Source organism: Suncus etruscus, chromosome 4 (genome assembly GCF_024139225.1).
Source record: "Suncus etruscus isolate mSunEtr1 chromosome 4, mSunEtr1.pri.cur, whole genome shotgun sequence".
NCBI lineage: Eukaryota > Metazoa > Chordata > Mammalia > Eulipotyphla > Soricidae > Suncus > Suncus etruscus.
This window is the reverse complement of record NC_064851.1, coordinates 111,390,870-111,535,048: the sequence shown is the minus strand read 5'-3', so window position 1 is coordinate 111,535,048 and position 144,179 is coordinate 111,390,870. Positions and strand designations below refer to the sequence as shown.

The 144,179-nt window shown below is 36.2% G+C and overlaps 1 protein-coding gene across 1 annotated transcript; it reads left to right on the top strand.

The window, feature by feature from the left end:
- The first annotated feature begins 25,319 nt into the window (after positions 1-25,319).
- On the top strand, positions 25,320-141,573 carry WDR17 (WD repeat domain 17). Its single transcript, XM_049771315.1, is given in 30 exon segments — positions 25,320-25,402; positions 41,816-41,939; positions 51,419-51,547; positions 54,086-54,269; positions 59,203-59,433; positions 66,998-67,249; positions 68,732-68,854; positions 71,765-71,949; positions 73,255-73,423; positions 74,196-74,287; positions 77,618-77,700; positions 83,561-83,647; positions 84,571-84,735; positions 88,217-88,419; positions 90,972-91,121; positions 91,206-91,336; positions 91,633-91,758; positions 101,356-101,511; positions 107,493-107,557; positions 110,431-110,563; positions 111,399-111,505; positions 112,937-113,036; positions 113,983-114,122; positions 124,668-124,779; positions 130,281-130,422; positions 131,068-131,170; positions 132,179-132,280; positions 138,367-138,465; positions 138,691-138,874; positions 141,429-141,573. Coding segments are annotated over 29 exon segments (3,939 nt in total). The 5' UTR covers positions 25,320-25,402; positions 41,816-41,873; the 3' UTR covers positions 141,549-141,573.
- Positions 141,574-144,179: the final 2,606 nt, after the last annotated feature.

Sequence of the window (144,179 nt, the reverse complement as noted above, 5' to 3'; positions counted from 1 at the left end):
AAATAATTGAGTTATAAAAAGATTAATAAAAGGGACTGGCACAGTGGCGCAAGGGGTAAGGCATCTGCCTTGCCCATGCTAGCCTAGGATGGATCAGCTTCCATATGGTCCCCCAAGCTAGGAGCAATTTCTGAGCACATAGCCAGGAGTAACTCCTGAGCATCATCGGGTGTGGACCAAAAAAAAAAAAAGATAAAAAAAGCAATGGCATAAAATATCTAATATCTGATTAAAGCAGCCCTATTATGAAATTAGATAATCACCACTTGGCAGTCATTGTAGGAATCATTGATTTCAAAAGATTAAGCTCCAGATGCTAAAACTAGTTGATGAAAGTTGGATGAGTAACAAGAAATTTATGTACTTTAATTATCTCCCACAACATGCGTGTTAATTACCAAAAAATGTATACAGTAGTACATGGACAAAATGGGCACACTGAAGCATAACAAAGGGATGAAAGTTTCTATCTATCACTAAAAATCATGTGTCTCATGTACAAGTATATCTTGTACCAAATTACATACAAAAACTTCTTAGGATTCCTACCCAAAACACAAAAGCTAAATATGATCATGAAAATAGAAAAGTTTGAGGCCATTCTACAAAATAACTGGCCTATTTTCTTCAAAATTTGCAAGGTTATGACAGCATAGTAAATCTATTCGAGACTAAAACCAACCAGAAGAAAGACACAACAAGACAGAAAAATATGACTCAGTATTTTGATTTTTTCTAAAACATGTTATGGGGATAATTGGCAAAATCAAAATAACAAATACGTGTTAGATAAAGACTTTAATGTTCATCTTTGTTTCGATGAAATAAAATTTAATGTGGGTAATGTCGTCTTTTCTAGACACTAAACTATTTTTTGAAAAACAAAATATATAAGATTAGAAATATTTAATCTAACAAAAAGGCTTAAAACTATTTCATGCTGGTGGGTAACTGAAAGAAGAATCTCTAACTGTCCTGAAATTATGGTGCAATATGACTTATAGCTACACTGAGAACTGATAAAGAACAACAAAAAAGGAAGAGTCTATCATTGAATTTTCCAGTTGATTGAGACAAATACACTTCTCAAATATGTATATGAGCAATTAAAAACTAGTATGAAATAATTATTCCTTCACTTATACTTTCTGACAAATGCTATTTTTTATAAACTAAATGACACTTTATCTATCAAAATAGTTTTTAACAATTGTTGTTAAATCATCTTCAAAATATAATGTTTGGTTTAATTAGAAATATAGGGCCAACCAAGACTGTGATTCATATATTATCTGAAAAAATATAAAACTTCTGTTTTGAGATTTTCATACATTTTGACATTCAATTCTCAGACTCTTTCACCCTTCTTCATTTGTAGTACTTCTTATTAACTAGAGTTTGGTCATTCAAATGATGGTTAGAATTGCTGATTATAGAGCTAACACATTTTAATTATTTATTTATTTAATTATTAAACTTTTGACACAAAATAAATCTTTTGATTCAAAATAAAAATGCACTAGCTCTTGTGCTGCTAACTTTAGATGACATGGAAACATTATATTTTATTTTGATTCTTGAACCAAGTCATAACTTTTAAGCTACTGAGATTAGCACTATAGCCCTATAGCATAATGGTAGGCTGAAAAATAATTTTCTTTGTTGGTGTGTTGCTGAGAAATTTCAGAGTTAGTGATGAGGAACATACTGGAAGTAGGTGACAGAGTAAAAAATTGACAGTAAATGGCAAATATTTACTTTGAATTCTGACATAGGAAAATATCTAGTTGATTTTATTCTTATGTATTGATTTTTTAAAAGGATAATAAGAATAGTGAGACTACACATGTATAAGATCACTACATCTCAAGGTATTTTGCTACAATGTTCAGCTAAGTACAAGAATTCTAAAAGTCTTTAATGACCCTGATATGATGGGGTGACTGTTCTTTGTCACATTAGACTTTAACTAATTGAAAGATATTGAATAGATGTTCATGGCATAGACTAATATTAGAGAATAGGGATGGTCAAGTTAATATTTGTAATGTATCATATGGAGACTTTATAATATGAAATGAGAAACACATAGGATGAATTAGTATTTAAATTTTGAACATCATCCCTTACTCCTTTCATCTTTAATCTAGTCACGTATCTGCTATATTTTTGGGCAAATCCACAAACAGTGTGGCAAATACTCATCAGAATCACGTAGCATGTGTGAATTCATATGATTCAAGAGGAGAAATTAAAACAAGAATGATCTTGCCCATACTGACATAACTAAAACATCCCTAAGCAACTTCAATACTTTGGAAATGTTTCCCTAATTTAGCTAACCTAACACACAGGACATTTCTTACTCTTCCTACCATTCACCCTCCTTCCTTTTGATTCTACAGAAACCCTAAAGATTAATGTACCTTACTAGCTCTAATTCCCTGGTTCTTTGCCCATTCTAATTTATAGGTGACATGAGAATACACTGGAGAATGACTTTCACCCAGCCTGGCACCTGGGGCCAGAGACCATCTTCACAGCCAACTTGTGCCAGCCTGCCAAGGCCTGTGAGTGACACATACTGTTATTATCACTCTATTTCCACTTCCAAAAATTAGGTAACTGGGTCATTTACTTGTGAAATGACAAAATGCAGTGCCTTTTGTTTTTTAACAGAAACTTTTCAACAACCCATGCATTATTTTTGGCAGCTGGGTGTCTTGCAGAGATTTGGTATTGCACTATTAAAATCAACTAATAAAAACAAATAAATATTAATAAATATGTATTATAAAATAAAAAATCATTCATTTATCCATTCACTGAATTAATATATTTTGGGCATTGATGAATTTCTCCTGTTCCCCTGTCCTAGATATTATGTGTATAGACTAAAAAAATATAGACCAAGTTTATGATATTTCTAAGGGAATGTTAAGCATAGATGATTGATAGATAGATATACCATATTTTCCAGCATATATGATGACATTTTTTGGGGGGCACACCCGGCGGTGCTCAGGGGTTACTCCTGGATGTCAGATCAGAAATAGCTCCTGGCAGGCATGGGGGACCATATGGGACACCAGGATTCGAACCAACCACCTTTGGTCCTATATTGGCTGCTTGCAAGGCAAACGCCATTGTGCTATCTCTCTGGGCCCATAAGACGACTTTTTAACCCATGAAAAACTTTTTAAAAGTCAGAGGTTAAGCTCCCATATGACCCAGCTATACCAGTCCTAGGAATATACCCTAGGAACACAAAAATACAATACAAAAATCCCTTCCTTACACCTATATTCAATGCTGCACTATTTATCATAGCAAGACTCTGGAAACAGTCAAGATACCCTTCAACAGATGAATTGCTAAAGAAACTGTGGTACATATACACAATGGAATATATGCAGCTGTCAGGAGAGATGAAGTCATGAATTTTTCCTATACATGGATGTACATGGAATCTATTATGCTGAGTGAAATAAGTCAGAGAGAGAGAGAGAGAAAGACACAGAATGGTCTTACTCATCTATGGGTTTTAAGAAAAATGAAAGACATTCTTGCAATAATAACTTTCAGACACAAAAGAGAAAAGAGCTGGAAGTTCCAGCTCACCACAGGATAGGTAGAATTAACATAATCAAAATGACTATCCTACCCAAACTCCTATATAGATTTAATGCAATCCCTATCCAAATCCAGACACAATTCTTTAAAGAATTAGAACAATCATTCACAAAATTCATCTGGAACCACAAAAGACCCTGGATAGCCAAACAAATACTGAAAAACAAGAAGCTGGGAGGCATCTCCTTACCTAACTTGAAACTATACTATAAAGCCAAAGTAATCAAAACAACATGGTACTGGAACAGAGACAGGACCTCAGACCAGTGGGTCAGAACAGAATTCCCAGACATAAACCCCCAGGTATATAGCCAACTAATATTTGATAAAAGAGGCAAGAATCTGAAATGGAACAAAGAAAGCCTATTCAACAAATGGTGTTGGTACAACTGGAAAACCACATGTACGAAAGTGAAAATCAACCCATACCTTACTCCTTATACAAAAATCAACTCAAAATGGATCAAAGACCTTGAAATCAGACCCGAATCCATAAAGTTTATCGAGAATAAAATAGGCAGAACACTCGAAGACCTATATATCAGAAAGGTCTTTGAGAATGGAGCACCAATGGCAAGAACATTAGCATCAAATATAAACAAATGGGACTACATCAAACTAAAAAGCTTCTGCATGGCAAAAGAAACCCTACTTAACGCAAGAAGACAGCTAACAGAATGGGAAAAAATCTTTTCACTCGACATATCAGATAAAGGGCTGATATCTAGAACATACAAAGCACTCAGAAAGCTGAGCCCCCCAAATCCAAACAAAGCTATAAAAAAATGGGGAGATGAAATGAATAGACACTTCTCTGAGGAAGACAGAAGGATGGCCAACAAACACATGAAAACATGCTCACCTTCACTCATCATCAGGGAGATCCAAATCAAGACAACAATGAGATACCACCTTACACCAGTGAGGATGGCCCACATCAAAAATAATGGAAACAACCTTTGTTGGCGGGGATGTGGTATGAAAGGAACTCTCATCCGCTGCTGGTGGGAATGCCCCCTAGTCCAACACCTATGGAGGAAAGTCTGGAGAGTGCTCAAAGAACTCAGAATTGAGCTGCCATTTGACCCAGCAATTGCTCTCCTAGGCATATACCCACAAGATGGAAAGACATTCATTCCAAAATACGTATGCACCCCACTATTTATCGCAGCACTCAGTATAATAGCCAAATCTTGGAACCAACCTAGATGTCCAACAACAGATGAATGGATCATTAAGATGTGGTACATATACACAATGGAATATTACATGGCAGTTAGAAATGATACAATCACAGACTTTGCAGCAACGTGGATGGACCTAGATCATGTTATGTTAAACGAAGTAAGCCAGAAGACAAAAGATAAACACAGAATGGTAGCACTATTCTGAAACACCTAGAACATATATTTTATACACAACTAATACCTAACAATCATATAACAGGATTGAACAGGGTAGAAACTCCGAACACTGTAATAGTCAACATATACGTGGGAGCAGTGTCCAAAATACATGAAAAAGGAACAATGCAAACTCTTGACTGCACATTATACCACAAAGAAAACAGCAACAACAGAAACAGCAACATAGAGAGAACAGGTATGTAATCAGACTCCTACAACAAAGGCCCACAATAATCCCTTAGAGATCGTAAACAGGAACACAAGTATAGAACACCACGGGAAATCACGGAATGCAATGGCAACATACCATAACACTACGTTTTAATCCCTTTACCTTACTATATTTTAAATAACCTCTCAGCTTCTCTGTCCACAGGCGCCCTTAGATACAAAGGGCGGACAAACTAAGATGGCAACTCGGGATACCACACGAGATACCATAACTTGCTTGCACTACGAGATGGTCACAAGAAAACTCTTTAACATACACTTTATCTCTAGGTTAAACCTTCTTTTAGGAATTGAAGCACGTGAACAATCAGACCACCAAAGCAGTACCTGCGACGTACAGACCTAAACTACAGGCTCTAGTCATCGAACACATTCAACCAAACCAGCATTCCCTTGCTATTCTCTCCTTTCTTCTCACTACTTTTTTTTCTCTTTTCTTTTTCTCTTCTATTCTTCTCTTTACTTTTTTCCCTTTCTCTTCTCCCTTTCTTTCTACGGTACTTTCTCTTTTCTCTTCCTTCATACCCCTCCCATATATCTTCCCCTTTCTCCCCCCCAGAAATCCAACTATCCCTTCACCCCTCAATCCCATCCAGATCTCCCACCATATTAAAACTCTCCACCCTCAGTCCTTAATCTTTTAGGCATCAAGATCGACCTCCTACCCAACGAACCAGTACCCAGCACCCAGGCGAGGGGACACCCAGCCGAACCCACATCTCGTCTCCTGCAAGAAAAGACAGCCAACTCCCCTGTGGACTCATGCTGCGAGACCCTCCCTACCAACTCCCCCTAACGTGGACTGTTTCTTGAAACCGGACTTAGGTCCAATAGTATCCCCAACGCAAGAACTCTTTCAAGACCTCCCTGCTGCAAATTTTTACCAATCTGAAGAGGGTTAGGGGGTGTGATTGGAAGATGCCTGGGAACCCACACACCACAAGAAAAATCCAAAAGACAATGGGAAAACTGTACTTCCAACATAGGCATAAGACCTGTAATACACCACCACTTTACCTGTTCTCCCCCAAATGCAAAGTAGTCTTTTGCACCACTTTGGTCCTTTAAAAACTTCGCTAACTCATTTTATTTCTTTTCTTTTTTTTAATTAATTTATTTTTGTAAATGTTTGCCCTACATATACATTTGTGGGCACATACACTTTTATTTCCTTTTTTTTTTTTAATCGTTTTTGGGTATGTGACCTATTTCTGTTATCCACTCTGTCCACCCCAAATACTCCGACATATAATGGAGCACCACTTCCCCCTGCAAAGGCACACTAAATAAAGGGGAAATCTTACATATTAAAAAAAAGAGCTCTTATCTACTAGATATAGGAACTCATAGTTGTTTATAATACAGGGATATCTCCTACCTTGAAAATATGTCATGTGGAATCAACTTAGACCTCAGGTGATTAGATATCATCCATCCAGCCTTGAACCCTGGATCCCAGACATAGAAATGGCACAGCTCTTCACAACAGCTGCAAGAAACAAACTCCATCTGGGACAGCCTTAATACTGCAGGGTCAACAACAAGGGCCAGCTCTAACATGATATCCCGACAATGAGGAAAATGTGAACAACTTGACCTTAGAGCAGTTGAGCCTACCTTTCCAGCTAACGACAAGACAAAACCAGAAGACGTGGCACCCTTTGGTAGGTCCAAAAGCCAAGATCGTGATTTACAGATGACTGGCTGCTAGAACCACGACCAGACTGTGTACGTCTTGGGACCAACATAAAAGCCCTAGTCTAGGGTTTGAACGAAGACCTGCACAATAAGCATGATCCCCAGTTCCAAAGGTCCGGCAGAGACAATTGTAACGGAAAGGGGCTTCTGGAAGAACAAAGAAAGACGCTATCCTAGATGCCTTCCTAGGTTCAGTGCAAAGACCAAGATCACCAACCTCAGAAGATGGATTAAAATGGCACTGAGGTAACAGAACCTCTAGATTCACAAAGACTGACTTCACCATAAGTCCCACCTCAGGATATGTACAGATACTGAGACCTCTAAACACAGAGCTCTGATTGTACCACCCTGGACAGAGCAGAAGTCTTCCACACACCAAAAAAAAAAAAAAAAAACAAAAAAAACAAAAAAAAACACCACCGGGAGAGTAATGATCCTGAGCAAAGACTAGAGCTGATCCCATGACAGTATACTCCAAGGACGGAGAAACCCCATATCTCATAGGGCAAGTGAATTCCTTTTCGAATGACCCCAATATTTACTGTGCCAGGGCAGGAGGGAAAAAAACAAAAATACAAAAACACAAAACCTTGGTTATTTTTATATATATATATATATATATATATATATATATATATATATATATATATATATCTTACCTTCATGTATTATTGTTATTATTATTTTTATTTACCTAGCTATTTTGGTCGATTTCTCAGTTTGGATGTGATTATTGAAATTGTTGCCCCCAATTATTCTTATTTTTTTCTCTTCCTTTCTTTTCTTTCGTTATGTGCTACGCCATGTTTCTTATTTCAAGACCACGGCGTGTTTTTTGTTTGTTTGTTTGTTTTTTGTTTGTTTTGTTTTGTTTTTTATCTGTTTTTTTTTTGTGGTGCTTATCGTAATAGCTGGAGTCCTCACTAGATAATTGACACTTCTTTTGGTACTGGTGGAGTGTTTCATCTTCTTTTTCTCCTTTATTTCCCAAATCGATGATGAGAACCTCTAGAAGGACTCTGCCCATTTTCGGGGTATTAAACTCTTACCCCAGTTTATTTATTTTCTCTTTTTCAGGCAAAACCAAGCAACTTGAACTAGCTACCCCTGCCCCTACTTAGAGGGGGAAATAAGGGAGGCATTAAGACCAAACTGATGCAAGACTACCAAGTAGTTGGTTAGAGACAGAGGGGACCACATATTCTAGCTGCCCTGGGGGTGAGGGAAGAGGAAATGGGAGGTAGGACAAAAACGGAGGTGTAGGGAGGACAATTTGGGGATGGGAATCCCCCCTGATTTTATGTAAATATGTACCTAAAATATTATTGTCAACAATATGTAAGCCACTATGATCAAAATAAAAATTATATTAAAAAAAACTTCATATCTGAATAAAACTTAACTACTGTAAAAAAAAAAAAGTCAGGGGTTGTCTTATATGCCGGTATACAGCATGCTGAAACTTACTCCAGCTTCAGGGACAAGTGATCTGCCCCCCCCCCTTCAGCATCCCACCTAGTTTTCAGGCATCATCACTCAGTCCTCTGATTGTCCCGATTCATCTTTCAGGGCACACAAAGGAGCTGAGTTACCGAGCTCTGCATCCCATCCAGCCACCAGGTGTCATCGCTGATATGGTGCTTTCTGGTACTCAGTCTTCTGTTCAGCTTTTATGGGACACAGAGGAGGAACTCTGTCTCCCTCTAGCTGTCCTATTAATCACTGCATTCCAGCCAGATGTTCTTCGAGAAGCCCCATCTCCCTGCTCTCTATGTAGATCACAATTAAAAAATATCACAGTCACTCACTACACATGTAAAATGATTGTTGGCACTCCAAAGTCTAGCTTTCTTAAACATATACTATTAACCTTTGAGGGTTCTAGTCACATTTTTTAATTTTTTCTTACATTTTTTGATTTCCATTTTTTGTGGGTTAAAACAGAGGTAGTCTTAAACAGCGAATATAGCCCAAACCCTATATTTTAACAGGAAAAGTAGGGGGTCCTCTTATATGCCCAGTCATCTTATATGCCAGAAAATATGGTTAAATAAATAGATAGATAAATAGATAACAAAGGAGATAAAATAATGTATATAATGGGGACACTAGAAAGAAGTAAAGAGATAAATAGACATCTGGTTGTTTTGACTCATCTGAAAAGAACTAAAATGGAATAAAAATAGGAAAGGACCAAAATGATGGTTCACTAGATTGAGAACATGCTTCATATGCAAAGAGCCTGGACTTAGTCTCCAGTATTACATGATCCCCTGAACTCTATAGCTGGGAGTAGTTTCTGACAACCACATAGCATGGCCCAAATTTAAAATGAAATAGATCAATAATCCTAAAATGTTTTTTTACTATTGGGAAGCCTAGAAGATGGCTCAACTGCTAGAGCATCTATCTAGGCTAAAGGACACCCTGAGGCCCTGACTGGAGTTTGTGCACCATATGATCTCCACTAGCACTTTTTATTATGACTCTGGTGCCTCTTTTCCCTGAACAGTTCTAAATTTCCTGAGGAAATACAGCAAGGCAAACCCCAGGAACCTTCCAACATAGCTGTCAATGGCCTTAGAAGACATTAAATGAATTAGATGGCATATATTATCAGGCTAATATTGAATTGTACCATGAAGTCAGGAGGAGCTCTTTGATATGAAAAATACACCTGGAAATCTCAAAGAAAGGCATAGTAAAGGTGAGGACATGCTAAATGCAAAGATGATGAAGATTCAAGTTTTATCTATTGGCCTTATTACAGACTTTACAGTACAGCAGATTCTACTACCCCTGCGGTGCTCAGGGGATACTCCTGGCTGTCTGCTCAGAAATAGCTCCTGGCAGGCACGGGGGACCATATGGGACACCGGGATTTGAACCAACCACCTTTGGTCCTGGATCGGCTGCTTGCAAGGCAAACACCACTGTGCTATCTCTCCGGGCCCAGATTCTACTTTCTAATAACTAAGAAAACATGGGTAGCTAAACTAGTGATGATATATTTCTCACTATTGGTATATCTGACTATTGGTATATATGTGATTGATATAACACATGTGACAAAGAACAATAAAAATAAATTGACAGTGTATTGACATAGAACTTCCTTCAACAGTTTAACATTGTGGAAGACACTTCATATGAAGTATATCTATTCCCAACAGAAAAGGAACTCAAAGGCCTTAAAAGAAAACACAATGCTCAGAATTATCAGCTCTCAGAGAGCTGCAGTTGAAGTCTTCTTTCCACCAGAGGTCCCCATAACCTCATGAACAGATTGTTGATTTTCAACATGCATGAGTTTTGGTTCTTTTTTTTACAAAATTGGGTGTAAATGAACTGGTAACTTATAGCTCTCATATTTCACAAGCTTAATTAAAATGTTAATGCTTTGTTAGAGTACTTAGAACTCAGTAATAAATTCTGCATGTAGAGTTACTAAGCATCTTGATTTTCTGGCACAAGGGGATTACTCAGAACATAGGATATGTTTTCAATGCTAAAACCAGGAAAATTAAAACCAAATAAGAGTTGGTCATTTTTCAATTCTAGCTAGGAATGTGTTTTAGATGTATGAGTCACAAAGTTCTCATTCAGAGAAGATTTAAGAATCTGTGTACAATTTTAAAAAGCTAATTCAAAAAATAGGTTTTTTGTGATTTCCCTCTTAGTAGATTTTAGTTTCACTAAGAGTGGCTTTAAAATGCATACGTTCACAAGTGTGTGTGTCTGTGAAGCAAGGTAGAGTTTATTGAATGGAACATGCTTAAAAGGATGTAAGGGACTAGGCATTTGTCTTGTATGTGGCTGACCCAGATTTGATCTCTGGGGTCCACATGGTTTTCAAAGACTACAAAGAGTAAGGCCAGAGCACAAACAGGTATGGTTCCCAAACAAAATAAAGCAACAAAATGATGTGAGCAGAGAGAAAGAGGAGAATTATTTGTGCTCAGGAGAGAACATGAGTTTCTCTAAAGGAAGAGGCATAGAGATAAGAGAGACACATGATCAAGGGATAACACGGGCTTGAAGAGTAAGCCTGGTTTCTAGATCTTTAAAGATAATTTTAGATCCTATCCAAGGGTCTGTGTGTGAGAGAGGAAAATAGAGACATACAGAAAGTGACAGAGACAGAAGAAGCACCTTATCTGTGGTACTATCTCTCTTCCAACCAACCACTTCCTTTATAGCATTGTTCAGTAGATCTTCCTTTAGTCATTGGTAGATGGATCAAAGAGGACATTTTTCTTATTCCAGAGACAAATCTTTGAACTAATTGGCTTTGAGAAAAGGCTCAAAACCTGCTTATTTATTCCCATTAATTTACACCCATGTGCAGCTAACAGTGAAATATCAGCCTTTAAATACCAATGATCTCATTGGGTTTGAGAAGAAATGATTGGCTCAAAGATGGAGCTGAGTTGGAACTAAGTCTCTTAGGAGATCTTATTGATTCATAACCTAGTCAAGATGAACAAATGATGACTCCCCTAGGTATCACAAAGTAGTATTATATCTATGCATAGCTGCAATATCTGTCAATAGATCTCTGAATTTCACACACACATATAAATACACAAACACACATAGAGTCACTCCCACAAGCATGCCTTCATTTATTCTCTTTGGGTTTATTACCTCCCTCCTGACCAAGTTCTATTTTAATACTTTGTCTCTGAGCTGTCTTAATCTAAAGACTGTCCACTAACTTGGTCTCTATCCTGCTGCCTTAATAATTGGCCTTAGTCTTGATAAGTTATGATATGACTTGAAGAGGCAGCATAAACTAAAGATTAGACAGAAATCCAGAAATGTGGTGTTTTGTCTATTCTAGCCATATAACACTGGGCAAATTTCTGTAATTCATAAGTCATTAGAATTAAATGACAGAAATTTATTTCCCACTGTTCTTAGATGCTAGAAATTCCAAAAGTAAGGTGCGAATCCACTGTATGGACAGAGATATATTCCTGGGTGCTATTATCTATTTCCAACTGTATCTCCAACTGGTGGAAGGAGGTTCAATGTGGAAAATTATCTCTCCTAACCAAAACTCCAAAGTCTAGAAAGTACCCCAGGTAAAATAGTTTAAGTATTTTGTTTAGCACCAAACAGAATTATTTGTTCCCAGGCAAGTATTGAATACTTTGTGGTCAGCAAAAGTGTTCTTAGGAAGGACTAGAATAAGATAGTTTAGGGTCTCTTTAGATAGAGAAGACAGCAAAAGCAAGCGTAGATAGGAAATGGTCAGAACTTTATGTTATACTTTAAGGAAGCCTGCTGATTAGCTTTGTGAAATATACAACCTCTGCTCTTAAGGGCCCCATTGAGTGATGATGTGCATATAAGTTTCCTTGATGTCTCTGTCAACTTAAACACATAGCTCACCTGTTGGAGAGTAATTTATTGTAATGAATGAATGACCAGCCTCTAAACTCACTGCTGGCTGCTCAGAGGACCCTAAAGTTTGGGCAGTTTTTGTTTGTTTGTGTCATTCTTTTCTCCTGATCTCTATTGACAGGTCTCATTGTCATTGGTGGTTAATTATAACATCAGAGAACTCTAGGAATAAATTCTGCTTGTGTGAGTAAATTCAACTCTCAGAATTTAAGCCCTAACTCTAAATGCCTTCACACTGAGGACTGTGTTTCAACAAGTAAGGATGGATCCACAAAAGCAATAGAGTAAAATAAGAGAGCAGCTCTAATGAAATTAAACATAGACCATTTTAGAGAAAAGTGGTAATAGATGGTGGGTTGGAGTTTAAATAAAATTTACAAATTTAAACCTAGATGATTTAGGCATTTTGAAGAATGCAAGTACTATTAAAGTTCACAAACCAGAATAAGTAAGGTAGAAAAACAGTAGCAAGCAGACTAAGTGAAACGTTTGAGATGATTTTTAGACAGATTTTTAGAGGTTATGCAGTGTTGATGGTAAAGAAGTTGGTCTACCCTGATTTTAGCCATATTTCTAGAGATCAGCATTATTGAGCAATGGACTTAATATATTATAAATATAAAAATGGTCTCTCTCCCAGAGAAACTGTTTACATTCCAGAGTCAAATGCTTGATTACATTATAAAAATTACATCAGTTTTCCACTCATTCTCCCTCTCTCCCCTCCCCTTCCCTGCCTTTACCTCCAGTTCTTTAGAGGATACAGGAAAAAATACCTGCAGTTCCAATATAATATCTCTGCATCACCATTTCAATATCTTGTAATACAAACCCCTTCAGTCATAGATACATCTAATCCTCCCTATATATTTTCCCAGGGAAAATCGGAGCATGGATAACAGTTGCTCTGTGAGTTTACAAGAAACATCAGTTTCCTTATCCAGAAATGGCATGTTCTATGTTCTTGTTCACACACACACATGCACGCGCGCGCACACACACACACACACACACACCACTCAACTGTGTCAGAGAGTTCTTCAGAGGAAAACCAATTAATTAAAAGAGAGATTGGCTCACTGGATTATCCAGGCCAAACAACCCATAATCTCAAAATTAAAGTTCCAGGAGATTTACTGTTGTCATTCAAATGTAACCCTAAATTCCTAACAACTAGGAAGACAGTGCTGTAAGTGCCCCTCCAAAAAGTCAAAGACCAAACAATGCCAATATCTGCATTTCAGTTTCGAGAGTGACTTCATCTTTTCTCTGCCAAAAAAAGCAAAGTATCCCTTTGCCCAAACAAATTGACTCATAAAACTAACCGTCATCAGTGTCCAAAAAGTGGCATCAGGCTAGTTTGGTAAGCTTGTAGACTGGGGAGATAAAGTAGAGTGTTTATAGATTCCATCTTTATGGGATGCAGAGGAATCTGCTAAGGCAAAAGGCAAGAGAGCTGGTGTGTGGGTGTGTGTGTGTGTGTGTGTGTGTGTGTGTGTGTGTGTGTGTGTGTGTGTGTGTATCAGGTTAGAAAGGAAGATTTGTTGAAGCTCATCGTCCCTAACAAGATAGGAAATTTAGGAGTGACTTGACCTATCAAAGCTAGACTATCTGTAAACAGAGGACAAAAGCTTCCCCCACTGTTAATAACACTTTCTCCTCTAAGAGCATGACTCCAGGAGTTCAGGTATTTGAATATAAGCTATTATAGTTTAAATTTTAGGGGTTTGGAGAAAGGAGAAATAAAAGTCTATGGACATTTTTTACTACTTTATGGCGCCCAGAAGCCATATAAAATGGGCCCCAGGTGGCGCTAGAGCAAGCACAAAGAGGCGCCGCTCCCACCGCGCAGAGACACGTCATCTTTTTCCTTTTCGCTTTCATGAATTTTTCTCTTCACTTTTCATGGCTTAGATGTCTTCTCCGTGGTCACATAGAGGTCTGTGTAGTATTCGTGCGGCATGAACTTTCAAAGGATGGCATCAGAGAAGTATTTGTGAAAGCACATCACATATGAACATGAGAGATGGTACAGTAGGAAAGGATCTTGTAAGAGGGGGACCCGGGTTCCATCACAGACATCCAATTAGGTCCCTCCAAGCCCCGCTAGGAGAGATCCCTGAGCTCAAGCCTGAAGAAATCCCTGGTCATCACCAGGTGTGCCCCCCCCCAAAACAAAACAAAACAAAACAAAACAAAACAAAACAAAAAATAACCAAAATCTTCTGCTTTAAGCTTTAATTTGCTTTTTGCTTGCTTTTCAATTATTCCTGCTGGTGCCCAGGGTGTACTGTCTGGCTCTGTGCTCTGGTATCACTCTTGGCTCTGCTTGTGGACCCTAAATGGTGATTGGATAAAACCAGGGTGAGTCATGCATATAAGGCATGACTCTTTCCTGGAGTAATATCTCTCCAGATCTCCTCCAGTTTTATAACAAATTTCCCCCCTAGAATTAACTTTATTCTACTTTCAAAATCCTTTGATTTCTGGTGGTTAAATTGTAGATACTGCAAATTTCTTGAGGTTAAAATAATATTCTAAGTTTGTATATTTTTCCATTCGTTTTGGAGGTAAAATAAGCTTATTTTTGAGGTAAAAATAAAATTATCAGTCTGTGTGTGTGTGTTTGTGTGTGTGTGTGTGAGAGAGAGAGAGAGATTGAGAGAGAGAATGAGAGAGAGAGAGTGCTCTTCCTTGAATTAGCAAGACACATACTCCTGTTATTTAAGTTAGCATGATACCTGTTGTTCCTTCTCATTGACCTAGGGGTAATAATATTTGACCAAGGCTGTGGACTCAAACCTTCAAGAGGCCCTTTAAGCAGTATGACTGTTTCTTTGAAGGTTTCATGTCTGAATTCAAAGGTAAAGATAACTCTATGACAGAACTCTTTATATATGAGAAGATTGATCATAAATCAACTGTTTTGTTTATACAGATGACACAAGCCGCTGCTGTCTAACCTAAAGATGGTACTTCCTATTTTCACTTCTACCCCAATATGAATAACCTTTCTGGAGCTAAGAAGAGGTTTCAGTAAAGCTTTGCCACCAGACATTTGTAAGTCATCTAGCCAATGGACAGAAAAAAAGGTTCCAAAACCAGTTACTGATGGGACAGTCTTCACATTATTTGCATGCAACAGTACTAGTAGAACAACAAAAATAGGTGAAATCATTCAATTCAAACAGGAATTCAACTCAAGGTCTAGGAAAAGAGAGAAAAAACAAAGAGTTTAGAGTCTGGACTCTATTTTGGTTTTGAGAGAAACTGCTAACTTAAGGGACAGCTGGAAAAAGAATTGTTTTTCCTTATAAGTTTAGATCAAGTGGTCGAAAACTTATATAGCATTGTGCAGGGCTCTGAACTGAATCACTGGCATGTGTGGTCCCTCACTGCTCACCTACACCATGAGGCATAACCCTGATTACTTCTAATATTTCCAGATCCACCATGCACCCTTTAGACTCATGCTTCATTGCAACTAAGATCTGCTGGACTAGTCTCAGTCTCCTCAACTTCCCATTTCTTCCAGTCCCTGCCTCTCTATATAATTTTTTAAAGTTTAGACTAGGTTTTTGCAAACCTACTGCCTACAAGAGCCAGGCAAACCTGATCAGCCAGTTAAGTCACAAAGTGTAAGCAGGACTGGAGATTGGCCAAAAGGAAAGCTGTTTGCTAGCCATCATCTGGAATTTGAGGCTAGGTTTGCAGAAGAAACAGCCATAGTGAAATTTCCAGGGATTTCTTGGCTTCTTAAATCTGAGATCATTTTAGACACATAGTAAAGCCTTTGAGCCTTGATTCCATTTAGTACCTCTCTGTACCTTTACTATCTCTAAAAATGCCACATCATGTGTACTCAGTAGACATGTGACTTCCCAAACATGCATGTCACACTCCCAGTGATCTTTTGACAAGCACAGACCTTACAACCATATAGAGTTCTGGAAGACACGCCCTAGAGGAAATCTCTCTCTTCCCTTCTGCCCTTACATTGCTAAAAGATGCTCTCCTAAAGTAGTTATTTCTAATTCAGGAAAGGGATAAGAAATTCAAGTCAGGATAAGGACAATGTCTGAGATAAAGAGATGCTGTGAGGGAAAGACTGGAAACCTTGATGAGTTATGTGAAAGCCACTGGAAGAATTAGGAGAAGTAGGTCATGTCTAAAGAGCTACTAGCAACTTCAGGATACACAGCCAACAAAATCTTCATGCCTCCAAGTATTACCATAAGTTTAGGGATGGTTTTGCTGTAGATGATGGAGAAGATGCTATTTGCTTTGCATCTTTAGGGTGCTTTCCTCAACATGGCAGCTCTTTGCTATTCAGATGTGCAGAAGGTGTGATGTGTCTTGGGTCTGATGCAATAATAGAACTTGAAGGTGCTTATCTAGCAGACAGCTGACTTGAGTTCAATCCTCAGTAGGCCATATGTTTCCCCCGAACCCCACAAATAGTGATCCCTTAGCACAGAGCCAGGAGTAAGCCCTGAGTACAGGTAGATAAGTCCCCCAAATCCCTAAAAGAGGTGTGATATATCATACTGAATATTTCTTCTGTGGGATCTGGAGTTCAAAGAAGCTGTGCAAAGCAATAAAGTGTGTTTACCAATATAGTCTCCAGGGAATCACAGCCCCCATGTCAGGCACTGAGCATGAAGAGAAACAGAAATGCTACCTGGTAGTTATCTTAGCCAGGGCATTGGAAAGCATGTTGACGCATAGAAAAACAGCTGCTGGGGTCCTGAGAGATAGCATGGAGGTAAGGTGTTTGCCTTCCATGCAGGACGACGGTGGTTTGAATCCTGGCATCCCAAATGGTCCCCCATGCCTGCCAGGGGCGATTTCTGAACATAGAGCCAGGAGTAACCCCTGAGCACTGCTGGGTATGACCCAAAAACAAAAACAAAAAATAAAAGAAATAAAAATTTGGGGGCCGGAGAGATAGCATGGAGGTAAGGATTTGCCTTTCATGCAGAAGGTCATTGGTTCGAATCCTGCCATTCCATATGGTCTCCTGAGCCTGCCAGGAGCGATTTCTGAGTGTGGAGCCAGGAGTAACACCTGAGCACTGCCAGGTGTGGACCCCTTCCCCCCCCCCAAAAAAAAAAAGAACAGCTGCTGAAGGCTTGGGTAAGATGCTCTGATCTACATGGCTAGATAGGACCACAGCACTCAGAAGAATTACTAGATCATTATAGGGTTGGTCTAGGTCCAAAGCAATAGGTCATGACTGTTGTCGGTCTAAAAGATCTTAGTTGCTTCACTAAACAAAGTCTAAGGCTACCTGGTAGATTTGCAATTGCCTTTAGTCCTACCAAAATCAAGTGTGACTAAGGGCGCAAGAGTATCATCTAGTGTCAATTCAAAATTGACCTTTAAACATAATTAGGAAAAGTAGGATTGTCCTATTCAGACGAGTTGTACAATCGTTCAGACATCACCAACTTTATTTTTTGACTCTTTTCTCGAATTAAAAAATCACTGGAAATTACTTTTTAAATGCTAAGATAATACTTGGCTCAGAGGTATGACTTAATAGGCCTTGAATGTCTGTAGTGATTTTGAACCCAGTACCAATGTTGTTCTAGTTCCAGAACCACCAGGAATAGTCTTGGTGGCTCCTGAGCTCTGCAGGAAGTAGACCCTCTACAGACATAAGAAACTGAGCACATTTCTCATGATATATAATTATCATAGAATCATGATATATACCACCTGTTCCAATATCAAAAAAATCTCAGATAGGAACATTTGACAAAAAAATTTTGGATTAAGGGTGGTGAATAATGGCTCATTCATTTTTTAATTCTTCTTTTAATGCTTTAATAGTGATTAAGTTATTAAGTTTACAACCATGCCATATGTGTTTTACATCTAATCCTCAAATGCTATTTCAGTTTCCAAATATTCTGGGATTTTTTTTTTTATGTTTCCAGTGAATCTACATGGGATGGTCAATAGAAAGCAATCAACTCATTTAAATTTAAAGTGTCTAGATATATGCCAGCTCTATGACTATCCAAAACTAGTTTTCCAAAAACGATCAGTGTGATTGGCTAACAAAAAAAATCAAATTATAGCTTATGCTACTGGTTATCCTAGTCTAGGACTGTTCATTTTCTTTTTTCTTTTTTTTTTTTTCTGGCCACACCCATTTGATATTCAGGAGTCACTCCTGGCTAAGCACTCAGAAATTGCCCCTCGGTTGGGGGACCATATGGGACGCTGGGGGATCGAATCGTGGTCCTGATCCTTGGCTAGCGCTTGCAAGGCAGACACACTTTACCTCTAGCGCCACCTTGCCTGCCCCTAGGACTGTTCATTTTCTTTGAGCTATCTTGACTTCAGTTTAAATCTTTGCAATTCTAGATCATTGATTTGTCCTGTAAATACTTCCTCAGGTCTATCAGAAATAAAGTGTTGACCTCCATTTGAAATTTTTCTCCATATTTCTTTATATGCTTAATAAATTTGTGAGATTTGGTATTTTTCTTTTCTTTTTTGGGGGTGGCTCTACACCCGTTTGATGCTCAGGGGTTACTCCTGAATAAGTGCTCAGAAATTGCTCCTGGCTTGGAGGGACCATATGGGACGCCAGGGGATCGAACTGTGGTCCTTCCTTGGCTAGCACTTGCAAGGCAGACACCTTACCTCTAGCGCCACCTCTCCGGCCCCTGGTATTTTTCTTTGACCTGATTATGCTATAATATATTTTTATATGATTCCTTAATAGATGAGTATAATGCTCTGACTGGTGGAAAAAGCACATTTTTACAATTGTAGCCATATTTTCATGATCTAGAGAGGAAAGTCTCTTTTCTATCTAAACCAGACAGTGCTCTGATTATTGAAGAACATATAAATTAATCTCTGAGAATCTTCCCTCAGAACCAGTCTATTCTGAGTTAAAAATAAGACATATAGGGCCCGGAGAGGGCTTGCCTTGCAAGCAGCCGATCCAGAAACTAAGGTGGTTGGTTTGAATCCCGGTGTCCCATATGGTCCCCGTGCCTGCCAGGAGCTATTTCTGAGCAGAGAGCCAGGAGTAACCCCTGAGCACTGCCGGGTGTGACCCAAAAACAAAAAACAAACAAAAAAAAATAAGGCATATAAACTGAAAAGGATTGAAAGTCAATCATATTTAAGTACTCATTTACTAAATATATATAAAGACAAGAAAAAAATTATTACAGCCACACCCAGGAGTTCTCTGGGGCTTCTCAGCTTTGTTTTCAGGATTATTTCTGGTGGCACTCCAGAAATCACGGGATTCAGGAATCCCAACTAGGGTTGATTGCAATTTAGGTAAAAACCTTAACCCCAAATATTGTCTCTCTGATGCCAAAGTAAAATATTTTATCATTTGAAACAATTTTAAGTGATAAATAATTAACACTTAATGATTGACTTGCTTATTTATTAATTGCATTGTTTATAATTTCCTCTTTAAAAAGATTTCTCTTAGTTATGAGGGCCCATAGGGCCAAGGGTATTTGGAAAATCAATATTTTTAAAGTAACATTTTAAATTAATTCAACATTTTTGTCCTTAAAAAATTGGACTACAAGTTCCTTTAGACAACCAATTTATTAGTTTTCTTTTCTTTTTTTGGTGGGGGGGAGAGGCCTTATCTTTTCTCTTTTTTTTTTTGATTTTTTAATATATATATATATATATATATATATATATATATATATATATATATATATATATATATAAAATCCTTCACCAGTGCAACTTTCCCATGACCAATATCCCAAGTGTCCTTCCTCCCCACCCCACACTGGCCTGTACTCTAGACAGGCTTTCTACTTCCCTCATTTAGTCACATTTTGTTATGATAGTTCTTAGTGTCTGCACTAAATGATCCCTGTGGTGAGCTTCATGTCAGGAGCTGGACCCTCCAGGCCTCCTCTATTTTGTCTCTGAGAATCATTACACAAATGTTTTACACAGGAGGAGAATCCCCAGGAAGAATCCAACAATCAAGGACATCATTACAAAGAATCTCCCAGAGATAATGACTGTATGCAAACAAATCCTGCATGCCCGAAGAGTACCAGGCTAAAAGAGATCCAAAGAAAAGCACCCCAAGACACATCCTAGTCATAATGACAAATCCCACAGATAGGGATAGTATACTGAAAGCAGCAATATCCAAAAGGGAAATTACATTGAAATATCCTTAAGATTTACAACAGACATGTCACAAGAATCTGTCAAGGACAGAAGATATTAGTTTTCTTAATGCAGAAAAAGTTGTATAATTTATAATAAGCTACTTATTATATATTGTTTATATAATATATATTGTTTTCTATAACATATATTGTTTTCTTTCTAAATAAAATATATATTTAGATCTTTCTCTTTTTCTATCTTTCTCTCATGGCAATGAATTGGGAATACAATTATACAGAAGAAATCCTCTGGGTCTAATTTTACAACTACTTTCCAAAGGCATAGCCCCAGGAAATTTGGTGAAGCCCTGAGCAAGATTTTATGAATCTAGGTTTTTACTTACTGCTTCTGAGCATATGCATTCTTAAAATCAATGAAAAATTTCCAGTGACCTTCAACTCGATATTGCAAGAAGTTTATAAAGTAGATTTTAAATAAATGCTACCTATTTATCTATGAAACTCAAAATTCTTATCTTCGAGCCTAAAGTCTTCTGAGATCTTTTTAGTAAATCACTTCTTGTGAGACTCCCAACCCTAGCAGCGTCTTGTCTTGTTTCCATAGCAAAATTATCTAAGACATATTTTCTAGAACCTGAAATCTGAACCTGTATTTTATTTTAGCTAGAATTAATAAGTCATAGTTTGTTAGTTTCTAATATGTAACCTTTTCATAATGTTTTAAAATAATTGATAAATTTTATTGAAGAACAGAGGAAGTCATTTATATCACACACACACACACACACACACACACACACACACACACAATGACCACTGTGAGGAATTTTGGATTTATATCTAATCCCAGACAAAATTAGAGATTAGATTAGGGTTTGTGCTTTGCATTTTCCAAACCTGGGTGCAATCCCTGGAACTACATGGGTCCCTGAGCACCACTGCTATAGCCTCAGTGATTCCTGAACATCTTCAAAGAGATCCTAATGGTTCCAGGTACTGTGGATCCAGAGTTGTATCATGTTTTCCTCCCTGTATTAGCATCAATTAAATGACTCAGTTGGCCAAGAATTACCAGGAGTAACCCACATAACACAGGAGCACCACCAAAGAGGCCCAAGTAAGTAAAGAAATTAATACAACTTGCCCATGTTATAACCCTCAGCCTTGGATTATTGAAATGAGATTGCCAAGGCAGGAATAGAGGGAAGAGAAAGAGCAATCGGATTGGAGATCATGAGGGCACTGGTCATGGGTCAGAGACATTTCCTTGATTGAGAGGTGAGGTAGCTAAGTACAACTAGGAGTCAACACTTATGTAAGTACATATGTCAAAATCTAGTAAGTAGTTTTTAAGACGAGTTTGCTAAAGGGAAGGGGCCATGACACAATGCTTTGAGTCAATGTTGAGAGGTGACATGGGTAGTAGATTTTGGGCTGGAATAATTGAATTCCCGAAACTTTGATATTGATAATTTTATGGACCATGATGCCTGAATAAATAGATAAATTGAAAAAAGAAATCTTCCTCTTTTATAACAAAACTATCTCTATTTGACATATAATTTTTGAAAAGAGTATTTAAAAGGACATTGTCCAATGAATGGAATATGCCTACATAGGTGCCCATGTCAAGTAAAATACTAAACTGTGTTTCTGTCAACTCTCAATAGTTACTGAACATATATGCTCAAATATAATCTATGATATTCTTTTATCCTTAAAACTATTTTGGGGCTACTCCCAATAGTGTTTAAGGGTCCCCAGGCTCCCTCTGACAGTTCTGGTCTGGCCACGTGTTCTTATCTAATAGAGATAGGAAAACAAATTTTGTAATGCAGTGGGGGCCTTACACCCTGAACATGGTCATAATGACTTGGCTCAGGCCTCATAAGAACAGGCATTGCCCCTACACCCCTAGACCATGGATACCATCTACAGAACATCCACAATTGTCTATAACATAACCAGGAAGCAAACCTCTACCACAGAAGACCCTACCACTGCCCTGGCATGACTTACTCCAAAGAGGGTTCTCTTAACAACCAGAAGACCTACCAGTTTTACAATAAAAGGTTTGTCATCTATGTGAATCTCAATTCCTTGTGGGTAATTTTACTTATGAGGTCTTTACTGGCTTATTACATTTATCGTTTGCACTAAAAGAGTACTTGCCACATGAAATGGTACAGAACAACTATTCAAAGCCATGGCAGGCATGATTAGTTTTGAAGATAAATTGAAATCAGTTGGTTCTCTAATCATTCTGCTTTCAGATATAATAATGATGAACTCAATGTACCTAAAGTCTTAAGAACAAATGATTATCCTGAAAGCTTCAATCAGCCTGGATAAGTGACATTTTTTTTATTCTTCATGAGAGGAGAACAACACTTAGCAAAATCAGTATAAAAAGATAATTTTTTCTCTGGGCTCTAGATCTAAATACAGCTGTGATCAGCAAGTTCCCTTTCAAAGATTCTGAGCCAAATTAGGCTAAAGGGAAAAAAGAATAGTAAATATGAACCTTGAATCATATCAATTTTCAACTAATATGCATCCTTGATACGTTTTTTTTGGGGGGGGAGAGGACACACCCAGTAGCGCTTAGAGCTTAACTCCTGGCTCTGTGCTCAGAACTTACCCCTAGCAGTCTAGGGGTTTGAGATACCAGGGATCAAACTTGGGTTGATTTTGTGCAAGACAAGGCCCTACCCACTGTGTTATCACTTCACAGACCCCCGACAAGTTTTATGATTTCCCAGGCCTCAATATTTTTTCTTCTAAATACTGAAAGCATAGCTATGTACTATTTCATTGGATTTTGTGTTTATTAATTGGACTATTGAAGCAAGTATGATGAATACAGTGATAAAAGACCATTCAAATGAGCCAGACTCTATGACTCTTCGATATGTCTTACTCTTCTGATATCATTCTTAACATTTCATACTGTATTTGGCATGTATCAATCATAAATGAATATCCATCATGTCTTTACAGAGAAAAATCTTCCTATCTTCCTCATCATGTCTATTTTGATTGTGTTAATCTAAGGCCTCACTATTTTCTCCATGAACTTTATTTTATTTTATTTTTGTGGTTTTTGGGTCACACCCAGCAGTGCTCAGGGGTTACTCCTGGCTCCATGCTCAGAAATTGCTCCTGGCAGGCACCGGGGACCATATGGGACGCTGGGATTCGAACCGATGACCTCTTGCATGAAAGGCAAACGCCTTACCTCCATGCTGTCTCTCCAGCCCCATGAACTTTATTTTATAAATCAAAGTTATTTCATGTCCATGACTTCCAAGGCATCTTTCCTTAAGAAAACACCCTTTGAGCCCCGGAGGAAATTTAAAGGGCTGTAACTCCTTCTCTGGATTCAGACTTTGATTCATAGAATCTGATGATATTCTTATGAACACCACCAAGTATAACCCTTTATCCATGAGTCGGAGGTACCCCTTGAACACTGCCTGGTATGGCTTAAAGGTCAAACGAACAACAAAAAAGTAAAACATTCTGATTTGAAAACAGCAGTTTCCTTGAACTTAGAAGTTAAAGTTCAAATATGGAATCTAAGATTCACTTTGATCTGTTTTTCAAATTTTTCCAGTTTAGTTTTGTACCAAATTACTTCTCTCATAAACTTACTGCTGCCTCCTCTATAGAAGCAAAAATAAAATCCATCTCAATCCCCCCACCCCATTTTTTGCCTTGAGAGCTGTTATTCAGGTGGCATCAACTATTCTTTCCCATTTTTTTCAGGTTAAGTTCCATTGATTTGTTTCACTACTTTTTCTTTTTTATCAAATATCAATTTTGCTGCAAACGTTCTTGAATGCCCTGAAGAAATATTTTCCCTTCATCATGTGAAATCATTTCACAGAAATTTTCTATAAGCCTATTTTAGAACTTAATATTTTGTTGGAATTTTGTTTGGTTGTGGCCGTCTATCTTTTTCTCTGGAACATGCTGTGCTCATTTATGTGTCCATCAGACTTGCCTGGACAGTGTGTTTATTCCCTGGGCCTTTTATTAGAATGCCGGCAACAACAGCCTTATAAAAATACTGATTCTAGCTTTTAACAAACTTTTTTTTTTTTGCTTTTTTTATCAGAGGGAAGAAATTTCACTTTGCAATGTATTTTTTTTAATTTACATGGTCAAAATATATTGTTCAGTGGATCATAAGGAGTCAAATGCAGAGAATACTTAGGAAGAGAAAAGCAAGAAAAGTCCTCTATGGCATAAAAGATAGGGATGACGTCTAGGGAATTTCCCTGACTGATTTAAGCCATTAATTCTATAACTATTCTGCCAACCACATAATTAAAATGGAATAAACTAAGAAATTCCATTTATTTATTTATTGAAGTTATTTCCTTCACTGTTTGACAAGGGCCACATAGGTGAAGATATTTCAGATCTGCGAGAATCATGAATAAACAGACAAAACAGCAGAGCTCTAAACCTTTCCAGCCACTCCACCACCCTCTGCTGGAGGAAGCCTCGCGCTAGGGCCAGGCATCCTTGTTCTCCCCGCTGATTCCCGTTGCCAGGTAACCAGCACTCCGGCTCCCGGTCTCCTGGGGTCAAGAGCCTGCTTCCGCCTTTTCCCGGACTTGTCCAATCAGAGACCGGTATTGCTGTCACGGGGTTCTTGGAGGGCGGTGCCAGGATTATAAAACGCTCAGCGGTTGGTGGATGGAGCCCTAGGTCCCGCCTCCTAAGGACGGCGGGCGCGGCTGCTCCACCTCCGGGAGTGGCCCGGGCCAAGGGGCGGGGCGGGGCGGGCCGTGCTGGAGCTTTAGCCGCGCTCGCTTCAGCACCTCCCGCTGTCCGCGGCTGCTGGCGCGCCTTCTCCTACTACAGGTAAGAAAGATCTGGGCTGTCCACCGGTGGGAATCCAATTGCTTTGGGCATCGTGTTCATGGGCCTTCGCGGCGCGCGGCCCCGCGAGCATCACGACCCGTGGCTTTTGTGTATCCTCAACGCTGCTCACGACGACGCCTCATTGGCTACTGGCCCCGGAGTTCTAAAGTCACAGTCGCCGCCAGCAACTACTACTACTGCCCGTGCGGTGATCAGCGGTGCTCCTAAGGAGTTTTGAATTGGGGTTTTGAATTTGGAAGTGCTGCGTGGCTAGGGAGCGCCCAGTGTTCTTGCAGGCGACCCCCCCCCCCCCCCGCCATCTGTCAATGGACCTGCACTATGGAAAGTGGTCTTTACTTAACTCAGGAGGTACCTAGGATACTTGGAGCAAAAACAAAGGAGGAGTGCCATCGAATAAAAAGGCCTGTCTCCTAGGACAGAATCCATAAAAGTGCAGCCTTTTCTGTGTTTGCATACAAAGTCCAGCAGCTTTTTTTTTGTCATGCAGATATTAAATAAAAATAACAAATATTTTACTAGGCAGCTGCAATGAGGTTTTGTGGTTTTGAACTACATCCAGCAGAGCTCAGGGTTTACTACTGTTCTACACTCAGGGAATAACTGATGAGCTCCCGGGACCACATACCTCTGGGGTACAGGGTTTCAAATCCTGGTCTATCGGTCGCGTGCAAGGCAAGAGATCTACCTGCTGTACTATGGAGCCGGTCCCTGGCCTTACTCTGTGATGCATTTTCTTTATCCTATTTGTGTTAATAATAAAAATGTTTGTCTTTTTTTTACATATTGATTCAAAGTACTAACACTATGAAATATTTTTTTTAACAAAGGGAGTTGAAAACTACGTGTAACCAAATATTTGGATTTTTGGATTTTTTTTATTTGGGGGTCACACTCAACTCTGTTGATGTGTTGATGTTTTACTTCTGGCTCTCTTCAGGGCTTACTCCTGGCAGTGCTCAGGGAAATCCTCATGGAGCATAGAATAGAATCTGGATGGAATCTGGATTGTCTGTGGGCAAGACAAGTACTTTAGCCATAGAAGCTCTCTAGCCCTTAAAGCAATTAAGTTGGAATGCAATTTAGTGATAGCTTGGATTACTTATCAAAAGTTAGTCTCAATGCTTTGATACTTGACTATGTGCTTAAGTGGCTGTCTTTAAGAAGGGTTCGAAGATAGATATTCTAATTATGAGTCTTCAGTCGTCTCAGTATTTCAACAGTACCCTTCGGAAAAAATGAAATCCTGGGGCTGGGAGCGATATAGCATAGCGATAGGGCGCCTTGCATGTGACCTAGAATGGACCTAGGTTTGATCCCCTGGCACCATATAGGAGCGCATAGTCAGGAAGAACTCCTGAGCATCACAGGGTGTGCCCCAAAAACTAAAAAAAAAAAGAAAAAAGAAAGAAAAAGGAAATCATTTAACAGGTTTCATAAACAAAATTACAGATCTTTCTAGAACACCTGAAATAATTGCCAGTTAGTTTTCCAGTAAGTTTACCTAAAGAAAAGTTTGCCTTTAGGGACCTTCTAAAGTTTGCCTTTAGAATGCAGCTATTCTTTGGGGGGAGGTTATTTTGAAAATTCTCTTCTGGTACCCATATCTAATTTGTGGTTCACAGTTCTCCAGAGTCTCAACCAAGAGAGACTAATTCAAGGGATGAGCTGAGAACACAGGATAGTTTTAGGTATTGCCTTAGCACAACTCTGGTCTAGGGGAGCTGATTGAAGACTTAACTCTGCTGTGAGAAAAAGTGCTCTCTCAAATCCTGAAACCCTGACTCACTTTTATCCTCTTTGATTGAAGGCAGGTATCTGACACACCTGGTATTATTCTCTGTCTTTATTTATTTATTTATTTATTTATTTATTATTATTATTATTATTATTATTATTTTGGTTTTTCAGGCCACACCCGTTTGATGCTCAGGGGTTACTCCTGGCTAAGCGCTCAAAAATTGCCCCTGGCTTGGGGGGACCATATGGACGCCGGGGGTTCGAACCGCGGTCCTTCCTTGGATAGCGCTTGCAAGGCAGACACCTTAACTCTAGTGCCACCTCGCTGGCCCCTATCTCTCTCTCTTTTTTTTTTTTTTTTTTTTTTTGGTTTTTGGGTCACACCCGGCAGCGTTCAGGGATCACTCCTGGCTCGATGCTCAGAAACCGCTCCTGGCAGGCTTGGGGTACCATCTGGGGTGCCGGGATTCGAACCGCCAACCTTCTGCTTGCAAGGCAAACGCCTTACCTCCATGCTATCTCTCCGGCCCCCTCTATCTCTTTCTTGAACTAAGTTCTAAACGTGTCTGAGAATTCAACAACATTAACAGAAACATACTTCCATGATTGTTTAGAGATTCAAGTTGCAAATGTAGGCTTTAGGTCATTGCATTAAGCTCAAGGAAGTTCCTGAAATTGTAATAAGCAAGTATCAATTTTAAGCAGCATAAGCCTGAAGAAAACTAAATTTTTTTAATGTCAGAAAAGTATTGATTCAAAAGATACTTGGCATAACTTGGTATGTTTTTCCACCTGTCTCTATCAATAGACTTTCTTTTCACGTCACTTTTCAGGAAACACATTTTTTATTCTTTTTAAAAATTTTTAAATATAAATTCTTTATTAAAGCACCATGATTACAAACATGATTGTAGTTGGGTTTCAGTAATAAAAAAGAACACCTCACTTCACCAGTGCAACATTCCCACCACCAATGCTCCCCTCCCTCCTTCCCATCCCTTGCCTGTGTTTGAGACAGGCATTTTACTATAGTTATTTTTTTTTAAGAAAACTAAATTCTTTAGGGAGATCTTAAATAAACTCCATGAACTTATCATGTGTTAAAATCACTAGTTGATTTTTGTTTGTCTGATTTTATCTTGTGATATTTTGGGATAATCATATAATTCACCTAGGAAAAAACCAGCAACAACTAGGGAAATTCTTTAAGAACTCTGAAAATAACATTATGTGTATTTACTTGAATGTTAAAAAGACATCCTTATATTCTTTTTTTCTTTTTAATAATGAAAAATAGATGTGCTAAGTTGTTTTTGTTTTTGTTTTTTATTTTTTGCCTGTTAAGTCACATCATTTCTTTAAAATGCCACAAGTTGATTTAATTTACAAGAGTGTTTTCAAATTCCTCAACTCCCAGGAGAAGGACTATTTGGATCTTAGTCTTTTTGTTTTTTTTTTTTTTTTTTTTTAAGTACTCTGTATTGGGTAATTTCACTTCAGTGCAGAGAATCTGGAGGCAGTTTTTAAGCTGCTCAGAAAAGAGTATCTTTTATTTCGCATAGTTTTATTTCTGTTTATGTTATTGTTTTGTTCGTTGATAGGCAATAGAAGTCCAACAGGAATTGTTATGTCCCTGTTATGTTTCTTGATAGGTAGAAGTCCAGCAGGAATAATTAGGCTGCCACTTTCAATTACATGAGTGCAAATTCTCCAGGCCAACCAACTTTATGAGTTTACATTTTATATTAGAGACTAGTTTGACAATTTTGAAGGATTCACATTCAGCATTATTGAAAAGTTGATGTATTTGTGAAAGCTCACAGAAAAAAAATCAGTTTGTTCATGATTTTTCAAAATAAACAATACAACCATGTCCAAGCAATGCTGCTAATTTCTGTGATTGATGTACCATCATTTATTTTGAGATGAGACCATGTGGTTTCTAGTGTGTCTTCAGAAGATGTTGAGGGATCTATGAGAAGCGTCTTAATCCATGGGCATCATCTGGGGAGAACGGGAGGAATCATTCATTAAATCTGTCCCATTTGGCTCCAAAAGTAAATATTAAACTAAAAGTTGACTGGCACTTTTAGTGACAGTGACAATGCTGTGTTACCCGAAAATCACATGGCAATTGCGAGCTCTCTCCCTCTTGATGTGAATGTCCCTTGGAGATTCATGTATAACAAATTAGATAGGGATACTTGGAGAGAATTTGAGAAATTCCCCCAAGAATGTGCTCTGCAGAGAAACAAAACCCCAAGGTTGCCCTTTTTCTTGGAGTCACTTCAAATGTTTTAGAAGGATTTATAACTGGTTGCAAAAATCATATGGGTAATGTTAGACTAGAGAGATATAACACACATGGTTGGGTGTTTGCTTCCCAGGTAGGAGTATTATCTCTGACACCCAGGGTAGCTCCAGCACTGACAAGAGTGATCCTTGAGCATGCAGTCAACCTCATAGAAGGTTCCTAAATTAAAAATAAATGTTGTTAGGGAGATGCTATAAAATGAATGGTTCGACTTTGATCTTGTATACTAAAAGGAAAAACATGAGTGATGTCATGACTGTTAGAAAGATAAGGAACATCCTCTTGGGAGATGTGATTGTCATTAGGGAAAACAGAGTTTCTCTGGCTATTTTCAATGTGTACACACAAGGCAGAAGAGCAATTCAAACATTTCCAAGAGTCTTAAACTTCAAAAAAAAAAAAAAAAAAGGCAACTGAAATTGAAACTATATCTGGCACTTGACATTTTGATGTTACATAATCAGCTACTTGAGAGAAAATTTTAAAAATAATAATAGTAAATTTCTTTGAATTGTTTTGCATGTATTTACATAGTGTGATATAGTAGCTTTATTTTCTCCTAAAACTCTGGAATTTTGCTTTCCAGTGTAAGATTGAGACATAGCATAGGAAACAGCAATAATCAGTTAGATTACTTGGGGGAGGATTTCTCAATGATGTTTACTATTAGAATGATGGTTATTTGTCATATTTTGAAGTATCTTTTCTTAAACCACTATATCTGCTCACCTCCAGAACTGGTAAATTCCACATGTGATTCAGTTATTGAAACTTCATATGTAATTGCCATGTGCTATTATTAACTGAAATCTATGAAGTAATTCTTGAAAAGTCAGTACTGAAAAATGTAAAATATCAGTGTTAATAAACAGCTATATTTAACTACTAGCATTTTGTGTATAATGTTCTATCATCAGTAATTATTACTCTAGCTAATTTTTAGAAGGAATTACCTCTGAAATTCCCATTTGTCTGAGGACATAGTTTTTAGCATATGAACTCTTAAGTAAATTTGTAGCACATCCATTCTATATAATTGTCCTTTCTTAAATAATACAACCTTGTATTTATTAAACTTTTGATAATTTTTATTCTTTCTGCCCGGTATGTGAAAAATACTGCCAATGGTAACCCTGAATTTCACAGACAGTTAAGCCTGAAGTTCTTTTCCACTAAAAACAGACAAAAGTTAGTTTACCAATAAAAGATTAATTAGAAAGAATCAGGATTCTTAAGTTTACAGTATAATTTTTTTTGTTTGTTTTTGGGCCACACCCGGCAGTGCTCAGGGGTTACTCCTGGCTGTCTGCTCAGAAATAGCTCCTGGCAGGCACAGGGGACCATATGGGACACCGGGATTCGAACCAACCACCTTTGGTCCTGGATTGGCTGCTTGCAAGGCAAACGCCACTGTGCTATCTCTCCGGGCCCTACAGTATAATTTTTGACATAACTTATCAAGCCCTTTTTTAATTAAAAAGGGTCCTACTTATAGAACTACCATGTATTTGCTTATAATTAATTATATGTGTAACCTTGTATATTTTTTGTTATGACACATTTATTACTTTCATGTCCTCTCCTTCAAGGGAATGTTTACTTAATTCTTCATCTATTTATGGGTAACAAATATGTATGTCTTCCCTCTTCTTTGGGTGATTTAGAATTATGACACTGAGAGCCATTGTTTGAATGCTTAAAGAAGTGAAATGGAGTATTTCTGCTGGAGGACTGCCTCAAAAGTAAAGTACATGTTTTCAGGAAGTAAATTAGGGAGGGAGGGAGGAAAGGAGGGAAGAAAAGATGGAAGGAGGGAGTAAAGAAGGAAGAAAGGAAGGAACAAGGTTGAAAATAAGTTCCAAATTCCAGTTCAAGGGAGTATATAATCCTCTAAGTACCTAAAGAAATATAATTCCATATTACAAATTCATATTTTTTATTTTTGTGACTAAAATGCAGGGAAGAATAAAAAGCAATTTATAGATGAAATAGTAAGCATGTCAATGGATGGTGGAATAAAGGCCTTCTCTGCTTTCTCATCTCTGTATCTATCATAATCTTTAGTGCCTTGCTGTTAGGTATAACTCCTACTTTGTTCACCCAGTTAGAATTCTTGCTTGTGGTATATATGGTCATAGATAAGCCCAAACTACAATGTCAGATTTTTTTCTTGGTTTTAAAAGTGTATGGATCTGGTTGCCTAGGCCCTATTCCCTGTGGCACTGAGCCAACCAGGCCAGATGGTTCAATGCTTGGTCTGTACTTACCTCCTAGAAGGCTGAAGGGGACCAGGACAATACCCAGAAGTGCTTAATGGACATTGGTCTCTTCTCAGCAGTGCTCAGTTTTAGAAACCAAACTTGAGTCCTTTTATATTACAGGGCCTGCACCTCTGAATATTGAGCTCCTCAAACATCACTTCATTTGTCTCTATTTTCTCCCTAATCTGGACTTACAGGTTAAATCTGTCCTGCTGTGATCTGTTATATCATCTGAGTTTTTAAAAACACGATGACTTGACACGTGTTGGGATTATTTGGTAAAAATGTTCTGTTAGGCTTAGGAAATGTAAATTTAGAAATGAGAGAAATTTAAGAGGTTAATATCTTTGTGTAGGAGACACAAGAGGCAGGTTTTCTGTTAAATTATCTTTCCCATTGTTGATCTAAGTCAGAAGTTCTCCATATTTGTGGTTATATATAAATAATAGAATAATGTTAAAGAAGAACCTTGAAGAATATTCTACCCTGAGTTTTTGATTTATCAAGTTTATGGTGTGATCCAGGAATATGCATTTTTAGCAGGTTGATTGGTTAACTCTAATGTACAAGACCCAAGAATTATACTTAGAAATGTACCAATTTAGAGTCCTTAAAAACCTTTTATGCTTAATAATTTATGATGATACATATATCAGTATGCAGAGTGGTCACTTGATATATATATATATATTTGAATTACATAAACTTGGCTAAGAGTAAGTGTAATATATTTGAATTCTTCATTGAATTTAAGGTTCAAATACCTGTAATTTTCACTCAGATATTTTTCTTTTATTTTTTAATAATTTCTTTATTTAAACACCATGATTACAAACATAATTGTAGTTGGATTTTAGTCATAACAAGAGCGCCCCCTTCACTGTGCAACCTTCTCATCACCAATACACCCATCTCTTCCCACCCTACCCCCCTGTATTCAAGAGAGGCTTTCTACATCCCTCACTCACTGACATTGTTATGATAGTTCTCAGTGTAGTTATTCTCTAACTGTACTCTTGTGATGAGCTTCATATCTTGAGCTGGACCTTCCAGCCCTCATCTCTGGGAGTTATTTCAAGAGACTATTCTGTGTCTCTCTCTCCCTCTGACTAATTTTACTCAGCATAATAGATTCCATGTGCATCCATGTATAGTAAAATTTTATGGTCTCATCTCTCCTGACGGCTGCGTAATATTCTATTGTGTATATGTACCACAGTTTCTTTAGCCATTCATCTGTTGAAGGGCATCTTTGTTGTTTCCAGAGTCTGGCTGTTGTAAAAAAGTGCTGTGAGGAAGGGATTTTTGTATTGTATTTTTATGTTTCTAGAGTATATCCCTATGAGTGGTATAACTGGGTCAAATGGGAGCTGAATTTCCAGTTATTTTTTTTTTTAGGAATCTCTATATTGTTTTCCATTAGGACTGGACTAGAAGGCATTCCCACCAGCAGTTACTTTCTTCCCACACATCCCTGCCAGCACTGATTGTTCTCGTTCTTTGTGATGTGTGCCAATCTCTGTGGTGTGATATGGTACCTCATTGTTGTTTTGATTTGCATCTCCCTGATGATTAGTGATGTAGAGAATTTTTTCATGTGCCCTTTGGCCATTTGTATTTCTTCTTTGACAAAGTGTTCATTTCTTCTCTCCATTTTTTGATGGGGTTAGATTTTTTTTTCTTGTTAAGTTCTGTCAGTATTTTGTATATCTTATATATTAGCCCCTTATCTGATGGATATTGGGTGAAAAGCTTCTCCCATTCTGTGGGTATCTTTTGTATCCTAGGCATTATTTCCTTTGAGAAGAAGAAGCTTCTCAGCTTAATATAGTCCCATTTGTGTATCTTTGCTTCTACTTGTTTGGAGAGTGCCGTTTCTTCCTTGAAGATGCATTTAGTTTCAATGTCATGGAGTATTTTACCTATGTGTTGTTCTATATACCTTATGGTTTAAGGTCTTTAATCCATTTGCATTTGACCTTGGTGCATGGAGTTATCTGGAGGTCTGAGTTCGTTTTTTTTGCAAGTGGCTGACCAGATGTGGCAACACCACTTGTTGAAGAGGCTTTCCTTGCTCCATTTTGCATTTCTTGCCCCTTTATCAAAGATTAATTGGTTGTATATCTGGGGAGCATTCTCTGAATACTCTAGTCTATTCTACTGATCTGAGGGTTTATCTTTATTCCAATACCATGCTGTTTTAATGTCACTCACATATTTTTCTAAGAAAGATAAATAGAAAATTGTTTTATAAGTTTTTGCATGTATTATAATATATTTCAATTTTTTCAAATGATATTTTGACTATTTATAGAAGACAGAGAGCACATTGGTTTTGATTTTAAAACTGTAGCACAGTGATGAGGTATAATTCCAATGGATGCCTTCCCAATTATATATAATATTAAAAGAAGTCTTATGTCTAGGGAAGTCAAAGTACAAATTTATCATTTGAAAGTGGAATAGTTTTTTTTTTTGTTTTTTGGGGCACACACCAGGTGGTCTCCTAACTTTGTGCTCAGGTATCATTCCTGAAGATACTTGAAACCTGGGCCATTGCATGCAAGGCAAATGCACTACTCACTTTCTATTGCTCTGGCCTCTAAATATACAATAATTTTATTTAAAATATCAATATTTATTATTTGTTCATTTTGTTTATATTTAAGTACTTGTTATTTGTTTTTATAATTTAAAGGTAATAAAATGCATATATCAGTTCATTGTTCTATACGTGGATGGTATACAGACTGGAGGATAGTATCCCGATAAAACAATTTCGAAGAAGTTATGATTGATGTCTAGTATATACATAAGGCATAGAATTCAAGGAAATTTTGAGAAATCAAAAGGAAAATAAGGGAAGAACTGAAAAAAGCAGTTTTCCAGAAGTCAAGTAAAGAGTTTCAAGAGAATGGGTTGACTTTGAATGACAGCTTCTGCTACTCCTTTTGAATGGTTTCAAGCCAAGTGAAAGAAGAAATATTTGACCATACGAGTCAATGAATTTGCTAATAAAAATCTAGCTCTTGGAGCCAGAGTGATGGTGCAGTGGTAGGGTATTTGCCTTGCATGTGGCTGCACTCAGTGGACCTCAGTTTGATCCCCTGGCATCCCATATGGTCCCCCAAGCCAGGAGCGATTTCTGAGCACATAGCCAGGAGTAACTCTGAGTGTCACCAGATGTGATCCAAAATTAAAAAAAAAAATCTGGCTCTTAAATTCTCAACAGAGTAATTAATTATCCTCTTTTTATATGGTCTTTCTCACATACTTGACCTATTTGAAAATGTTTCTTTTAAAAGCCAATAGGAGGGGCAGGAGCAGTGACATAAGGGGTAAAGTGTCTGCCTTGCTGACGCTAGCCTAGGACGGACCACAGTTCGATCCCATGGCGTCCCATATGGGCCCCCAAGCCAGGAGCAATTTCTGAGCACATAGCCAGTAGTAACTAACCCCTGAACATCATCGAGTATGGCTGAAAACAAACAAAAAAAAAGCCAATAGGAGCCTCTTTGGGGGGCGGAGGGAGTTGGTAAAAGGAGCCTCGGGCCATTCCTTGTGACACTTGGACCCCAGTGGATCACTCTCGTTGCACCAAGGTGCAGGTTGCAGGCAGGGTGGGACAGTGGGCAGAGGCCGTGGTATATGATAATGGGAACTGGACTCAGTGCCTCTCAGGTGCTTACCCATGTGACTTCCTTTTTTCTTGATTTGTCCCTTAAGCATGTTATTGCCTCTTTAGATATATTATGTTATCTGAAATATTTATGTCTAGCTGATTTTTTATTTGGCCCCTGATGTCTATCAGTGACTGCTCTGACATGTCTATATATCTTTTTTATTTTTCATTTTTGGATTTTGGGCCATACCCGGTGAAGTACAGGGAACTCCTGGCTGTGCTCAAAAATCGCTCCTGGCTTGGGGGACCATATGAGATGCCGGGGATCAAACCGAGGTCCATTCTAAGTCAACCGTATGCAAGGCAAATGCCCTACTGCTCTGCCACAGCTTCGGCCCCAACATATTTAATATCTTATAACTTCTGTCATATTAGCATATCTTCACTCTGATCTGGCCTTCTTCTTAAACTCCCTCTTTCAATAGAGACTGCAGGTCACCTAGGAGGGCAGCTGAGGTCCTCAGATGTCTGCTTGGAGTCCTTCTCCCTTACTTCCCACTAGGTTATCATTTATCATCATTTCTTACCTACCTCTTTTATCTATCTATCTATTTATCTATCTATCTATCTATCATCTATCTATCTATCATCTATCTATCATCTATCTATCTATCTATCTATCTATCTATCTATCTATCTATCTATCTATCTATCTATCTATCTATCTATCTATCTATCTATCTATCTATCTATCTATCTATCTTACCTACCTCTTTTTGCCTTGCCTTGTCTCCCTCACAAACTTTTTATAAAAGTGCTTAGGGAATATTTTTAGACAACACAATCAGATGAAAACATTTCAAATGTTTACTTCAAAGATTCACTGGAGTAGTAGATGACCTCAGCACAACACAAGTTGGAGTGATCCAGATAGGGAGTCCTTGTCTTCTGTGTTACCTATTCAGCCAACTGGAATGTTCATTGGCTCACCATTGGGTGATTCCTCCATGCAGCCTTTATGTATCCAAAGTGGAAGATCATAAATTGTAGGAGGATTTTCACCTTTTAACTCATTATTAGATTCAGGTTTTAATGGAAATCCACAGCTCTTATTATGTACTGACATTTCCATCTTTGTTACCCCCCTCTGCTTACTTGTCCAGTCTCACTCCTGAGTATTTTCCTTGTACTTTTCCTTTCTTATTAGACTACCATACACATATATTCAGCTTTTCCGCATATAATGTCAGTTTTTGATTACTGTGAAAATTTATTTACCTTTTCATTTTTCTCTGTGCATTCATTTTGGTCCAATCCTGTTTATATTTCTCTGTACAGATACTGACTCCTGCTATATCCAGTAATAAATTAATCCACTGATATCTAAAGCTTGTATTTATTTTTTAATAATATCTTTATTTAAGCACCATGATTACAGATATGTTTGTAGTTGGATTTCTATTGTTTCATGTTTATTTTCTTTTAGATATTCCATTTCTTGCACTTAAAATACTTTCATATTTAATTGTTGCACTTATAACTTCACTCTAAACTTACCTAGCATCCTAAACTTTAAAATCTTTTAATTTTTTGTTAATTTTTATTTTTTAAGATTTTTAAAGTACTTGTATATTTTATTTTCATTATGTTGTTACAAGTCATTGAACTAAATAGTAAGTGGAGTGTTGTCAACTGTGTTGATTTATTACATAAGTAAGTTTGAGTTTTTGAATTGCTTTTTAGAGGGGGCTTTCATGCTTTTCAAGGTGTGTTGGCAGTATGAAATGCTTGAATGGGAACCCTTGGTCTAAACAGATCTCTACCATTGCTTAGGAGCATAGATGTACTCATACACAGTTCCACAAGATCATTGGGATTAAGGAATTAAAGCTTCTATTATGGGCATTGACTTAAATTCATTGTTAATCATGTTAATCATGTTGACAACAGTCATTTAATTCCTTTTGAAGCCCAGAAGACTATGTGTATCCTTAATGTAGTTCCTAATCTAGTTTCAAGCTTCCTTTAATTTGTATTCTAGCTACTAGTTTTAACTCATTTTCTGCCAGAATGTTATTTATTCTTTGGGGTTGATCTTCTTTATCTACTTGACCTGATATCACTTCTAAAAATACTTACAGATTAAAACAAGTATTACCATATGAAAAAAAGAGACGAGTGAATGTGTTCTGAAATATCCTCACTGGGAACAATAAGTGGGGCAGGAAACTCTATGGGAAAATAAAAAGATAAAAATGTCCAGGAGAAAATTCATTTAGAAAATATAATTCAATTATATTGTGTCTCTACATGTATAACTTCATCTCAGGCTATTCTCCACCCCGCTACCCTTCTAATTGTGTTTGTCTTCGAAAGCACTGCTGTGGATTCTTAGTGTATAATTTCTTTTTATTTAGATTACATACCTGACAACTGAAATGTGCAGTTTTATGGTTTTGTAGTAGCAAAATATACTTATTAGCATAATTAGCATAAAGGAAACATTGCTAATGCTTTCTAGAAAGCCCCTTATGACTCCTTTCTGCTGTTATTTTCCTTTTCTTGAAGTCTCTTTTACTATGCATCTTTTTTTTTCAGGGGGAGAAAAACAGTTCTCCTCAGCCTCATGTTCTCTCTAATCTCTGGTACAGAGAGGAACAAATATGGGAAGATACAGTGTCAAATTTATGACGAACACTTTGCTTTGGATTACCAAACAGATGATCAAGCATTGGGTTTGTTGGATAATAAATAGGATAGCTTGCAAATACCAGTATTTCAGCGGATAGAGTCTCAGTCTTGGTCTGAGATGTCAGGTAAAACAGGAAAAAATATATAGGATCAAAAAAATGTGACTGTAACCAAGTTTTGGATATGTAGTACCACAGGTCATTTTCCTGTTTATAGGATTTTAAATGGGGGTTGTCATGCATGCTAATGTCCAGGTAGAAGAGAGAAGAAATAAACATTTTAGGCTATCATACAAAGAGGTTCTCATAAAATCACAGAGAACTTTTTATATTTTAATTTCAGGGAAGGGGATGCCTGTCCTGTTTCTTACATTTCTTCAGAAATGAAGATTGTCAGGAGTGATAAATGTATTTATTTTTTCCTAAAAAGTGGATGGTAGACCAAATAAATTTGAAAATAGTGTTCTAGAAAATAGTGTTCAATAATGATCAGTAAAATGGGAAATACAGGAGTACTTTGGGGATGTGCTAAAAAGAGAAACCTCACTTGAAGAGAGAAATTAGACTTTCCACATGTTTATCTTGAGTTCCCAAGGGAAAGTAGCATGATTTCTAGGTAGTTTCCAATGGTGCAGATTCCAATGGTGCAACAAGGGCTGGCTGAATGTTTTGAAGAAAACCACTGGTTTAAAGATTGACAAGATAGATTTGTTGGATATGTGCTAGATACAGGTCAAAGTGGAGTTTATTAAATAGTTTAGGACTTGAAATAGGATAAATAATACAGGAAAACAAAACAAGGAAGTTGCAAATTCAGTGGATAGGATAATTCAAGTGATTCCGGTCAGAGAGACAGGAGTCCTGGTCTATGTGGGAAGTAAAAAGGCTGAGCATAGAACCATGATCCAGATGTGGGAGTTTATCAAAAGGTAAACAAATTAAGCAAGAAATTTCAATAGAGCTATTCTCAAGCAGCATGTTCCAGGTCTTCCAGGTAAAAATATTAAAATTATTTTTGGGAAACCAGGAAGAAGAAAAGAATTTTGTGGAAGAATGCCATGATCTATTTGCAAATATCTAGACTTCAGTTAAATCTATTTCCACCCAGCTAGAGTGAGTTATTTATATAGCACACAAATGTATCTTTGTTTTATTTTTCAATTTTTTTTGTTTGAGCAATGTGGTTTCCAATGCTGATAGTAATAGAAATTCAGGCAGATAGCATTCCAAAATGATATACCAGCAAAGTGTCAGTGTCCCTACACTAATGTCTCAGGCCACCTCCAATTTCTTCTCTGACCTCTTAGCAAAATGGGCTCAATGACTGCCTGTTACTAGTAACCATTTGTGTTTATTGCATAATTGCATGAGTGCATATTTTATATTCTCCATAGAAGCGTCAAATCACTTTAAAATTTGTCTCTCTCTGACTTCAATCAGCATGACCACCTCCAGTTCCATTCATGTTGCAGTGAATTGTAGAGTTTTGTTTTTTATTCTTCTGAGTAATATTCCACTGTGTGTGAAGTTAACTCATCTGACCTTGAGTATTAGGGTTGCTCTCAAATATTTGCTACTGGTCATTGCTGTGGATACAAGAGTGCATCTAACTTTCCTAAATAGTATTCTTGCATCTTGGGTAGAAGTTAAAAGTGTATTTGCATGGGGTTTTTTGCCCTGCATGCAGCTAACCCAGGTTTGATCCCCAGCATTTTGTATGGACCTCTGAGCACTGCCAGGAATGACTCCTGAGCACAGTCAGGAGTAGCCCCTGAGAACCACCAACTGCCCCCACCCCCACAAAAAGTGGAATGCTGGGTCATATGGAAGCCTAAGTCAACTTTTGTTTTCTAGAAATCTCCAGACTGGTTTTTTTTTTTTTGTTTGTTTGTTTTGTTTTTGGTGTGGAAACTGAACCAGTTAAATATTCTTACTAATGGTGGAAGAGAGTTTCTTTCTCCCACCCCCACCATTCGTAGTTGTTTCTGCTCTTCATGATGTGCTCCAGTCTCACTGGTGTGAGGTGATATCTCACTGTTGGTTTATTTCCCCAATGAGAGTGATGAGGAGCGTTGCCACATGTAGCGCTTACCACTCTGTATGTCTTTTTCAGCATATGTTTGTTCAGTTCCTCTCTCCATTTTTCAATGGGCTGTTTCTTTTGTTAAGTTTCATTAGTGCTTTATATATCTTGAACGTTAATTTTTTTCAAGTATATGGTGGGAATATAATTTCTTGCTGTTCATAAATGCCTTTTTATTCTAGTAATTTATTTTTAGTGTGGAAGCTTCTTAATTTTATAGGGTCCTTTTGGTTTCTTTTCACTTTTGTTTAGTCAGTGGCTTTGAATCATTGAAGGAGCTTTTGTTTCAATAGCACATAGTTTTCTTGGGGTAATTTATGGGTTTGACTTTAATTTTCAGGTCTTCACTCCATTTCTAATTAACTTTTGTTTAAGGTGTGAGATAAGAATCAGGATATTTGGGCCATGAGGTAACGCTAGAGGTAAGGTGTCTGCCTTGCAAGCGCTAGCCAAGGAAGGACCACAGCAATCCCCCGTCGTCCCATATGATCCCCCCAAGCCAGGGGCAATTTCTGAGCGCTTAGCCAGGAGTAACCTCTGAGCATCAAATGGGTGTGGCCTGAAAAACCAAAAAAAAAAAAAAAAAAGAATCAGGTTATTTATTTTGCTCTGGCTCCCAGTTTTTCCAACTCTATTCCACTTCATCTAAAATCCTTTGTTGAAGACTATTTGTCAGTATACCTGAAGGTTTATCTCTGGGCTCTTAAACTAGTATTAGCTTTCGGATAGGAAGGATGCAACAGGTAACTCAAAATCTCCCTTTTTTAACACATCTCACCTCCCTCACTCATTCTTTCTCTTTCATCCTTTCCCTACCTTGCTTCCTTTTTTCCCCAGACTAGGATTTGGTGAGTTTGATCAGGAAAAGATCACATGAACATTTCACACATTGGAAGCTCTTTAGTATTTTTTTTTTATTCACTTCTGGAAGAAAATTTTTCTTCCAGAGTTGAGTACTAATAAATAAACCAATTTTATGTGATTTTATTAGTCTCTAATGAAATGGCATGATGTCTTTAACACTCTGACTCAGCTGGGTAATATTCAGTTAACCAACAGTAAGGCTATTTACCATGCAAGTATGGGATAACCAGCACATTGTAATAGAAGTTTAATTTTGCATTGTGCATTTTTTGTTTGTTTATTTTATTGTTTGGGGGTTGCACCCAGCTGTATACAGGTTATCTACTGTCTTTGTTCTTAGGAATCACTCCTGGCAGGTTTGGGGGACCACATGGGGTGCTAGGGATTGAACCAGGGTTGGCCATGTGAAAGGGAAAAGCCCTACTTTCTCACTGCAACCATCCCTGTGGCCCCAATTGTGTGTTTTAACCCAGAAGCTTTCTTCCAAACTGATTGTTTTCTTGTGAATTTCCCGATTATTTTTAATGGGGCACTTTATAAATCATTTATTTAAAAAAAAGTTAAATATAAAATTTTTAACAATAAAAACTGCTTCATTAGCTTTTTTAGTGCATTGTTATACTATACAACAACATATACTTTTTCTTTTCTTACTTGAAGGTTTATCTTTCCTATTGGACAGTACTGCGATTATATTATTTGTAAATTATTAAAACTATTTCCACTGATATGTTTACACACTTGTAGTTGCTTGTACTAAATTATTTCATAAGGCAGTTTTGGTAAAGCTGTTTGGTTGAAACACATTGTTGTCACTTTAGGTGCTGCCTAATCTGATGTCAAGTTTCCAATTGCCTTGACTAAAGTAGAAGCAATTTTATGGCTTGGATGACTTACATTTCAAATTGGTTTGAGCAAGATGATTGGTATGAAGGACTACAAAGAGTAAGATTTATTTCTGTTGTAATTATAATTTTTCTTTGATTTTTTTCTTTTCATGCATCTGTATCTCTGTCATTTATATTGTAAACTTTTTTCGTTCTAACTTGTAAGAGTAAATAAGGTATCTAAAATTAGATTTTAAAACAGGTGATAAGACACTAGATAAGGGTAGCTACAGTTAAATTGTATAAAAATCATATTTTCATGTTCTATTTTTAGTTTATAGCTTGTCTTTATGTTTTTTGTTGAAATGGATATTTTTGACATAGTATGTTCTTAGTTTTTTTTCTAATAGAAATGGTGATTTCTTAGTAATGGGTGTGATTGCAGTAGAATTGACCATGCTAATGGCTTCTGTTTTTAGTTGGGTTTTAGAAATTTAGTCACAGGCTGCAATTTCAAGGTAAGAAAGATTAGGCCCAAAGAGACAGCTGATTCCTAGGAACAGGCTGAAAATCACAAGGACATTCCAATGTACACATATCTTGCTTTCCATCCTAGAGATACCTTGAAGGGAGGGGAAGGAGGTGGAACCAAATGATCATCTTACAATCAAACATCACATTCCAACGGGGACTCCTTGATTACCGAAGTGGGGAGATGGCCCTTGAAGATTAAGGAAGAATAATTGCACACAGTCAAAAAAGGATTAACACATAGATGAGAATAGGGTAAAATCTAGTTTAATGCTATTCTCACTTCTGTCACTGGTTTGCCTGAAGTAGAAACCTGGGACCTCAGACTCCCTCCTCCCAACAGCCCAGTACCTCCACTTTGGTCACATAGGGCACCTCCCCCCTGTTAGCATGGCACCCTCCCAGACCAAATCAGTACACGCCTAAAGACCACCTGGAGGTCCTACCCATATCACAAAAAATATCATAAGGATGAGGTCCTGTCCATATCACAAAATGCCATCAGGATGAGGGCTGGAATTAATGTCATAAAGGGGCTAGAATCGCCTTTTCCTGAGATTTTTATTGGTGATTTCAAACTGTAACACTTACATGTAACCTATGATATGTTTTGATTAGTGTACTCATTACCCTATGGTTTCCTTTAAATACTTGTATGTTTGAATGCTCCGGGTTTCATCATAGACCGAAAATCCTGCTGCGTCTGGCATCTATGGTGGACCCAGAGCACTCTGTGATTCGATAAACTTACATTTCCATTTGCATCCCTGAAGGTTTGTGGTCTCTGATTCAGATATTGGGCTTCCCGGACCCCAGGCATCCCCAGACCTCGGTCCCTTGGGGACCCCTCTGCCCCTTCCCCCGGAGTCTGGGCATCCCTGAACCTTGAACCTTCCTCGGTGCAAGGCTTTCTTTCACTTTTAACACTTTAAAATTCTTTTTAGTCAGAAATTCATGGAGATAGCAATTGTTCAAGAAAATAATTTATATTAAAGAAAATATTTAATAAAAATGTGTATGTGATAGTTATATGTAAAGCAATTATGTTCTTTAATTTCTGTGTGAATTTAAAAGAAATATGTAAAAAAATTCTAAAAAGATTGCTATGTTTCATTTGATAAATATTCAGGAAGTTAATTATGTTTCAAATAATTTGCATTGTTACTATGGTAACTTTTGCATAGTATTTTGAAAACAGATTCGTCAATCTATTGCAACAGTTGAAAACTGCTGTTTAAAATAGCTTCTTATCAAATTGGTTTGTCCTAGTAGTAATAAAACTTTCATTATATTCACCCTCTTAAAGGAAAATGTAGTTATTTAAATGAGAGCACTATTATCAGATTTTTCTGTTCACAAATGGGTAGAACAAAAGATCTGGAATATCTTCATGCTGTTTTACTGAATTTTATTCATTATTGATTGACAGTATATGCTACTTAAGATGTTCAGTCCTATACTAAATTTTCTTCCCATTCCTTTCTAGATTTCCATATTAATCATCTCACTGACACATTTTTCAGTATTATACTTACTTTTAATTACTGATTTCATTGCAATTTTTAACTGATTCAAATCTTGAACTTCATTCAGATTTTTTTTGTCGATATATTAAACAAAATGCTAAATATTTCTGTAACCAGCAAAAAATAGAATCTGTAGAATTATCATACAGTGACCATTAAAGCATACTGAAGAAAAACTGACTTAATGTTTGTGAATAATTTTCCATTTTAAATTCCAGTGTCATTCATAATTGATGGAAAAAATCTCAGCTTGTGGTTTAATAGTAGCAATCTGAGCTCATCAAGGACAGACAGACACACAAGCATGCTCAAGTGCTCATAATTTTAGCATTTTGTTTGTATTGTGTGTACACTTTAAACACAATAATAGGTGCTTCTTTTGTTTTTGTTATTGGGTCATACCCTGTGGTGCTCATGCTCCTGGCTCTAGGGATCACTGCAGTGAGGATCAGGGGACCACATGTAGTGCTAAGGATCAAATCTAGGTCAGCCACATTTAAGACAAGTGCCCTACCAGCTGTACTATACCCAAGAGGTACATTTTTAATGTTCAAACTGAAATCTTATTTTTCAAGTATAATTTATGCATTTCTTTATGGAAATGGGTAAGATTGATGGCATTATTTGCATAATTCTAATTTACATAAAAGAATGAACCTCCAATAAAATATTCTTATTCAAACTTTGTTTTCTGGGCCAACAGTTTGGCTCATGGTAAAGCTAATTGTTTTTATTAATATCTTTATTTAAACACCTTGATTACAACTATGATTATAGTTGGATTTCAGTCATGTAAAGAATACCCCTTCCTTACATCTATATTCATTGCAGTGCTGTTTACAATAGCCAGACTCTGGAAACAACCAAGATGCCCTTCAACAGATGAATAGCTAAAGAAACTGTAGTACATATACACAATGGAATATTACGCAGCTGTCAGAAGAGATGTAGTCATGAAATTTTCCTATACATGGATGTACATTGAATCTATTATGCTGAGTGAAATAAGTCAGAGGGAGAGAGATAGATGCAGAATAGTCTAACTCATCTATGGGTTTTAAGAAAAATAAAAGACATTTTTGCACTAAGTCTCAGAGACAAAAAGAGGAGGGTTGGAAGGTCCAGCTCACAACAAGAAGCTCACCAAAAAGAGTGATGAGTGCATTTAGAGAAATAACTACATTGAGAACTATCACAACAATGTGAATAACAAAGCTAATTTTTGATGTGTTAATCTTAAATTTTATTTTTTATTGTTGTACCAGAAAACAAAACAACTAAAAACAAATGTTTCTTGAGAATTAATGCGGAGTAACTCCTGTAAATTATAAATATTCTAAACTATTTTCCTTGAGTCAGAGAGATAGATAGCGCACAGGCTAAGTGTACTTGCGTAGCAAAATATTTTCTTCTACCATAACTTCAGTTTGCCATATAATGCTGTTATCAGAAGGAATTAACTTAAGAGCCGTTATAAATGGATTCTTTGTTCTGAGACAAGAGTATCTGTTGTTTTATAAACAGTTCGAATCAAAATAACTAAAGCCACATATGACAAAATCTCAACCAACATCAAACTCAATGGAAAAAACACATGAATTCTTTTCTTAAATTAGGAATATGATTAGGATAGTTAAAAATCCTTGCTAGACTATTCAGTATAGAGTTGAAAGTTCAAATAAAAGTAATTAAATAAAAATAAAATAGAGACTCTATAAAGTAAAACTACCTCTATTTGTAGACAATATTTCAATATACATATAAGGTCATAAGAAGATGATTTAAAATAATGGTTATAACTAATAAATGTGTAAAATTGTAGTATATAAGTTTAGCATGTGTATTTGTTGTGTAAATAGTAAAATTATTTGAGCAGGAAACAATTCTATTCAAAATTATACCAAAAGGTGTATACCTTAAAATACCTTAAAATAAATTCATACAAGAGTATGAAGAATTTGAGGAGTCAGAGCAATAATACAATAGGATAAGGCACTTGCCATGCACTAACTGACCTAGATTGGTCCCTGGCACATATAGTCCCTGAGTACTGTACATATGTCCCTGAGTGAGAATTAGACATTGTCAGGTGTGGCTTCCAAAAACTGGAAATAAAAAAAGACTGAAATGTTTACACACAGCAAATGATAAGATGTTGTTTAAAATATTAAAGAGATGGAAATATATTCCATGCACATAGAATGAAAGAATTAGCATAATTTTAAGACACATTCTCACTATCTTGATTATTGTAGCACTGTATTTAATAGTGATGATTCTGGAACAATATATAAAAGTTAATTAAGAGAAAATTGATGAAAATGATGAAGAAATATAACAATATAATAGGTTCAGACAATTATAGAGTGCTGCCATTGACATTCAATGACTCTTAAAGATATGCTAAGTGAAATAAGACAACCACTCTGATTTTACTCATATGATACATAAAGTTTTAGGGCAGTGAATCTGCTCTGCGAAATATGTCTTGGAAGATACATATTCATTTTCATGTGTCATAGCCTATAGAATGTATAACACTAATCACAAACCTTAATAAAATATCTCTAATTATGGGAAATAATGTGATATTGTAGTTTCATTATTGTGATAGAGATTGTCACTTTCTGAGACGGACTGTTAACAAGAGATTTTGTAGACATTAACCAGGTTCTATTTGGAAACTGATTTTCAGTCAGGTTTTTTTTTTTTTTTTGTAAACTTAAACTTCTCTGAAGGCATGGGATTCTTCTCTGGCCCAGTAGAATGAGGATTTCCAGGTCAAAACTGATAATGCTTAGGGTCCAAGAGCTGCTAAGATCCAACTAAGTGCCTAAGATATAGTATGCAGTTTTTAAGCCTTTAGAGCTGTTTTATTTGTTGAAGAAATAATACTTTTGGGCTACAATCAGCAATGGTCATAGATTATTCCTGGCCTACATTTAGGAATTATTCCTGGTGAGTGTCAGAGGGTCAGAGGGTACCAGGGATGGAACCCAGGTTTTTTTACATGGAAGGCAATCATCCTACCAGCTCTACTATAATGCTGGCCCTAAGTGTCATGGCTTGTTTTTTTTCCAGACACTAAGAGAATTCTCCTGGTGCTTGCTCAAGAAAGTGGGTGCGTGATTTCAGAGAATTGAGGAAACAGAGGTTCAGACACTCAGAAGTGATGTTGCATCTTGTCTCTTTATTCTTGTTACTCTCTATCTCAAAATTTCACTCCTTAACTTCTTTTCTGAAGGATTATAACTACCTCAAGTCTGAGTTTCTAAAGTTTCTCAATACCTGATGTTTTAATGATTCCTTTTTACCACCCAAAGCATCTCTTTGCTAGTTTCATCAGCAAAATTGGTCTCATCTAACCCACAGTAAGAAGGCTGGTACCTGCCTTTGCCTTTGTTTGCTGCTTCTCCCATCCATCCTGCTGGTTCCACACAGATACTCTCTCGCTGCCCACTTTCCCAAGTTCACAGACTTGCAGTGTGTGTAAGAAGAGGAGAAGGGGTGTGGTAGACTTATGCTTTTCCCTTGGGGCTTGTGGTGGTGAAGGGGCTCAAAGGTAGGATCTGCACCCAGAGGTCTACTGCCAGCACTCAGTGGCTCTTCTGCCCACACTCTGGGCTCACTCGGCACTTACATCCCTTCTTCTGCTTGCTACGCACATGCAATGCAGATAAATACATTTGATCTTCCTTTGTTCTCCCACTCCAAGACTGACAGAAAAGTAGCTTAGATTGATTGGAAAGTCCAGACTTTCTCCAGGACAAATTTAAGTCCTGAAGGCCATTTGGGAAGTGTCCAGAATTTATAACCCATCTCTGCTCTTTCCTGGACTGTTTTATTTTCTTTTTTTATTTTCTGATTTTTTTTTTTTTTTTGGTTTTTCGGGCCACATCCGTTTGATGCTCAGGGGTTACTCCTGGCTAAGCGCTCAGAAATTGCCCCTGGCTTAGGGGGACCATATGGGACACCAGGGGATCAAACCGCGGTCCTTCCTTGGCTAGCGCTTGCAAGGCAGACACCTTACCTCTAGCGCCACCTCGCCGGCCCCTCCTGGACTGTTTTCTGACTAAACTGTATACACAAAACTCAACCACATGCATAACAAAAAAAGCACAACGCACAATTTTTATTGAACTCAAACCAAATCCCAGATTAACACAGAACACAGACTGACAAGCAGGAAAAATAATGAAACTTTACAAACACATAGTAGGACAGACAGGGATAGGCTGAGCAAAACTAACCCCGGGATACTCATTGGGGATTTATAGGAAATTGGAACAACTTCCAAACTCCCAGCCAGTAAACTTCCAGTGTGTTTGGGGATATTTGCTGGGTTTATATCAGAAAAAATGGCCTTTTAACAGAATTATAGCCAGCTCTACTTAATATTACCTAATTTATTTATTTTAATTTCTATTTGTTGTGTCCCTATATATTTTATTGCACCAATTATTTTACTGCCTTTAATTTTTTCATAGATAAGGGCCATGGTTCTATCCAAGCAGACTTATTAGTTTCTGCTTAATATTGAGCAGTGCCCCTAGAATAAATTTTGCTCACTTTTCAAATGTTTAGTTTTTATAACAGCCAGAACCATTTATTTCTGTGTATTATTTACCCACATTTTTTTACATTTTGCCATACTACTAGCCATTATAGGCCCATCAAGGATGAAGATATAGAGCTAGCAGGCCAGGAAGAGAGCCAGTCTTTTCCTGCAAAAAACATCTGCTCCTGAATCTATAAGCCCCAATATATCCTTTCTCTGAACTCTTATTGGTTCTTATTGGTTACTAAGAAATAATATATATATATTATATATGTCACCGGGTATATAGTATATATATATAATGTATATATAGTACATATACATATATATAAATGTTTTTGGGCCTTACTCAGTGACACTAGGGGTTACTTGTGGCTATGCACTCAGAAATTGCTCCTGGCTTGGGAGACCATATGGGATACCGGGGGATTGAATCACGGTCCATCCTAGGCTAGCACATGCAAGGCAGATGCCTTACCGCTTGTGCCATTGCTCCAGCCCCACTAAGAAATCTTTTTTAATTTATTGCAACTATTGTAATTTACAAAGTCATTTATAATTGGATTTCAGATATACAGTGAATCTAGGTCATTCCCACATCTAATGTTGACCTCCCTCCACCAATGGTTCCAGAGTACATCCTATAACACCACTTTTTGCCCCCTGTCCTGCCAGTATAACATGCCCATTTTAAGTTTAGATTGTTAAAGTTTAGGTCTCTTGATTCTATTGTTATTGACCTTGGCTTGTATATTTAGTTCTGCCTTTTTTTCTCTCTACAATTCACTTGAGACCACTTGGCCCTAGTCTCCATCCTTTCCTTTTAGTTTTTTTTTTAATAGAAAAATGCAGAACTATTAGGTAAAACAAAGTAATATGTGCCCCAAGGGTCTATGAAAAAAGTGGTAGACCCTATATAACAGATAAAAAACACTGGAGTGACAGTGTTTTTACATAGACTCAGCAAAAATTGAGGAAAATAAAAAGGCAAAATCTTTGGCCTGAAAAAACGGTGTCTCTACACATGAAGTATCCTGCCAATACTGGGCTCTAGGTATACTAAGATGCTTAACCCTAAAGTCTTTATGATCCCAGGTAAAGTTCTCATCAATCATGGTGGTCACAGTCAGGCTTTTGTAATTAAAGAACTTGGTTTTTGCACAGATCCTATGTCGCAGTCATGGTGTCAAGAGCATCTTCTGGTTTCATCTCACCATTAGGTGTTATGCAAGGAAACATACACTGAAAGCTATCTGCTGCTGTTTCCAAGTCATCAGGATGTCATATGAACTGACTCAGGAGGAAGTCAGTGTCAGGGCAGGATTAGGGCCTTCCCTGCTAGAGTTTTATTCCTAGTGTTGGTGCAGAAAGCCATGCCAGTTCCAAAGATGGCAGGGATAATGGCTATTGTCCAATCAAATGGAGCCTAAGTCAGCCACTATTACAAATACTCACCATGAAAGTCCCCCCTGCAATATAAAATTTAGGAGTTCCTATCCCTATTAGATAAGAACTTCTTTCTATTCATAAGATTTCACCCATTTTAATGTGCCTATGCAAAAAGGAACAATGCCAGATGATACTTCTGGTGCCTATGGGGGTAAAAATAACAAGTTGAACAATCTCTATAACCTGGTTCTAACATGAACTCAGAACACAAGAGAAGATCATCTACTATAATTTCCTACTAAACAAATCCAAAATGGATGGGAAAAATACATCTGCATAATGAAATACACAATAAGACTTATACCCATTAAGAATATATATCTAGGGGCCAGAGTTTTGGCACAAGTGGTAAGGCATCTGCCTTGCATGCACTAACCTAAGATAGACCATGGTTTGATCCTCCAGCATTCCATATGGTTCCCCAAGCCAAGATCAATTTCTGAGTACATAGCCAGGAGTAACCCCTGAGCCTTACCAGGTGTGGCCTCAAAACCAATATATATAAGAATATATATTTATATAGGTATATATTATATTATACTATATTATATATGCTATATAATATAAATAAGAATATATATAAGAATATACATCTAAAGAAATATTTTTGATGGGAGAAATAATCACCTTAGTCAGTGCCTGACTCTTACTAGTTCAGAGCTGGCTCTCAAGCCTTACTAACTTAGTCTTAGCCAGTTTGTTCCACTCATACCACCATTGATCTCACTTACTCAGCAACTGTCCTGTCAGTTAAACAGGTTCTATTCATATATACAGTAGTTTCTACTTGTTTTCAGTGAAACTGATTAACCCAATCAACCCTTCCTCTTGTACCCACATAGGGGTATGAGACAAACAGATGGGTTTTATAAAATATATAAAATTTTAGATCAATGGCCATTGTCCTCTCAGTATTGGCCCCAAGGATTTTAAGTTTGGGTTTTCTATTCTGAAGTGTTTCCAGTATTGAAAACTGTGTATATTTATCTTACCATGTAGAAATGCTTTTTTTTCTGGGAAGTTCCACCCATATAACAGTATGGGTTTTCCTTCTAGTGTAATGCTAAAGTTATTTTTTGTTGTTTGTTATTTGATTTGGGGTCACATCTGTCAGCACTCCATACTCTAATCTCAGATATTACTTCTTGCAGGCTCAGCGATTATGGGATTTCAGGGACTGAATCTGGATCAGCTGTATGCAAGGCAAATATCCCACCCACTCTATTAATGTTCTAGACCCTAAAGTCTTTTCAAGCAGCTTTATTTGACTTACCACCATGGCTTATTGCATTGCTAACCGTTGGCCAAATGGTCACTTATAAAGTATTGCCTACTTTAATGTCCCTGTCATGCTAACTAGAGTTCCAGGATTTCAACTCAAGATTTTTGGAACCATCAATTTAGATGAATAGAATTGGCAGGAAAAAATAATCTCTGAGTATAAAGGTTAGAACTGAGGAAGACAGAGGTAGATGAAGAGGAAGTTCAGTTAGCAACAAAATGACTGAAGTTTCTCTCCTTTTGTTTTCTAAGGTGAACATGTCCCAGGTAAGACAAGTGGGGCTGTTGCCTGCTGGATGCCAGCCATGGAACAAGGATGTGTGTGCTGCCAGTGGAGACAGGTTCGCCTACTGTGCTACGTTGGCCATTTATATTTACCAGGTAAATCACAATTATCATTCTGATTATCAGTATTTTATTTTTATTTGGGTTTCGGGTCACAGCCAGTGGTGTTTGTGCTCAGTGATCCCGTTTGGTGGGGTTTGGGACTATCTGGGATACTAGGGATTGAATCCAGATGGGCTTTGTAGATAGCAAGTGCCCTACTTCAGCGCTATTGCTCCAGTCCTTAATTCATACTGATTCTTTCATATATTTTATTTCATCTGGGAAAATTAGTTTTATATGCTAGTTTTCAATTTTCTGCTACCTGCCCCCAAAAAGTCCCAGTGCTAAATTTGTGTTCATAATTACTTCTGACTTGTTGCTATCTATATATACTATTTTGGTTTGACAAGAAAGTTCTTAGAAAATGCTCCGATTCTACTCACTTATTCTTACTTATTTGGGTGAGACACATCCAGCATTACTCAGGAGTTACTTCTGACTCTGCATTTCAGAAATATTCTTGGCAGTGCTTGCAGAATCATATAGGATACCAAATCAAACTCCAGGTGGGCCATGTGCATAGCAAGCACTCTACCCATTGTACTGTCACATTGGTTACCATACTAACTTAATTAAAATTTTTTACTCTATCATCAGTGTATCTTTCACCAAAAGAAGAATCTGTTCCAGATTTTATTTTATGAATGACAAGAAAGTGCCTTTTAAAATTTATTTAAACTTCATTCCCATTTAAACAAGTAGAATCTCTTTGTTTCAAACCTTGCTCAATAAAATTTTTTAGAAGAAAAGTATCTACTCCATGGAAGCATATAGGATTTTATTCGAGATAATTTAATAAAAGTCATATCAATTATGTCAGTTTACCGTATTGTCCCTCATCTAACCCACAAACATGAGAAATAACCTTTCACATAGTTGTTCATCCGAACACTTAATGTTTTCTTTGTCCATAAGTACAATCCATCCTTTCTTTATTTTAATCTAGAGAGCAAATAAAAATTTGGTTGGAGTTAAAGGGCCACTCCCCATGCTACAGGAGCTGAGATTACAGTGAGACACAGACCCAGAATGCTGAGGACTTCCCAGACCACAGCCACACCCCACAGTGCTTGAAGACCTCCCAGCTCCCCTTGTATGACACTGTGTTCTAGGTAATAGGCCATACCTAACTGCCAAACCAGACTCTTCTGCCCTAATCCTAGCCCACAAATCTTAATTTTCAATATCCAGTTGCTCCTTGTCCACTAAATGCCCACCAGACCTTCAGTTATAACTTGATGGTGATAATGATCCCACTATCTGGAACCCTGCCCCCCTGTCTTCCAAGCACCCACCCTCACTCCACCCTTTCAGCTCTCCTGTCTTGCTTTGCTTCCACTCATTTCTCAGATCACTTGCACTGAATGTCAGGAACATATTTTCTCATAATTGAACCTTAGCTCAAATCTATTGTGACTTTTCAGTCTACTTTTCTTCTTGCTTATTAGTGAAGGACCCATGGCATTAACTTCCCTGTCCCAGAATCATCCTTCTTCATCTCAGAATGCTCAGATTCATACTCACTAACACTTACTAGAAAATCATAAAACAGTTCTTAAGTGGATTTTAGTAGTCTTGAAACACCAATTCATTGGGTACAATGGATAAAGCCTTGCATGTAGCCAACCCAGGTTTGTTCTAAATTGAGGATTTTTAAACCTGAGACCTAGCAAGAAAATAATCCTGAGTGGTTAGAAAGCATTCAAGGTCAAGGGAACAGTTAGTACAAACTTTAAATCTCAATGATTTTGTTTTAAGGAAGAAAATCATCATGAACAGAAAGAAAGTAGGATGCTAGCTTAGACTGGCAAGATGATTGGAGTTCATGATACAGACCTCTGATGGTCATGTTAGGATTTTAATACTAGAGTAGTTTAAGAAAAGTCAGTATAATGAGATGCAGTGATTTGAAAAATGTTTTAATAATATATGAAAAGTTTAATATATTATAAAGGTAAAGATCGGGTAAAACAATAAAGCATTTAATCTAAAACATTTAAATGATGCTAGTAAATGACATCAATAATAGTAATATTAGCTTATTATTTACTTTTTCTTCTTAAATTTTTCTGCCATCCCAAAGCAAAGTAAGATGGGCCTAATGATAACATTAGTCTAGAAATGCTATCCTTATGGCATCCTAAGTATTCAATGAATAATCATTGAATTATTTAAACTCTTAATTAAACTTTTAATTCAAATATAAATGGAAAATTAAAAACAATAAAAACCGACCTTTAAATAAATATAGGTATAAAACATGGAGGAAACACATTATTATATATATTAAAACCTACATTTATTTTAATTTTTATATTTCATTAAATTCTTTAATATTTTGTGGAAGTGTCTTTTCTTTTAGCTAATTTGCTTATGCTGGAAAGTAAACCAGTGCTTGAAATGTATTCATGTCTTGTATTAGGTGTACTAATATCCTGGAATGTAGTTTTAAAATATTTCATGTTTCTGTTTATGGGTAGTGTTTTATCTAAGAAAGAAGCACTGATATATTTTATTTATATATTTTTTTAGTTGGACCATCGTTATAATGAATTCAAACTTCATGCAATTATGTCTGAACATAAAAAAACAATCACAGCTCTTTCTTGGTGCCCTCATAACCCTGATCTGTTTGCAAGTGGCAGTACCGATAACTTAGTGATCATTTGGAATGTTGCAGAACAAAAGGTCATTGCTAAACTGGACAACACAAAAGGTATATTTATTACTGGGATGTGCTTTTTGAAAAAAAAAGTTCTTATTTCAGTAAGTGCTGATCATATACTGAGTTCAGGATTTAAGTAGTATTTTCAAACTTCCTAGTGGTTGTCAATATAAGTACATCTCACACAATGACTGTGTGAATCTGTATATGACAGAATGAAGAAACATTTTATAAAGTAACAATACTTAATAGATTAAGAAAACACATAATCAATACAATTACTTTCATTAACAGTTAAATATAAAGGTTTTCCAAATGAATAAAAAATAATTACAATAGATTTCCTAGTGAAAGATATTGCATTATCTATTTGTTAACTATTTTAATCTGAAAGTAGAAGGATATTATTTATTGTTTGTGCACTATTAGGCTAGAATCACTCTATTCCTTTCTTATTTCTTCTTTCCGTCCTTCATCTATGTATTTCTTTCTTCCTCTCTCCAAATTTTTCTTCCCTTTCTTCCCATCCTCCCTCCCAGCCTTTCATCCTTCTACCTTCCTAACATCACTTCCTTTCTTCCTTCCCTCCTATTCTTTGTTTCTTCCTTCTTTCCTTCCTTCTTCCAACCTCTCTTCTTTTCTTCTTTCTTCCCTCCCGCCCTATTCCTATGCACTGCTCAGGGACCCAAGAGCTCCTCCATCAGTTCTGGCAACAGTTTCGTGTCATGATCACAAATATCTAGGTGCAGCTCAGGCCTGTGATGCCAAAACTACTTAGGCCTCCCAGACAGTAGTGCTCAGTGTCCATCAGGGTTACACCCACTGTTCCTTGGGCCATTCAAAGCTACCATGGCAGTGCCGGGGATCCTGACTGAACCTTTATTTTTTTACTTTATTTTTAAGATAAAAGTTAAGTAAAATAATTTTTCTGTGTTGTCATAATAATTCTCTTAAAATTTTGTTTTGTTTTTTGACCATATTCAGGGCTGGCTAGCAGCTCTGTGCTCTGTACTATCTCTGTAGATTTTCTCCATTATAAAGTGAAATAAGCTGAATATGTTACAGCATGCTGTTGTTTTCATGGAATCTATACAAGGATACAAATTGCAAGCTAACACTTTTTTCTTAATGTGAAAAAATGTAGATTAGACTATATATTATAATTGTATTAAGTTTATCTGTTAATTTGTCATCGAATACCATCAACATCATATCTTTTCCTGATAAAAATTTTATTTAATCAACTATACAATTGTAAAATAAAAAAGGATGAAATAACTGTTATACAAAATTTGACACATTTTGTATATCTTTTTTCTCTGAAAATATTTAGGGCCAGAAGGTTATTTCAGGCAGTATGGCATTTACTGTGTAGGTGGTCAATCTAGGTTTAATGTTCAATATTTCTCAAGTTGCACCATGGAGTGATCTCTGAGCACAGAATCAGAAGTAATCCCTGAGCACCATCAGATCTGCCCTTTCAAAATAAACAAACAAAAAACAACAGCAACAAAATATTTAAAGGTATCAATAATTCCCCCATATTATTTCCAAATGTCATCTTATTTTGAAAAGGATAAGTTTTGATATTTTAGTAGCAAAAAATATTATGGATGATTTTGGTTATGTTTATTTTCAATTGAGAAGGAAGACTCAGGCTTCAAAACCATGTCCTGCAAAGACATGGGTCTGGAAACAAATGATGACGCAGGAAATAATCCACACAATGAAAGAGGATAAAAATAAGTATAACAACTCCATCACACAGTGTTCTGCTGCTAAATGGCAGTAACTTGGAGGAAGACCAGAGAATGCAAGAGCTTTCCTGAGATATGGGGTTTTTTTTTATTAGCAAGAACCAGAACATACTCTAGGGTGAGAACAAATACTGAGTAAGGTGAAAGCCAGTAATCCAACACCAGATCACATCCTGGGATGAAGAACATTTACTTAGTAGGATAGGACCCATTTAATCCAGCATCAATGAGTATATTTTTTTCTCTTGACTTATTTATTTAATTTTTCAGAGAGCATGTAAATCAATATTGGAAGGAAAGTCAGGGATAAATCTCTCCTAATTGTCAATTGTCTTCATGACTCATGTCTTAGTACTAAGAGGGACTAAATCAGGTGCCCTGATCAGCTTTATGCAAGACATGAGCCTTGTTTCTGTACTTGTCTCCAGCTTCTAAAATGGGTTTTTGTTTGTTTGGTTTGGTTTTTGGTCTATATACTGCAGCACTCGAGTTACTCTTGGCATTGTGTTCAGATCAGACATCTCTTCTGGCAGGCTCAGGGAACCATATGGGATACTGGGGATCGACCTTAAGTCATTCTTGTGCAAAGCAAACACCCTACCTGTTGTGCTATCACTCCAGCCCTTAAAATAGTATTTTCAAATCAGTATTTGAACTTCCACAACCAACTGTTGAACCTGACTTATATTTTCTACTTAATAATTTTCCCAATATCAAAGTAATCTATTTAAATAAAATGGTTGTTTTTTAACATCATCAAATTTTAATATTATATTTTAATGTTATATTTACTCTCCTTTCAGAAAAACAAAAGCTATTGGCAGTAAATAAGATTACCTAGCTGTTTTTAAAAAAAGATTACCTAATGTTTTAATGAATGTGAAGGAGCTTTAAATGAGTTGGTACTTATAGAGCTCTTTCGAAGTCCTCATGTAAAATAAGCAATCAGTGTTTTATTTTTTTGTTAAAATAGCTACTTTCTGTCCCTCATACATTATCATTTTTTCTTTATCAAGCAAGAGCTGGAAAGGTGGAAATAGGCACTAGATGAAAACACCTGACTGATTAGCCAGATTGAGCCAGTTTGGAACTGGAGCTGCCTTTAGCCTGAAGAGATTTGACCATATGTCCTCTTCAGTGAACAAATCTCCCTCCATACATTCTCATTATTAGGATAGTTCAAAATGTAGTTATTTCTCTGACTAAACTCATCCCTGTTTGTGGTGAGCTTCATGAGGTGAGGTGTAACTTCCAGCCCTTCTCTCTTTTGTGTCTGAAAATTATTATTGCAAGAATGTCTTTCATTTTTTAAAACCCATAGATGAGTGAGACCATTATGCATTTTTCTCTCTCTTTGACTTATTTCACTCAGCATAATAGATTCCATGCACATCCATATATAGGAAAATTTCATGACTTCATCTCTCCTGACAGCTGCATAATATTCCATTGTGTATATGTACCCCAGTTTCTTTTTAGTAAACAATTAATTTCTATTATGGTATTTCCTGGACAATGAGTTGGATTCTAATTTCTCTTTCTAGGCACACTAGAGACTCTTGGTATAAACTGAATTTACTAAAATCTAATAGCTTTTCATTCTTTTTATTCATATAGTTTCCTCATCCCTTATGTTGTGATTATACAACTGTTCATTCCATATGATTCTTCAAGGTATAAAATAACCCAGTTCACTTCCAGAACAGTAGCCTATCTATTTCTTCCTAAATATTTTGCACATTATTTGAGGAGTTTATGAAAAATAGTTTTTTTGTTTTTTTTTTTTGTTTTTTAGTTTTTGGGATTTTTTTGGGTCACACCCGGTGGTGCTCAGGCGTTATTCCCGGCTGTCTGCTCAGAAACAGCTCCTGGCAGGCACAGGGGACTATATGGACACCAGGATTCGAACCAACCACCTTAGGTCCTGGTTCGGCTGCTTGCAAGGCAAACACCGCTGTGCTATCTCTCTGGGCCCCGAAAAATAGTTTTTGAGAGGACTGACTCCATATGATTTCAGAAGCATATTCAGTTAGATGATTCTCAAATGATCAATCAGTGGTGTTATAATTTACTATAGCTCTTTATTCTGTGTGATTTGTTTGATCATGATACTAATAGAGGCAATAAATTTGTTTGAGCATGATACTAATAAGAGGCAATAAAAATTAACTGTTACATTTCTGAGCTTACCAAAGGTGGGGAGAAGAGGTTGGAGACAATGGTGGAGGTAGGCAGACATTTTTGGTAGAGTGATTGGTATTAGGTACTATGCAGGAAACTATGCAGTATTGTAGATCACAGCATTTCATATTTTTTTAAAAAAAAATTCAATTTTGTATGAGGCATTATAGTTTAAAGGGACTTTGAAAACCTTATTCTATTTCCTATTTTCAGCATCATATGAAAGAGTTACTCAGATACTTTGAGTTACTTCCATTTCATAACAACATTAAACATGCAAAATGGGACCAGAGAGATAGCATGGAGGTAGGGCCTTGCATGCAGAAGGACAGTGGTTTGAATCCCGGCATCCCGTATGGTTCCCCAAGCCTGCCAGGAGCAATTTCTGAGTATAGAGCCAGGAGTAACCTCTGAAAGCTGCCGGGAGTGACTCAAAAGCAAAAACAACAACAAAAAAATAAGAACCATGCAAAGTGGATAGTTTATATAAGGCAAGTATAAGATTTGGATCTAAATTACTGATGGTACACAGACCATCATATTAATTTTGTGGCTGCTAAATATTTATAGCAACATTTAACTTTATATGTTTAATCCTACCTCATCATTTTATATTTGAGGGTCTTTACAGTAAGAATTGTATCCCATATAATTTTTATACCTGAAAAGTTTCAAGTAGGTTTTATGTAATAAGCATGTACTTCTGGATTTGGTAAATATATAAATATTTTTATATTGTAAATATATAAATAAATGAAAGAAAGATTCTATATCTTTCTTTTAGTCTATGAAATAATTAAGTAGTTTTAAACCTTACCTTGGAGCTTTCATTTTTATCATGGATGTTTCCAATGTAAGTTCTCCATAATCTTTGGAGTTCCTTTATGAATTCAATCCTAAATCAGAAGATAATGTGCTTTTGTAATAATCGTCGTGCCCTTGTAGCCCTTGTATTTTAATTTGATTTGGGTTTGTACACTGGAAATAATATGTAACTGATGCCATAATTCACCTCCTGTGCTGTATCTATTTTTTATTTCTTCCAGGGATGCCTGCCTTTCTTAGCTGGTGCTGGAATGCAGACGATGCTGTAGCATTTGTCTCCCACAGAGGTCCCCTGTTCATTTGGACCATCTCAGGCCCAGATAGTGGAGTGACAGTCCACAAGGATGCACATAGCTTCTTGTCTGATATTTCTACATTCAGGTGGCATCCTCAAAAGAAGGGAAAAGTTGTTTTTGGGCATATGGATGGAAGTCTATCCATTTTGCAACCAGGTAAGAATTTAAGTAGAATTTTAACTTTTGGTGAAGGGTAGTTATTTTTGGACAACACCCAGTGGCTCTCAGATGTTACTCTTAGCTCTGTGCTCAGAAATTGCTCCGGCAGACTCGAAGGACCATATGGGATGCTGAATAGAACTTTGGTCCATCCTAGGGAAAACGCCTTACCCACTGTTTCTGTTGCTCCAGCCCCTACACTTTATTTTCTTAGAATTATTTTATAAGAAAATTTTTTGTTTGTTTTTTGGGTCACACCTAGTGATGCTCAGGGGGTTACTCTGACTATGTGCTCAGAAAATAGGTCCTTGCTTGGGGGGACCATATGGGGTGCAGGGGGATCAAACCAAGGTTCATCCTAGGTCAGCCACATGCAAAGCAAACGCCCTACCACTGCTGCCACTCCTCCAGCCCCTATATGAATTATTTTAAAGAATTATTTTGTAATTCTTTACCTAGGCTATAATGTTTAAGGTGACAGTCTAAGTTTAAAATAATTGTTGGATGATAGCACAGAGGGTAGAACTTTGCCTTGCATGAAACCAACTAGGTTTGATTCCTAGCATCCGATATAGTTCTATGGAGCTTGCCAAGAGTATTTTCTGAGCAAAGAATTAGGAGTAATTCATGAGGCACTGCCAGATGTGCCCCCCAAATAAAAAATCAATAGCTAAGCAAATTGTATTGTACTGATATCAAAAAGTATTTTTAAAATAAATTTATATATAAAGCTTTATGCTACTTTGATTTTCTGTGTATGTATGTATGGTGATTCATAAATATTAGTTTCAATGTTTTCTTTTTTAAAGTCGTTTTTTCAATAAATAATATATATATGGAAAAATGATTATTTTGCGCTTTTTTTCTTTTTCCCTGCATAGGCACAGTAACTATTAGGGGATATTATAGAGGGAATTCTCCTTGCCCTAGAAGATACAGGGTTTCTCCATCCCTGAAGTATACTGTCATGGGATTAACTGTAGACTCCTTGCATGATCATTTTACTCTCCCCTCAGCACTTTTGTGGTGTATGGAAGACTTCTGCTTCGTCTTTTTTACAAAAAATTCCTGTATATTATCTAAAAAAAAAAAAGGACCTAAATTCTTTCATCCAAGATTGCATAGCTGTGGGCCCGGAGAGATAGCACACAGCTGCGTTTGCACCTTGGCAAGCAAGCCGATCCATGGACCAAAAGGTGGTTTGGTTCGAATCCCGGTGTCCCATATGGTCCCCCGTGCCTGCCCAGGAGCTATTTCTGAGCAGACAGCCAGGTAGTAACCCTGAGCAATGCTGGGTGTGGCCCCCCCAAAAAAATAAAAGATTGCATAGCTGTGACATCAGAAGAGTACTTTTTGCAAGTAGGAGGAAATGTATTTTGGAGTAGTTTCAATAAGGTCCATCATTATATTGTAGCTATATCTATTACAATATATTAATTCAACTATGACAAATCAATTAAATAAAAAATAGAAATACTGAAAAATATACAGTGGTTTTTTTATTAATATCTTAGATATTAAACATCTTGATTTACAAATATGATTGTAGTTGGGTTTCAGTCATGTAAAGGAAACCCCCCTTCACCAGTGCAACATTCCCAACACCAATGTCCGAAATCTCCCTCCACCCCACTCTACCCTTGCCATACTCTAGACAGGCTTTCCTTTCTCATTTGTTCACATTGTTATGATAGTTCTGAGTGTAGTTATTTTCCTAACTGCACTCACCACTCTTTGTGACGAGCTTCATGTTATGAGCTGAACCTTCCAGACCTGCTCTCTTTTGTCTCTGAGAATTGTTGCAAAAATATCTTTTATTTTTCTTAAAACCTGTGGATGAGAGAGACTATTCTGCATCTATCTCTCTCCCTCTGACTTATTTCACTCAGCACAATAGATTCCATGTACATCCATGTGTAGGAAAATTTTATGAATTCATCTCTCCTGAAGGCTGCATAATATTCAATTGTGTGTGTGTGTATATATATATATATATATATATATATATATATATATATATATATACATATATACCACAGTTTCTTTAACTACTCATCTGTTGAAGTGAGTGACCGGGCTCTTCTGGAGCCTCTAAGAGAGAGTTTTTGCTGGGCCTTCTCGGCCCTCTCAGGAGAATTCAGGAGACAGAAGAACACACAGGCGACAGGCTCCCTCATTCTCCTTTAGTTGGTAATCTCACAGCAGGGGCATATTCCTCCCTCCTGCCTTCACAGACAAAGGATCTGCCTTTCTGCTGGGGCATTGCTGATAGCCGGTTTTCACTCACTCAGTCTTTCTTGGCCTTTTGGCTTGGACAGCTCTAGGAGAGAGTTTTTGCTTGGACCTTCCGCCCTCTCAGGAAAGGTTCAACACAATGCATTTTTTCTAAAGTTTAGTAAAAAGGTTATATAAAAATCATCTGATTAGACTAATTTTCTTCTAAATGAGTCCCTCTATTTTGGGGGGGGGGGTTTGCACCACATCCGGCAGTGCTCAGGGGTTACTCCTGGCTGTCTGCTCAGAAATAGCTCCAGGTAGGCACGGGGGACCATATGGAACACTGGGATTCGAACCAACCACCTTAGGTCCTAGATCGGCTGCTTGCAAGGCAAACACCGCTATCTCTCCAGGCCCATCCCTCTATTTTTTTTAACTTTGAACCAGATCTAGTAGTGCACAGAGACCACCCTTGGCAGTGCTTCTGAGGCCATTTGGAGTGCTGGGTCAACTGCATACAAAGAAAGCACATTACGCACTGAAGTAATTACTCTCCAGCTCCTTCATTTTTTTTTTTTTGCAAAGACATAAAATAAATAGACATACCCCAGAGCATTGACAAGATGACCCTCATGACTAGCAGTCTATCTTAGCCTTAGTAACTAACTTATGAGCACTGTGCCCCAGTATTCCTTACCTCAGCCCATTGCCAATATCGCAAAACATGACTTCTAATCTACTCAGTATTGTTGTTGAGAATCACATAGATGATGGATAGATAGATATTTAGATAGATAGATATTTAGATAGATAGATAGATAGATAGATATGTCTTTACATTTCCCTGCCTTTTCTACATTTTTTTCTAGTTATATATATTTTTGTGGGATTTAGTTTCATATTTTTGTATAGATTTGGTTTGTTGTTCTGTTTTGTCTTAAAGTAGACCTTTTAGTTAAGCTTTCAGGCTGGTTTTGTATCTTTAAAATTTCTGATCTGTTGTTGATCTGTGAAGCTGAGTACCAGTCCTTCAAACCTGAATGTAAGTCTGTCTTGGTGAAGTACTCTGTGAAGCATTCATTTCATTGTGTTTTGTTACTATAACCTTGACTTTGGGCCTAGACATCTTCTTATGAAAAATCTGCTGTAAATCTTAAGGTTGCTCCTTTGTATATATAATTTCACTTTTTTAAAATTTTGCTGACTTAAGCATTCTGTATCTATCTTTAGCATATGTCACTGTGATTAGTTTTTGTCTTGGGTTACTTTTCTTTGGATCTCTTTTGGTTGGTACTCTTTAGGCACACAAAATTTGGTTGCACGAACTCTTTAGCTGTAGGAGTTTCTCTGCCATGATGTCTTTGACTATTGATTCTTCATGGGATTTTCTTTTGGGACTTCAGTACTCCAATAATTCTTATGTTATTTTTATTGTGTATGATTTCTTCAAAAATCTATATTTTCATCTATTTACAGTTTTGATGCTATATTCCATTGACCACTTATTTTAATATTCTTTTCCAACCTCTTATATTGTATGAAGTTGTTATGCATCTCATCTTCCAGATCACGGTTCTCCTCCTCAGCTGCTGTTACTCTGTTGGAGAGACTTATCCAGTGAGGTTTTCACCTTTACCTACCAAGTTGTTCAGTCCTGTTATTTTATTTTGAAATTTTCTCATGTCTATTTTTCATTTTCTCTTCTTTTTTTTGTGTTTTGTTCAGTTTGTGCCATACTTTCCTTTGATGTCTATGAGCATTCTCCACATTTCTTTTCTTTTTCTTTTCTTGGTATAACTTTATTTAAGCACCATTATTAAAAAAATTGTAGTTGGGTTTCAGTTATAGAAAACAACTCCCCCCTTCACCAGTGCAGCCTTTCCTCCACCAATGCTCCCTATCTCTTTCCTCCCCCACCCCCATCTAAGGCAGACATTCTATTTCTCTCACTCACTACCAATTGCTATGATAGGTTGTTGTTGTAGTTAATTTCTCTAACTGCACTCACCACCTCTTTGTGATAAGTTTCATATCATAGGCTGGTCTTTCCAGCCTTGATTTCTAATTAATATCCTTATATAAGCAGCATGGTTACAAACATGGTTTGTATTTGGGGTTTCAGTCATAAAAAGTACACCCCCTTTACCAGTGCAACTTTCCTGCCATCAATGCCCCATATCTCCATCCACACTTGGAACATAACTACTTAAACATGGAAGAGTTTCATCCACTTTTTTTGGATTTGAGTGGGTTAGATTCTGGGATTTTTTATGCTTCCTTCAGGATTTAGGTTTTTTCAAAGACATCTACCACATCTGTTTCATCTTCTGTACTAGAGCAGACTTTGCTTTTTTAGTTTGTTTTTTTTTTTTTCTACAAGCGGCATTCTCTGCTTTGTTTGTAGTGAATAGTATCTATTCTCCTACTTGTCCTTTCACTTCTGGCATTTTGTCTTTATCCCCAGGAATAATTTTAGGGGTGATAAACTAAGGCTGTGGATCTGTAATTAGCTCTTTGAGCATTCCCCCCCCCACACACACACACACACACTCCTCCACCTGCTTGCACCATGATTTCAATAGCTGGAAAGACTCTGTGCCTGGCTAATCTCTAAACAAGATAATGTGCCCTGAATTTTTTATCTGTTTTTAAAAATGTTTCATTTTTTTAATTTATCATTGTAACAACTCATGTTTTTTACTGACTAGGGTTTATTATACTTTATTTTTATTGCTAGACATTTTACATTGCATGACATTAGAACATTATCTTCCATATCTAAGGTATAAAAAGCATTGAGGTATTAAATCCTTTAGTTGGGCTTTCAATCAATATGGATGGATATAAATATTATTTGCTTTTTTTCTTCCTAGTCTATATCAGGATAGATGCTATATTCTTTCCAATGTCTAGAAGAAGACATTTAATTCAAGTAATTTGTTAATTTGTATCCAATCATGAAGTCATATTTTTCTGTATTGACTAACCTGTGTTGTTAGCTGTACCAAAAAATCACAAAACCTGTTGAGAAGCTTTTTTATTATTTATAATAAATAATTCATTCTTTAATCTGACTCATTTGTGTGGGATATAAGAATATTAAGGTAGTGTGGTAATGATATTCAGAGACAATAGAGATTGAGGATCAGGAGGACTAGTCTATGGTAGGAAGCATGGCACAAAGAATAATAAATGTAGTCAGTGGCAGTGATGATTGGAACTGATCGCTCTGAACAAGAACTATGTGCTGAAAGGGTATAAAATGAGATGCAAGATACCCCTTCATTGACATAGTGAAAACCCACAGATGTCAAAAAAGCAAAGAGAAAAAGTAAAAATGTCTTCCCAGAGGCAGGCAATGAAGGGTGGGTGGATGGGAGGGAAACTGGGGACATTGGCGTTAAGTGGTGTACATTCTATGACTGAAATGCAACCTTAAATAATTTTGTAAGCACGTTGCTTAAATACAGTTGCTTAAATGCAGTTTTTTAATGTTAAAAAAATAAAATTGGGGTGCCAAAAAATAAAATAAAATTGAATTCTTTTGCATCAAAACTAAAAATAAATCACAACCTGGATGTCTTAAAACAATAGATATGCATTATTTCATAATTCTAAAGGCCAGAGTATGTAATCAAATTGTCAGCAAGGTTCTCTGAATGAGTTAGGAAAAGTTCTTTTCCAGGTCTCCATTTTAGCATCTAGTAGGTAGTTTTTGTTGGTTTGTTTGGGGTATTTGTGTGTGTGTGTGTGTGTGTGTGTGTTGTTGTTGTTGTTTATGCAAGGCTGAGTAGTAGATCTAGAGTCTCATACTTATGAGTCAATTGCCCTACTGCTGATCTTTCATCCAGTCTCTGATAGTTATTTAGCTGGTAGTAGCAGCTTGCTAATCCTTACATAATAATCTCCTTTGTTAATTCATGTCTGTGTGTGTGAGTAGTGGCCACCCTTGTCTTCTCTGACAATTTAAACATTATCTTCTCTCTTTCTAAGGACTTCATAAAAATTAATTAGGGTCAATCCCAGTGGCCTCATATTAACTCAATTATTTTTAAATACTGTTTATAAGAAGGTCAGACTCATGAGCCAGAAGTTAGAACTTGAGTATTTTGGGGGAGTTACATTTTAATCAGCAATAATTGAACATAGGTTTCTAGATCCCATTGGTCCACTGGAGTTTTCACTGTGAGTGTGGGTGAAACATTTAAAATGGTAGATTCTGCCATGTATTTTCCTTCCTCTGTACATTCATGAACTTATCATTGACTCCATTATGCACTGCTTTTATCTTCTGACACAACATACAAAATTTGAGTAGAAACTTAGATTTTTTACTTTAAGATCAGTATTTTTACATTTCTTCCTTTCCTCAGTAATGCTACATTTATTTTTACTGAATTATTGGCATCATAAATGGTTCTTTTTCTGTCTAGCAATTTTTGTCCTAACATCTATTATTTTAAGTAAGCACTTTTCAAACAGTCCTTAGTATCTGTGTGTGTGTGTGTGTGTGTGTGCATTGAATGAAGTAGATAGATGACCTAGCTCAGTAAACTAGGAAGTAGTTATGGGATTAGGATTGGGATAAATCAGGCCAATCCATGTTTATACTTTTGAAATATATTTTATTTTAAATTTAAAGCATCATGATTAACAACAGTATTATTAATGATAGAAATTAATGCATATTAAATTCCACAGAATATCCAATTCCCTCAAAAGTCTACATTTTCCATCATAGTGTGATGAAAAAATTTTGGTAAGCCAGACTCTATCTCTGTATTGTTATAACTCTATAAAAGTGTTAGGTGACATTAACATTTATCTTACTAATATTTTTATTATAGATTTTGAGGAACAACTAGAAAAAATATTCAGGGTACAAGTGATGGATTTTCAAAGCCAAGCAATTTCATACATTTTCATGCAATTCCATACAATCAAGTAATTTCAATTAGGACAAATTTTAGCTTCTCTGTACTTACACTCAGTTATGAATTCTGCATACAAATGAGACTTATAAAGCTTTACTATTTGATAAGTAGCAGGTGAGGAGAAAATTAATATAATTTCTATTTTTCCTGGGGTATTTTTTGAGAACTTGCTTGAAGTCATTTTTGGTTATGGTTTTTGTTATGCCACATTTTTTTTTATTTTATGCTATGCTTGATGGTGCATAGGGCTTACTCCTGGCTCCATGCTTAGGGATGAATCTTGGCAAGCCCAGGGAACCACTTGTAGTACCAGAGATAGATAAAGGCCAGGAAGTCTGTATACAAGGCAAGTGTCCTACCCAGTGTATTATCTCTCCAGATCCAGAATTCATTTCTTTATATTTCACTAGGTAATAAAAGCCAGAAACACGTTCTGAGACCTGAATCCCTTGAAGGGACAGACGAAGAGGATCCAATTACAGCCTTGGAATGGGACCCATTATCCACTGACTATCTTCTTGTAGCTAATTTGCACTATGGAATTCGCCTAGTAGATTCTGAGTCACTTTACTGCATAACAACCTTTAATTTCCCCAGTGCCGCAGCTTCTGTACAATGTTTGGCCTGGGTTCATAGTGCTCCTGGGATGTTTGTAACTGGAGGTAAGTTTACCCTCTTAATTAATGTTTCCAAGTTTGTTTTCTATGGGGCTATACTCAGCTGTGCTCAGGGTTTCCTCCTGGCTCTGGGTTTAGGGAACACTTTTGAGGGATTAAATGTGGTTCCAGGCATTGGACATAGGACAGCCCTCTGTGAGGTAAGTGCCTTCCTGCTCTATTATCTTTTTTCTTTTTTCTTTTTTTTTGTAATTGGGCATGCATCATTTTATTTATATTTTTTTCTTTTAAACGTACTTTCTTAAAATAATTTTTATTGTGAACAACGTGAATTACAAGTCTTTCATAGTAATATTTAAGGTACATAGCGACATTGAATCAAGGGTATATCCACCACCGGTGTTGTCCTCCCTCCAATCCTGTTCCCAGCATTCCCCTCCTTTGCCCCCCAGACTGCTAGTATAACTGGTCCCTTTTAGTATAGCTTGTTGAAGATTGGGTATCGATTCTGTTGTTGTTAACTAAAGTTTTATATATGTGTATATCCTTTGCCTCAGAAAAAGTATCTATTTTTCATTGGATAATTGTGTAAAATGTGTAAGAATCATAAATATTGTATTTTATTATAGTAAATGCCATTCTTTTCTTTTAAGTATATCCTTAATATATTGACAGAAATGAAATAAAGGGGGGCCGGTGAAGTGGCGCTAGAGGTAAGGTGTCTGCCTTGCAAGCGCTAGCCAAGGAAGGACCGCAGTTCAATCCCCCGGCGTCCCATATGGTCCCCCAAGCCAGGGGCAATTTCTGAGCGCTTAGCGAGGCGTAACCCCTGAGCATCAAATGGGTGTGCCCCGAAAAAAAATTAAAAAGAAAAGAAATGAAATAAAGGCACATATTTTAATTTTTCTGGGAATAGCGGAATTGATCATATATGTTTACACTTAAGTTTATGTCTGTGTATTCTTTGCATATCCAATACCCATTATATAAGGGGCTAATATCTCAGATATACAAAGTACTGATAGAACTTAACAAGAACAACAAGAACAACAACAATAAATATATAACTCCATCAAAAATGGGAACAAGAAATGAACAGACACTTCCTCAAAGAGGAAATACAGATTGTCAAAGGCACATGAAAAAATACTTCACATCACTAATCACCAGGGAGATTCAAAGCAAAACAACAGTGAGTTACCATCTCATGCCACAAAAACTAGATCACATCACAAAGTACAAGAACAATCAGTTCTGGAAGACACTTGGGAAGAAAGGAATTCCCATTCACTGCTGTAGGAATGCCATCTAGTCCAGCCTTTATGGAAAACAATATGGAGATTCCTCCAAAAACTGGAAATTGAGCTCCCATATGATCCAGCTATACCACATCTAGGAATATACCCTAGGAACACAAAAAACAATACAAGAATGCCTTTTGTATTTTTATGTTCATTGCAGTGCTATTGACCGTTTTATGTTTCAGATAAACTCTTTAATATAGTGACTTTTCTCTGTCTTAACTAGATTCTCAAGTCGGTGTTTTACGCGTTTGGAATGTTTCAAGATCAACACCTATTGACAATTTTAAATTAAAGAAAACAGGATTTCACTGCTTGCATGTACTCAATTCTCCCCCAAGGAAAAAATGTAAGTAAAAAAAATTTGGTATTTCAAGGGCTGGAAATATATATGTGATGAATGCAGCCACCTGAATTCAATTTCTGTTATCCTAAATTGTTCCCCAAGCATGCCAGTAGTGATCCTTAGCAAAGAGCCAGAATTAAGTCCTGAACACTGCAAGTGATGGCCCAAAACAGAACAAATCACCCACAAAGTTTAGTATTTTTAAATAGAATCTTTTCTGCATTTAAGTAAAATCTATATGTCATATAACATATGGGTGTGGCCCCCAAACAAAACAAATACAGTTGACATCCAGAGCCACATAATATACAATATTATGTAATTGAAAATATCCAGATCTTATGTTCCTTTTACTTGATATTTAAGGACAGAATTTAGATAATTTCAAGTTATTTACATGGAAAAATAAAATAATAATATTAATGAAAATAGAAATATTAATTGATAGTTTTAAATAGGCTTGAAGTAAGACAATTTATATCTTAAACATACCTATTCTGTAGTTTACATGATATATAACAAAGACATACCCTGTTATTCAAATTTAAATTGAGTAACCTCATATTCAAAATTAAGGAGCTAAAGCATATATTCCATGTTTGAACACCAGTTGCAAATATTCTCTATTCTTTCAGATTATTCATATTTTAAAATTACTCATTATTATTATTGTAAATGAGGAAAACATTTATTTTTATTTTGGGCCCACAGCTCAGAGCCTTTTCTGTCTGCACTCAGGGATCATTCCTGTAAGAGCTCAAGGTACTAAATGGGGTGGTGAAGATTAAACCCAAGTCAACTGTATGCAGGGAACATGCCCTACCCACTATACTATCTCTCTGTCTTCAACAATAATGCTATCAAAAATGTCTGGATTTTTGTGAAAGCTTTAAAATGAGAATAGTTCTTAATCATGAGGAAAATGGAACTGAGTTTCATTAAGTCAAATTACCTTTGGTTGTTAAAGTTCCCCAATTTATGTGGATCATAAAAGAAAACAACATGCAGTAGGAAAATTAGTGATGGATAGTCTAGAGTCATTGGTTTGTCTTTCTCACTGCTACCTTTAAAATATACCTAGTAGCAAGGACTATTTAAATTGATGTTATTTTAGTTATCAAATTTAGTATCTGATGTAGTGGTAAAGACACATAGTAGAAAATATTTGTATTTAAACCTAATCAGAAATGTAAGACTTTCTGTAGAGTCTTAAGAATTACAAATCCCAGAGATTAGAGCTGTAGAAATATTCTGACTAGAGAGAGATATGATTATATTTGGATTCAGGAATTTGACCTATTTGTGAATTATATGTGTATTCTGCATCGTAGGACTTTATTAGTTCTTTTTTTTTAGTTCTTATGTGGATTCCTATCATGGTGTTACTGAAATATCACATTCTCTTCGTTCATGTTTATAAAAAAAAGCTTCCAGTGAGTATTATAGAAAATTAGAAAACTATAAAGAAATACATATCAATAGTGCAATTTTTGAGAAATTCCTTTCAGGCTTGGGGGAACCATATGGAATGCCGGGGGATCGAACCGCGGTCCTTCGAGGAGTGATTTATGAGCACATAGCCAGGAGTAACCCCTGAGTGTCAAAGGGTGTGGCCCAAAAACAAAAACAAAAAATACCAAAAAAATGAATTAAGATAGACAGAGATAGAGATAGAAGATAGAGATAAAAGTTATTGAATAACTCCCAGTATTAATGAGTTCAAATATGTTGAAAACTAGGTATAATGATAGAGCAAATACCTGGTATATCTGGCAATCTAGGGTTAACCCCCAATCCAATCCATATATACATATATACAATTAGGAAAACCAGTTCTGGGTCATGTTAATTTTAACTATTAGCAAAACTTCACCAAATCAAATATTAGTAGTTCATTCTAGTTTGAACTTCTGTTATTCTGAAATTCTAAGAAATGATTTTTTCCAAATAAACCGAATAGGTAAGTCTTTGTTATAATTGGATCGAAAAGAGAAATATGGGGATATATTGATCTGTATTCTATTATGTAACATAATGCTTAGTAATTTATGATGTTATCATTTGTAATTATATTGGGAGACGAATATTCCTTTTCTAAGAAAAGACTTTTTGACTGAGATATGGAAAAAGAAGTTTCAGAAAAGGGCCTTTATGTAATTAAAAGAAAAATAAAGGTCTTTGGATAGTTAAAATAAAACCCAAAAAATGACATATATGTCAAACAATTGTGATTTTTTTCTGGGGCACTAAATTAACCAAAAATAATTGTTTTCTTTAGGTTATAATTAATGGAAGAAAGTTTTTAGCTATAAAATATTCATATGCATGTTTCTAAAGGAAAAGGAAGGAATTTTTATCAGCATTTTGAAAGAAGATTCTAATTCACATAAAATTAAACTGTGCCCTAATTAATAGGATAAGAAGAAGCAAGTACCAGTATTTGTAACCTCTTATGATCATTTGCATGGATCTTTTTTGGGGGGGGCACATCCAGCAATGCTCAGGGGTTATTCCTGGCTCTGCACTCAGAAATCATCCTGGCAGACTCGGAGGATCATATGGGATGCTGGGGATTGAATCTTGATTTTTCCCAGGTTGGTCCCGTGCAAGGCAAATGCCCTACCACTGTGCTATCACTATGGTCCCTCATTCATGGATTGTTATCCAGTGCACTACACTTAATCTCTGTATACCTCTTTTCAAAATAATGCTAGTTTTTTTCAGACAGATAAATATTTGCAGTGCTGCAGAATTACTTCAGTCCACAGCTCTGAGATCATTGTCTTACCAGTTTACTGATAGCAGTTCTAAAGAGAAGTAAACAAGGATACATCTTCATAAATAAAAAGCCAAGGTTTCCTTTCAGCATATGGGAAACTGATGTGTTCATGGTTCCTGTTGTTTTCTTTCTAGTTTCTATCCAGTCTCCAACCAAAAATCATTATACATCTTCAACCAGTGAAGCAGTCCCTCCCCCGGCATTGACACAGAATCAGTCCTTTTCTCTTCCTCCTGGCCATGTGGTTTGCTGTTTCTTGGACGGTGGAGTTGGACTGTATGACTTAGGAGCCAAGAAGTGGGATTTTCTTAGGGACTTGGTATGTTTCTGAGAATTTTTTTCAAGAGACAGTATTACTGTGTATAATCCCAGGATCTTTTCTTCCTTAGCTTTAGTATGTTTGTGCTTCACTATGCGATATTATTTTGCATAACCCCAGAATATTTGCTTTCATATATATAGCTGAATGTTGTTTAAGTTTTGATTTTGGCAGGCAGGGGTGGAGGTGCTCCCAGCTTGTTCTCAGGAAACTTGGGGCCCTTCCTTGTGGTTTTCCAACAATCAGAGGTTAGATGTCAGGGGTCAAGAATGCAATACTGCTCAGGTATGTGCTGGAAGAGATTACTAGGGTGTCCTAATGGGTATTTGGGCACCCACAGAGGTAGCATCAACAATGTTCAGGGGACCATGTAGTACTGGAACTTAAAGTGGAATATATGTGTGTGTATTTACCATTTTGTGAAATTTTAGGGAACAAATTTATAATGTAAAATGCACAAGTATTCTAAATTCCAAGCTTAACATGCTAGAAAATTATGGGGAAAGATTAATTACAATTCAAGGTGGATTTTTTTCTTGTTTTTTTAAGCCATGCCTGGTTCTATGCTCAGGGATCACTCTTGTCTCAGGGGATTATAAGGAGTGCAGGGATTTGAACCTGTGTCAACTGTGTGTAAGGCAAGCAACCTATCTGCTATCCCAATATAGATTCTTCTTATTTATACAAAAATTGTGATATTTTTCTTTGATAACTTTTTAAAAAGAACACTTAAATGGAGATATTTTTTAATCCAGTTCCACCTTCATCTTTTATTATACTACAAGAATGACAATAATTCTTAATGGTTCAATGTTTATAAATTAATATATCATCCTGTATGTGCTAAATGATGAGAAACTATGTTTTGCATTTAATTGAAATCGAAAATAAGTCCTCAGAACATATGAATATTTAGTTGCTAATTTGGTGAACTATGGCTAATTAAAATCTTAGGTTGTATGAACTACAGAATTACAAAAGCACAGAGAATATTTATTGTATTAGTTATTCCAATTTTATTAATTTTCTTCTCCCCAAACCCCTAAAAGGAAACAAAACACTCAAGTTGCTTAAATTTTTAAAGGAAACTTTCTTTGAAGTTCAACTTCTCTCTTGAAGGACCAGCAATAAAAACTTAAGTCCAATTGTCAAAGTGAGAAGTGGTCATATCTTTTCTTGTCTATACAATTTTGCATTTATGTTTGGAAAACTAGTACATAATCATCCTGATTATATATTATAGAATTGTAATCACCGTCATGAAATTTTCCCAGCAGTTGTGACAGTCTTGTGTTACATTCCTAGGGACACGTAGAAACAATCTTTGACTGCAAATTCAAACCTGATGATCCCAATATTTTAGCAACTGCTTCATTTGATGGCACCATTAAAGTTTGGAATATAAACACATTAATGGCTGTATATACATCCCCGGGTAATGAGGGAGTTATTTATTCTATTTCATGGGCACCAGGTAAGAATTAGAATTTACTATTCTAATTAATTAGGCACATAATAATACATTATAAAAACAACTATACTTTTATGTTCAATTTTGCTTGATTAAAATTGAGTGTGTAGTTGAATATTTTCACTAAATTGTTTTTGTTTAAATAATATTTTGTCTCTCAATGTCATTTTGCTTGAAGTCATTGTGTAGGCAAATTTTTTTCAGCAGCATTTTCATATGATCTTGGGAATATACTATGCTAGGTACATGTATAGTCTAGAATAAAGATTTCTAAGCCTTTTTAGATGTATGTTATATCAATATTAAAAACTAGTATGGTAAACTTATATGATCTTGAAGTACCTCAGATTAGAGGTAATTATTGATAATACATTTTACCTGATAGAAATTTTTCTTAAATTTTCATATGAATCAAATGAAAATTTCCCAAATTTTATTAGATTTTTATCTATTATGTATCTTATGAATATGAATGATTATGTTTTTATCACAGTTTAATTGTGACCACACAATTCTATATAATTTTTCTTCATAAAAATTTAGTAGGGTTTATAAACAAAACAAGTTTGACCAAATTTTTATTATTGTCTAGCTTTGCAGTAGATGCATTTATTATAATTAGTCTTTCTGCCTTGGCATACATTTCATAATTTTAACTATAAAAAATTAAGATTTGCTTTGTGAATCTCACCTTCCTCTATCAAAACAATGTATTTTTATTAAATTACATTTATGGCTATATTTTCACATAATCTTTGACAAATTCTTTCCTAAGGTGATTTAAATTGCATTGCTGGCGCAACATCCCGAAATGGTGCTTTCATTTGGGATATTAAAAAGGGCAAAATGGTACAACGATTCAATGAGGTAAGATATATTTATTGCTAAATAACACTATTGCTTTTGCTATTTCCTTTTTTAATGCTTTTATAAACTTTTAAAAAATAGTTAATCAGTAGGCCAGAGAGACAGTATAGTGAACAGAACACTCGTTTTGCACTTGGCTGACCCAGGTTCAATCCCTGGCACCGATATGGTTCCCTGAGGTCTTAGTGGGAATGATCCATGAGCACAGTGCCAGACGTAAGCTCTGAACAGCACCGGGTGTGGCCTAAAAACAAAAGTGAATCAGGGCAAGGAAGATGATCTGAGTGGTAGTTTATATTCCTAGCATGCTTGAAGCCCTGAGTTTCATCCCCACGACCACATACCCTGCAACACAACTTATTGCTTGGCTGAGCTTGGGGGGGGGGCAAATGTATCCATTCTTTCTGCACCACCATCATCACTGGGTATAACTTTTCTTAATGAGGTTGTTAATAATTCAGCATTATTGTATTCTTCAAAAATAACTCAAAAGGCACTCTCATGACAAAATGAGTCCTTAAAAGTGTAACATAGTATAATGTATAGAAATTCAGCCAAAGGGCACAAACAGTTCAAAGAAATTCTGGATCATCTTTCACAATATTACCAAGGCAAATATTGAGTAATTAGAAGACTAAACTTAGAACAAGTCCCAAATTACTAACACTTTACTAATTATAGCTCTTTATAGAGAAAATTAATTCATTTTATTGCTGCAAATATAATATTTCAATTGTAAACTTCTCTTTTTCTGTTTGTAGTGTTACAGAATATACTTTTTGATTCTGTTTTTGAGTCACACCCAGTGATGCTCAGAGGTTACTTCTAGCAGAGTCAGGGGACCATATGGGATTCCTGGAATAGAACACAGGTCAGCTATATGCAAGGCAAGCACCCACCCTACCAATGCTATCACTCTGGATCCTTCAGAAGTACTTTTACTTCTGAACATTTAAGTTTGCATTCCATATTTTACTTAGTTGCAGTAATACTTGAAAAATAAATGACTTTATTTTAGTATAATTAGATACAAATGAATGGGAATATAATCAGGACCCAAAGATTGCCTCATTTTTTTGAAGTTTCATTAATTGAAAATTTAATTACAGTAGAAACCAATTAAATAATATGCATGAAATTTGTGTCTATGAGGTTTTGAAATAATTGATACCATTTATATCTTTGTGAGGATTGGACAGCCTTGATATTTTGAGAGGATTCTAAAGTAATACAGAAAATACAAGGGTTTAGGAGTCACTCCCAAGAGTGCTAAGGATTTTGGGGGCCAACTTGGCAATTCACTGTGGAGACCCAGAGTCACCATTGTTGGGGATATGGCTGAGGCCCTCGTTCCAGGGATACCTCAGTAGTGTTGGGGCCCTTTGGGGTCATTACAATTATGCTGGCCAGGCGTGGAAAGCAGGCATTGAGACTCAGGTGCAGAAGTAACCTCTGGAATTGCAAGTCATAACCTTAGGGTACTTTGGTGGCCAGAATCAACCCCACAGGGGCCAGAACAATAGAATCGAGGTAAGGTGCTTACCTTGTATGCGGCCAACCTGGGTTCTATCCCTGACATTCCATATGTTCCCGTGAGCTTGCCAGGAGTGATTCATCAGTACAGAACTAGGAGTAATCCCTGAGCACTGCCAGAAGTGGTAAAAACCAAAACAAATGTGATTTCTCTCTTTGGGTGTGATTATTGAAATTGTTGTCCCCAGTTATACTTATTTTTTCTCTTCCTCTCTTTTCTTTCGTTATGTGCTATGCCATGTTTCTTATTTCAAGACCATGGTGTGTTTTTTTGTTTGTGTGCTTGTTTTTGTTGTGTTTTTGTTTTGTGTTTTGTTTTGTTTTTTTTTTTTTTTGTTTGTTTGTTGTTTTGTTTTTTGTGTTTTTTTGTGGTGCTTATCGATAAAGCTGGAGTCCTCAATGGATATTTAACACTTCTTTTGGTACTGGTGGAGTGTTTCACCTTCTCTTTCTTTTCACCTCCCAAATCGATGATGAGAGCCACTAGAAGGATTCCGCCCATTTTCGGGGTATTAGACTCTTACCCCAATTTATTACTTTTTTCTTTTTCAGGCAAAACCACATAACTTGAAATAGCTGGTCTTGCCTCCAGTTAGAGGGGGAAATAAGGGAGGCCTCAAGACCAAACAGGTGCAAGACTACTAAGTAATAGGTTAGATACAGAGGGGACCACATATTCTAGCCACCCGGGGGGTGAGTGAAGAAGAAATGGGAGGGAAGACAAAAATGGACGGGTAGGGAGAACAATTTGGTGATGGATGGGAATCCCTCCTGATTTTATGTGAATATGTACCTAAAATATTATTGTCACCAATATGTAAGCCACTATGATCAAAATAAAATTATATTATAATAAAAAAAAACCAAAACAAATGATAAACAACTAGATCAAACAAAGCCCACTCTACTATCTGCAGCCCCATAAAATGCAGTTTAATTACATTATTATGAACTGCTAGAAAATAGGTTTGCTTCACAAAAAGGAAAGTTTGATGAAGGACCATATAGATAACATTCTTCTTGAAGAGGAAAGTTTTGCCCTGTTTTATAAAACCAAATTTCTCCTTAGGTGTCAGGTCGTTGATTCTTAATGTCATCTTGGCATCTTGTGACCTAAAGTATATGACCTGAGCACTAACATACTCGTAGTTAGTCCTTGGAGCCTCATGTCTTAGCATCAAGGACATGTCTTCAGTCTAATCTTACCATTCAACATTCCATGGCAAACCTGTGACCTATGTTCAATAATTTCAATCTGTGACAATTAATATGGAGAAAAATAGCTAAGCAGGACTCATTATAATACAGTAAGTCCTTCTTTGCTTAGCTAATCTACAGATTGAGAGAAATGAAGAGCCACATATTTTTCATAGGGATAAGTGAACACTGCATAAAGCCGCCACTCCATACATTCAATGAGAAAACTTTGGTTGTGTTTGTCTTACAAATCATCTTAACCTCCATAGAGGTAAAAAGAGCAAAGTTGGGACTAAAGGAAGGACACAGTATGATTTAATCTTACCAATTGTTTTAAGAAGCATATTTACCTGTGTCCACCAAAAAAATGCACCTGTGCCACCCAATTTATAATGTAAATCATGATTTTGTTGCTTAAGTGTGACAGCCTGACATTTGGTTACAGTACAGCTGCCTATGATTGATAAACAAAAATTGTATGTTAGCATTACCTAACAAGTTTAGTAATTTCAAGTAGAAAATTAATGCTTAGAAGTAAGTAAATAGGAGAAAAAAGAGGTGAATTACTTCTTATTGATAAGTATTTTGAATTTTTTGAAGCATGGCAAAAATGGAATATTTTGTATTGCCTGGAGCCATAAAGATTCCAAGAGAATAGCAACTTGCAGCAGTGATGGTTTCTGGTAAGTTTTATGAAATTACATATATAGAATATTAGATATATTTGGTAATATGAGTTGTATCATGGTAGAAATTATATTAAATAACATGAGATTCTATTTATATAGCTCTATCAACTATCATAAGGGTATTTAAAACTTATATAGGCATATGGGCATATGTTATATTGCCTATTGATGTATCAGTCATAAATTATACTGTAATAAATTTTAAAGTAAATTAAAAATATTGCTTTATGAATGAATATACTAGAGAATTTTTACTAAAAGACCAAATTTTTTAAAGAAATATTTTATAAAGAAGTTAAATAATTCCCATCATATTTTTGAGATTCAAGAACTATTAAGTGCTCTAGAAATTTATTCATAGTTTTGTACATAGTTTACTTATAAAATCATAGACAGACTTTGCAAGAAGGAATAAAGTAATGCATATGAGAAAGGACTTTTTAAGAAGCTAACTACTCTTACCCTGAGTTTCAGGTGTATGTGATTTGCTAATTCTGTTAAGACTCGGGAACATGTAAATTTGCAAGTATATGTATAATGGAAGAGATGCTTTTGTCTTGACTGAACAAACACTATGATGAAATCATATGACTTTGTCACCATGAGTGTACTCATGTGACTTGAGGTGTGAACAGGTGCTATAGTCACTCCTCTTGATTGGGGAAATAATAAAAGTTGTCCCCTGTTGGGTCATGTTATACCAGCTCAGCTTTCTCACCCTCACTATTTAATGTCTGTTGAAAAGCTAATAAGTAAAAGTAAAGATATCTTTACTAGGAAGTTAATAATTTCAGTAGTAGAATTGCCTAAATTAATGACTAATGAATAATTTGGGTGGGTGGGGTTTGGGGCCATAGCCTATGACTCTCAGGGATACTCCTGCTCTTATAAATTATACCTGGCAGGCTCAGGAGACTCTATGGGATACCAGGGATTGAACATGGGTCAGCCATGTGCAAGGCAAATGCCCCTTTTTCTGTGCTATCGCTCTAACCTCTGTGTTTTTTCTTAAAACTATTGCTCACTATAATGATAGGTAGTACAATAAATTAGATATATACCTGTGTTTTATTAAGTGATTCATAATTAATGTGTCTAGTATTTTTGATACTATTTAATAAAATCTATAATGACCACACATTTGTAGGCATAGGTTACCACTGCTCCACAATATATTCAGAAGATTTGATGATCTTAAAGCTGTCAAAGAAAGTCTTTTCCAAAGAATTTAAAACATTTATTCATCCACAACTTTTTAAAATTTTCTTCACAGTATGGTAATAGGAGATAAGGGTGCTTGGGCTTCTTTTATTTTATAGTTTAGTGTATAGGTACAGGATTACCTATACCTGTAACAGGCATAATATTACACCTATAACATATAGGTGTAATATATAATATATAGGTGAAAAATTTTTTCATTATTATGAAAAATTCCAATAAAGCATGTGGCCTGGTAACTTCCAAATTACTTGAGCGGTTGGTACTTGAGCTGTTCACAGTTGGGGACCACACTCACAGTTTTTAGGGCTTATTCCTGGCTCTGCACTCAGAAATAACTCATGGTAGTTATCAGGAACCATACTGTAACCTGGCAATGGGCTGCATGCACTCCAGGTGCAATACCCACTGAACTGTCCTTTTGGACAAAATATCTCAGAATTTTTAAAACATGAAATCACCTCAAGTTATTTCTAATTAACTGATATCCAGAAATAAATTTCCCTCAAGCCTCTAGTTGTATTACTAAAAGTAGATAATATATAAACTATACCAAAAGAATACGAAAACAAAACCACCCCAATATACCAAGAAATATACACCAAAATTAAATAATTTGGATTGAGTGCAATAAGTACATGCAATCTACATTGTAGATATATTGTTGTATTTTTTATATTTTACTTGAAGAAAATGCACAACATAATTGACATAACTGATCATAATACATTTGCTTCAAGATGAGAGAAAGCAAAGTTATTTAAAAAATAGAAAGAAAAACTAAATGATAAAATGGAATAGAAGGAAAAAGAAAGAAAAAGTTCAATAGCAAGTATATTTGTGAAAATTATTGTATCTCCAATAAAATCATTAATGCTGTAGCAGAAGGTGGACAAGCCCTTTTTTAAGATAAGAGAGAAAGGGCTGGAGAGATAGCACAGCGGTAGGGCATTTGCCTTGCATGCAACCAACCCATGACAGACCGGGGTTCGGATCCCGGAAACCTATATGGTCCCCTGAGCCTGCAGGAGCGATTTCTGAGTGCAGAGCCAGTAGTAATCCCTGAACGTTTCTGAGTTTGGATGAAACGCAAAAAAACAACAGCAACAAAAAACAAGAAACAAAAACAAAAATTAAGCAAAAAAAAGAAAAATACATTATAAAAGGTGTGTGTGTGTGAGTGTATGTGTGTGTGTAACAGTTGATGTTGTTTGCATAGGCACAGCAAAATCTGAGGGAAATAGAAAGGAAACCTTTGGCCTAAAAACAAGGAGAACTTGAAGTAACCTGGCATAAGACCAAATACAGGCTCCAGGCATACTAAGTTGTCCAGCCCCGAAGTCTTTCTCTGTGGTCCCAGTAAAAGCTCTTCACAATCACGGTTGTTGCTGTCAGTTTCTGTAGTTAGAGATCCTGGTTTCTGTACAGATCCTGTCAATGTCAGCGTCTTCTGGTTTTATCTCACAGTTAGGTGGCAATGCAGAGAAGTTTGCCCTGAATGCAGGTTGTTGCTGTTATCAAATTGTCAGGGTGGCATAAAAATTCTCTCTGGAGTAAGTCATTGCCAGGGCAGCAGTACGTCCTTCCCTGGTAGAAGTATGATTTCTGGTGTTGGTGTAGAATATCTTGATTATTTCCATAGATGGGATAGAAGATTCAGGGATGAATGATCAATGTCCAATCTTCTGAATGCTAAGCCAAATCACTATGACAAGTGTTCAGGGTGTGTAAGGCCCTACTGCAGTATAAAATTTATGTGTTCCTATCTCTATTAGATAGGAACTTGTTTGCACATGTAAGATTTTCTCATTTTAATATGCTTATGCAAAAAGGAACAATGCCACAAGGTACTATTGGTGCATATGGGGGCAAAGATAACAAGCCAAATAATCCCTATAACCTGGTTCTAACATGACCTCAAAATACTAAAGAAATTTATCTACTAGAATTCCCTCCTAAACAGATCTCCCCAAAATGGGGGAAATTGCCACTACATAAGAAGGTACACAATAAGGGTTATACCTATTAAGGAAATACATCTAAGGAAATAATTCAAAGGAGATATACATGTCCCCTTTAAGCCTTTTGAAATAATCTGGTGGGGATGTAAAATTCAGTGCACAGCTTCATCCTGTGATTTGGTCTTGTGGAGTCTAAAAAATGACTCCCAGCAGTCACATATCAGGATATGTCCTTGAGCTGGGGACTTTTCAGAAACCAAATCTGGTAGCAAGCGAAGGGAAGTGGGAGAAAAGGGACTGCCAAGAGCAAATCAGCTGCAGAGGCAGTGTCAGCTTCTTTTCAGGCTTAAAACTTGTCTTTTTACTTTGAGAGCTGGTTGGCAGCTGGCTGGCTTGTGGGGAAAGTTCTGCTTCATGAAGAGTTAAGAACTGAAGGGGAAAAAGAGTTAATGGGGGGGGGATAAACAGGTGGGGTGTTGAGAGAATGAAGAGCTAGAAAATAATTTATAAGGTGCTAAGAAATGGGGGTTGTAGGGTTTATATATAACAGGAAGGACAATATACAACATAGACAGATATGCATATTACAGACAGACATTAGACAGACATTAAGATGGTGAACACATACACTTATGTGCACACCTAGACACTGAGAATCAATCTTGTATAGAGCATTCTTAAAAACAATTATACTTTTCAAGTCTAGAAAATTAAGTGATATGGTAATGAGCACTGTAAGAGGAATCTGTGTCACAAAATATTGTCTAGCAGGTCTTGAGCATCCAGGTCCTTTCCTAAAAACAATCTAAAATCATGAGCATTCTGGCATAATGGTAAACTACCTATAACTGAAAACAGATTATAATAACATATTCAATGAATGAGTTCTGTAACCGGAGATTATGGCATACAGTTGCATATTCCATTGCTATGTGTGGATATAAACATTAGATTATATTAGCAGACATAATCAAGTAAAAAATGAATAGGTTAGAATTTTTGTCATGACATTATCATAATGAGCCCTTTATTCTGAGTCTAATATTCATTGAAATTTAAGGAAACTATTGACAGAAAGGACTATTGTGCCATTATATTGTGTAAGGTTGTTGTTACAATTTGGAATTTGGTTGTGTAATTGCTCTTTGAGTAGCTCATTTAGGGTAAGTTTGGTTAGCACAAATATGCACGTTCTTTTTTGTCTGAGAATGCTTTAAATCTTTCCCCCCATGTAAATGAGAGTTTTGCTGGGTAGTGGACTCTGATAGTGGTTGAAAGTTTCTTTCATTCAGTAGTTTGAATCTGCCATTCCACTCTTTTCTTACCTGATTGTTTCGAATGGAAGATCTGGTTTGATTCTTATGATGTTTCCTTTATACCTGAGGGTTTTTTCTCCCTTACTGCTTTAAAGATTCAATATCCTGTTTTTGTTTGTTTGTTTGTTTGTTTGTTTTTGGGCCACACCCGGTGACATTAAGGGGTGCACTCAGAAATCGTTCCTGGCTTGGGGGACTACCATGTGGGAAGCCGGGGGATCGAACCGCAGTTTGTCCTAGGTCAGCGTTTGCAAGGCAAACCCCTACAGCTTGTGTCACCGCTCTGGCCCCTCTCTCCTGTTTTTTGACATTTGGATTACTAAATATCCTGGTGGTGTTCTATTATGGTCTATTTTCTTTGGCACTCTTTTTGCCACTTGGATTTGTACAGAAAACTCTTTCCCGAGGGTAGGCAAGTTCTCTGCTATTATCTCCCTCAGTATTCTTCCCCTTTTCAGTTTTCTTCCCCTTCTAGAATTTCTATAATTTAGATATTATTTCTCCTGTCTTTGTTCATTAAGTACCTTACTTTATTTTCCAGGGTTTTGTGCATCCTTTCTTTTTTGACTTCGTAGTCCCAGCTGGCTTGTAATTTGTCTTCAAGTTCTTCTATGCGATTCTCCACCTGAGTAATTATGTATTATGGCTTGCTAACATGCTTTTCAGTTCCTTCAGTTCCATTTATATGGATTTTCTCATCTTCTGAAAAAGTTCTTCTTTGAGTTGGCTGAATTTTCATTTATTGATTTCCTAATTACGCTGGCTAGTGACTCCTTGATTTCCATTACTATATCATTCAATGTTGATTTTAGGTCCTTATCTATAAGGTTTGGGCATTTAGGTGGATTTGGAGATTTGCCAGGATCTCTTGCCATATCCCCTACATAGATGACTTCTTTAGCTTCCCTATTGATCTTTGCATTTAGTAGTTTGGAGTTCTGAATTCTCTGGATGTTGAAAAAAGTGCTACATTCAATCTTCCAGGAACTATATGATATAAATTGAAAAGAAAGTTAGGAAATTGTTTTAAAATTGATAATGAACTATATTCTCAACCAGAGTCCACAAATTAAATGTAATACATAAAATTATATTAAAATGATTTAGGTATGTTTATTATTTTATATAAACATTTTATAGCAAGTAATATTAGAGTACTTTTAATTGTTCCATTTACTTTATACATAAGTTCTGTATCCTGAAATGTTTAATTTTCTAAACCTTGAAATGTTGATCATGCTTTCAATTTTTACTCCTGTTGGATTACATTATTTTAAGCATAGTTTAAAGTCAAACCCTTGAATAATATATTTAAGGCATTATTTTTTCTATTAAAATACCACACTTTTATTTCAGTATTATTCGAACAATTGATGGTAAAGTGCTACACAAATACAAACATCCAGCAGCAGTTTTTGGCTGTGATTGGAGCCAAAACAACAAGTAAGTCATTGTCTATAGGTAATATATTGCATCAGTTGTTTGTAAATTTTCCCTACAAGAGATGTGGAGCATGATAGGATGAAAATAAATTTACCCTGTATAATGGACTTTTTTTTAGGCATTTTATATAAAACAATGTTGCATGTACATATACGTATTTCTGTTATTTAAATTATATTTTTCAAATTCATGATTTTGCCTTTTCAGCAGATATAATCTTCACATGTAAATTATAAGAGAAGGTTTGCTCATGCATAGGGGCTTAAATACACATATTTAATCCAGGTGACAGTTGTCAAAATATCTGAGTTTTCAGGAGGTTTTATTGAATCTACCTTCTGTGCACTTGCCTGTTTATATGATTGTTTGAGTATCTTGAGCTTTTTTAGTGTATTTGAGAATTTTTGAGTATACTGAACATTCTCAGAAAGAATGGTTCTGGCAAGCACTGTATTCCACAAACCTACTTAGTCCTCATAATTTTTCTGAACACCATTTCAAGCATAGCTATTAAGATAGAAATGGTTACTTACCTTACTTCATTATGCAGAGAATAATCAAAGATTATTTGTTTTTAGAGTATACTTTGTTGTGTAAGGCAGGTAAAGCATTTAAAAATTGGAGCTACCCACAAGAGAATAGGTCAGTTAATTCACTGTCATAGGAGAAACCTGGGTGCTGGGAGACTTTCCATACTCCTGGGGAGCCTTGAGTATATGTAGTTTCATCAGAGAAAAAAAAATTCCCCAAGTGGTGGTGATGTGCATTACTTAATAATTTGCCAACTGTGTGATCCAATCTCATAAGCCACTGAAGGCCCTTCTTAAACTCCAACAATCTTAAAATATAAAATTCTAAGAAATATTTTAAGTGTAGTGTCTAGTATTTTTTCTTATTTTAATATGCCATTAACGTTGTTCCAGAGACATGATAGCAACTGGCTGTGAAGACAAAAATGTTCGTGTGTATTACGCAGCAACCAGCTCCGATCAACCCCTGAAAGTGTTTAGTGGACACACAGCAAAAGTCTTCCATGTCCGCTGGTCTCCTCTGAGGGAAGGTATTCTCTGCAGTGGCTCTGATGATGGGTATGAACACTTTGGGATGTTCTAGTACTTAAAATCATGAGCATCATCTTATGAAATATATTTATGTGATCCACTTATATATGGAAATATTTGAATAACATTGTTAACAAGTGGCACATTTCATTAACCAAAATCATAGTCTCATCATACTTAACAGTAGCCTCAAAGTCATGATTTTTATCTCCTTACTTTAGATCACTATGGAGAGTTTATTCCTATCTCAGTAGCAATAAAACCAACAGAATCAAAATCCTAAAGGATGTGCTAGAAAAGAGAAGATATGAAACAAACCTTAGAAACAGCTCTACTGTTTTTTTAATTAGAATAAAAATAAATCATCCATTTTAGAATTTACAAAATTGGTTTTTGGGGGGATTTTGTGGTCACACCTGGTGGTGCTCAGGACTTACTCCTTTCTCTGTGATTAGGAGTCACTTTTACAGGGGGTTGTGGGACCATGTGATCACAAGAATTGAACTATGGTCTACCATTTGCAAGACAAGCACCTTAGCACTTAAACTATCCTTTGAATTTAGGTAGGAAAATTGTAGTTTTTGTTTGTGATGTCCAGAGTCAGGGAAAGACATTGTTCCAGGGAAATCACAGAGTGATTCTCAGCAGCTATCAATTGACTTCCTCTTTGATGTAAAGTCAGTCATCCTAAAAATGTGATGCTCCTCGGGCCGGAGAGATAGCATGGAGGTAAGGCGTTTGCCTTGTGTGCAGAAGGACGATGGTTCGAATCCCAGCATCACTATGATCCACCGAGCCTGCTCGGGGTGATTTCTGAGGGTAAAGCCAGAAGTGGCCCCTGAGCACTGCCGGGTGTGACTCAAAAAAAAAAATTGGATCGGAGAGTAGCACAGGGCGTTTGCTTGCAAGCAGCCGATCCAGGACCTAAGGTGATTGGTTCGAGCCCCGGTGTCCCATATGGTCCCACATGCCTGCCAGGAGCTATTTCAAGCAGATAGCCAGGAGTCCCTGAGCACTGCCGGGTGTGGCCCAAAACCAAAAAAAGAAATGTGGTGCTCCTCTGGCCCTGTAGGGTGCCAGGGATAACCTGGGCCATCAGGTGGAGTCTGGGGGACCCTCCAGGGATGCATTTGATGATGAGCATATATAAGGCTTGTGCCCTCACCCTTCTGTTTCCTTTCATTCTGTAAAATTATAGTTTATGCAAGTAATGTAGCTAGCATATATTTAAAGAAAATTCAACAGTGAACAAGCATTTTGATCTTGATATTTTACATAAATAGGATTTATTCAGAAGCAATTCTTTGAGAGAAAAATGCATTTTATTTTACTCCTATGTTCAATACAGTGCTATTTACAGTAGCCAGAATCTGAAAGCACCTAGTGCCCAAGAACAGCTGAATGGATAAACTGGTACATTTACACAATGAAATGCTATGCATTTATGTTATGTTAGGAAAAATAAAGTCATAAAATTTGCTTACACATGGATGGATATGGAGATTACTATACTGAGTGAAATGAGTCAGAGGGAGAGGGATAGACATAGAATGATCAGACTCATTTGTGTGATATTAAAAGAAAAGCAATCGTGAGTCTTGGGAATGTGGTTCAGTTGTAAAGTGCATACTTTGCTCATTTGTAACCCTGGTTTTAATCCCCAATATTATATAAATAGTGTTTACAATAGGTAATTGTGTTTTTATGGCTTCTCTCTTGATATACTACTTAAAAGTCTATTATCTGAAAGCAAATATATTATGTTTTTATTTCAAGTCCATATTAAAGTATTTCCATCTGTATTATACATGAAAAATGAATCTTCAATTAATGTTTAGGGAACATTTGTCAAAGTAAGAACAGTAAGTAATTTACTGACCTATATAAATACTAATGAATGCTAAAGGCTTTGCTAAATTCTAATTCTTGGTTTTGTTAATAGCCATATATATATGAAAAGTATTTCTGTTGTTATCTAACATTTTAAAATACAATTAAGAATTATAGGGAAATCAATAAATGCTATTTTACGTAGAACTCACAAATACTTGTGCTTTAACTTGGAGATCTCAGACTTATAGCATCCAGTGCAGCAAATAAAAGTTTATATTATGTTTAACAGAAAACATTTATTAGATCTTCAAGGTCAATATTGGTCTCATTTAACTAAGGAAATATAAAGGAAAATACCTATTCTGGTGCTCCCTGTGATAAATAACACGAAAGATATTTTATACACACCATTTTATTGTATTTATTTATTGATCTTGGCAAAGCTCATTGGTTATTCCTGATAGTACTCAGGAATTACTATCAGTGCTCCATATTAGGATGTCAGGGATTGCACAGGTTGGCAACATGCAAGGCAAGTGCCCTACCTGCTGAACTATCACTCCAGCCCCATATATACATCAGGTTACTATATAATTCTATTTGTAAAGATTCGTTATGAAAATTAAAATAAAGGCTAACATAACAGAAATCCCCCAAATTAGGTTATTATATTTTTGAATAGAGTGTCATAGACTAGGGTTTTTGTTATATATTTTCTTTAAGTATAATATCTTGGAATACTGATATCTTGGTACATCAGATTGATTTAAATCTGTTAATAAAATGTTAAGTTCTCCACGTAAAAATTAAACACTATTAATTTTGAGTTTGAATATATTTCAATAATGTCTCTATTGATATAATCAGTGAATATAAGTAACATATATATCCATTATATTTATTTTTTTCATGTTTTATGAAAATGGTTCCAGTCTAAATATTTGCCCAGCAAAACTTTTTTTTTCTTTTTTTGGTTTTTGGGCCACATCTGTTGATACTCCTGGCTATGCACTCAGAAATCGCTCCTGGCTTGGGGAACCAAATGGAACGCCCGGGGATAAAACCGTGGTCTGTCCTAGGTCAGACATATGCAAGGCAAATGCCTTACAGCTGCGACACTGTTCTGGCCCCTGACAAGCAAAACTAAAGGATTGATTACAAGGATTGATTACAAAGGATTGATTGTTACAAGTATAAAGTGTGATTTTTCAAATAATATCCTACATCTTCATGTTATAATCTCACATTATATATTTGAGTTCTTCATCTATGATATCTTTGTTATTAGACATATTTATTCTCTGGCTTTTGTCTTGTAGATGTTTTTGTTGTAATAGATTTCAATGTTTAAACTGTTAAGTATTGCTTTATGTGTGTTAATTCCTGACTTTCATCTCTAGTACTGCAAATATATATTTACCTATTATTTATATATGCATAATATTTACTATAAGTTGAAAATTACTAGTAAAAGGAAATATATATTGGACTATCTAGCAATAGCCTTGTTAAATATGCCTTTCCAACCAACTACTCTAAAAAGAAGAAACAGTATAGCTTCAAACAAAAAATGCCCTTTTAATATGCTAAGAATATTTTGTTCCATTACGAATATAGAAATACTTTAAATTAAATTTGAATGCTATTCTACAATATTCTATTATTATTATTTCAGTTCTGTTCAAATCTGGGATTATACTCAGGATACCTGCATAAATATTCTTAGTGGACATACTGCACCAGTTAGGGGATTAATGTGGAATACCGAGATTCCATATCTGCTCATATCTGGCAGCTGGGACTATACTATTAAAGTATGGGACACTCGAGACGGAACCTGTTTGGATACTGTGTATGATCATGGTGCAGATGTATACGGTAATAAATAGTTATTTCAGTATATTTACAATGTTTATTTCTGAGTTATATATTTTTGTACTTTTGCAATGTTTTATTTTATATATGTTTTGCAAAATAATATCTTTAAGCACTGTAATTACATACATGATTGTAGTTGGATTTCAGTCATAAAAAGAACAACCCCCTTCACCAGTGCAACAATTCCACCACCAATGCCCCCTACCTCAATCCTCCCCCACCCCCTACCTGTATTTCAGACAGGCATTCTACCTCTATTTCTCTAAATAGAGTTATTTCTCTAAATGCACTCACCACTCTTTGTAGTGAGCTTCACAGCATGGGCCTGTCCTCATCTCTATTGTCTCTGGGCATTATTACCCTAATGCCTTTAATTGTTCTGAAAACCCATAGATGAGGGAGACTATTCTCCATCTATCTCACTTCTATTGATTTACTTCACTCAGCATAGTAGTTTCCATGTCCATCCATGTATAGGAAAGTTTTGTGACTTCATCTCTCCTGACAGCTGTATAATATTCTTTTATGTATATGTACCACAGTTTCTTTAGCTATTCATCTGTTGAAAGGCATCTGATTGTTTCCAGATTCTCATGGTGTTGGTCTGCATTGTTTCACCATTGTCACGCTTGTAGACTGTTTTTATTTTCTAAATTTTATGGTGTGGGTTCATTGGCTAGAAGAAGCACGCAGCTGCAAAGAGGAGCAGCCCACTCCTCTGCCTCAGCCTTTTGTGGGTGGGACTGTTCACCTCTGTAGAAGCACAGAGCAGGGAGGATCAAGTTCAGGTCATAGCAGAGTAGTGAAACAGAATTTACAATATCTGCCACGTGAGAGTATACCGTTAGTTGCACTCCCAAAGTTTATTTTAAAATATTTTTCTCATTAAAAGCTTGTATGTTTATTATGAAAATATCAGGATGCAACAACATACTAATAGGATACATCATCAGAATTAACAGAAGATTAATATTGTTAACTCTGTAGGAACTAGTTCCTGATGCCTATTTCTGTATTCACACATACACAACTGCATCACATATACCCATAGACTCATATGTCGAACTTAGATTTTTCTCAATTCCTTTACTCTAGAGATAAATTGAAAAGCAGAATTTTAAAAATTTCAAATATTTTATACAGTATAACACCAACATTTCATTTTAACCGTATGCTTTGTCCCAGTGATTTTTTCAGTTGCAAAATAGTGCTACTGAATATTGAGGAAAATCCTATCCCTTCACATTTAAAATGGACTCTTCCTTTATCATTTACACTTGCCCATTAATCATATCCTTTACTCCTATGTGGACTATTGGTATTATGATTGTCTTTTGCTTAACCAGCTGACATGACTTTGACATTATACCCAAAATCATCTTAACAATTATTCAATTTTCTTTTTATAGTTAAAGAATACAAATTTTATTACATTTATTTTAATATATAAAATATAGTTTGTTTTTTAATTAATATCTTTATATAAAAGCACCATGATTACAAACATGTTTTTAGTTGGATTTCAGTTATAAAGAAAGAACACTCCCCTTCACTAGTGCAACATTCCCACCACCAGTGCTCCATTTCCCTCTCCCCCTACGCAAGATGGGCATTCTATTTCTCTCACTTACTACCTATGCCATGATAGTTGTCAGTGTATTTACCTCTCTAACTGAACTCATCACTCTTTGTGGTAAGCATCATACCATGGACTGGTTCTTCCAGCCCTCCTCTCTCTTGTCTCTGGGTATTATTACAATAATGACCTTTATTTTTCTTTTTGTTGTTGTTGTTGTGTTAGTTTTTGGGTCACACCCGGCAGTGCTCAGGGTTACTCCTGGCTCTCTGCTCAGAAATCGCTCCTGGCAGGCTCGGGGACCATATGGGATGCTGGTATTTGAACCACTGACCTTCTGCATGCAAGGCAAATGCCTTTACCTCCATGCTATCTCTCCAGCCCCTCCTTTATTTTTCTTAAACCCCATAGATGAATGAGACTATTGTGTGTCTATCTCTCTCCCTCTGACTTATTTCACTCAGCATAATAGTTTCCATGTCCATCCACATATAAGAAATTATCACGATTTCATTTTTTTCCTGATGGCTGCATAGTATTCCATTGTATATATGTACCATAGTTTCTTTAGCCACTCATATGTTATCAGACATCTGGATTGTTTCCAGATTCTAGTTATTGTAAATAGCACGGCAATGAATATAGGTTGCAGGCTTTGGATGAGGTTAACAGTGAAGGGGAGTCAGGACACTAGGAAATCAGGATAGTTTCTCCTTTCTTTCTCAGCCATACATAGTTTTTATAAAAGTTAGGAATACAATGAAATGTAAGTGGTCAGAAAGTAAAACATAAGTATAGTTTACCAAATCCAAATAATGCCATTTTAATGTAAGATACATTTTATGTATGTCAAAGGAGTATAAAAACTCTTTTAATCTTTTCTCCAGTTGTCTATTATCTTAGCCTATCCTTCTGAGAAATAAAAAATTATTGTCTATTGTTGCTTCCTCTAAAATAGGTTCATTCTTTCCCTCAGGATTAACGTGTCATCCCAGCTGCCCCTTCACTATGGCTTCTTGCTCCCGTGATTCCACAGTGAGACTCTGGTCCTTAACTCCTTTAATCACACCTTTATATATCAATATTCTGGCTGACAGATCCTGGGAAGAAATTTTTGGGAACACAGGTATTGAAAATAGGCATGAGTCATCTTTTATTGTACACAATCATTTTATGAGTAATCTCTCACTGAATGATGTCAATTCTCCAGATTCTGCTATTGAACAAGGAACACCTCCTCTGTTGTGTGGTAAAGTGTCAAGAGATATTAAACAAGAAATAGAGAAGTTAACAGGAAATCCTCGAGGGAAGAAACTGAGGTGTTTTTCCCAATGTTTATCAGTAAGTGTTCTAGGGATTAAACATGAACATTTTGCCCTCAGCCAAATGAATCATCACAACCTTCATCACCTACCACTGACTTACATGCCTCATTCCAATTTACAAGTGTCTTTGAACATAGTCTACAATACATGCGTAAGACAAGAAAGAAAGCTCAAAAATAATAAATGACCTAAATGAATGTATTAGTGGCATTGCTATTTTTTATTCATGTTTAATTTTACTTAAGCTTATGCTATTGTTTTGGTGTCATAAATTGCTAAGAGGTGTTCATTATATCTGTGTCAACTTTTCAGCCTCCAGGCGTCAGTGGAAATTTGTGGAATTTAGTTGCTGTGATAAAAGGGCAAGATGACAGTTTACTTCCTCATAATTATTGTAAAGGAATAATGCATTTGAAACATCTAATTAAATTTAGAACTGTAAGTATGTAGTGTGATGTCCTGAAACCTCCCTAAATTATGGGTTTTTTTTTTGTCTATTATAAATAAAAATATTTGTGAACATTTTTATGGTTTGAGTTGATACAGTTAAAATAAGTGAACACAGAGGAAATAAATCTTAAGTAAATACCAGTCAGGAGATTTGGGGTGCCATATAGGTCTTTTTAATTGACTATAATAAATTATTCATAAGTAACTTAAAACTATTTGAAATGCTTTATTTTTACTCTTTAAGAAGCAATTGTAGAAGGCACTATTCTGATTTTACTCTCAGCGACTTTACAGGCTATAAATTGAAATTTTTATTTTAATTAAAATGGCTTATATTCTAGTTCTAAGTGCTTTTTAGCTCTAATTCTGGCTTTGTGCTCTATTCCTGTCTATATCCAAAGGAATATATTTTGTGCTTGGAATTGAACCAGGATTGGCTATATTGAAAGACAGGCACCTTAAACCTTTGAATATATCTCCAGCCCCTAGTTATTAATAAATTTTAATATAAAACTATTAATTGGTTAATACTTAAAATCATATGCAGAACTCTCCTTTCCTAGGACTAAAAAAAATAAGTAGTTTGTAATCAAATATCAGTCGTTAACTTTGAAAAGCAAGAGATCTGTACCATGATTGAAAACTGGATGATTTTATAAAAATATACTTTCAGGCCAGAGAGATAGCACAGCGGTAAGGCATTTGCCTTAGACGCAGAGGACAGTGGTTTGAATCCCGGCATCCCATATGGTTTCCCGAGCCTGCCAGGAGCGATTTCTGAGCATAGAGCCAGGAATAACCCCTCAGCACTGCTGGGTGTGACCCCAAAACGAAAAAAAAAAACCAACAACTTTTTTTTCTCTTTTCTTTAATTAATGTATTGTTTTTGAGCCAGCCTGGTGACACTCAGGGCTTATTCTTGAGTCTGTACTAGGAGATAGTCTTTTTTTTTTAATATTTTATTTAAACACCTTGATTACATACATGATTGTGTTTGGGTTTCAGTCATGTAAAGAACACCATCCATCACCAGTGCAACATTCCCATCACCAATGTCCCAAATCTCTGTCCTCCCCACCCGATCCCGCCTGTACTCTAGACAGGCTTTCCATTTCCCTCATACATTCTCATTATTAGGACAGTTCAAAATGTAGTTATTTTTCTAACTAAACTCATCACTCTTTGTGGTAAGCTTCCTGAGGTGAGCTGGAAATTTCAGCTCTTTTCTCTTTTGTGTCTGAAAATTATTATTGCAAGAATGTTTTTCATTTTTCTTAAAACCCATAGATGAGTGAGACCATTTTGCGTTTCTCTCTCTCTCTCTCTCTCTTTCTCTCTCTCTCTCTCTCTCTCTCTCTCTCTCTCTCTCTCTGACTTATTTCACTCAGCATAATAGATTCCGTGTACATCCATGTATAGGAAAATTTCATGACTTCATCTCTCCTGACAGTTGCATAATATTTCATTGTGTATATGTACCACAGTTTCTTTAGCTATTCATCTGTTGAAGGGCATCTTGGTTGTTTCCAGAGACTTGCTATGGTAAATTGTGCTGCAATAAATACAGGTGTAAGGAAGGGGTTTTTGTATTATATTTTTGAGTTTCTGGGTTTTTTCCTAGGAGTGGTATAGCTGGATCATATGGGAGCTCGATTTCCAGTTTTTGGAGGAATCTCCATATCACTTTTCATAAAAGTTGAACTACACGGCATTCCCACCAGCGGTGGATAAGAGTTCCTTTCTCTCCACATACCCGCCAACACTATTTATTCTCATTCTTTGTGATGTGTGCCATTCTCTGTGGTGTGAGGTGGTACCTCATAGTTGCTTTGATTTGCATCTCCCTGATGATTAGTGATGTGGAGCATTTTTTCATGTGTCTTTTGGCCATTTGTATTTCTTCTTTGTTGAAATGTCTGTACATTTCTTCTCCCCATATTTTGATGGGATTAGATGTTTTTTCTTGTAAATTTCTGTCAGTGCCTTGTATATTTTGGAGATTAGCCCCTTATCTGATGGGTATTGGGTGAATAGTTTCTCCCACTCAGTGGGTGGCTCTTGTATCCTGGGCACTATTTCCGTTGAGGTGCAGAAGCTTAGCTTAATATATTCCCATCTGTTAATCTCTGCTTTCACTTGCTTGGAGAGTGCAGTTTCCTCCTTGAAAATGCCTGTAGTCTCAATGTCCTGGAGTGTTCTGCCTATGTGTTGTTCTATATGACTTATGGTTTCCGGTCTAATATCAAGGTCTTTAATGCATTTGGATTTTACCTTCATACATGATGTTAGATGGGGGTCTAATTTCAATTTCTTGCAAGTGGCTAGCCAGTTGTACCAACCACTTGTTGAAGAGGCTTTCTTTGCTCCATATAGGATTTCTTGTTCCTTTTTCAAAAATTAGGTGATTGTATGTCTGGGGAACATTTTCTGAGTATTCAAGCCTATTCCACTGATCTGAGGGCCTGTCCTTATTCCAATACCATGCTGTTTTGATAACTATTGCTTTGTAGTAAAGTTTAAAGTTGGGGAAAGTAATCCCTCCCATATACTTTTTCCCAATAATTGCTTTAGCTATTCTAGGGTGTTTATTGTCCCAAATGAATTTCAAAAGTGCCTGATCCACTTTGAAGAATGTCATGGGTATCTTTAGAGGGATAACATTAAATCTGTATAATGCCTTGGGGAGTATTGCCATTTTGATGATGTTAATCCTGCCAATCCATGAGCAGGGTATGTGTTTCCATTTCCACATTTTCTCTCTTATTTCTTGGAGCAGAGTTTTATAGTTTTCATATATAGGTCCTTCACATTTTTAGTCAAGTTGATTCCAAGCTATTTGAGTTTGTGTGGCACTATAGTGAATGGAGTTGTTTTCTTAATGTCCATTTCTTCCTAATTACTATTGGTGTATAGAAAGGCCATTGATTTTTGTGTGTTAATTTTGTAGCCTGCCACCTTACCATATGAGTCTATTGTTTCTAGAAGCTTTTTGGTAGAGTCTTTAGGGTTTTCTAAGTAGAGTATCATGTCATCTGCAAACAGTGATAGCTTGACTTCTTCCTTTCCTATCTGGATTCCCTTGATATCTTTTACTTGCCTAATCGCTATAGCAAGTTCTTCCAGTGCTATGTTGAATAGGAGTGGTGAGAGAGGACAACCTTGTCTTGTGCCAGAATTTAGAGGGAAGGCTTTTAGTTTTTCTCCATTGAGGATAATATTTGCCACTGGCTTGTGGTAGATGGCCTTAACTATATTGAGAAAGGTTCCTTCCATTCCCATCTTGCTGATTTGATCAAGAATGGGTGTTGGACCTTATCAAATGCTTTCTCTGGATCTATTTATATGATCATGTGGTTTTTATTTTTCTTGTTGTTGATGTTTTGTATTATGTTGATAGATTTATGGATGTTAAACCATCCTTGCATTCCTGGGATGAAACCTTCTTGATCGTAGTGGATAATCTTCTTAATGAGGCATTGAATCCTTTTTGCCAGGCTTTTGTTGAAGATCTTTGCATCTGCATTCATCAGTGATATTGGTCTGTAATTTTCCTTTTTCGTAGCATCTCTGTCTGGTTTAGGTATCACGGTAATATTGTCTTCATAAAAGCTATTTGGAAGTGTTTCCATTTGTTCAATTTCATGAAAGAATCTTGCCAGGATTGGTAGTAGTTCCTGTTGGAAAGTTTGAAAGAATTCATTAGTGAATCCATCTGGGCCTGGGCTTTTGGTTTTGGGCAGACATTTGATTACCATTTAATTTCATCAGTAGTGATGGGGGTGTTTAGATATGCTACATCCTCTTTCTTCAACCGTGGAAGATTATAAGAGTCCAAGAATTTATCCATTTCTTCCAGGTTCTCATTTTTAGTGTAATAGGGTTTCTCAAAGTAGTTTCTGATTACCCTTTGAATCTCTGCATTATCAGTAGTGATCTCTCCTTTTTCATTACTAATACGAGTTATCAAGTTTCTCTCTCTTTCTTTGTGAGTTTTGCCAGTGGTCTATCAATCTTGTTTATTTTTTCAAAGAACCAACTTCTGCTTTAGTTGATCTTTCGGATTGTTTTTTCAGTTTCAACTTCATTAATTTCTGCTCTCAGCTTTGTTATTTCCTTCTGTCTCCCTATTTTTGGGTCCTTTTGTTGAGCACTTTCTAGTTCTATTAGCTGTGTCATTTAGCTACTCAGGTAAGCCCCTTCTTCCTTCCTGATGTGTGCTTGCAAAGCTATAAATTTTCCTCTCAGTACTGCTTTTGCTGTGTTCCATAAGTTCTGATAGTTTGTGTCTTTATAGTTATTTGTTTCCAGGAAGCTTTTGATTTCCTCCTTGATTTCATCTCGGACCCACTTGTTATTCAGTTATTCAGTATGAGGCTGTTTAACTTCCAGCTGTTAAAGTTTTTCTTCTGTGTCCCTTTGGAATTCACAAATAGTTTCAGAGCCTGTGGTCAGCGAAGGTAGCTTGCAAAATTTCCATCCTCTTAATATTATGGAGGTATGTTTTATGTGCCAGTATGTAGTCTATCCTGGAGAATGTCCCATGTACATTGGAGAAGAATGTGTATCCAGGTTTCTGGGGATGGAGTGTCCTATATATATCCACTAGGCCTCTTTCTTCCATTTCTCTCCTCAGGTCTAGTATATTCTTGTTGGGTTTCAGTCTGGTTGACCTATCCAGTGTTGACAAAGCCGTGTTAAGGTCCCCCACAATTATTGTGTTGTTATTGATATTATTTTTCAGATTTGTCAACAATTGTATTAAATATTTTGCTGGCCCCTCATTCGGTGCATATATGTTTAGGAGAGTTATTTCTTCCTGCTCTACATACCCCTTGATTAATATAAAATGTCCATCTTTGTCCCTTACAGCCTTCCTGAGTATAAACTTTGCATTATCTGATATTAGTATGGCCACTCCTGCTTTTTTATGGGTGTTGTTTGCTTGGATAATTTTTCTCCAGCCTTTTATTTTGAGTCTATGTTTGTTCTGACTATTCAGGTGCGTTTCTTGTAGGCAGCAGAAGGTTGGATTGAGTTTTTTGATCCATTTAGCCACTCTGTGTCTCTTAACTGGTGCATTTAGTCCATTGACGTTGAGAGAAAGAATTGTCCTGGGATTTAATGCCATCTTTTTTTTTTTATTAATTATTTTTTCTATTATTTTAATTATGACAACAAAGATGCAAAGAAAGAGGACAGGGTAAAGTTACAGTGGAAGCCCAATCACCCATAAACAGGATTCTCAGTAGTTCCATCGATGATATCCCAGCCTTGAACTTTCAGCCAAAGAACATTAAGAAAAACAAAACTGAACCCATGTATAATACAATTACTTTGTCCCTCAAATCCCCAGTTGTAGTACATATTGTTTCTTAGCAGCACACCATATAATCTAAAGATATTAGACTTATGTAACATCTTAAACATTGAGGGCAAAGTACATTTATCTAGTTCCATGCACATGCTTACTAGTTTAAGTTAACCTCAAAAGTTTTAATGGGTTGTTTTTCTTAAGGATTGGAGTCAAGAGAACATAGTAAAAAACGATATTAAAGTGGCATTTGTTTGCATAGGCCCACCAAAACATAAGGGACATGGAAAGACAAATTATGGTCTAAATACATGGAAACCCTACCCCTGAAGTTTCCTGGCACAGGACTGACTCTAGGCTCCAGGCAAACTAGTTTGTCCAATTCAAGTCATAGTCTGTAGTGGCAATACACCTCCATTCCTCACATAGTCTCTGTTGTTGGTATCATTCTTCTGTATTAAAGATCCTGGAGTCTGCATATCCCATATTGCAGTCAGGATGGTGCAGAGCATCCTCTCGTTTCACCTCACACTTAAGGGGCAATAGAGAGAACCATGTCCTGTAGAGCAGGTCATCGTTGTTGCCATGTCTTCTCGCAGGTCATTGTTGTTGTCACGTCTTCTCAGTGTAAACGGAAGTGTCTTTTTAGGAGGTCGATGTCACACCCTTGGTAGTGTCTTTCCTGGTAGAGGACTGCTTCCAACTGTTGCTATAAAAGACCTTGGATGTTTCGTAGATAGCTTGCCTGGTTCCAGCGTGAATGGAGAATGCCCATTCAACTGGGGCCTATGCCAGGTCATTATATCAATATTCAGGGTGTAAGGTACATTGTAATGAGATTTATTAGATAATAACTAATCTGTATGTATAGTGTTTTCCCATTTTAATGTGTCTATGCAAACAAGGATCAATGCCACGAAGCGTTATTGGTGCATCTGGAGGCAATAGGAACAAGACCAGCAATTTCCATGACATAGTTCAATCATGGGCATCAAACTGAGGGACAGTTCCACCACAATCCTTACTGAACAGCTTACAAAGAAAAGACAAGATGAAAAGTGGATAGAAACATCATGGTAGAAGAATATATAGAGAGTTACAGCAGTTAAAGAAAATAATCATAAAATATTCAAAAGATATATGTGTTCAATATGTGTTCGATTTATGTCCTTCTAAATAGTTCTGGGATTTGTAAGATCTACTGTATGTCTTTGGTCAGAGATTGAAGCTGTGTGTTACTGAAGTTAAGAAGGGTAAATCTGGGGTCTGATGGTTGGGAGGAGCATATGATCGCGCGGGGGGGGCTAGCCCCCACGCGGTTTCAAAATGTAGACTGGTATGAAATTGCCAGTGACAGCCTGAGTATAGCTGAGAAATTATCTGCCACCCCCCAGATCAAACGCCACCCCCTGATCCAACCTCTGGAGCCGGCCTGGGAGTGGGGAAAACCCAGGGTGCCCCATGAGCTCCTCCCAGAAACCCACCTGGAGATCCGGAGGAAAGGGGGAGAGGGGGTTCGGGTGACCCAGGTCCGGGCCCCCCACCCTAGGCCAGGCCAAAAGGCCGCTGGCACATACGGAGGTCTGCCAGCTGCCCGCCCGTGCTGCTAAAAATCCAGCTCCAGGAAGCTAATGCCATCTTTATATCAAAATTTGGTGTGTCTTTTGGTTAGTCTTGTCTTAAATTAGGTCTTTCAGTTTTTATCTTAAGACTGGTTTTGAGTCTGTAAAGTTTCTGAGCTGTTTTTTTGTTTGTGAAATCATGTATTCTTCCATCAATCTGGAAAGTGAGTTTTGCTGGGTACAGTATTCTAGGTGAAGCATTCATTTCATTCAGTCTTGTCACAATATCCCACTACTGCTTTCTGGCCTTGAGTGTTTCTGGTGACAGTTCTGCTGTAAATCTCAAGGATGCTCCCTTGAATGTAATTTCCCTTTTTGATCTTGCTGTTTTCAGAATTCTGTCTCTATCTGTGGGATTCGTCATTGTGACTAGGATGTGTCTTGGGGTAGTTTTTCTGGGGTCTCTTTTGGTTGGTACTCTTCGAGCATGCAGGATTTGATCACATATATTCTTTAGCTCTGGAAGTTTCTCTTTAATGATGTTCTTGACCGTTGATTCTTCATGGAAATTTTCTTCCTGGGTCTCCGGGACTCCAATGATTCTTAAGTTGTTTCTGTTGAGCTTATCATAGACTTCTATTTTCATCTGTTCTCTTCTTTGACTAATTTTCCATTGTCTGTTCATTTGCTTTAAGTTTTTTTTCCAATCTCTCCAGCTGTATGGAATTATTATGTATCTCATCTTCCACAGCACCAAGTCTATTCTCAGCTTCTTATACCCTGTCCCAAAGCTTATCCATTTTGTCATTCACTTCATTTACTGACTTTTTCAGGCCTGTTAGTTGACATGTTATTTCAGTTTGGAGTTTTGTGATTTCTGTTTTCATATTTTCTTGGTTCTTATTAGTGTTCTGTTCAACTCAATCCATGGTTTCTTTGAGTTCTTTGAGCATCTTCCATATTGCTTGTCTAAAGTCCTTATCTGAGAGGTTGATTACTTGGTTCGTCATTATCTGGTCATCAGAATTGTCATCTTCATTCTCTATGTCTGATGCTGGCCTGTGTTGTTTCCCCATTGTCACACTTGTATTGTGGGGTTTTTTTACGTGTTGTGGTGGTATTCATTGGCTAAATGATGTAGGCAGCCACACTTCTCTGGCTCCTCCCTTTCTGGATGGGTTGACTTGCCTCCAAGGGAGGGGAGTCCTCCGTGGATGAAGCCTCACACAGGATCAAATCTTAGGCCCGAGCACGCAGCAGAGAAGACAGTCTGGAGAGAAATGCTGGGCTTCAGTGATCCAGCACAGTTCTTAATGTGATTTTTTCTTGTTGCGATCATGTTCTTTCCTTAGAAAGAGTGTATGGCCGCGTAGCAAAGCGGAGCCAAAGTGCTCTGCTGAAGCCTCTTTTTGGCCCACTCCCAAGAGGTTCACGTGACAGGACAGTAGACAGATACACACAGGCAATACTCACAATTTTTCACAGTCGGGCCCCACTGGGCAGGCCTAGTTTCGTAGATTTTCCCAGCCTGACATCACAAACAGGGGACCTGGCTTCTGCAAAGTACTGCTTATAGCCGGTTTTCACGATATGGAGTAGTTCCTTGGCGTTCCGCCCTAGAATGTGCCTCTGGGAGAGCGAGTTTTCTGGAGCCTCTTCTCGGCCCACTCCCAAGAGGTTCACATGACAGGACAATAGACAGACACACACAGGCAGCACTCACAATTTTTCACAGTTGGGCCCCACTGGGCAGGCGTAGTTTCGTAGATTTTCCTAGCCTGACATCACAAACAGGGGACCTGGCTTCTGCAAAATCAGAGATAGTCTTTTATTTGATACATAAATTCTTTATTTGAATCATTGTGAGATACACAGTTACAAAGTTGAATGAGTTTCAGTAATACCATGTATAATACCATTCACCAGTATACATGTCCCACTACCAATGTCCCAAGTTTACTTCTAACTCTCTGCTTGCCTACTAATGTCAGATAGCTTCCTCTCTTTCCCTCTCTTCTCTTTCTCCCTGTCTCTCTCCCTCTTTCTTCCTTTTTCTTTCTCTTTATTTTCTCTCACTCTTTCTTTATTTCCATTAAGACACAGTGTTTTGCAATATTTTTACTGAAGGGTTATCATACATAGCACTTTACCACAAAGATCAATTCTTACTGTCCTGAAAGTACCATCTTAAGTGCTGCTGATCAAATCTGGGTGGACCATCAAGGCAAGAACCCTGCCTACTGTATATTTCTCTGAACCCTAGAAACTAATTCTCACAAAAAATTCTTACTTAACCAAGCACTGAAACACTTGATAATTTAAAATATTGTCTGGCAGCAGTGCAGGAGCTACTAAGAGTGAGAAAGCATCTTTGCCACTAGTTCTCTGCCCTTTGTTATTGCTTATTATTACCTAACTGCTTCTTTACTATGCCCACAGTGCCAGAGAGTTTAGAAAGCAACAGGGTTTAGCCTCTCTTCTACCATCTCTCTTTAAAATCACAGAGAAATGTTATGTCTAAAGATGATAATTTATTAAGAAAATGTAATCACTTTTCAGAATATTTAGTTTCCAGAAGTATGTACTTTTAAAAGCATAATTTATGTACTTTTAAAAGCATAATTTTCTGTAATGCTTTGATATTTTTGGACCGTCTCTTTTCAACAACCTTTGAGTCATAACATGTGGAAACTTTCATTTTCTTTTTAACAGTCTGAAGCCCAAGAGCTTACAACAGTCAAAATGTCTAAATTTGGTGGCGGCATTGGTGCACCAACAAAGGAGGAAAGACTGAAGGAAGCTGCTGAAATACACTTGAGATTAGGACAAATTCAGAGATATTGTGAGCTTATGATCGAACTTGGAGAGGTAATGTGACTTTATTAAGTTTTGTAAAGTAGTTGTTACATGCATTTGTTACATGCTTGCTTTTAAATTTATTTTACTCCGAGGTCTAATTGTGGCAAGGTATACATCCTATATATACATACACACATCTGGGATCTGTGTGTATAGATAGAGATAAATAGAAATAAAATATATAGAGAGAGAAATAGAAAAAATAATTCTTAGCTATTGGCATCAACATAACTTAGGAACTTCTAGGCATATGTTTTCTATTCCAAATATGTAAAATCATATATTCTGGGGCTGGAACCTTACTGTGATTTTATATTTCCAAATATTCTCATGTATGAAAATGTTTGAGAACCTCTGTCACACACTTGAATATGTGATTTCTTAAACATAACTATGTTGGGTAGTTTGACCACAAGGAATTCTACTTGTTAATACTATTTCTCATTAAGTAACTTCCACACTGGCTAGAATTAAGGCTTCCTCTGAGGATCATTTGTTAAATGATATTCTTTTTTTATAATTTTTATTTTGCTAAAAGTGGATTGCATATCTTTCACAGTAATATTTTAGGTACATATTAACATTGAATCAGGGGAATTCCCATCACCAAAGTTGTCCTCCCTCCACCCTCATTCCCAGCTTGCATCCCGTATCCCCCACTTATAACCCCCTAGTTATAGTATAAATGGTCCCCTCTGTGTCTAGTTTACTACTTAGTGATCATACAACTGTTTGGTCTTGGTATCCTCCATTCTTTCCCCCTCAATTTGAGAGGCAGAACTAGATGGTTCAAGTTATGTGATTCTGTTTGAAGAAAAGAAAAGCAATGAAAAGGGGTAAAAATCAAATAAGCTGAATATGGACGGAGTCCTTCTAGAGGCTCTCAACCTCAGTTTGAGAGAAGAAAAGGGATAAAGGAAGCGAAACACCACAACAATAAAAAAGGAAATATCAAACATAAAATCAGGTGAGCACTATAGCAATAAAGACAAGCACCACATAATAACCACGGTCCTGAAATAAAAACATAACAGAGAGCAAAAAGAAGAAAAATAAATATCTATTTTATTTTCATTCTTTTCTTTTTTTAATTTTTATTTATTTATTTTTTTAAATGTCTGTCCTACATATACATTTGTGAGCACATACATTTTTATTCCCTTTTTTTTTAGGTTTCTTTCTTTCTTTTTTTTTTAATTTTATGTTTTGGGGGGGTCACACCCGGCAGTGCTCAGTGGTTACTCCTGGCTCTATGCTCAGAAATCTCTCCTGGCAGGCTCAGGAGACCATATGGGATGCCAGAATTCAAACTACCGACCTTCTGCATGAAAAGCAAATGCCTTACCTCCATGCTATCTTTCCGGCCCCCTTTTGTTTTTGGTTGTTGTTTGTTTGTTTGTTTGTTTGTTTGTTTTTAAATAGATAATAAGTAAAAAAAGATTATTTTGTGCTTTTTTTTCTGCATAGGCACAGTGAATATTGGGGACATTAGAAGGGGAATTCCCTTGGCCTAAGAGATATAGGGTTTCTCCACCCTTGAAGTATACTGTCATGGGAATAACTACAGACTCCTTGCATGTTCATTTACTCTCTCCTAGGTGCTTTTGTGGTGTGTGGAAGTCTTCTGCTACATCATAGGTGATAAAATCAGACCTCTGTATCTAGAGATCTTGGTATCTGTACAGGTCAAGGAATGAGTTTATGATGCAGTCTTTCTTTGCAGTTCTAGAAGTTCTGTTCCTTCACTGTCATTTTAATCCGTCTTCTGTAGTTAGTGGTCTTGGTCATTGTGCTGATCCTAGGATAGAGCCTGGGATAGAGTCTTTCAATATGTTTCCAGAAGACCCAGTTGCAGTAGTTGTCTCAGTCAGACCTCTGAAATTAGAGATCTTGGTTGTTGTACCGATCATAGGTCTAACTAGGGCTTTTTTATTGGTCCCAGGACATGTTCTGCCCAGTCATAGTTGTCACAGTCAGTCATCTGTAGCTTTTGCATCTTGGCTTTTACACAGATCAAAGGATGACAAGTCTTATGATTTTTGTCTTATGGTTAGATGGTGAGGTAAGACAACCTGCTCTTTGATCAAGTTGTTCCCATTTCATTGCTGTCAGGATATCATATCAGAATCGGCACCTGTTGGTGCCAGAGCAGTATTAAAGATGTCCCAGAGGGGATTTGGTTCCTAGAGTTGTTGTGGAGAACTGTGTCATGTTAAATGATATTCTTTAAATTTTTTCTGATATTCAGAGAGGGTTGGTTCATAAAAACAGAATATAAAGAGATATTTTAGGGTGAATCTATACTTTTAAACATCAGGATAATGATGGACTTTCTGAGGTGGGTAGAAAACAAAAGGGAACAAAATTGCAGAGAGCAAGTTGCTTGTGTATTTCAGTAATTGAAATGGAGTTTGTTTTTTCAATTTTTTGCATGCATATTTAGTTCAAAATTTTTCCCATGTCTTCGTCCATAAGACATAAATTGGGATGAACTCATTTTATACATTATTATTTTGAAAAATATTTGGCTGGTTAATTGTATGATTGCAAAGTATATTAAAAACACACAGATGATATAAGGTAAAAGTAATCTACATTTACATATAAATAATCATACTTAAATTTAACTTTTAATTTTACCATAAATTAGAGACAATGAAATATTGGTTGACCTAACAATAAAATATGCAATTTAATAATCCTGACTGATAAGCTTTGCAGCCTAAAAAATAATTTAGTGGTACTGTAAAAGTTTTACTAAAGTAAAGGTTTGGTTTAAAGTTACTTTATAACAGTCATTAGAAAGATCATCAGAGTTCTAGGAGAGGCCAGAGATGTAGCATCCATTGAATGCCTGACCTCCCTCTCCTTCTCCCAAAAATGTTCGGCCAGAGATATTGCACAGGGGATTAGGGCTTGTCTTGCTTGTGGCTATTTCTAGTCCATTTTCCAGCCTGGAATATGGTTCTCTAAGCACTAACAGGAGTGAGCCCTAGGCACAGAGCCTGGAGTAAGAGGTTCGCATCCCAGAATGTAGCCTCAAAACAGAATTCAAGGAGGAAACTAATACTTTCTGGTAGAACATTATTTCTTTGTGCATACAGAATTTTCTATTTAACTTAAAATTGAAGGTAAATCTACTTTAATTCAGAAACATATAAAGCAGGGCTGCAGGAGGCAAATTTGGAGTGATCCTTGAGTGCAAAGTCAGTAGTAAGCCTTGAACATTGGGGGGTGTGACTCAAACGACTAAAACAAAACAAAAAAAGTTTCCTCTAAGGCAGGGCCACAAAATGTTGTATGGAGGGCCGCAAACGGCCCACGGGCCGCGAGTTTGAGATCCCGGAGTCATAAGGAGTTTTGTAAATTTATAATTCAGCAGTTTTATTGAGGAACTTCATAACCAAAAGAAGTGCTTGCAATCTTTTAGAAATTGGGTGTCCTTTTAATTGTTTCTTATCAGTTGCTTACAAATAATATTGTATTTATAAGATTAATAGAACATTAATAGAACATTAGGAAATTGTTTCTTTTTTCAATCATCAGACATGTTTTAAATGTGCTTGAGAAAATCCAAGTTAATCTGATCTACATTTCTGTTAGCCTTTATTAAAATAAAGACAAATACCCACTCACAACTTTTGTTTTGTTTTGCTTTGTTTCATTTTGTTTTGGTTTGGTTTGGTTTGGGGGGGGGGACCACTTTCAATGATGCTCAGGGCTTACTCCTGGCTCTGCAGTCAGGAATTAGTCTTGGCAGTGCAGTGCTCAAGGGACCAAATAGACCAAATGGGATCAAACTCGGGTTGTCAAGTTCAAGGCAAGTGCCGTACTCTATACTGTCTCTCCAGCGCCACCCCTCAATTACTTTAGGTCAGCTTGTTTTAAAAAGCAGAAGTTTCTTAGTGCAGAGGCCCAATTCTGACAACAGAGACTGAGCAGAACCTTTGGAACCATAATTTCCTAGACTTCGGCTTAGGGAACGAGCAAAAACATGGCGCACATGATACAAAAAACTAAACACACCAACAATGTTGGAACAGTGCCTAGAACCTTAGACTCTATCCTAGGCCTTGTCCTAGGACCTGCACAAATACCAAGATTTCTTGCTACAGTGGCCTTATTTTCTCATCCACAACCAAGAGGAAAGGTTCCTGACACCACAAAAAACAAAACAAAACAAACAAACAAACAAAAAAAAAAAACCCTGGGATATGGCAATGAGAAGGTATGGAGCCAGTGGTTGTTCCCATGACAATATGCTTCAAGAGTGGAGAAACCCTGAATCTCTTAGGCCACGGAAATTTCCTTCCTTCCCCAATACTTACTGTGCCTATACAAAAAAAAAATGGTGGGGTAACACCAACCCTTGCCACTGCATCACTTTTTTTGGTTTTGTTTTGCTTTATTATTTTTTTATTTTTTGATATTATTTTACTTCTCTTTTTTCTTCCACTTTTTTCTTTCTTTTTCACTTTTGTGAATATTATTCAGTGATTTTTTTTCTTTCTATTTTAGTAGTTGATACCAAGTTTTTCTTCTCTTTTCCTTAACCTTTTTATCTCCAATAGAATAGCATAACTTGAATCATTCAGCCTCATAAAATGAGGGGGGAAAAATGATACCAGGACCAGTCATATGAACATGTAGTGTAAATAAAAAATGACCAGACTGGAACACCAAAGAGAATAGATACCCAACCTGTAACAAGCTGTAAGGTGGAGACCAGTTACACTAGGATTCTGGGGGTAAAGGAGGGATATGTGGGAGACAAGCTGGGAACAGGAATGGAGGGAGGACAACATTGGTGGTGGGAAAGCCCTTCATTCATTGTCACTATGTACTGTAAATAATTCTGTGTAATGAACTTCAGTCATAATAAAAAAAGTAAAAAAACGCAAAAATTTAAGTAATGAATATTAAAATTTAGCATTTAAGCTCAATTATCAATTTTTATATATTTAAATGCAGTATATTCCATTGTTTCTTTTCTTTTCCATTTTGTTGTTGTTGTTGTTAATTTGTGCTAAACTCTGCAGCTTTGTGCTCAGAAATCACTCCTGGCTCAGAGGACTAAATGGGATGCTGGGGATCAAACCCACATCTGTTCTTGGTCAGCCTCCTGAAAAGCAAATGCCCTAATGCTGTGCTATCACTCTGGCCACAGATTATATTATTTCTAAAGAACTTATATTAAAATGATATTTTGATTCATGTACAAGAATTCTATTCTCTGTTCCATTTAGGACTTTATTCAGAGAGCTACATATTTTCAATTAACAGTCACAATTATCCTTGACTGAATAGTTAACCTCTGTAATATTCTTGCTAATTTTTTAAATTTATTTCTCAATGTTTTAAACACAAAGACAGGTATTATCAATTACTAAGGAATATCACAAACAAAATTTATAAAAATTAGAAAAATTGAAACAAATAGCAATTTTTGTATTAAACAGTGAGATGAATATTCTTATATATTTTAATATGATAAACTAGACAATAACAAAATAAATTATGTGTTGGAAATGACTTTATACATTTTCCAATGTATATCCTGCACTTTCCTTTCCCCATGTACAAACCATCTTTCTTTTTCTTATCTTATTGCCTTCACTTTCTTTCCTAGCTTTGGGATTTTCTTGACTAAGTATTATAATATCCATATTTCATTAAAAATGTACGTACTCTGTGAAATTTATAAGCTAGAATACAAAAATAGTTTTGGAAATTCAATCACTCTAAAAACTTATGTCTAAAAACTTACATATCTATGAGTTCATGAAAGTAAAAGTCTATTGAGTTAGGGCTGGGAGTAGTTCAAAGGATTGGAGTACGTGCTTCTCATGTGGGAACCCCAGGTTTAATCCCAGCACAATATGCCCCTGTTACCTCTAGTAATGTTGAACGTGACTCAGAGCCCTGCCACGCCCCTGCCCAAAGATCATGTTATCAAATTAGCTATGTTTCTGTTCTTTCGCTCTTATTAGTGGGACAAAGCCTTGTCAATTGCCCCTGGTGTCTCTGTGAAATACTGGAAGAAATTAATGCAGAGGTAAGACAGACTATCTGTATCCAAAAATGTTTTAAACTATGTTCAAATTAAAGCAGTAATACTATGGAACGTTTGAGATATTTTTTTCTCTTCTTAGGTTGTCTTGAAATCACCAAAAGTGTGCCTTTTGATATGATAAAGAAATTAATGAGTTAGTTTCAGTTCATTTTCCTGTCCCTGTTGTTGACCTGACATTTGAGAGACAGAGGAAGAGAACTTTCTCCTCTCAGCTCCTCTCAGCAGCTATCACCTTCTATCAGATCCTCTGGAGCTGATAAACCTGTAAACACCTTCACTAATTAGTATATTTGCTATTCATATGTGCTATTGAAATGAAGCTACTAAGATTATTTTTGAAGGTTACGGAAGTTCATAGAACATTTATTCTCTGAAGTAATCTCCAAAATTTAATTGTTTCCATTTCTTATCTGAGGAGTTAAAGGAGGTCCTGATGACCAGAGGTTTACCACTGAGCAAGCTTAACTAAGATCTTTACTCTAGAATGCTCTAAAGCAGGGGTCCTCAAACTTTTTAAACAGGGGGCAGTTCACTGTCCTTTAGACTGTTGGAGGGCCAGATTATAGTAAAAACAAAAATTATGAACAAATTTCTATGCACACTGAATATATCTTATTTAGAAGTGAAGAAACAAAATGAGAATAAATACAATATGTGGCCCGCGGGCCGTAGTTTGAGGACCATTGCTCTAAAGGAACAAGACTTTCTAGGGTGTCTTCCTTCCTTCCAGAGAGCTGCTGTAACAAAGTACTGAAAACTAAGTAATTTAGTATGCTGGAGGCTAAAACTAAAGTTTTAGATGCCAGAATCTGATACCAGGATGTCATCAGTATTGATTTCTCCTGAAGATTCTGAGAAAGATAAAATAATACTTAATGCTTCTTGCTTCTCCCTTCAATTTTGATTCTTAAAGGCAATGCATAGTATCATTTGATTTGTAGATGAAAATCTTTTCTGTGTGGTTTTCACATGCCCAATGCCCTGTTTTCCTGTTCCTACAATTCCTCTCTTTGTAAGAACATCTATTACAATGGATTTGGGATTTATTTCAGTTTAGTTGAACCCCATGTTAAATTACTAATTACATTGGCAAAGATCTTATTTTGAATTTGTCTATATTTACATATACTCTGTGATAATGCTTCAGCACAGCTTTTGAAGAGCACAGAACTAAGGCACAGCCAACCAGAATTCTCTTTTTTATTAATTAAATACACATTTAATTATTTCCCCCTATGTACCATTTTCTGTGATGTCAATAGAATACTATTTAATAAATAATGACCTTGCTTCTTTAAAAATAGATGAAACATTTTTTATTTTTTCTTTTATAGGACATGGTTTAGAAAAATCAGCTGAAACTTATGCACAAATCAAAATAAGTCTAGGTCTATCAATTTTGAAGCATGAAATCAAGATTATCCCCCGTAACTACTTTCCAACAACCAAGTTAAGCAAGAAGCAGACACCAACCAGTAGACTACTGGCTCCTATCCTAAGCTTTAAGAATCCCAGATACCATCACTGAGTAATTGTGATTATTATTCTCCTAGTTAAAAAAAAAACAAAAAACAAAAAAAAACCTTAGTAAATCAAATTAGTAGAGGATTTTTTCCATAAAATTACTTTATTTTTCCCTCATTTAAAAAGCAAAGCCTGTTTTTCTTTACTCCTTAGTCACATGACTTCTAATGTTTTCTGCTTTATAGCTCCCACAATTCAGAGAAATAGATCGGAAGTTTCTAGACCTCAGCTTCAAGCATATGACAGAGAGGAAAATACTGTTTATACATAGTTGTAGCAAAAAACAGGATCACATGGTAAAAACCAACTGTATACTACTAACAGTGAATTAGCCAAACTATAAAGTCTCGTACATCTAACTGATATTAATGATTGAATTAAAAGTTTGATGGATTATTTTTGTAGAGCCAAAATTGAATATCAAAACTAGAATTAACTGACTAGGTAGTTCATTGAGAAATTACTTGGTCTGTAGAGAGGGAGAAAGCAGCATAGACAGCTATTAAATCAGGATCCTCTTTGTATCTCCACATATCCTAATCCTGCATCATCTTTATTTTTTAACTCTTATTTGGGGCATCTACTTTGTTACTATTTATGGCCTTGTCCTTGTATTTTTAAGCTGTTTGAGCTTAGAGACTTATATTCATTGTTATGCTTGCTATAACATTAAAAATAGACATCTGTCTTTTTTTTTATTTTTATTGTGACTGAAGTGCATTACACAGAATTATTTACGGTACATGGTGACAATGAATGAAGGCATTCCTATCACCAATATTGTCCTCCCTCCACTCCTGTTCCCAGCATGTCTCCCATTTCTCCTTGCTTTACTCCCTCCTCAGAATACTAGTGTAACTGGTCTCCACTTTACAGCTTGCTGTAGATTGGGTATCTATTCTGTTGTCATTGACTTTGAGTTTGGTGTTCCAACATTTGTCTTTAATAGACATTTCTACCACATATTTATTGAACTTAGTATATAGCTTATCTTCAGTTAAATAATTAACTAAAACTAAGTCAGTTTTACTAATTTTAAGACCTGAATTGGCAATGCATTTGAAATATGAAAATATGTTGCATTCTAAAGGAAAACAGCTCCCTATTATTTTGATTATTTAAACAACTTTGGTCTTGTAATAAAATGTCTCTTAAAGTAGCTTTATTACTTGGAGTTCTCATTCAAAAAATTTAAGTTCACATTCAAAAAAATTTTAAAATACTCAAAAACTTTGAGTTCTCATTAAAAAAATCTGAGTTATTATTCAAAATACACCATTCAATAGAGAACATAAAAGTGTGTATATCATAAATAATATTTCTTTTATTAGGAGAGCTGATCAGTTAATTCAGGAAGATAAGGATGATGTCATTCCTTACTGCATAGCTGTTGGGGATGTGAAAAAACTAGTCAATTTTTTTATGTCAAGAGGTCAACTTAAAGAAGCATTGCTTGTTGCTCAGGTAAAACCACTAAATATGACAATGTATGCATTTGTGGGCAGATTCACAGAAGAGATAAGACAGAGTAGACTTAGAATAATTTATATCACCTATCCCTTGTTTCCTAACCACCTTGATCTACTCACGTTGAGTCTTCACATTTCAGTTATGAGCTCTATTCAGTTGTTGCTCTGAATGAAGCATATTTTTAAAAAAATTGTTTTGGGGGAATTTTGGTTTTGGATTTGGACTACATCTGACTATACCCAAGGCTTATTCCTGGCTTTGTGCTTGGTTATTACTCCTGAATGTTCACAGAGACCATATATGGTTTGGGGCATCAAACCTACGTATGGATTTACCCTTTATAAAGCAAGCTCCTTGCCCAGATTTCTTATCAGTCCTTTTATATCTCTTTTAACTACAAAAGTTTCTCTAATCTCTAAACTTTTGTTATGCTTCAGAATAATGTACATATTTGAAAAACATATTTTTTGCTTTTTGGGTCACCCCTGTGACACTCAGGGTTTATTCGTGGCTCTGTGTTCAGAAATTGCTCCTGGTTTGGGGGACCATATGGGACACCGGAGGATTGAACCAAGATCCATTCTAGATTGGCCACATGCAAGATAAATGCTCTACTGTTGTGCTATCGCTCTGGTCCCTTGAACAACTTTTTATAGCAAACTTTCCTTTTGATATATGGCACTAATATTTTTACATGTCTTTCAAATAGCAGATTCTTTAAATTTTAATATAAACTTTATGTTTTTAAAGTATGATTTACTCAGAATAATCTGAAGTGTTGAATATCAACAATTAACTAAAAATAATTTAAGATTTCATTTTATTACAGGCTGCTTGTGAGGGAAATATGCAAAACTTACATGTTTCTACACCTATCAGGTCTTCATGTTCTGATGATACCTACAGGAAGATTTAATGAGTAAGAAACTTTTCTTTGTTTAACTTCTGCATTTTCAATGTGTGTTTGTGGAAGAACTATGTATTGTCTCTGTGCATACAAGTTGCCTTTTTCAAACGGTGATTCTCATCTCAGTCCATCTTCTACTACAGTACCCACATCAGGATTAATATAGAAGTAACGTCACATAGACACATCATGTATGTAGTTCTTGTATGTTTTATTTTTATTTGGAGAAGTGGAATTTATAATAATGTTAATGATAGCTTTCTAGGCATATCATGTTCCAACACCATTCTATTCACCGAGTGTTCACTTTCCTAAATATTCCCAAACCTCAGGGTCCCTCCCATTTTACTGTTCCCAGCCCTTGGTAAAGTTCAATTCTTTAGACCAGTCCTAGGTTCTGTTAACAGTTACTGCATATAGATTTAGAAATGTATTTTAGTAGAAAGAATAAAAACAAAACATCAAAATTCTTTTTAAGAATTTAAGTTTTTAGAAAAGGAAAATTGGTGAAAATATTTTTCCATATCTTTAATTCTCAATAGTATAATAACATGATAATATCATGATTCATAATCTTATGACCATGATATTAGAGTCATAATTTTTATCTTCTTGTAAATAAAGAGCTTCAATAGATATTTAAAAATTAAACTTATAAATTTGGAGGGACTTTTATCTTGAGAGGGTAGGGCATACCTTGCTGGGAATTGAATCAGGATTGGCTCCGTGCATGGCAAGAACCTTAATCCCTGTCTTACCATTCTGATCCTGAAAATGGGAAAGTTTACATGTTTGTTATATCATTTCTTAAAAAGATATGATAGTATTCCTTCTTTTATCTCATCTTTTGGCTTTTGTAATGATATTTGAACTTTTAGGATAATTTAAACAACATTAGAAGGTATTAAGTAAACAATATATTAGGACTGATTCTTTGTTTCTATTCTTTGCCATTTTTAAATTTGACATTTAAAATATTTACTGATTTTTTGGTGTGGGGGCCACACTAGCAATGCTCAGGGTTTAAACCTGGCTCTGTGCTCAGGAATCACTCCTCATTTGCTCAGGGGACCATATTACCAAAAGCCAGGAATTGAACTCAGGTTGACCACAAGCAAGGCAAACCTGCTATACCATCGCTCTGACCTCCTTTACTGAAATATTTTAAGTTCTACTTTAACCTGAATTTCCTATAAGCTAAATTTACTTTGTGAGATATTTATTATTACTAAATTCTGGATAGTAAAATTTTAAAGCAATCCTTTTTTTTTTTTCAGACAATAGGCTGTGTTTATGAGGGGACTTACCAACTTCTCTACTGAGAAAAACTTTTCTTAATTTTCCACTGAAATCAGGCTTTATATTTTAATCAAGGAAAAAGTAACCTACTTTTTAGAAAATGTTGTTTAACTTTTAGATGGGGGTCCTTGTATTATATGGAACTTATTCTTTATTTCTAGACTCCTGCATCAAGTCAGTACAGAGCTGGCAGAATGGTATTTCCAGGATGGCCGAGCAGTGCTGGCTGCATGTTGCCAACTTGCTGTAGAGAATATTGAGGTACAACATTTCAAATCCATTCATATGTATGAAGAGCCCTTAAGATATCTTTGGATATTTGTGAAGAAAATGTGCTTTTCTGTGTGGCAGATCTGTTTTTACATAAGTCAAAGTCTGAGTAATCATATTTCTAATAAGCACAAAAAATACATCTCCTTCCTCCTTCATTCTATTTATTTTCATTTAAGATACATATTAGTAACATTTTAACTTGTTATTTTATTACATGTGATAAACAGCAAGGAGGTCATTGGAAACTCATGTTCATGTGCTGAAAAGACCTAAATTTAGTATCATTTATATAGAACATTATCTTTGAATATATTCCTTAACTTCTCTGATGTCTTCTTAACTGTCTTTAACTCTAAAGTAAAAACATGAATACCATCTTCATCTCTTTTTCGCGTGGTTGTTAGGGATTATAAGAATAAATACAAAGTAAATTATTCATTTTAAGTACTTGTGAATATGTCCTCATGATTATTAAAGTATTTTCCACTTGACCATTAACATAACTGATAAAATTTTAGATAAAGTATAGATTATATTTTACCTAGACTTAAATTGGCCTTATGAATAATGATAATCATTGTATACTATTAAAGATGCTTCAAAATTAAAGGCTTTTCTGAAAGGAAGATTCAAGGCCTAATGAGAATTTTGCAGATGCTGTTTACTAATAATAGAAACATGAGCAAGAGTTCAAAACTCTTCCATTCTGATCATATAAAAAAAAGTTCCCTATGTCTTTATCACCCTTTTGATTTGAAATCTGCCATTACTCTTATATAAGTACATATGGGAATATTGCCATCATTTTTGAAGAGCAATATGGATAAATGATTTCATATTAGAGTACAATTTTACCTTCTTTATGAGTTCAGTAGGGATGGGTGATTCTTCCCAGAATATTTTCAACTGAAGAAATGATCTCTTGTTGAGCAAGCTTGCCATGGCATACCTGATTCGTGGAAATGAACTGGAATTGGCGGTCTGTGTGGGCACTGTGCTGGGAGATTCTGCAGCAGCAGCAACCCACTATGCCCTAGAATTATTGGCAAGAAAATGCATGATGATTCCAACAAGGTAAGAATTATTAAACTAAAAAAATATTAATGTGAGTTATACTCTTTTAACATTGTAAAATGAATTTTCAAATATATATGTTGGAAGGATAGAAACATTTTTATGTAGATACATATAGAAAAAATATAGATTATGACAATATGGTGAGAACTGAGATGACTACTGAAATTACCATGATCAGTTGTGACTGCAGAATGTTCAAGCATATAGAACATATAATGTGAACCGCAGATGATCAAGACTTCACATTTTCACATATAAAATATCTTTACATATATTTAGTCTTATGTCATTGTTTAAGGTTTGGAAAATCAAGTCTTTTTTTAATAAAAAGTAATAAAAAAAAGATAATTTCACTGGAAAGTTGGAGTAGGTCATTTGCTCAAAGTCTGAGGACAGACAGACACTAAAACTATCCTGAGGTAACAGGACAATTCTACCCACTTATGCATAACCCCGTTTTTAGGGAAGAGAGTACTTCATTTATAGATACCTTTAGAAAGTATGATAAACTGGGTCAGAGTTTACTACAGTAGCCAAAGTGGTAGTGCATCCTTAAATGCAGTTGATTCAGGTTTGGTTCAGGAATCACATATATAGTCCCTTAAGCCCCACCAGGAGTGATCCATGAGCATAGAAACATTATTAAGTCCTCATGCAGTTGTATGTAACCCCCCCAAAAACCAAAAAGGATTATGATATATGCAAAAATTATATAATATAATGCATCTATAATGAATAAGGACAATCATCCTCTCTATCCTAAGTATTTAATCTTTAAATGTTTTGAAATAAACTGATAAGAGTGTCCACTGATAAGGTCGAAAATAAAAAGATTTATTTTAGAAGTTGGTTTAAAATCTTTCAGCCTGAAAAAATGTATAAATTAAAATTATATCTTATATAATATGTACATATTATATAATATATATTAATATATAATATATATCTCTGTACTGTAAAAGCCCATGAGTACACATGCACTACTCACACAGTCACACACACATCACTTAAGGTGGTTGTGAAGACACCCCCTACAAACACTCCCACAGTTACCTAGGTAATCTCAGGCACTGCAGCCCCGGATTATTGAACCAACTGTGAACTTCTGTTGGCCAAGAATCACTGGTGAACCCAACCTCCTTGAGAAATCTCCTTGAGAGATTATATACAATATATTAATTAATTAATATATAAATATATTAATTACAGTGTATTATATTTTATGTAAATATATTAATTAATCAATATATTATGTATAGTTTTGTAAAGGTGGCTCAACACAGATTATACTTTTGAACACTACTAATAGTAGTTATAATAATAATGGCTAACTAGATCCAAATACTAGCAGATTCATTCTGACAGTGGACTTCCTGGTTCACAGCTGTACTTTTGTTCTGTTTCCATGTATCCAAGAGGGCAGGGAGTTATTTAATCACTGATCCTGTTTGTATAGACTCTGCCTCATTACCTTCTCAAAGGTCACACCTCAAAATTCAATTTTATTAGGAATATAATCTTTTCTAAATGTGGGAAAATCAGCACTTATTCTAAGTCTTAACCATGTATTAGTTATAATGGAAGTTTCCAAATCAAAAAGTTGCATCCTGCTGTAAGTCTTAGAATAGCTCTGAAACTACCCTATTTTTCCTGCAAGGACTATAATAATGGCAGTTACTGTAACTTGCCAAGCATGAGGTCTAACTCTAGTTATTAATTACAATGGTGACTGCTTTACTAAAAGACTTCATTTAATCTAACTCAACTATTAATCCATTTTTTAAAGTGAAGGTGGACAATAAAAAGATTTATTTTAGAAGTGGCTTAAAATCTTTCAGCCTAAAGAAAAATGCATAAAATAAAATCTTATATCTTATATATGTATATTGTATAATATATATCATATATTAAATAATATATATCTTATATTTCCTGGTTAAATTACTTGACTCCTTTTGGTTTAAAATAAGTTTCTTAGTTTATGTCACTGTAACTCTCCAGAATTTTTTTATGAACACTTGAGGATTCCAGAGATGAAATTCAATTTTGAAACAGTACCAGTATTTTTACATTACCGGGAATCTATCATTTCCTAGCTATTACTAAAAGTGCTCCAAAGGGGTCAGAGCTGTGGCACAAGCTGTAAGGCATCATCTACCTTGCCTGCACTAATCTAGGACAGATTGCAGTTTGATCCCCCGGAGTCCCATATGGTCCCCCTAGCCAGGAGCGATTTCTGAGTGCATAACTAGGAGTAACCCCTGAGCGTCACTGGGTGTGGCCCAAAAACCAAAAAAAAAAAGTGCTCCATAAATTTAAGTAATTTTAATTAAGAGATACATATACTCAGGAGTATATATTCATAATTTTATAAACCAAGACCATTTCTTGTCTTACATTTGCTGGTAAAAGTTTCTTTTTTTTTCCTGTTGTCTAATCATGGTATTTATATTTAATATTTTTTAGCTTTCCATCCGTTGGATACAGGTATTATCTAGCTATTTTAAAATTGCATGATTTTTTAAAATTGATTTTGTTATTAAACTACATAGTAAAAAGTGTACATTAGCTATTTTTATTTCACGAAATGTTTGGCCTGGGACCTGGGAGATAGATCTAGTGGCAGAGAGCTTGCCTCGTTTGTGTAAGGTTCTCACTTTGAAGCACAATCCACATGGCTTCATAAGCATCACCAGGGCTATCCCAGACAGGACATGCTGGAATGACATCATCTGAGCATTCATAAAAGTGGTCTGAGCTTTCAAGCACCACTGACTGTGGCCCCTATAGAAATGGTTAGCATCAGGGAAAGGGAAAAAGTACAGCGAGTTAGGTGTAGTTACCATGTATGCTTTCCAGTTACCATGTATGCTTTCCCGAGCCCCACCAGTTGTGATAACTGAACATGGAGCCAGGATTAAGCTTTGATAGTCACATAATATATATTAAGCCCAAAAGATTCACATATCAATTCATTTACATTATATTTAGCTCTTAAAAGCTTAGCTGCAAAGTAACAAAAATAATGACGCTCACTTAGTTAAATAAATTGTTCAAAATGTTTTGCTTAATAATATTCCATTGTGTATACGTACCACAGTTTCAGCCGTCAGGAGAGATGAAGTCATGAAATTTTCCTATACATGGATTACATGGAATCTATTATGCTGAGTGAAATAAGGCAGAGGGAGAGAGATAGATGCAGAATATTCTCAGTCATCTATGGATTTTAAGAAAAATAAAAGACATTTTTGCAATAATTCTCAGAGACAAAAGAGAGGAGGGCTGAAAGGCCAGCTCACAACATGAAGCTCACCACAAAGAGTGATGAGTACAGTTAGAGAAATAACTACAATGAGAACTATCCTAACAATGTGAATGATGAGGGAAGTAGAAAGCCTGTCTGGAGTACAGGCAGGGGGGGGTGGGGAGGAGGAGATTTGGGACATTGGTGATGGGAATGTTGCACTGGTGAAGGGGGGTGTTCTTTACATGACTGAAACCCAACTACAATCATATTTGTAAACAAGATGTTTAAATAAAGATAATAAAAAATAAAATTAAAAATGTTTTGCTTAAAAATCTTACAATAAACTCTGAATTAAAAACTTATTTTGGAGTACATATATGGTAGTATTCAGGGTTTACTATTGCCTCTGTGCTTACAGATCTCTCCTGATGGGCTCAAGAAATTATATAGGGTGCCTGGGTTTGAACCTGGCTCACCTACATGCAAGGCAAACATCCTACTCACTGTGCTGTCTCTAGTTCTAAATATATTAACTTTCTGTGATGCAGTTTGCTTTAACTGTGCTATATATATATAAATATATATGTTTATTTCTTGATTGTCATATTGAACATTTAATAAATAGAAAATTAGACTAGAGTGACTTGAATTATCTACCCACGCTGTAAATTTTAGCATATTAAAAATGTCAGGCTTTGTCTGTAGTGCATAGGAGTTTAAAAAGCATTTAAATATAGGTTATTTTAATTTTAATAGTTCTTATATATTTTAAAATAAATAGCAATTTGGGGGGGTCGAAAAATAGCACTGTGGAAGGGCATTTGCCTTGCATGCGGCCAACCCGGGACAGACCTGAGCTCGATTCATAGCATCCCATATGGAGCGATTTCTGAGTGCAGAGCCAGAAGTAAGTCCTAAGCACCATCAGGTGTGGCCCCAAAATAAAAATAAATAAATAAATGGCAATTTTATGCAATCATGGGTATTATTAAAAACTACCTTTAAATATTAGTCTCTAAGGAGGGCTGGAACTTCCAACTCACTTCATGAAGCTCACAACAAAGAGTGGTGAGTGCAGTTAGAGAAATAACTACACTGAGAACTATAATAACCATGTGAATGAATGAGGGAACTGGAAAGCCTGTCTAGAGTACAGATTGGGTGGGGTGGGGTGGAGGGAGATTGGGACATTGGTGGTGGGAATGTTACACAGGTAAGGGGGGGTGTTCTTTACATGACTGAAACCTAACACAATCATGTTTGTATTCAAAATGTTTAAATAAAGATTATATTAAAAATAAAATAGAAAAAATATTGGTCTCTAAAAGCATCTAAAATCATAAATACATTTATAAATATTGGATGAAATAATTTAGTTTGGAACTTGTAAAAAGTTTGCTGGCCAATGATGATAGGATATTTTATTGTGACAAATTATCTCTATTCTTGTTCAATTAAGAACATTGGTGATGGGAATGTTGCACTGGTGATGGGTGGTGTTCTTTACATGACTGAAACCCAAAAACAATCATGTATGTAATCAAGGTGTTTAAATAAAAAAATTAAAATTAAAAAAAAAAGAATATTTTAATTTTTTTATTTTGCGTTAATTATAACTTGATAGAATTGATATTATTTTTTGCAGAAGGCACATTGATAATGTTCAGATTTTACTCCTGGCTCAGCACTTAGGAATTAACTTCAGAAAGTGCTCAGGGACCACATGGGATGCAGGAAACAAACGTGGGTCTGCTACATGCAAGGCAAATGCCCTATCCTGCTATACAATCTCTTCAGCTCAGTATTTTAGACATAATTTATTTCACAAATGAACATATAAATTTATTCAAGTTTCCATTTACACAACGAAAGTGAAGGGGGATTTTACTTTTCAAATCTATAAATACATAGATTCATAGATTCACATTTGAAATTTTGCCTCTCCTAAAAACATGATACTCTATCAATTTCTTAAAAACTGAAAAATAACATTAAGTTATTTTTTATTTTATTTTATTGAAACTATTATTAAATTTACAAAGTCCTTCATAATTGGATTTCAGACATACAATGAATCAGGGCCAGTCTCACCACCAGTGTCAACCTCCCTCCACCAGTGTTGTCCAGTTGCATCCCATATCAGCTCCCTGTCTCCCAGCTTCCAGTTTAACAGGCCCATTTTGAGTTTACACTGCTAGAATCTGGATGTCTTGATTATATTGTTGTTGCCTTTGGCTTGGATATATAGTTCTGTCCTTTTATAACACTACCAATGCACTTGAGAACACTTGACTCCTGGACCCCACCCATTAAATGTATGTTTATCCTCTTCCACTCAGTTTTTTTTTTTCCTTCTCACTTATACTCTAGGGTCAGAGTGTTTGAGACAACTCCCGTTTTGAACACTGTGTTTCTTCATGGAGTTATTCTAAATGCCACATATAAGTAATATCATTTTGTATTTATCCTTCTTCCAGTTTACTTCATTTAACATAATATTTTTCAGTTCCATCCATGTTGCCGAAAACTACATGATTGCATCATTCCTTACAGCTATCTAGTACTAATTCCATTAAGTGTGTGTGTGTATATCCCACCTTTTTATGATTCACTCCTCTATTGTTGGACATCTAGGTTGATTCCAAGTCTTAGCTATGTAATGAGACCTCAATAGTGGTGTGCATGCATCCTTTTGGATGAATGTTTTTCTCTGCTGTGATACCCAAAAGAGGATTTCTGGGTCATATGGAAGCTCAATTTTGAGTTTACTGAGAACCCTCCATATTATTTTCTGTAGGAGTTGGACCAGGCAGCATTCCCACCAGCAGTAGATGAGAGTTCCTTTCTCATCATATTCCAATTTCCAGTATTTTTGATATGTGCCATATTCACTGGTATAAGATGATATCTCACTGTTTTCTTAATTTGGATTTCCCTAATGATAAGTGATGATGAGCATTTTTTCATGTGTCTGTTGGTCATCTGTTGGTCTTCCTCAGAGAAGTGTCTGTTTATTTCCTCTCCTTATTTTTGTAGGCTTTTAGGTTTTATGGAGTTAGCTTTTGTGAGTACTTTGTATATCCTAGATATCAAACCTTTATCTTATATGTTGAGTGAATTTTTTCTCCCATTCAGTTAGCTATATTATAATTTTATCCAATGTTTCTTTGGCAGTACAAAATTTTTTTGATTTTATATATTCCCATTTATTCAGATTTGATGCTGTACCCAATGTAATTGGTATTCTATCATCAAAGATTTATTTGAGATCTAAGTGTTGGCATGATCTGCATATGTTTTCATCAGTGAACTTTATGGATTTAGGTCTAATCTCAAGGTCTTTAATCCATTTTGAATTGACTTTTGAGTAAGGTGTGAGATATGAATCACTCTAATTTCTTACATGTGTTTGTCCAGATGTTCCAGCACCATTTGCTAAAGAGACTGTCTTTATTCCATTTCAAGTTCTTGGCTTCTTTGTCAAAGATTAATTGACCACATACTTGGGGGTTTACCACTGAGTATTCTATTCTTTCCTATTGGTCTCAAAGTCTGTCTGTTCCAATACTAGGTTGTTTTGATCATCATTGCTTCAAATTAGGTAATGAGATGCCTCCCAGTCTCTTGTTTTTCAGTATGGTTTTGACAATCCTAGGTCTGTTATGGTTCCACACAAACTTTGTCATTAATTGTTCTAAGTCCATGAAAAATGTCTGAATTTGAGTAGGAATTGCATTGAATCTAAATAGTAATTTAGGTAAGATGGTCATTTTGATGATATTAATTCTTCCAATCTATGAGCCTGGAATGTTCTTCCATTTCCTTAGATCTTCTTCAATTTCTTATGTGTTTTGAAGTTTTCGTGGTATAAGTCTCTCACCTCTTTTATTAGGTTGATTCCTAGGTACTTGATAGTTTTCAACACTAATTTAAATGGGATAGGCTCTTTAATCTCTTCCTCCTCTGAGTTGTTATTTGTATAAAAGAATGCACTGTATTTTGTGTATTGACTTTGATGTGTTGGTTTATTGTTTCCAGGAGCATTTTGGGGTACCCTTTAAGGTCTTCTATGTATATTGTCATGTCATCTGCATATAGAGGAAGTTTTACTTTCTCTTTTTTATTTGGATTCCTTTGATTTCCTTCTCTGTCTGATTGCTATTGCTAGGACTTCTAATACTATGTTAAATAAAAGTGGAGGCAGGGGACTTACCTAAGCTCAGTGGTTACTTCAGCAAGCTTTGCCTTACAACCATCTTTGATGGTTCAAGACCCGTGGGTGCTTCCAGTTCTTTAAAAAATAAAAAGGAAAAAAAAAAGTGGAGACAGTTGGGCCGGAGTGATAGTGAAGCTGTAGGCCATTTGCCTTGCATGTGGCTGACCCATGACAGACCTTGGTTCAATCCTGGCGTCCCATATGGTTCCCCCAAGCCAGATGCAATTTCTGAGCATATAGCCAGGAGTAACCCCTGAGTGTCAACGGATGTGCTCCCCCAAAACAAACAAACAAAACAAAAAAGAGTGGATACAGTGGACAGCCTTGCCTAGTACCTGAACTTACTGGAAATGCTTTCAGTTTTTTTCCATTAAGAATAATGTTGACAAAAAAAAAAAAAAGAATAATGTTGGCTGTGGGCTTTTTATAGATAGTTGTTTATAGATAGCTTTTTATAGATACTGTATTTTCCAGCATATAAGATGATTTTAACTCATGAAAAACTTCAGGGTCGTCTTATATGCCAGTATATGGAATGCTGAAACTTACTCCAGCTTCAGGGACAAGTGATCTGCCCCCTCTTACTGCCACATCCCATCCAGCTGCCAGGCGTCATCACTCATCACTGCCATGCGTGTCCTGATTCATCTTTCAGGGCTTACAGAGGAACTGAATTACTGACACTGCATCCCATCCAGCCACCAGGTGTCATCACTGGTATGTAGCCTTTCGGTACTCAGTTCTCTGCTTGTCCTGATTCATCTTTCAGGGCACACAGAGGATCTGAGTTACCGATTGCCACATCTCATCCAGCCACCAGGTATGTGGCTTTCCAGTTCTCAGTCACCCTTTTAGCTTTTATGGGACACAGAGGAGACACTCTGTCTCCCTCTTGCTGTCCTATTAATCACTGCACCCCAGCCAGATTCTCTTAGAGGAACCCCCTCTCCCTGCTCTCAATGTAGATCACAATTAAAAACTCACAGTCACTCACTACAAATGACAAATATAAAATGATTATTGGCACTCCAAAGTCTAGCTTTATTAAACATATACTATTAACCTTTGAGGGTTCTACTCTTTTTCTCTCACATTTTGTAATTTCCATTTGGTGTGTGAGGTAGTCTTATATGGTGAATATAGCCCAAACCCTATATTTTAACAGAAAAAGTAGGGGATCATCTTACATGCCCAGTCATCTTATATGCCGGAAAATATGGTAAATCTTGAGAAAAGTTCCTTCCACAACTATTTTGCTGATGGTTTTAATCATGAATGTTTATTGGATTTTTCAAATGCTTTCTTTGCATCAATTAATATGATCATGTGTTTTTTCTTTCCTTTTACTGATGTGCGTTAAATGATGATAGTGTTAAATGATTTGCATGTATTGAACCATCCTTGCATTCCTGTAATGCAACTTACTTGGTCATGATAATCTTTTTTGATGTGTTTTTTACTCAGTTTGACAAGATTTTGTTAAGGATTTTTGCATCATTTTTCATCAGTGAGATTGGTCTATTTTTCTTTCTCAGTTGTATTTCTGTCAGTTTTGGGAATGAGTATGATATTAGCTTCATAGAAGGTATTTTGGAGGAGTCCTCTTTCCTCGGTATTTTGGAAAGAGTCTGAGTATCAATGGTAATAGCTCTTCTCTGAATGTTTGATAAAACTCACCCATAAACCCGTCTGGTCCTGGAATTTACTCTTGGGGAGTTTCTTAATTACTGTTAAAATTTCTTTAGTTGTGATTGGCATTTTAGGTTTTGTAATTTTTCCTCATTCTGTTTTGGGAGATTATATTTTTCCAAAAATCTTTCCATTTCTTCTAGGTTCTCTTAGTTCTCTATCTTAACAGACTACAGTTGCTGATAATGAGACTTCATGATGTCTTGAATTTCTTGGGGTGCTATTGTAGTCTCACCCATTTTATTTCTTATCTGATTTTAAATGTTTCCTTTTCCTTATTTTCTGTCAAACTTTTATTTTTTTTAATCAATGTATTCTTGGGCTAGAGTTAAAGCATAGTGGGTAGGGAATTTACCTTGCACATGGCCAACCAAGCTTCTATCCCCAGCATTGCATATGGTCCACTGAGCCTGCCAGGAATGATTTCTGAGAGCAGAGCCAGTAGTAACCACTGAGCACTGCTATGTGTGGCCCAAAAGCCAAAAAGAAAAAAATCAGTGTATTCTGTCTTTCTATCTGCAACTAAAAGTTCTCTAGTTAATGACTCTAGAAAAGAAATTTATAAAATGCATAAAATTTTAGATTATATTCCTTTATAATTCTATTTTATTTTTATCTCTTCTTTTTTGTTGTTGTTTTTTGCTTTATTTTAAGGTCAAACTTGATGGTACTCAGAGCTGAATTTTGGCTCTGTACTCTCAGATCACTCTTAGTGGGAACTGAGGAACTACATGTGGTACTGGAGATCAAAACCCAAACCAGTCACATACAATGCAGGCACCTGACCCACTATTCTATATCTCTGATCCCAGATTATTTAATTTTAAATGCCTTGTTCTCAAATGTTTGAAATCATTTGTCACATTGATCTAAATTTGGAGAAGTTGAAGTTTGAGAAGATTTATCTTTGAAAAGCTTAATTTCAAATTTACACATTTCTTTTTTTATTGCCTGAAGTTTAAGAACTGTGACAAATTTCCCAGTTTCTAAACTTAGAGCTTCATTAGTATTTTGGTTGTAGTGAGCTTATTAATATAATTTCTGTTATTGCAAACAAGGATAATAAAAGTAGAATTTTATTTTACAAAGTTTGCTTTATAATTCTGTCTAAAGAACATATTTAACATGACTCCATTTGGTGACAGAATTATTCTATAATAACAGCTAATTGTGAATATATAGATGTAAATAGACTTTAAAGATATTTTGTAATTTTAGAATGTATTTCATGGCCTTTGTTTTATATAACTTAAATTATGGAAGTTTCCTCATTAAATAGGAAACTAGTACGGTTCATGTAATTAAGAGCAATAGTCTTTCTTTGGAATGATTCTGAATGTTAGTTTTACTTATTTTAATTAAAGTTTCCCCTTTGTTAAATGAATAGGAACTTGGCAGCTGATCTTCTTCTGATGACTCCTGATAATGAACTGCAGTTAGTAAAACTCTGTGCTTTCTATCCAGGGTGTACAGAAGAAATAAATGATCTGCACAAGAAGGTATGTGGACAAAACAAACAACCTAGTTTGGAATTCAGTGCTGTGTTGAAAACTGATTTTAGATAGCACCAACACAAACACTTGCAGAGAGACAAGTTTATGCATTAAAAATTATAAAATATAGACCTTCATTTAGGGCCCTTTAATAAATATAACCAAAGTGATATGAACAAATAGCACTTAGTAAGCATCTACTGATACTTGAAATCACTTCAAATTTAAATACATATTTGTATTTTACTCAGTTTTTATGAAACCCATAAAATCAGAGGGTACTATGCCTACATTACAAGTAAATTTAGAAGTAAAAACATACCTAAAGGTATTTATGCAATGATAACTTCAACCAATATGTTCCTTGAGCTTAGATCTCAAAAATGCTGACTGCAGCTGTGTGCAGAGCCCAATACTAACAGAGCCCATGACAACAATCTAGTCTGCTTTGACTGGGGGCAGGAATCCACATGGAATAGTAGAAATATGAAGATTACTTGACAGAACAAGGAGGAATGTGAGAAACTTCTAAGAAAAGTTTAGGATATAAATATATAAAGATATATAAATTATGGAGCCTAAAATTTCCCCCTGGAAATCCTCTCAGTGAGAGGAGCATTGCATTTTGGGAGTGAATTCATTCCAATTGCAAATGTGGAAACTTAGAAAGGGTTTTAGAGGAGCCAGCACAATAGCACATTGAGGAGGACCTTTTCCCACTTTCCCCAACTTCTCCTAGAATCCCCAAAGCTTGCCAGAATTGATTTCTGAGTGAAGAAGCCAGGAGTAACTCCTGAGTGCTGCCAGGTGTAGCCCCCAAACAAAAACAAACAAATAATAATTTAATAAAAAGACTTTTGAGACTGTGTCAGGGAGCTCAAAGCATATGATTTTCACCAGATGATGCTGTCTGCAGTCTTGTATCAAGGTCACAGGTTCATGTTAATGTGGACTCGTCTGACTGTACTCAGTTAGCTGTAATTTATTAAAGACAGGCCCTCAACCACTAGATCATATCCTAAAAACCAGCATCATCATATCAATAGCTGCAGAGAAAGCATTTGATAAGGTCCAACACTCATTCTTGATCAAAACTCTCAGCAAGATGGGAATAAAAGGAACCTTCCTCAATATAGTTAAGACCATCTACCACAAACCCATGGCAAATATTAACCTCAATGGAGAAAAACTAAAAGCCTTTCCTCTAAATTCTGCTACAAGTTTGTCCTCTCTCACCACTCCTATTCAACATAGTACAGGAAGTACTTGCTATAGTGATTAGGCAAGAAAAAGATATCAAGAGAATCCAGATAGGAAAGGAAGAAGTCAAGCTCTCAATGTTTGAAGATGACATGATACTCTACTTAGAAAATCCTAATGAGTCTACCAAAAAGCTTCTAGAAACAATAGATTCATATATCAATGTGACAGGCTACAAAATTAACACACAAAAATCAGTGGCCATTTTATACACCAATAATGATAGGGAAGAAATGGACATTAATAAAACAACCCCATTCACATTAGTGTCACACAAACTCAAATATCTTAGAATCAACTTGACCAAAGACATGAAGGACCTATTCAAAGAAAACTATAAAACCCTGATCCAAGAAATAAGAGAGGATATTATGAAATGGAAACACCCTACTCATGGTTTGGCAGGAGTAACATTATTAAAATGGCAATACTCCCCAAAGCATTATACATATTTAATGTGAAAAGATACCCTAACAATACTCTATGACATTCTTCAAAGAAGTGGATCAAACACTTCTGAAATAAACACCTCGAATAGTTAAAATAATCTTTTGGGAAAAGGAATATGGGAGGCATTATTTTCCCCAACTTTAAACTGTATTACAAAGCAATAGTTATCAAGACAGCATAGTATTGGAATAAAAAGAGATCCTCAGATCAGTGGAATAGGCTTGAGTACTCAGAGAATGTTCCCCAGACATGTAATCACCTAATTTTTGATAAAGGAGCAAGAAATTCTAAACTGAGTTAGGAAAGCCTCTTCAACAAGTGGTGTTGGCACAACTGGTTAGCCACTTGCAAAAAAGCAACTCAGACCCCCCAGCTAACACCATGTACAAAGGTAAAATCCAAATGAATTAAAGACCTTGATATCAGACCTGAAACCATAAGGTATATAGAACAAAACATAGGTAAAACACTCCAGAACATTGAGACTTAAGGCATCCTTAAGGAGGAAAGAGCACTCTCCAAACAAGTGGAAGCAGAGATAAACAGATGGGAATATATTAAGCTGAGAATCTTCTGCACCTCAGAAGAAATAGTGCCCAGGATACAAGAGCCACCCAGTGATTGGGAGAAACTATTCACCCAATACCTTTCAAATAAGAGGCTAATATCAAAATATACAAGGCACTGACAGAACTATAGAAGAAAAAAAACATCCAATCCCATCAAAACATGGGAAGAATAAATGAACAGACACTCTGTCAAAGGAAAAATACAAATGGCCAAAAAGTACATGAATAAATGCTCCACGTCACTAATCATTAGGGAGATGCAAATACGAACAACTATGAGGTACCATCTCACACCACAGAGATTGACACATATCACAAAAAATGAGAACAACCAATGCTGGCGGGGATGTGGAGAAAAGGGAACTCTTAGCCACTGCTAGTTTGAATGCTGTCTAGTCCAACCTTTATGGAAAGCAATATGGAGATTCCTCCCAAAACTGGAAATAGAGCTCCCGTGCAATCCAGCTATACCACCCTAGGGATGTACCCTCGGAACACAAAAATACAATACAAAAATACCTTCCTCACACTATATTTATTGCAGTGCTATTTACAGTAGCCAGACTCTGGAAACAATCAAGATGCCCTTCAACAGATGAATGGCTAAAGAAACTGTGGTACAGATACTCAATGAAATATTATGCAGCCATCAAGAGATGAAGTCATGAAATTTTTCTATACATGGATGTACATGGAATCTATTACGTTGAATGAAATAAGCCAGAGGGGGGGGAGAGAGAGAGAGAGAGAGAGAGAGAGAGAGAGATGCAGAACAATCTTCCTCATCTATGGGTTTTTTTTTTTTTTAAAAAAAAAGACATTTTTGCAATAATTCTCAGATACAAAAGAGAGGAGGGCTGGAAGGTCCAGCTCATGGCATGAAGCTCACCACAAAGAGTGATGAGTGCAGTTAGAAAAATAACTACATTGAGAACTATCATAACATGTGAATGAATAAGGGAAGTAGAAAGCCTGTCTAAAGTACAGGTGGGGGTGGGTGGGGAGGAGAGAGATTTGGGACATTGGTGATGGGAATGTTGCACTGGTGATGGGGGGTGTTTTTCACATGACTGAAACTCAACTACAATTATATTTGTAATCATGGTGTTTAAATAAATATATTAAAAACAAAAATGAAATTGTGATATCCAAGTATTTTATTTATATAATAATGAAACAACATAAATATGAATTTAATAAAGGAATTAATTAACATTTTTAGTCATGGAGAATGTTTGTACAGAGGTGAGAAGAGAGGGAGAGTGTAAAATGTTAGAGAAGACTTAATTATAAGTCACATCATTTGGATTCAACACAAGATGTTTTTCACAATATGTTTATCTCAGTAGGGACCAAATAAATACTGGTGAGATGGTGCTCTAAAGTATTTATTATAAAGGGTTGGTCTAAAACAAACCAATAAATTTGAACACTACAATTTGAAAAATATAAAGTTGATGTAACAAAATATTTGGAAAGTTAATGGAACAATAATATTTTGAAAAAATGGGATTATAGTATTTTGTGTCTTCTACTTTTTATATTCTTACATTTCTAAATAGAATTTCAGAAGCTGTACCTCTCCTTTTTCTGGCACTTCAAAATGTCAAAGTTAAATTTTTTAAAGCATGTGAATTTTTTGTCTTCTATTTGGAATAAAACTGTATTGTTTCAAAGGCCAGAGGAAATTAAATGTGCTATGGAGAACATAACATATAAGTGTGGGTCTTTTGTGATTTCAGCATTTAATAAATTTTAAGTCCTGTTTGCTGCGGACTGTTTTATCCTGATGAGATAAAAAAGCTCCTAAGCATAACCTTAGTGAGTTTATTTTCCCACTGAGAGTCAAGCGGGAGCACGAAGAGGCGAATATGGAATAATGAATTATGAAATATGAAATGAATGAGACCACACAGAATGCATGGGGACTTGCGTCTAAAAAGACGAAGACAAGTTTATTTTTTGAGCTGGGTGACTTTTAAGGGTTGAGCTTTGGAATGCAGGGTGTAATTTTGGAGATCAAAGAAGGTAGGAGATGGTTAGGGAAACAGAATGAAAGACCATGGCTAAAATTTGCATATTAAAGAACCAATACTGAAGGTGAAAAGAAGTTTGTTGTGGGTTTGCTTTGTTTTGGGTAAGCAGGAGAAAACAGGTAATTTTCAGGGAAGTGGGAAGAGAGAGAAATGTTTTAGAGTTTTTGGGGAAAACTGAAAATTGCTTTACTATGAGCTAAGTTTTGGGAAAAACATGATCTTGGCGCCAAAGTAGCAAAGATCACAAGAGCTGGTCAATGGGAGACTTTTGGCGGGATTTGTACTGTCCTCCTTTGTTAGAAAGAATTACTAAGGCCTGATTTCTAATAATGGTCAAAAATAAAGAGAGAGATAGTTACAGCCACTTTAGAATTATGACCAAACACTCCATGCAAAGGGTCAACTGATTTTGACTGCTCTAAGCGTGCCTTGTTGGCAAATAATTCTTTTTCAGGAGTGCAACACTTTTCTGATGTGTGCCCTTCCTGATTGGGGTGTAACACCTGTTAGTTCATTTGTTCTAAAACAACAAATGCCAGCATTTAATTTTGCTAAGTGAAATTTAACCAAAATTTACTGCTACTAATTCTATATCACAACCAGGAAATTTTACTTTCTCCTCCTTTATGAATATGATAAAAGTGTATTTGTGAAGCCAGACAGATAATACAGCTGCTAAACCAATTGACTTTTATGTGCCTGACCTAAATTCAATCCACAGTACCCCTTATGGTCCCCCAATCCTACCAGGATTGATCTCTGAGCACAGAACTAAGAATAAGCCCTGAGCCCTACTATTTGTACTCCTCCTCAAAAAAAAAAAAGTATCTGTGATGAAATGTAACAGAAATTATAGCTAATATTTTCTACCATAATTATATGTTTGTATAGATTGTTTTATTTATATCTACTTTGAAAATTAAGAAAAATATACTACTCATCAGATCAAAAAGATTAAGTCCTGGGCCAGAGTGATAACACAGTGTGTAGGTCATTTGCCTTGCACATAGCCAGTCTTGGTTCTATCCCCAGCATCCCATCTGAGCATTACCAGGACTGATTTTTGAGCTCAGAGCTAGGAGTAACTCCTGAGTGGTCCTAGGTGTTGCCCCAAAATAAGCAAAAGGAGTGTCCTTGTGTTTTTATTCCTCTAAATTGTACTGACACTGGCACTATACCAATTGCTTCCTAGTGCAAGCTCCCCCCAGTAGAAGAGTGCATGGAGTTAGCTGAGCTAGCTCATGCAGATGGCAATATATTGGAAACTGTGAAGTATTACTTATTAAGTCAAGAACCAGAAAAAGCTCTTCCAATTGGTATCGACTTCATAAAAGGTAAGTTTCAAGTTGGTAGAATAATTTTAAAATCTACTCTTTAACTTGATTTTTTTTTGCATTCCTATAAGAAGTCAGTCTCAAAATTACCCACTCACCTTTGTACATTTAAAAAGGAGAATCATTGCTATTTGTAGATCAGGATCTGAGAGCACAGAGACGGGTGTGAGATGTAGAAAATAAGGGAGGGACAGTGAAGCCAGGGAGAGAATTCCAGGTCAGAACCAAATGTTCCTTTGGTATCTTATAGCTGAGCACTGCTAGGTGTAGACAACCCATTGTATGAACCACCCCTTGTGTAGACCACCCATAGATGCCAATGGTCCTGGAGTGCTACAAACAGCTAGGTTTGACCCCATCAAAAGGCACAGATGGGCAGAATTGAGTAGGAAAGAACATATTCTAGGGTAAGAATTCAGTGAAGCTCAGCCACGAAGAGAGCAAATACTGCATGGAGGAGTCTCAAGTTTTAGCAACGCATGGTTTCCAAGCATGACTAGGAGAGCTCGCCTAAGTACTGAATCAGGAGAAACTCCAGAGCACCACTGTAGATAGCCCCAAGATCAAAATAAGAAGTCATTGATTATATGAATATGTCTGAACAATATTGTCTATAAGACATTTTATTTGGTTTTAATTTTCCAGAACACATGAATAGATCAAGTTGGACTTTGGATACCATATACCCTGTCCTTGACCTCCTGAGTTATATCCGTACTGAAAAATTAGTCTTACATACCTGTACTGTGTGAGTATTTTATCTCCAAAATATACAACTCTGCCTATGTAGCATGTTAACATGGTTATGTTCTTTTTGTTGAGGTTTATCATAATAATGGTTGGGGCCAGAGAGATAGTACAGCAGATAAGGATCTTGTCTTGTGCACAGCTAAGTCTATTTCAATCGCCAACACCCAGTACAGCTCCCAAGACCCATTTGGAATGATTTCTGAACACAAAGCCAGATATTGCTCATGAATACATCCAGGTATACCCCCTGAGGGAAAAAAGAGATCTATGAAATGTGGCTGCCTTATAGAATTTAGCTTTATATTTTAACCTTAGTAAAAATTACAGGTTTTAATTTGAGACAGAATTTAGAAGTCATCGTTCTCCCTCTTAGTAATATTGGATGTGTGAATACTAGGGCATGTGAATACATGCATATTGGATCAATCAGAGCAAATGCAAAGCTTATAAATACTTTGCACCTAAGAAACTAGGAGTCAAATCTATGAAATATTTATTATGTACCAAGAATACTAGGATAATAGAAAATACTAGAGCATATAATTAGAACTCAGATACCACAAAGAACATCGTTTCCATTTACTTTAAAGCCCTTAGAGACTCTTCATTCTTTGGAATAAAGGCTCTGAAATCCCGCATGGTTGTGCTGATGCCAAATGCTGTGACACTTAGGCTAATACAGTGGACATCTTTTAACACTCTTACAGTTTATACAATCTTCTGGGGATAATGCCTAAATGTTACCAAATGTTTTACTTAGGGAGAAAACATGTGAAGAACAAGTCAGAGACTAATGAAAATCAAGAAGTCAAGAATTGTTTTAGCATCAATATCTAAATGGAATATGTGCAGTGAATAAAAACCATCTTTAATTTAGAAAAATACAAAAAAATTTTGGTTATGAATATTTTTCAACAAAATAGACAGATGCAGGTGAACTAACAATAAATGATGTTAATGTTCTATGCTGCAGATTATAGATCGCAACATTTCTGTTGTGTTTTAGAGCTCGAAATGAATTGCTCATTTTATGTGGCTATATTGGTGCATTATTGGCTATCAGAAGACAGTACCGAAGCATTGTTCCAGCACTCTATGAATACACGAGGTAAAACCAATTTCTCTTTCACTGTGAAAGTAGAAAATTTCCTTCACGAAGACAAATCCTAGAAGCCAGGAGGTTCTATGTTTATGAATCCATTTATTCTCTCGGCATATGCTCTCAAGCATCAATGATTAGGTGAAGCAGAAGTGAATAAGGCTCTTAAGAATAGAAATTTCTTGATTCAGAGTGATAGAGAAAAGTGGTTAGGAATTTGCCTTGCATACGACTAACTAAGGTTCCATCCCACACATCCCATATGGTTCCCTGAGCACACCAGGAGTGTTCCCTGAGCTCAGAGCCAGATCCCTGAGTATTGCCGAGCATGGCCAAGCAACAACAACAGCAAAAGATTATGCAAAGTTTTGTTATTCGTATGTGTTCTTATGTTGTTCTTAAAATGGATACACTTTCATTGGGAATTTCACAACTATTACATAATGGTTCCAGATTCTTCCCTTGATTCTAATGTTCTTGACTTTTTCCTTGAGTTACCCTCAGTTTCTAGAAATCTCTATGACTAGGTTTCTAAGCAGTAAGAACAGAAAACGGTGAGGGATAAAGACAGAACTTTCTCCTTCAAGACCTTGTGAAGGAAAAGAAGGAAAGTTATTTTTAGTATTTATATACCTACCTCTTGCCCATCAAATCTGTGTAGTGACACAGATTTTTAATAAGACAAGAAACTGAGTAATTTCCGGCTTTTCTATAGGAAGTAAAACAGAGTAAAAAGGATTCTTAAGTAGCAAAAATGTTTTCTATATTAAATTCAGGCAAAATCTACCAGTTAAACACCTATGTTATATACCCACTTGCTGAATTTCAGTCATTAGAAGATGAATTTTTGTTTGTTTTTGGGCCACACCTGGTGATGCTCAGAGGTTACTCCTGGCTATGTGCTCAGAAATTGCTCCTGGCTTGGAGGGATCATATGGGATGCCGGGGGATCAAACTGCGGTCCTTCCTAGGTTAGCGCATACAAGGCAAATGCCCTACCACCTGTACCACCGCTGTGGCCCCCAAAAGATGAATATTTAAAAGAAAGTTTATAATGTCCTCCATTAGAAAAACTACTACATTTTAATTCTAATAATGTATTTAATTATATAGTAGGTCAATGCTATAAATGCTGAGTATATAGATAACTATATACCCATTCTGTGAGATCTTTGAAACAAATTCTCCTCACGCCGAACTTTTCACTGTCATGAAGGTGAAGAAGGTTCTAGAAAACTGGAGCAGGCCAACGATTAGCAGGAATCAACACCACTAGGATACTCAGAAAAAAATTCCCTCTGTAGATAGAAGCCAGGTTGTAAAGGCAACTTTTAATAATATAGAAATGTCTTAGGAAGCAATCAAATTGACTATTCAGAATTATAAAATTATTCAGGGACCTATTTGACTATAAATCTTTGGTACTAAGAAGAAAGAAAATGGTTAATTTAAATAATATCAAGTATAAAATGCTTAGGGTTAGAGAAACTTGTGAAAATGTCTAAGTTATGGAAAATATGATTTTAGAAAGAGAATTTTTTTCTTCTTTTTAATTTTTATTTTGACCAAAGTAGATTACAAATCTTTCACAGTAATATTTTAGGTACATAGCTACATTGAATCAGGGGCATTCCCTGATTTATTGTTAAGAGAACAATAAATCAATAAATCCTGTCATCTCTGGATAACTTTTTATAATAATTTTTATTTTGACCAAAGTGGACTACAAATCATTTACAGTAAAATTTTAGGTATATAGTGACTTTGAATCAGGGGCATTCACACCACCAATGTTGTCCTCCCTCTCCCCCTGTTCCCAGCATGCATCCCATATCCCTCTCCTTTAGCCCCCAGGCTGCTAGAATAAGTGGTCCCCCTGTGTCTAGCTTGTTGTAGATTGGGTATCGACTCTGCTGTCTTTGGTTTTGGATTTGGTGTTTAAGTCTGATCATTTTTTTATTTCTACTTAATGTACATACAACTGTTTGGTCTTGGTACCCTCCATTATTTCCCCAATTTGTGAGGTGGAACAAGATGCTTCAATTTATGTGGTTCTATTTGAAGGAAAGAAGGGAAAATAAAAATTAAATGGGGCAAAAATCAAACAAGCAAAAAATGGAAAGTGTCCTTCTAGAGGCTACAAATATCAATTTAAGAGAAGGAAAAAGGAAGAAAGACATAACAAAAATAAAGAAAAAAACACCATAGCAATAAAGACAACAACCACACAATAACCACGGTCCTGAAATAAAAACAAAACAAAGCACACACACAAAAAAAATCAATCACGGGGGTTGGGGAAAAAACAACAATAACAAAACCAAAAATAAATTAATTGTGCTTCTTCTTCTTCTTCTTCTTCTTCTTCTTCTTCTTCTTCTTCTTCTTCTTCCTCCTCCTCCTCCTCCTCCTCCTCCTCCTCCTTCTTCTTCTTCGCATAGGCACAGTAAATATTGGGGAAATTAGAAAGGGAATTCTCTTGGCCTAAGAGATACAAGCTTTCTCTGCCTTTGAAGTAAACTGTCATGGGAATAACTACAGGCTCCATACATGTTCTTTTACTCTCCTCTAAGTCCTTTTGTGGTGTCTGGAAACTTTCCGCTCCGTCGTGGATGATAAAATCAAGCCTCTGTAGCTAGAAATCTTGGTATTTGCACAGGTCAAAGGATGGAGCCTAGAATGGAGTCTGTCTTTATGATTCTAGAAGTTCTGTTCATCACTGTTTAATCATCTTAATCATCACTGTTTTAATCAGTCTTCTGTAGTGGGGTGTCTTGGTTTTAGCCCTGATCCTAGGACGAACCATAAAATACAGTCTTTCATTATGTTTCCAAAAGATCTGCTCAGTTGCAGTTGTCTGGAATTAGAGATCTTGGTTGTTGTACTGATCATAAGCCAAGGCCTAGAATAGGGTCTTTTTTATTGGTCCCAGGATAAGTTCTGCTCAGTCATGGTTGTCACAGTCAGTCTTCTGTAGATAGTGAACTTGGCTTTTGTACAAATCAAAGGATGACATGTCTTCTGATTTCATCTTATTGTTAGGAGGTGAGGTAAGACAACCTGCTCTTGACCAAGTTGTTGCCATTTCTTCATTGTCAGGATGTCATATCACAACTGGCATATGTTGGTGTCAGAGCAGTATTATAAATGTCCCAGAGGGAGTTTGGTTCCTGGAGCTGTTGTGGAGAACTGTCAGTTCTATGTCTGGGATCTAGAGTTCAGTGTTGGACAGTCGCTGTCTAATTACCTGGAATCTAAGTTGGGTCCACATAACATATGTTAGAAAGAGAAATTTAAGAAGTCCCTCACTTAAAAATTTTCTCCACCAAATATATCTTTGTTGTCTTGTATTATGTACCTTGTTTTCCTCATTCTCACTCCCTGAAGTTTTATTTGTTGGTCCTTAGGCCTCTCCTTTCTTTTTCCCATGTTCCCTGCTCCTCCAGATCTCCTCTCCTCATCTCTACCCCTCATCTCTCCTGTTGCTTTCTACTGTCCTTCAGAAATCTCACCCTTTTCATTATTTACCTGTCACCACAACAGAGTTTACTAACTTTAATATTCTGGCATTGCCTGTTCTCAGATCATATGTATATATAGTCAACAGCTTTTTAGACTCTCACCTTAAATTCAACATTCTTAAAATGAAGATGTTCTCAAAGATACATCTATATCTTTGGATAGTATCATTCATATTACCCATAACTAAATTATCAGGGACATCATTTCATGTTAATCTCTTCATAATCAACACCCAGTAATTTTAGCAAATTCCTGTATGCCCACTTTTTCATTTTCTGAAACTCAGTAGACACTGTCTTCAACTATCATCATCAGAGCCTTCCATCTGTCTCACTGTTGTATATTTTCAATCTATATACAAATTCCTGAAACGTCTCCTGTTTGAATTTCTGGGACACCCTTCCTTAATGGGTTACAGACTCTCCCTCGTCTCTCAGCATTCTAAAGCATCAGTCAAGTGTGAAAGGTTCATAGTACTGAGCCTTTTTGTTGCCCACTGGAGTCTTTACTTATTTTCTACTCCAGCCAAATTAAATTATTAATACTTCCCTGTTCTTTCATAAGCTGTTTCTGGATCTTTTATTCTGGTGTTCCCTCAACCTATTTCCCTTTCATTTCCTCTTCATTTTCAATTGTTTTCTGGCTAACGAAACTGTGAGGCAGATAAATTACTTTCCAACTGCAAATTGGTTGACAGGGAAACCACAACATTTCAAGATGCCACTTTGGCAGTAGCCACACAGTCAACAAGAATTTTTAAGTGTATTGTTCCAGGGTTAAATAATGAGTTAGTCATTATTTGATATAATATGAATAAAATGTTAGATTTGGATGTGTGAGAAAGGAAGAATTCTGGAATAGATTATTCCTAATTCTTAGGTCCCAGTACAATGAAAAGCCAAGGAAAGTAACCATAATTGTGAGCTACAAAAAACAGAGAGAGAGAGAGAGAGAGAGAGCAGGGAAGAAGGTCTTGCTTTGCAGGTGACCAAACCCACTTGAACCCAAACCACCACATATGGTCACCTGAGCCCTAAGAATCTTCCCTGAGTATAGAGCCAGGAGTCAGCCCTAAATGCCACCAGCTGTATCCCAAAGAACACCCTACCCCCCCAAGAAAATTGCAGAAACTTATTTATTTCTAGTAATTTATTAATTTAGAAATAAAATTTCTAAAGTCTTTCTTAGTCTTTTTTATTTTCTAAACCTCTTTTTAAACTTGATCTAATTAGTTTCTTAAAATATATCAAGTCTGTAATGTCTTATGGAAATTAGAATTAGTATATTTTTTATTTAAATCCCACCAATACCATGTTTTTGTGGTTTTCTATCTACAACATTAATATATTACTGCTAATGTGGTTTTTTGGGGGTTTTTTTGGGGGGAGGGAGGTCACACCCGGCAGTGCTCAGGGATTACTCCTGAGCTCAGAAATCACTCCTGGCAGGCTCGGGGGATCATATGGGATGCCAGGATTCGAACCACCGACCTTCTGCATGTGAGGCAAATGCCTTACTTCCATGCTATCTCTCTGGCCCCTGGTTTTGATTTTTATACATATCTCTTTTCAAAAAATTTGGGGGGGCATATCCAGCAGTTATCAGTGCTAACTCCTTGTTCTGTGCTCAGAAATCACTCCTGAAGGATTCAAGGACTATATGGAATTCCAGGATCATACCCAATCTTCCTTATGCAAGGACAATGCTCTACCTGATATGCTTTCGCTCTAGCCCCAGTATTTTTATGTCTGTTAGTTGACATTATTTTCTTAGTGTTTGCCCGCTTGCTTTCTTACTCTTAACATGCATTTTATTTTTTGATATGAGGTAAAATAGTAAGATGAATTTTCTTAGAAAACTGTGAGAAGAGAGAGAGAAAGAGACAGAGATGGAAGGATGTATTTAAGACCACAGACTTCTCCAAAAGGGGAAAAGGTCCTAACAAGCATTTTTGATGTAGATTCCTCTGAGCCCAAAGTAGACACATGTGGCTATTAGCTCAGCTTGTCCTGTCTAAGCATTCTTGGCACATTATGGAGTTATCCATCTGCTTCCTAGCTCAAACTCTTGCATGACCATTATTTGTTGAGCTCATTAACTTTCTAGGGATTTAAATGCTAAATATGCAAGTGAATAGATGGATAAATACACATATGTGTGTGCACAAATGATTAAAGCCTAAGCCCCTCTGTCCCTAGGTGCATGCATACAGTTTTGAAAAAGAATTATTAAACCTAAGATTGCACCTACTTAAATTATATTAGAAATACAATCAAGACCCAGAGCGATAGTGTTATCACTAACTCTATCATAGCAGGGAGGATTTTTGCCTTGTACTGGCCTTTCTGGATTAAATTCCAGTCCTCCTAAGTGGCTCTCCCTGGACTCTCCCAGTGTAATTCCTGAACACAGAGCTAGGAGCAATCCCTGATCATTGCTAGGTGTGGCCCTAGCCACAAACAAAATTAAAAAAAAATTTAGAAGTCTCTAGGGGCTGGAAAAAATTAAGTATATTGGATGATTTGATGTGTGAGGTTTGGATGTCTGGTATTATTTTCTTCCTCATGTTTCAGTCAGTTATTAAAACGTCGGGAGGTGTCAGTTCCATTAAAGATTGAGCATCTTTCTGAGGAATTGGAAGCGTGGAGAGCATGTACGAAGTGCCCCAGCTGGTGAGTAATTCTGATAGAAAAATTGGGAGATATCTCATTGATTTTAGTGGAATAATGAATCTGGGCTCATGTAGCATATATTAGGTAATAATCTGATAGTATTTCTCCTCTTCCTTGCCTTTTTAAACTGCTTTATCAATTTCACTGGGGAGGGTCATTTCTAAACTAAAGCTTGAGCACTGTGATTCTGTGAAAGTCAAAGTGTGACATCTGTTGAAAATGTAGGTTATCAGAAGAGTTTCCAGCGACACCCCCTTCTAATTCACAAAGAATGGTGTATGCCACGTTATTAAAGAAGCTGCAAGCAGAACTGTTTCAGGGAATTGTTGGGCCAGACTACGTCACTGGGTCAAATCTTCCGAGCCATTCCGATAATCACATCTCTTGTCTTACAGGATTAAAAATTCAGGTACTTCCTAATGTCAGGCACAAATTGTGCATGCTTGCTTTTCTTTACTTGTTTCTTGAAACAGCTTGAAATAGATCATCTGAATAAAAATTAGTCCCCTATAGAGATACATCTTGCCTTTAAATGCTTCTATGTCATGAAAATAGTCAATTTCCTTTAAATGTAAAGTGATAAGCTTTATACTATTATTGTAAAGTAATTCATGCAATAGAGTACTTTGTGTTTACTTAGTAGCAAATGATCTTTAAATTGCATAAAGATCATAGCCTGAGGAAATTAAATAAGAGAAAGAAAAGAACAATCAATAAATTATAAATTATATCTCCATAGATTAAATTTAGTTTTATAGTCTCCTTTTGTTTTATAAACATAAAGCAGTTATAAACTAATAAATGTTCGTAGTATATTAGGCAAATTCTTACACTGGCTTAACTAAACTTTCCAGCCATTAAAAATTATTAAGATCACTCATAAAGGCTGGATATTCCCAAGAACTGTTCTCCAATGTATAATCAAAGTAATAATGAGTAATGATGCTAGAGTCTTTTGATGTGACCCAGGGGTGCCATTATCTGGAGAAAATAATGCAGTCTTCATTATCTCAAAGCCAGGAGCAGCCTGTGAAGTCACTGAAGTTAAATATCCATGAAACTAAAGTTCTACCTTTCAATAATATAAACCATTTACTAAGCTACAGAGCCAATTGTTCTATATGTCTACAGTGTGTTTTTATTTTCTAATACTGATATGTTAGGGTTCAAAGTGAAAAGAGTAATACTGCACAAGCACTTAAAAATAAATTGCCCAAAATTGTAAACCCTAACTTTAGCAATGCAAACCAGTATATGCTCAAACACAGCTTGTGTACATCTATATTTGTATACATGTATACATCTGTATGTATACATATATATATGCATGTATATACATATACGTGCATATAAATGTATACACACATATACAAATCACTCTTCAAATATGGCCCCAACTCCCCTTGAGGCCATATTTGGAGAGGGATTGGGGCCAGTGCTCTGGGGTCCCTTCTAACCCTTTACTCAGGAATTACTTTTGGTGGGCTCAGGGAACCATATGGGATGCTGGGATTCAAACCTAGGTCAGCCATCTGCAAGGCAACTCCTTACCCACTGTATTGTCTATTACTTTGGTCCTCACATGCTTATTTTTCATTTATGTTTAGAATCTAGAACTAAAGTAGCAAATTCAGAACATAACAGCCCAAACCAAAACTAAAAACCACCTTTTTCATTTTCAAGAATAAGAACTTTAGGAGTCAGAAAGATAGCACAGCCAGTAGGGTGTTTGCCTTGCAGGAAGCCAACTCAGGACAGGTGGTGGTTCTAATCCCAGCACCCCATATGGTCCCCAGAGCCTGCTAGGAGCGATTTCTGAGTGCAGAGCTAGGAGTAACCCCTGAGCACTGCCGGGTGTGACCCCCCCCCCAAAAAAAAAAGAATAATGTCTTTAGTGACATTCTCTGTCCCATTTCTAAGCATTTGGGCCCTTTTTATGTTCTTCCTTTGAAGTGCCTCTTTATCTGCTTTAGTTAAATGGTTGATATCTGCCATCTGTTATCCATCTCTCAGCATCCAAACTCAGACTCAGAAAGATTCTGCCCAGAGCAGGAGAGGTAGAACAAGGAGTAAACATTTGAATCCCTGGTACCACATATTGGTCACACTATGAACTTTTCACACCACCACTGTAGTCCAAACATCCAAAAAAATATAGAGAAAAAAGAATCTGCTAATTATCTCATATATGCAAAGTGCAAATTACTAATTTAGAGAGTGAGTTTTATTTCAGGATCTTTTTTATTTCAACTAAAATTTAATGTTTCCTGGTTCTAGCTATGAGCATTTTTAAATTAATAACTTAATTGGACATTGTATACTTCGTATGATAGTTGAGAAGACAGAAATAATTTCTAGCAACAGATACCACTGAAACATAATAACTTTATAACAAAATTAAGAATTGATATTTTTATTGCATTTTAAACAAGGTTACTCCTGTAAAGACCCAAAAACTATAAATATAGTTAGGAAGGCTTGGGTTTTTTTTACTTTTAGTTCTGATAAAATAACTAATATAACTAAATGATAAGTCAAATGATTTATCTGATTTAAGTTATATACATTCAGATGCTTAGCAGTTCATTTTTCGCTTCTGAAAAACAGATTCTGGCTGTTTGGGAAATTAAGTAATTTCCCTAGCTGTATCTATGTATGTTTTTGATTAAAATAGTGAAGAAAATTCAAGAGTATTATAAAGCATAGATAAATGCCATTATAAAGTAAACTATGGAAATTCATAGATTAACAGTGCCTGTTTTCATTGGTAGCACTAGAGCATTAAAAAAATTAAAATCAGGAAACTGAATTCTATTTTGAAAGATATGAATGTATATTTTTAATGTTTCTGCAAATTGTAGTATTCATAATACCTAATCTTTTCATTTCTACATTTGTTCTTTTCCGTACTATTGTGTGTTGATAATTTACGATCTGATTTTTTTCCATCTTTCTCTGTCTAGGGCCCTGTATTTTTCCTTGAAGATGGAAAGTCTGTGATCTCACTGAATGATGCTTTGATGTGGGCAAAAGTGAACCCGTTCTCACCTTTAGGGACTGGAATACGGCTCAATCCCTTTTGACAGAGAGGGTTTTTTTTATGCTTAATTATTTTTGTAAAGAGGTACTTTTAAGGGTTAGGATTACTTTATCCTTTGTTGTCTAAAACCAAAGGTTGTGAAGAAGAGGGAGGGAGGGTGGTGTGGATTATCCCTTGATTTTATTCATAACTTCAATAAATAAAATATTTATATAATTTCAAGACAATTAGGTGTCTTCTCTACAGTAGCTCTTTTTTGGAAGTAAGGTAATATTTAAATTCTTAAAGACTAAATGATATAAAACAGCACAAAATAGTTTCAGAAAACATAAAAGGAGCCATATGTTTAACCTTTAAAGTATATAAAAGACTGCAATATCTAGAATAATGCTTCACATATAGTAAGCACCTAATGAATATTTGGCAAATGATTACATCTACATATCAAAATATTAGGACTATTAAGTAATCTTCAAGTTATTATATATCTTAGTTCTTTATAAAATATGTAGTAAACTTCTAGTTTTTAGTTCATTGTGAAGTATTCATCTCTAAGTTCAATAAATATCAAAAAGTAGATGTACCAATACTACTCTAAATCATCTTTTTTTAAAGAAAATATTACCAAGGATTTTCTTTATCTGAATTCAAATCATCCAAGTATAAGGTAATAGGTGATAAATAAATTAAAAATATGATGGTAAAAACAACAAAATGCATGAGGCCAGACTGATAATACATCTATGCAGTGTTTGCCTTGAATTTGATAGACCTGGGTTTAGTCCCTAGCACTTAATATGGTTCCCCTCTTTTTTGTAAGGAGTGATCCCTGAACACAGTCAGTCATCCCTGAACACAGCATGGCCAGTAGTGGCAAAACGAAAAAAACCTTAGGGAGGCTAGAGAGATAGATTAGTGGGTAAGGCACTTGTGTTGCACACTGCTAAATGAATTTTGATCTCCAGCACCTTATATGCTTCCTGGAGCCCCATTAGGAGAGATTCTTGAATTCAGAGTCATGAGTAAGCCATTAGCACCTGTGGGTATGGCCCAAAAAAACAAACATCAAATACTCTTAAGTACACACAAGATCACATTAAATTTATTCACACATCCAGGATGTGTTGTCGTGGTAAATGCTTTCCTTGAGTAATTGAGGCCCTGGGTTCTATATCTGGCAGCAAAATTTAAAATGCATAAAGTGATCGTCTAAATCCTATTTTAGTTTCCTGAAAAGCCTACCCTTTGCACTTCAAATATACCCTAAGGGGTTAGAGAAATGTACAGTAGGTAGGATGCTTGCCTTATATGCTGATGGGCTAGGTTCCATTTCCAGTGTCTCATATGGTCCTTAGAATGCTGCCAGGAGTAAATCTTGAGTACGAACCCAGTAGCAGTAAGTCATGAGCGTGACCAGTTGTGACCAAAAAGAAAAAATCCTTAGGGAGGCTAGAGAGGTAGAGCAGTGTGTAAGGCACTTGTGTTGCACACTGCTGACCCAGTTTTGATCCCCAGAACCTTATGTGCTCCCTGAAGCCCCATTAGGAGAGATTCTTGAACTCAGAGCCATGAGTAAGCCCGGATACCTCTGGATATGGCCCCAAAAAATAAACATCAAATACTTTTTAGTACACAAAAGACCACATTAAATTCATTCACACATATCAAGCAATTGTTATATTCTTTATTTTTAATGAATATAAATATATATTCTGTATTTAATGAATATAGGAAAATTATATTTTATATAGAAAATATACAAAAAATTTGCACATCTTTGGAATTGGGGAGGCTAAAGTTTGGAGAATTGGGTCTAGGCCTCACACTTTCAAGATGTAATGTACAGCTGAGCCATGTTCCCAACACTGAATTTTTCCTTTGCACATAAATAAATGACCATCCCCATTCTGTCTAGAATCAGAATTGGATGCTAGTTGACTCTCCTTTGATTTCTATAATGTTCAGTCATATGTAAAATCATCCCATGTGCCTTATCTCCAACCCCAAGTGAATGAGTCTGAATCAAGATTGAGTGGTGAAATAAAAACCAGGCTGAGGCTAAAACACGAGTAGTCTGGAGGTCTTCTTTCTAGCATGGAGTGACTGCTGCCTGCCAAAACCACCATTTTTGAGTATAGAGACCACCCCTAGGTGGGGCAGTAAACCCACTCAGGTTCACAAGTAAGACAATCTCTGGGGATAAATCCAAGTTGTAAACAAACATACAAAGAAACCAGGGATGATCTTGGTTTTGGTTAAAATAAGGTGTAAACCAACAGTCATAAATTCAATTTTTATCTCAGTTATTTATGGAAGCATGTCACTTAACTGACTATATTTAATAGCTTAACTAAGCAGAAAACAGTAGCTTTTTTAATTTATAGGCATTTTTCATTATTAATTTTCATGAATAAACAGTGTATCCATATTTTTAGAAATGTGGACACAGAATTTTTGCTGGTTTAAAGATAAAAAATCATTCTCCGGCTCAGTTACTGGATAAAACACTGTTTTAATTTACTGCTGTTGAAACACGTCCTTTGTAACTTTTGAGTATGGCAAAAGATTGTCGTATGGCAAGAGACAGTCACATCATCCTTCAAGGAAAGCTTTTCCTGGGAAATTTTCTTTGCTTCTGAGAAACATGATGGGATATTTAAAACACGAGTTAGTC